We start from the raw sequence: 121,896 nt of genomic DNA on the forward strand, positions 1-121,896 counted from the left end.
TTTGACGTTTGCTTTCCTGATTACTCATATGGGCAAAAGTTTCTGAAAAGGTATGGATAATAGTGTTAGGTATGATTATGACATCAATATATGTTTGGTTTCAAAACAACTGACGTAGTGCCTGCTGAGAAAAAACAACTAAATGTTCATTGTAAATTTTGCTTCCCCACCCTGTATAGGAAATGTAAAACAAAACAAAACAAAATAAAACAAAAAAACTGTCACAGTCCTGGGTAATTTCTTACGGTGGCCCCAGTAGAGTGAGTCACCCTGTTCACGCTGTTTGTGTTAATAGAGCAGAGCTGAAAAGGCAGCAGGAAACTCGACTCTGACATGACTTCATCAAGATTAAACAGCCAGGAGCCGCTCTGCTGACAATCAATGGGCCGCTGCCTTTGTGCTCAGTGTTTGTTTACACTCAAATGGGGATTATTTCACCACGCTGTGACGTTTCGGACATAAATATTAGTCCGGATCTACCTGAGCTCAGACGCTGTCACCTCACCTGCTCCATTCACAGTCAATAGAACAGCAGTCCCGTGACAACACCGGATTATAAAGTCCTCCCTTTTTAGCTTTTATGCAATGTACATATACCGTCCATTATCCAAAAACAAAGGCAGTATCCAGGAATTAGACACGTACACATACAAATTCAAGCCTCACTTAAGTAAAAGCAAAACTATTATCACAAAAATGTAAACTAAATGTAGCATTTTAGCAGGAAATGATCAGTGTTTGATGGTTTTTGATCCGTTTCAGTACTTTAATCTACAGCAATGCATCCTTTTCTATAAGATCATCATACTGTACTATATATTAGCAGTGTTGCTGTCCTGTGAGAACGTACAGTATCTGTATAAAGTCGACAGTTTTGACAATGCATTTTCCATATAATCCAAGTTTTAATGAGATTCAATGCAGGATAAATTTGTTCTAGTTCATTTTTATCAAAAACATCTGAAGTTAGCACATGTGGAGATATGTTCACTTGACAGGGATGGGATGAAAAACTGTAATCTGGAGAATAACCAGAGCTAAGGAGTAGAAGAAGTATAAAGCTGCCTGTGATTTCTAAAAATAATGAGTAAAGTACATTTTATACTTCCTATACTTGAATACATGACTTTTACTGATATTAGAGTTATATATAAAGGACATTTCTCAACCATTTAGTTCGGTTTGACTTCCATTGGTCTTTTCTATTTCTATTTTCTGATAATCCAAACATTAGATTACCTTACACTATTTTAGCCCTTTCATGCATAGTGGTCACTACAATGGACAACTGTTCTGCAGCTGTTCTCTTGTATATTCATGGGTTTTGTTGTTATAGTTCCATATCAGCCAACACAGCACCATCCCATACACTGCACTTCATACCATTACTGTAACTTTGCTGTTCTTGATAAACCTGATCTGCAGTAATATGTTTAAGATAATTATTATTGCATTGTAATTAACAGGTTTCTTAAACAAAAAGTTGTGGAGGGGGGGGTTGCTTTTTTTTTTTTTTTTTTTTTGCAACTAGTATTAGAGTATGTTAAAATTTGAAAAAACATCAGATTAGCTGCATTAACCCTTTCATGTATACAGGTCACTACATTGGACAGCTATTCTACAGCTGTTCTCTTGTATATTCATGGATTTTGTTGTTCTTTTTTTTTTTTTTTTTTTTTTTTTTAACACATATCTGTATTAAAGTTTTAAGACACTACATATCTTTTCTGACATGAATTGGTAACATTATGTAAATCTCTCCTGAGCATAAATCCCCAGAATCACAAGCCCTCCCCATAGTTTTCACACAATTTCTCAGTAAATACATGTTTCTGTGTGTCAAAAATTAAACGTGTGGTGTCCAGATGAGTGGACATTTTGGCAACTTCATGAAAAATAGGTTCATAAGATTTTTTTTTTTTTTTCATTATTTTTTTATGTATTTTTTATTTAATTTAATTTAATTTAATTTTATTTCATTTCATTTTTTATTTATTTTTCAGAAGAAAATTTTCAATCACATTATTTTTTTTTTCATGCCTAAAGAGGAATAAAAACACTCAGGAAAAAATTTTGATTAAGGTTCTCATAATTCATGCATGAAAGGGTTAAAAATGTTTTTATTTTGTAGTTGTCACACAGTATACCACTTTCTGATCATGGGTTTTAAATACATGGTTCTTTGCTTCAAAAATTAAACACATGGTTTTTGTAACTCCATGAAAAATAGGTTCATTTAAAAAAATTTTCAATCTCATTGTTTTTTTCATGCCTAAAGAGAAAAAAAAAAAAAAACATCAGGGAAAAAATCTTGACTAAGGTTCTCATAATTCATGCATGAAAGAGTTAAAATTATTTATTTATTTATTTATTTTTATTTATTTGTTTTATTTCGAACATGCAAAGAAAAACAAGACAAAACAAAGCAAATTAAGACATAAACAAAATAACATTTAAATGGACAGAATCTATCTTCAAACACGTACAAGTCTGAGTATTGCATGGTCGAAAAGGAGTAGGAAAAAGTATAAACTTATTTAATCCTACCCCTCAGTGCTTTTACACCTTTATCATTAACTTAATACAACAATCAGCCTATACTATTCCTATAATTTTAGCATCGAACCACAACAATCCATAATACAGTAACTGAATTATCCACAATTAAATAAGAAATGCGGAAATATTGTGTGTTTATGTTGAAGTTATAGGTGATAAAAAAGGTCTAAAATCAAATACAGTACCCAGTACTTTTAATATTATTATTATTTTATTTATTTATTTTCTGATACAGTACTCTATTTTACAAGTGTGCATTTGTGTCTGTCTGTGTAATAAGTAGTGAGTTTATATGTTTTAGCTGTGATTATGTTTTTGTTCATGTCTTTTTTTGGATTCAGTGAGTCAGGGAAATGCAAAAGAATTCCAATGTACATATACTGCGATGTATCAGTGTAAATGGCAAATAAAGTCTATTCTATTCTATTCTATTCTATTCTATTCTATTCTATTCTAGTCTAGTCTAGTCTAGTCTATTACGCACACTTGAACAGAACTTCATTCCATATAAATAGATGTTGAGAATTTCTGTTCCATGACACAAATAATGACTGTAAAGGATAATAAAAGTGAAATTACTCACTTCTGTGTCCTCCTCTGACAGCCCACACTCCGCAGCGATCAGCATGAGCGTCGTTCCATCCGGATGCCTGCTGACTTTGGTGAAATTCTCCTCCAGGACTCTGATCTGATAGTCCGACAGCTTCAGACACTCCGACCCTTGTGGAACCTTATTCATGTCGCCTCCTGATCTCCAGTCTGTTAAGAATAAAAAAAAAAAAACTGTTCAGCTTCAGTCCCGGTATAGGAGCGGCTCCGGACAGGATCAGATGTGCGCGCACCAGCCGGACGCGCAGAGCAGAAGCGCAAGCGGAGCGGAGCGCACAGGACGCACGGATGGAGAGAGTGGAGCGGAGAGAAGTGGTGGCTCACTGACAGCTCGGCGGGAGTGTAAGTGACTGAGGAGGAGGAAGAGGAGGATGTGTATGAGTGGGTGTGTTATGTGTGGGAGCTTTACTACTGTCAACACAGGCGCGTCACCAGGCCGGTCCCACCCTCAGACCCCTCCCACAGCAGCACAAACATCACAGCAGCGCGTCAACACAGCTTCTAATCCAGCTCTGAACACTTCCAGAAGGTCCGACCCACACATTTGACCACACTGTGCAGCATGTCGTCATCAAAACTAATCGGAAAAAGCCCTCAGATCTTTGACTTCAGTGTAATTACTCCAGTACAAGTTTACATGTTACACACTGTAAAAAAAAAATAAAATAAAAAAAAAAAATCTGTAATTTAACAGAATTTTCAATGTTTTTTTTTTCTTCTTTTTTTTTTTTTTACAGATTTTTCCTGTATTTTTAAGATACAGGAAAATATCAATGAAATAACAAAAACAGAGTGAAATAGAGTCAAATGTAAAATAACATGAAAAAACTGTAACTGTGAATAACCAAAAAATTTCAATTTTTTTAAAAGAACTTTTGTCTTTTTTCACAGAAAAATACAGTTAAAATACATTTGAAAATGTATCAGAATTTCACAAATATTTCTTTTCTATTTCTGAGATTAAAATATTAATTTAAAGTTTAATACTGTAAAAATAAATAAATACAGAAATAAATACATAAACAAACAAACAAATAAATTAATTAATAAATAAGATAAAATTACTGACAATTAACTATAAAAGAAGTATTTGTTCTGTAAGTTAAACAAGACTTGTTTGTTAATTGACAAATATCTTGTGTAATTACGGGAGGTTTCACAACAAAAATGTTGAATAAATGTGTTTTTGTGAAACTACACTGAACAAAAATATAAATGCACCACTTTTGTTTTTGCTCCCATTTTTCATGAGCTGAACTCAAAGATCTAAAACTTTTTCTGTGTACACACAAGGTTTATTTCTCTCAAATATTGTTCACAAATCTATCTAGATTTGTGTTAGTGAACACTTCTTCTTTGCTGAGATAATCCATCCACCTCACAGGTGTGGCATATCAAGATGCTGATTAGACAGCAGGATTTTTGCACAGGTGTGCCTTAGGCTGGCCACAATAAAAGGCCACTCCAAAATGTGCAGTTTTATCACACAGCACAATGCCACAGATGTCACAAGTTTTGAGGGAATATGCAAACGGCATGCTGACTTCAGGAATCTCCACCAGAGCTTTTGCCTGTGAATTGAATGTTCATTTCTCTGCCATAAGCCATCTCCAAAGCTGTTTCAGAGAATTCATGAAGAAGACTGAGCAAGGAAAATGGTGCTCACACCAAATGCTGACTGGTTTTCTGACCCCCCTGGACCACCCAATACAGTAAAACTGCACATTTTAGAGTGGCCTTTTATTGTGGCCAGCCTAAGTCACACCTGTGCAATAATCCTGGTGTCTAATTAGCATCTTGATCTGCCACACCTGTGAGGTGGATGGATTATCTCAGCAAAGGACAAAGGAGAAGTGTTCACTAACACAGATTTAGACAAATTTATGAACAATATTTGAGAGAAATAGGCCTTTTGTGTACATAGAAAAAGTTTTAGATCTTTGAGTTCAGCTCATGAAAAATGGGAGCAAAAACAAAAGTGGGGCATTTATATTTTTGTTGAGTGTATAATATGTACAAGCACTGATAAACTGTCCAAATACAATTTTTTATCAGTGGATTGTACAACTTAGTCTCATTGAAAATGATTTATATATATATTTATAGGTAATTTGATTGTTTTAATACATGAAAATATTCTGTATTAAACATTTGAAAGTCAAAAAATATGCAAAATCTCATGTAAGGTTACGGCAAAAAAAAAAGTATTTTAATTATGGAAAATTACCGTATTACGGATAAAATCTTTCAAGTGAAATTTTCATTAGACCCACTGGTATTCCGACTGGGAACTATACCTAAGATATAGTTCAGATCAAAGACACATGTTACGGATACTTTTATTGATCACTACGAAAATGATAACTGTCAACTGGAAGGAACCAAAACCACCGACCATAACTCAGCGGGTACAGAGACTGAAAAAGGATTTACACTATGGAGCGAATGACTACAAGTCTACAACTGAAGATGGACACTTCTGAACAAAGATGGAACTGTATTACATTGTATTTGGATGACTGATGAAGGAATGGGAGCTATTATTAGATTATGTTTCTCTATGACTGATATTGTACTGCTGTGAATTTCCTTAATACAAACAACTATTTATTTTCCATGTGATTTCTATTTATGGTATTTCTATTGTATTCCATTTACTTGTGCTTTAATTCATAGGGTCCTATGTCAGAGAATGTTCTGCTTTGTGGAAACATGAAAATATCTAAATAAAAAGTAAAAAAAAAAAAAAAAAAAAAAAAAACTCACAAAAGTAATAGTCTTGTTATGTCCTCCAATAACACATTAAGGTGGAAATTTTGAATTTCAGAGTATTTCTGTGAACGCTCTATAACCTCCTGAGACAAAGCAATGCATTTTTGTCCTCTGTAGGGGACAAAAGTTTGACAGCTTCACTTAAAAAATGCTGTCCATTGAAAAAGGACATTCCATCAAAAGATGGATGGATGGATGGATGGATGGATGGATGGATGGATGGATGGATGGATGGATGGATGGATGGATGGATGGATGGATGGATGGATGGATGGATGGATGGATGGATGGATGGATGGATGGATGGATGGATGGATGGATGGATGGATAGATAGATAGATAGATAGATAGATAGATAGATAGATAGATAGATAGATAGATAGATAGATAGATAGATAGATAGATAGATAGATAGATAGATAGATAGATAGATAGATAGATAGATAGATAGATAGATGGATGGATGGATGGATGGATGGATGGATGGATGGATGGATGGATGGATGGATGGATGGATGGATGGATGGATGGATAGATAGATAGATAGATAGATAGATAGATAGATAGATAGATAGATAGATAGATAGATTTAATTCAAAATACAGTCACTGCTGCACAGAAACAGTCATACCACATCAACAATAAATAAATAAATGCAGCGTTTAATAGCTAAGAATAAGTTAATAGAGCGACCGATCGACAGACAGACAAGAATATTTTTTAAAAATGTATCTGAAAAAAAATGTTGCATTATGCAGTTTAAGTCAAGACAATTGTTTAATGTTAAAAAGGTAAAAATTTTCACTTTCCTGTCTAAGGAGGATAAATGGATAATATGCACTGTCCCTTTGAGAAAAAACAAAACAAAACAAAACAAAAACTTCAAAATTCAAACTTCAAATAACCACAATTTAGGGACGGAAATGTCCCTGAAGATGAAATACTGATTCGTCAGAGTTTGTACTCATATTTGCAAATTCATCTGTGTTCAGATTTATTCCGTTTATCTGTTTTTACCCCAGAACATGATAAATGGCATGAAAAAAAACAAAAGTTTGGGAGGCATGACTACAAAAATAACACATGTACAATATAAACCTCCTGTTAACTCACACACACACACACACACACACACACACACACACACACACACACACACACACACACACACACAGTCTTAAAATGATTATATAATGTTTTCTCTTTTTCTCTTTGATCAGTTAGATACCAACTGTTATGACAACTCCATTGCAAAGAAAACATCTTCATGAAACACTCTGAATTTCACATGGTGACTGTAAATACTGGTCTGATAATGTTCCCAGACCCTTCACACACACTTACAGCTTCTTCTGATGCTATCTTTAGCTTTCGATTAGACCCATAATTATGTGGTACTCTCACTGAAAAGCTTGACATTAGCGACCGCAAAGCATGCTGGATGATTTTTTTTTTTTTTTTTTTTCCCTCCTTCCCTATATTTTAAATCTGAACCCTCCACAAATTAAATCCATACAAAGTCCTCACCTGTTCTGCAGACAAAAACCAGTCGAGACACCAGACTGAGCTTTGTCCTGTTTGTCTTTTAATGTGGTTGTACTTATAGTGTTGGACTAGTCTAAGATCAGGGTCTGCAGACACGATTGAGACGCTTAGACATGTTTGTTTACACTTTTTATCCTCTTTTTCATTCTGTTTGCTTTGTGAGAATGATCAGAGTTGAAATGTAATGAAAACATGAACTTGACTAACTTTATATCTAATACTAGAAGGTTTTAAGATCTGGAAATTTAAGAGTTTAATTAATCTATTAACAGTACAATTTAAAAAAAACAAACAATGATTCTGCACTACAATATGCCATGTTGTATATTTCTTATTTCTATTACTATTTCTATGTTATTTGGACAGTCTTGGCATCATGTTTTACTGTGGATTTTAACCCTTAGGGGTTTGAGCCTATTTTGGCTGTTTCTGAGTACTTTTGATTTTGCCTTTATGTACTATATAAAGAAATGTTCACTATACCCATGTTTGGTATCTTTTTTTTTCTGCACAACTTCATCTTTCTTATCTGCCTATTATTTTTTCACTTTAACCTACAATAACGACACAAAAGGCCAAAAAACACAAAAAATATAAAATCCAATTTGAAAAATTGCTATAATTTATTGCATAAATAACACAAAGATGCTTAATGAACCTTTTCAAAAACTTTAAAAGTGAATATTGGTTCCAAATATTAGGGATATAAAATTAAAATGGTAATAAATAAAAAGTATGCTCAAATATTTGACATAAAAGCACTACTTTAAATTGGCATTTTCTCCAATTTTCTCACCTCCCCCCCACCCCCCCCACCCTCAACTGACCGACTTCCAATGCTACGATGTTTTAAAATTGTCATGTGATTCAGTCCCGGGGCTGTGACTGTGGACCCCTAAGGGTTAAGTAAGTATTCTATTTTTTTTTTTTTTTTTTTTTTTTTTTAAGCTGCTGTAACAGAACAATTTCCTGTTAAGGGTTAATAAAATATCTATCTCTCTTAATTGTTTGAAGGTCCCGATGTCACAAATATGACAATCTGATGCTTTTAGTTTTCTTTATGCTATTCTTTATGCTATTTTTCTCCTATTTCCAACCTGCTGCATATGTTTGCTGTTTAATTATGGGTCGATTTTATTCTGCTTTGGTCTGAGTGTTGTCTTTTAACATTTCTGAAATAAATCTATACGGTTTTGAGCTAAAAAAAAAAAAAATGGACAAAAACAGTTGATGTTTTGTGATATTTTGTCCTTCACTTCAGACTTTAGGATATTAACATGCTGTTTATTGATGTATTTTGTGGTTTTATATTGTAAGCAACTAGTTAGTCGACAAAAATCTGACAATGAAATACTCTTCTTTCTAACTACATATGATAGATACTATACAGGGATAGGACATAGAGTCTAAATCAGAGGTCTAAAACATGTGACCTGCGGGCCGAATCCGGCCCTCCAAAGGTTCCAATCAGCACATGGAATGAATTTGTGAAATGCAAAAATTACACTGAAGATATTAATTATTTTAGTTCAAGTTCCACATTCAGACCAATTTAATCTCAAGTGGGTCAGATCAGTAAAATACTATCATAATAGCCTATAAATACTCACAACCCAAAATTTTTCTATTTGTAAATGTAAACATTTTCATGTCATTTCACTGTATTTACACTAAAACTATCATTTCACAAAAACGTAAATAACCTGAAGAAATATGAACATTTTGAAATGTCTGAAGTGTAAATTTACCAATATTCAGCTTGTTATTAAATCTTTTGTCCATTTGTTGATCCACTGTGATCTGTTAGTTTTAATTTACATGTGTAAATGGTAAACTGAGACATAATATTGTTAAAATTACACTTTGTTTTCTTAAGAAATTTGTGTTTGTTCATGTTATTCATATTGTTTTGTTGCTGCAATTTCTTTATTAAACTTTTCATACAGTTTAAGAAAGAACACAAAATCACAGACAAGAGCTTATGACCAAAATGTTCTAGGATAAATAACACTGTAAAGCTATTAAAATAAAATAACACACAAAAAAAACATACACACACACAAAAAATTAAAAATTAAAAATAAAATTAAAAAAATAAAAAGACATATAAAACAACACAAAACATGATATATGTATTACAAGCTGCTAGTGAAGTGGTATTGGGTTGTTAGCACAAGATTGGAAGAAAAGATTAAAGTAAAAAAAAAAAAAAATCAATCCGAGTTTACAGGGAAGTCCAGCTTCCGAACATATCCAAAAAAAGGGTCCCATATTTTAGAGAATTGTTGTGAGCCCCTCAACAAGTATCTGATGTTTTCCAAATTGCTAAAATAAAGTACATCCCTGACCCATTCATATTGTTTTAAAGGACAGTTGGTAGATTTAAACATTTTCATCACATAATTGTACTTTTTTTGCTCTAAAACATAGAGAAAAGTTTGGAGTTGACATTATTTATATATTATTATGTTAATATTTCACTGGTCCGGCCCACTTCAGATCAAATTTGGCTTAATGTGGCCCCTGAACTAAATACAAACTTATGACTTGAATCTACACAAACCTTTTCCAACTCACAGGCACAATGCAGAACCTAAACCAGATGCTGTGATTCCACTAAATAGAGTCACCACTGTCTTAACCTCGACAGATGTGTAGCAGAGGATAATGACTGTACATTATCTGAGGATGCTATCGATAACAAGCTGTCACTTTATGACATAACAACACAACCGTCAGTTCAGTGGAAATCGTGGTGTACATTGTACCGCAGCGGCTGAGCCTATTGGACGCTGCAGATTGTTCAGGTCGTATTTCATGATAAGAAATGGACAACGAAGTCTGGGGTCAAAGTTCAGACTTAGTGTTTGACTGAAAACGTGTTGTTAAGGCTCCAGAGGATCAGATGTTTCAGTAAATGACATAAAGCAGAGCGGTATTTAATTGTACTGTATAAGTCGTTTAATGTAATTTCTGTTTTTAATTATTTTAGTTCCACTTGTGGAAACCAACGCTTTGAATGCCTTTCCTTGTTAACCATTAAAGATATAGAACTATTTTTTTAGTGACTTTCAAATGAAATTTTCTCTATATTTAACCGCACTCATTGCATCCACTTTTGCTTTTAAATCTCCCTTTTTGTAGCTTTGCAATTAAAATGCTTCTAACATCTGAATCGTACACAAAAACAACACATCACTTATAATTATATCCTGCCTTATAGGTAACAGTATAAGATACAACATTTTTTTAGTCCAAATGGAAATTCTCTACCATATGTTGCTCAAAATGACAATTAACAATAACAAAAGGATTAAAAAACTATGCACAAATAGTAAAAGTGAAAATAAAAACCAGTTAAATTAAGTGAAAATATGTTAACTACCATAGAAAAACAAAGGTTGTGCTTTCCTCAGTCATTCATCACAAATTAACATAATATAATCCCCTGTATTTTGCTTTTTTTCCCCCAGTGAAAATCAAGTATTTTCCTATATTTCATTTACCAACAACAACATATGCTCATAACAGTTCTAAGTAAACTTTATCATACTTTATATGAGTGAAGATTATTCTATCAAAACAGAGAAAACTGAAGAAAAACTGACTTTTTAATAAATTATATCATTAACTGAACACAAAAACCAGTGTCTAACCCCTGTCCTTTGTCAAACATGGGTTTCACTGGTGAATTAATGTTCCAGATGATGGTGTTTCCACATTCACTATAGAGAATCTGAATGTCCACATCTTGTGCTGCTAAAAAAATGCATTTTACTACAATTGTTACCTGGAAAATCTACAGAATTTATTAATATTTAGATCAAATTACCAGGATCATAGATGAAAATTCAACATCAAAAGTCTGTATGCCTGTTTTATGTTAAAACAGATGAGTATTTCTCTATTAGTATATGGAGCAAAATAGAAAAAATAGACAGTTAATAAAATTGTGAAGCTAATAATTCAATTTAAGAAAATGTACAGAGAAAAAATAAGGATGTAGTATGATGTGATGGTGGTTATTTACTTTGAGTATGTATTTGATATTACATTATATATTGTTGAATTTTCTATGAGAAATTTATGAAAAGGAAAAAAGAGAAAAGGTGAAAAGGTCCGTTTTTTCCTTTCGTGGTGATGAATGTGCACATGTAGTTTATATCACATAGTTTTATAAGATTACAGACATTCTAAAATAAAATGAGTGAATTAAGCTAGATCTGTAGAATGGGAAGAACTGCAAAAACAAGACTGAAAGTCCAGGGTTTTTCCTGCTATTATGAGCTTTATGAGCAGCACCTATAAGCTGAAGAAACTCTGCTGAGATTCTCAGTCAAATAACAACAACAGAAAGTCGTCACAGCCCCTAATCCTCCTCAAACCGAGGAAAAACCCTGAATGTCTGCAGCCACGCCAGGAGTTCAGCGCTAATGTCAGTATTAACATGTTTACAGTAACAACGCTTACATGCTGATATGAGCAGGTTTAATGTTTTCTATTTTCACTGTTAACATGCTAACCTTTCAATGGGAATTCCGCCTCAGATCACACGATTTTAGAAACTGTTCCTGACTAACCATCACCAAATTGCTTCATACATTCAGAAAATAAGGGTTTTTAGTCCTATTGCAACATTTCAGCCTTATATCTTTATTAGTTTTGAAGAACTGGGACTATGAAAATTGGATGCGACTGCAAAAATGTACAAAAAAAGTCACATTTTAAATATTCATGATGGATAAAATTTTCAAGAGTTGTTTTTATGCATAAAATATCTTAATGCTATTAACGTTTTTTTTTTTTTTTTTTTAATGAACTTAGCATCTTTTTCTGCACCACTTGTTTTTTAGTCACTCCTCCTTTCCAAAGCTCCAATGTCAAAAACTAAGGACAACATGAGGGTGAAATCTTGTATTTAGTATTTTTGTTCAGATAACATAATTTTCTCAAAGTATGAAGCAAATCTGGATTTCAGGAAGCCTCTGGTGATTTCACATGCAATGACCTAAATATGAGGTGTCACTAAGGATGCTGAGAATATGTTTACCCCACCCCTGAGGGGGAGGCAAAAGTATTGTTTTTGGTTTGGTTTGTTTGTTTGTTTAACATTCTATCAGCAAAACTACTAGTTGAATTCATACCAAATTTAGTTTATAGATTGCCAGTGACCCAGAATAGATCTGATTACATTTTGGGAAAAGTTGGTCAAAGTTCCAATTTTTTAGGAATTTTTAAAAAAATCTTTTTTTTTCCCCATTTACTTATAATGGGGGAAATTTCACGTTTGTAGCAGCAAAACTACTGGTTGAATTCATACCAAATTTAGTTTATAGATTGCCAGTGACCCAGAATAGATGTGATCAAATTTGGGAAAAGTTGGTCAAAGTTCCAATTTTTTAGGAATTTTGAAAAAATCTTCTTTTTTCCCCATTTACTTATAATGGGGGAAATTTCACGTTTGTAGCAGCAAAACTACTGGTTGAATTCATACCAAATTTAGTTTATAGATTGCCAGTGACTGAGAATAGATGTGGTTACATTTTGGGAAAAGTTGGTCAAAATTTAAATTTTTTATGAACTTACAAAAAAAAAAAAAAAAAAAAAATTCCCCCCATTTACTTATAATGGGCGAAATTTCAAATGTCTATAAAAACATCAATTTTGTTTCAATTTACTTCAAATTTGGCACATATACAGAGGCAATTAATATGCTGACATCAGTACACACATAGACATGATGACATCAACTGGATCGATGCCAAAATAAGCTACAATACGTGCGAAGGGCGGGGTTTGTTGTGCCTGGCACCACTTGTTTTACACGTATTTGGTCATGATTCAGCATAAAATGCCATTAATAGAAACACAATAGAAACAGGACAGGGACTAAGAGCTGACTCACTGCTGGAGTCGGACACTTTGTAGGTATGAGATAAGACTGAAACAGAAAAGACAAGATAACGGTAAGTGGAGTCACAAATACAGAAGGTCATGACCCTGTGGTTCCAGTCAGAGGATGATAGAGCAGCCACTAATGGGTCACTATTCCACAGTTATGGATAAACTCTGACCTTATTGAAATATATCTACATCAGAATTAATCTATTCCTGTCAGACATGTACCCGATCATAATGACCGTAAAAAATAACCCACAAATATAATTATAACAACACATTGCATATTTTTATTGAGTTTCATGAATTAATAGATGGAAGCATTATGTTAGTGAGGTTTCAGTATGAGAAGTGTTGTTTAACCCTTTCATACACAGTGGTCACTCCAGTGGACAGTTCTTCTCCGACTGTTCTCTTGTATATTCATGGATTTTTTTGTTTTAGTTCCATATCAGCCAACACAGTGGACACTTATGCATCATCCCATTCACTGACATTCATACCATTGCTGTAACTTTGCTGTTCTTGATAAGCTTAATTTGCAGTGACATATTTGAGTGTACATCAATTACTTGCTATTGTTATGAGACTGTAATTAACAGGGTTTTTTCTTTTTTTTTTTAAACAAAAAGTTTTTGTTTTTTGTTGCATTTTATCTCCATAAAGTGAGTAATAACTAATATTAGAGTATGTAAAAACGTGACAAAACATCATATTAGCAGCATTTTAAAACATTTTTTTTCATAGTTTTTACACAGTATATCAGTAAATACATGTTTCTTTGCTTCAAAAATTAAACGCATGGTGTCCAGCTGAGTGGATATTTTTGCAATTCCATAAAAAAATTCAATCGCAGTGTTTTTTTCATGCCTTAGGGAGGAATAAAAACACAAAAAAATTCAGGATTTATGCATGAAAGGGTTAATTGTATTCATCACCATCTCTGCTGTACATTTTGCGGAATTTTGGGTGATTATGTCCTAAAAATTCTACATTGTTGCCAATAAAGTTGGAATAATTTTGTTTTCAGGCACATTTCTCTTTTTATTCCTATTTATACACATCAGTAATCACCTTTGACCAAGTACAATGATTACATACTGAGTACCAGTTACACTATATTTATGAAAAATAAATCAGATTATCACAATCATTTCATTAGAAGAGATAAAAAAAAAAAAATCTTGGGCAACAGTGCATAACTGTGATAATATGATAAACAAAGTAATTATCCTAATAAAAACAGAGGAAAACTGTAACTGTAAATGCTGACTTCAACAAAGCTACATGAAAAAGTTAAAAAGAACCAAAATGGATAAACAACAAGAAGCACTAATGAGACAAAAATGACTTAAAAGGCATATCAGAGCAAAAATACAGCAAAAGATGCAAAAAAAAAAAAAAAAAAAAAAAAAAAAGAAGATGTAAAACAGAGACTGTAGACAGTAAAGGCTAAAAAAAAAAAATGCAGATTCATTGTAATTCCTGTATTTCTGGAAGATCGGGTCTTGTTTTGGGTCTCTGGGAACCACTATTCTAGTTAAATAATGCAGCATTTCAAATAATATAAGATCCTTTATTTAACCTTCTAAGACCCAGCTGTGGGTTTTCTGTCCACATTTGTGGGCAAGAGTTTCACAACTTTATACAAAAAAAAAGAAAATAAAACTGTCCACCACAAAGGAGATTCCTTAAAAATTAAAAGAAAAACTGCATCTGAAAAAATTGTTGTATCATGATGTTTCCAATATAGGCACTTATTTCATAAAAAACAAAAAAAGCTTGTACTTTGCTGACATTTCCTGGGTCTAAGGAGGTTAAATAAAAAGGCTAGTCATACAATGTGCACCATTTGGGAGGTGGGAAGATTATGCTTATACTGTAATACTGCTTTTCATTCATGTATATTCTTAACCCATAAAGACCCAAACATCCACCACTGACCAAAACCATCTACTGGTCTAAACTGTTTAATACCTGTTAATCCACTAATCTTATCAATACATGTAAATAAATTGTGTAAAATACAGTTTTTCATCTTTTCATGGTCATCAGATATGACCCATTTAGATGTTCAGAAGCTCAGTAGTTACCATGGAAACACCGTCATCTTCTACAACATTAATTCACCAGTAAAACCCAGTGGATGGGGACGCTTAGTTTATGTTCAGTTTTTGATATGTTTGCTGAAAAAGTCAGTATCTCCTCAGTTTTGATCAGTAAATTAAATTTCAGAAAATACTTGATTTTCACTGAAAATTTGCAAAATACCATTTATTAGAGTAAGTGGTGATAAATCACTTAAGAAAGGTTAAATTGAGAGAAAAGGTGATTTGGGATAGTCACACAGGGTCTTTATGGGTTAAATATTTATCTGTTGTTAAAGATGAGTAAAAAAGACTTAACATTGGACATAAATTAAAGTGTCATTTTGCAACTTTAAGACCTTAAACTCATCAAAACACTGAACTGAAATGACCTACTTTATTAACGGGACAAAAACTATATTTAGGATTCTGAGGAAGATTCACAACAGAAACATTCACCAATAGTGGATGTTTTCTAATTCACTTAAATGAGAAATAAACAGGGGAGCTTTTGTTTCTATAATCTACCCTTCGCCTCACTCCTCTAATCACTTTCTTATCTCTGTAGAATGTCTGGTTGAGTCTGAACTCCCTCAAGAAGAGTTCCGTCTCTGATGTGGCAGCAGATATTATGGGATATGCGTCCTCACGGGGCTCCTTTTAGGACGAATCACTTGTTTAGTGATGCAATATGTAGTAAAATGCAGTAATGTTTAGTAATTTAATCATTCGCGCGATCACTTAAAATGCCAAACAGACTTTATATCTGCATTTTATTATCTGATCTTGACTTTCTGTTGATGCATGTACCGGACAAATTAGAGTTAAAGTAAACATTTTATTTTATATTTGTGCATAACATAGTTGGAACTCATGGTACAAGACTTTTTTATTAACAGTGAGTCTTGTGATGTATCGTAAATATCATTATTATTCTTGTTTAACCCTTTTGTGCATAGTGGTCACTACAGTGGACAGCTATTCTACAGCTGTTCTCTTGTATATTCATGGATTTTGTTGTTCTTTTCGCTATTTTTTTGTTTTTGTTTTTTCTTTACACATATCTTTGTTAAAGTTTTAAGACACTACATGTCTTTTCTGACATGAATTGGTATCATTATGTAGATCTCTCCTGAGGATAAACCCCCAGAATCACAAGCCTTCCCCACAGTTTTCACACAATTTATCAGTAAATACATGTTTTTGTGTCAAAAATGAAACGTGTGGTGTCCAGCTGAGTGGATATTTTTGCAACTTCATGAAAAATAGATTCTTTTTTTTTTTTTTTTTGTCATTATTACTTTTTTTTAAATGTATTTTTACATTTTTTTAAAAAATTATTTTTATTTTATTTATTTATTTTTCAGAATAAAATTTTCTATCACATTGTTTTTTTCATGCCTAAAGAGGAATAAAAACACTCAGGAAAAAAATTTTGATTAAGGTTCTCATAATTCGTGCATGAAAGGGTTAACAGCATGCATGTGTAAAGATCGTTCATATCCCACTATTTTATACTAATGTGACATCAGCTAGATATGTTTTAGAATATGCTCAGTCACTAAACACACATTTTTTTTTGTATTATTGAGCTCAAAGTAAAAACATTTCAGACAGCGCACACAGACTCCATTCTCCCCCCCTCCCCATGCTGCGATTCCTGGTGGGAAAATAAAACAGGCCTTAGGTAATCGTACTCGTGACGTGAGGTCTGATCCCATGTGGTGTCTCTGCAGTGAGACGTGGGATCATCTCAGCCCGTAGGTGAGACGGCTGTAAAATGTTGTTTTAACACATAATTACAGAGAAAAGTGTCAAAGTCTCCTCACGAACGCCGGGCTTCGGATACAGAGGATTCACAGCTGTTTGTTTGTGAGTCAGAAGCTGATGTCACGATAAAAGCAGACCGATTTAAGTCCATTAACACATGTCGACTCAATCTACCTGCAAATGTTTCCATGGAATATGACTCAGCCTGGACAAACAAACATTTAGGGATATGGTTATATTTACTGTATGTGTGTTGTAATCTGAGTAACTATAGGGAAAACCGACATGTTGGAACGTATAGTGTTGTTAGGTGTGACTTTACTGCAGTCTGTGGAGTCTGACTGAAATGAGCTAGATTATTGACAAGAGGTCCGAGATGTGTATTTGTGAGACATGAGTAGTTCAGGGTCATTCTTGGTTCATATCTGGGTTCTTCTATGAAACTGGGTTCACTTTGGTACCTGGCACTTTTCCAGCTTTTTAGACCCAATAATAAAAAAGAAATTTAGACATATTTCCCCCCCAGGATGTACCTAATGATGACCTCAGATAAATGCAAAAAAAATTATACTCTTGCTCTGAGCTATCCCAAAATTAATGAATATTTAATAAAATATTGGGGCCAAAAATAGGACCAAAATCAGAACATGAAAAACTACCTAGGTGTCAGTGCATTTGATCTGGAAAATATAGCTTGAAATGATCTAATATGGTGCTATAAATATTTCCCCACAGGATGTACCTCAGATAAATGCAAAAAATGTTACTCTTGCTCTGAGCTATCCCAAAATTAATGAATTTCTAATAAAATCCTGGGACCAAAATTGCGACATGAAAAGCTACCTAGGTATCAGTGCATTTGATCTGAAAACATGGCTGTAAATGGTCTTATATACCGCTATAAATAAAAACACTGTGTTAAATTTGACGATCCTTGTGGTTTTTCTAATCCAGACATGCAGGTTTTTCATGAATCTGCAGTCTCATTCCAGGTTTTGTGTGTAACCCGTCGTGTCCACTTGCGTTACATGCGGAACCTGCCCATTTAAACTCAAATAAATCGCGAATGATTTTGCAACAAGTCATTTTTGTGAAACACTTTGCCTTGTATAATTAGTTCAATTCTCAAAATGTAGCTGTGAGAGAATATGGAGATATTAAAAAAAAAAAAAATAGTAGTGCGTAATTTTCTTATCCTTTTGACTGTGTTAAATGCAGTTTTTTACATTAGATATAATGTAAAATAATCTAAAAATGTGTTTTATTTTGAAAAGTAGCTTCTCTTTTATCTCAGAAAGTATTTATTTTTAAATTAGACCCAAAGTGCTTCCAAACTTGCTTCATGACATTAGTCTACGTCTGGTTTGAATTTTTAGCCCTATGTCCTGTTTTTTAGGGACCAGTTTGATAGAAGCACCCATCTGACTCTTTACAAAACATCAGCAAAGTAGTTAGGAGTAGTAATAGTTAGCTTTGTATATTTCTTTTGTATATTTTGTTCATTTCAGAAGTTCTAGTAGTACTTTAGTAGCATATGTGTATTAATATTTTATTCTGAAGCCTTTCACATTCCTACTTTTTCTTAATACTCTTAATACTTTCTTAATTTCCTATACAGTCCCTGGTTTTGCTGCTAAATCGAATTCAGCTGGTGAACTGATTTTTATTGTTCCTCTGACAATAAAGATCTATTCTATTCCTATTCTATTCTATTCTATTCTATTCTATTCTAGTTTTAGAGTAGTCCTACTGACACACACATAAAAAAGTACTACTGAGTTTAATGACTCTACTTGAGACCTTTTTGATCAAAAATAAGTTGTTTTGGAGAGTGAAAGGTTGGTTCTACGCTTAAAACAAAAATACATACGTTTTCCCTCAGACTGAAGGCTGAACTGTTGTTGGTGTGTTGCTTTTGACAGGTTGGTAACAGGTCTGAGGATGAAGATGACAACAACTTTGACAGACACTAGTGGAAAAAGAATGTGTAACTAAAAGAATGTGTGTGGACTAAACCCAGTGTTTAGAGTGGATTAAATCACCTACAGACTTTAACCCATAAGGACCCAGTGTTACTTTTGTGGTGGTTCCCAGATGAATTTTTTTTGCTATATTTAGTCTTCCTTAAGTGATTTATCACCATTTATTGTAAGATTATCGTCTGTATTTTGTGTTTTTTCAGTGAAAATCTGTTGTTTTCCTACATCTAATTCACTGATCATGTAGATGTTCATAAAAGCTCAGATCAGTGTTGCAGGTTATTATATCAAAAACAGAGAAAACTGAAGACAAAAGTGACTTTTTCAGTAAATATATCAACAACTGAACATAAAACAAGCATCTCCATCCACTGTCATTGATCCAACTCAATGGGTTTTACTGGTGAATCAATATTGTAGAAGATGACAGTGTTTCCACGGTAACTACAAAGCCTCTGAACGTCCAAATGGGTCGTATCTGATGACCATGAAAAGATGACAAACTGTATTTTACACCAATTATTTACATGTATTGATAGAATTAGTGGATCAACAGGTATTAAACAGTTTAGACCAGTGGATGGTTTTGGTCACCATGGGCTGTTTGGGTCTTTATGGGTTAAGTTTAAGTTGCCCATAGGTGTGAATGTGAGTGATTGGTTGTTCTTCTCTATACGTCGGCCTTGTGATGAACTGGTGACATGTCCTGGGTGTACCTGTCTTCACCCCCATAGTCAGCTGGGATAGGCTCCAGCACCCCCGCAACCCTTGTGAGGATAAAGCGGTTCGGAAGATGACTAATTCAAAAGTTAAAACATTTTAGTAGATATTAGTAGATGCTTTTGTCCACTAGTGGCTGATGGCGTTTCTGAGGGTTAAGGCAAAACTATAAAGTACAAAATCACAATAGCCTGCTAGTTTCACTTGCAAAAATAAATTTTATACAAACTCAAAAACCTCAACCGGAAAAAGGTGGTCTGCCCTCTCCAGGTTGGTGGGGAGCCCTTGCCCCAAGTGGAGGAGTTCAAGTATCTCAGGGTCTTGTTCACAAGTGAGGGAAGGATGGAGCGTGAGATTGACAGACGGATCGGTGCAGCGTCTGCAGTGATGCGGTCGTTGTACCGGTCTATCATGGTGAAGAAGGAGTTGAGCCGAGAGGTGAAGCACTCGATTTACCGGTCAGTCTACATGCCTACCCTCACCTATGGTCATGAGCTTTGGGTCATGACCGAAAGGACAGGATCCCGGATACAAGCGGTCGAAATGAGTTTCCTCCGTAAGGTGGCTGGGCGCACCCTTAGGGATAGGGTGAGGAGCTCAGCCATCAGGGACGAGCTCAGGGACGCCGCTGCTCCTCCACATCCAGAGGGGCCAGCTGAGGTGGCTTGGGCATCTGTTTCGGATGCCTCCTGGACGCCTCCCTGGGGAGGTGTTCTGGGCATGTCCTGCCGGGAGGAGACCTCGGGGAAGACCTAGGACACGTTGGAGAGACTATGTCTCTCGGCTGGCCTGGGAACGCCTCGGGGTCCCCCCGGAAGAGTTGGAGGAGGTGTCTGGGGAGAGGGAAGTCTGGGCGTCCCTGCTTAGACTGTTACCCCCGCGACCCGGCCCTGGATAAAGCGGAGGATAATGGATGGATGGATGAAACTCAAAAACTTAACTGTTACTGGAAAAAAACTGTCAAAAAGTGGATTTGGATAGTGGTATACTGTATGTATTATGATCCATCGTGCATTGTTCAGTGACACATTTCTGATTAGGATGGTTTTACTGAGAACCTTTGGGTCAGACAATGGAACCAAGAATCCAAGAACCAGTTGAAATAAACAAAAATCACAACTAATTTAGTGGAAAAGATCTAGGTGTGATTGCAAAACCTGCCTATCACGACTAAAAATTAGTACCAACCACAGTCCAAGAAAATATCTGACTGTTTAGAGTTGATTTATAGTAAATTTTGAATATCTCAGTAGATTTTTTAATATATATATATATATATATATATATTTCCAATTAAAAATACTGACAATATAATACAAATTGACAACCACAGAGATCAGTTTCCTTTTCCCTCTGGCTTTTCACAAAGAGTAAATAGCATTTCCCTTTAAATAACAATTTCCTAGTCAAAACATTTCGGTTGATACACAAGAGCTACGTCTCACCATATCCGCAGGAAAAGGAAAATGGAAATAAACCCAAGACAAACAGTGAGTTTTATGTTCAGAAAAGGACCCTCACCCTCATATGCACAGTAAATCCACCGATAATCTGATCTGTACAGTAGGTTACTATTAATAAATCTTCCGCTCCTGTGGGAAACGGGGGAAAACAAACCTGTGACAGCCTCACCGGCCATGTCCTCCATCCCAACATTAACCCTCATAATTCACAGAGCTTTGTTTTTTCATTAAAGAGCGGCTGCTAGTAAAGACCGCCGCCTGGAAGAGGGAGTTCATTACTGGCCAAGTTTCACGGTCGGCACATGGCCCTTACATAAGTCTTAGTCCTCCCTCGTCCCGGCTGAACCACCCACTCACCCACTCCCAAGTCAAACACAAACATCTGGGAATGAAGAATTTAATTCACATTGACCTGGGAGAGGCGGAAACGAAGCCTGCAGCTGATTGACACACACACACACACACACACACACAGAGGGGTTAGGGGTGTTTCTGAGGGGAAATAATGCTGTTGACTGAACTGTTATGGATAAAAGTGTACATTTAGGATCTCTGAATGTCCTATAAACGTCTTAAAAACTTATAAACACTTTACTTGAGTATTTCCATTATTTGCAGCTTTATTCTTCCACTCCACTACATCTCAGAGGCAAATATTGTGCTTTTAGGTCCACTAAATTGGTCTAAAAGGTTCAGTTCCTTTACAAATTACATCTTTTCATCCTCTTTATCACCAGCAAAAAACACATTTTTCCAAATGAGATGATTTCGGCTGTTTTGTATAAACCGAAGCAGGACTTTCCCTCTGTTTCTAAAGCGCTCATCTGTGTAGTTTTATGGGATGAAACAGTAAATGCTTGTATTTTGACCACAACCAAAAGGGTCTTCAGTTGTGTTAACATCCAAAACATCACATTAAAACTTAAAACTGAATAAACAATAACACCAACAGACCATCTGAACAATATACAAGCATTAAACTCGACTTAAAAAATAATCAAGGATTAACATCGTCAATTCAATGATGAGACTGTTGACACATTTTCTATGGCACAGATATCGACATGACCTACTGTTACTGTGTGGTGTAATTATTATGCATTAGGGGTTTGTTTCATTATCTATTCCATTCTATTCTATAGAAAGTACCAATTTTGTTTTGTTTTTACTCCTTCAATTTTTTTTTCCCACGTGTTTCTGAGATACTCTGAGAAACGATCCTACTTTATTCTACTGTCATGGACTGAAGCTTTAGCAGTGACACAAATTTGCTGCTTCCGATTGTTTTTTCCCATGTGTTTCCAGATGCTCTGACAAAACAATCATCAACATTTTAACAGTTTCAAACACTTTTATTGACAAGTAAATCACATTTATGCAAAGAATCACTTTGTGTCACTGAGAAAATTTCTATTCTATTGTATTCTATTCTATTGTACAGAAATGACCAATTCAGTTTTGTTTTTGTTCCTTCAGTTTTTTCCCCACATGTTTCTGAGATTCTCTGGAGTAGAGTAGAGTACAGTACAGTACAGTAGAGTAGGATTGTTTCTCAGTGTTTCCTAACCTTTTTGAGCCATGGCACGTATTTTACATTAGAAAAATCACAAGGCACACCACCAAACAAAAATGTCACAAAAAGTACATCGGGGGTGCACAGGTGACATTGTCGCAGGGCGTTTGGAACACGAAAGCTGACAGGGGTGCGTCAGTGACCCCTCGGACGGACCCCCGGCTTACAGATTGAGGTCTGTCGTATAACAGTATGGGAGGCATATCTCCCTCGCCCCAACCCAATACCCGGGGTTTGTAGGTAATCCGCTAACCTCACATCACTAGTGAGGGGGGCTTTATCAACAGAATGCACCACATCAGGACTGGTTCACTTTCACTTTTATTTTGCAAATGGAAACAGGGTACAGTCGTACGTAACTATATTACACTGCTCACTTATAGAACCAATCAGGTGAAATTGGATAACCTTCCACGGTACACCTGATGATTTCTCATGGTACACTTATGTGCCGCAGCACACTGGTTGGGAAACTCTACTTTAGTCTAGTCTAGTCTAATGAACTAAAGCTTTAGCAGTGACACAAATTTGCTGCTTCAGATTGTTTTTTCTCATGTGTTTCCAGATGTTCTAACAAAATAATCAACATTTTAACAGTTTCAAACACTTTTATTGGCAATATTTATGCGAAGAATCAATTTGTTTCACTGCCAAAATTTCTATTCTATTCTATTCTATAGAAATGACCAATTTTGTTTAGTTTTTGCTCTTTCAATTTTTTTCCCTATGTGTTTTTGAGATACTCTGAGAAACAATCATACTCTACTCTACTGTCATGAACTAAAGCTTTAGCAGTGACACAAATTTGCTGCTTCAGATTGTTTTTTTCTCATGTGTTTCCAGATGCTCTGACAAAACAATCATCAACATTTTAACAGTTTCAAACACTTTTATTGACAAGTAAATTATATTTATACAAAGAGTCAATTTGTTTCACTGCCAAAATATCTATTCTATTCTATTCTATTCTATTCTATTCTATTCTATTCTATTCTATTCTATTCTATCCCCTCTCCGTGGTCCTATGTCCATGCTGAACACGTGAAGGATGGATGGCAGTGCTTTCTGTCGGGCCTCGCCTCTATAGAGGAAGTGCTAAAGACGTTTCAATCTGCCAGAAGGGGAAGCCAAGACGTGACAGCAGGAAACGACTTCCTGAGGCCGTCTGAGGATCCAGTGAATGCAGAAGAGGCACAAAAGAGCTGCATAAAGGCAGGATCTCTTACGTAACTGGGTGGATGTATACGACCTACGCCAAACGCTGGGGGCCCTCAGTAGGTAACGACTCAGAGGGAAAGGGTCAAGTCTCAAACCCCACTGGTGTTGTGGGCCAAGTACAACAGCCCACAGCGACAGAGTGAACAAAGTCCACCTTTTTATGAAGGAGGAGCCCCTCTCCACTCGAAAACAAAGTAGTTAAATGTAGCGTGTTGTGCTTTTATGAAGCTTTTAACACAAGTCTAACATTCTTCTTTGACCATGACGCTGCTGTTTCATACAGTTACTGAATTCATTCCGCTTCATCTAGTTATTCCAGTGATTAATGACACAGCCTCAGAAGACCAAAGTTGAAATGGACTGATATAATTTTCTTGACCAACTGATTGATGGTAATGTCAAAACAATCTTAACGCTCAATGAACAGCCTTCTCATTCAGTTCACGGAGGCTGATGCGTAACTCAGGGTCACTACTGAAGAAGGATGTGAAGAAAAACTACATCACTGTCCCACAAAAATGCCCCACAAGAAAGATGCCAAAAAGGATTCAATGTATCCAAATTGTGTTAAGCTGAAAAAATACCAATCGGGTTATAGAACATTTAGTTTGGCTGGATTTTGTAAATCTCAAAAATCAAAGTCTAGCCACTGAAAGACCATAATGAGCCTTAAAAGCAGAAAAATGTCAAGTTGTGGTTATTGCAAGCGATGAATACAATGTTATTCAGTAGAGGAATTGGATGTGAAAATAGTTCCACCCTTAAAAGTTGACAATCAGAGACTGCAGACCCTCATCTCCTTAAACCAGGGGTCACCAATCCTGGTCCTCGAGAGCTACTATCCTGCATGTTTTAGATGTTTCCCTCTTCCAACACACCTGACGGCCATTATCAGGCTTCTGCAGAGCTTGAGGATAGGCTTATCATTTGAATCAGGTGTGTTGCAAGAGGGATACATCTAAAACATGCAGGATAGTAGATCTCAAGGACCAGGATTGGGCACCCCTGCCTTAAACCATGTCCCCTATGCTGAATCATTCAACAATGCATATAGAAACATACACGTTAGAAATTATTATTATTATAGTTACCAAATACATTTTTCTCTCTATTTAACCTTTCCTAAGTGATTTATCATCATTTGTTTTAATAATATCCTCTGAATTTTGCTTTTTTTTCCCCAGTGGAAGTCATGTATTTTACTATATTTAACCTGCTAAACCCTGACCATATTTTCAGGGGAAAAACACCTAAAAAGACATACCCAAAGTAAATGAAGAATTACTTCACACTAATAAGGTTCATATGGATGTTCTTGGTGTCTATGGACATTTAGAGACCTCACAGAATCTATTCCCATTGTCTAAAATATTGTATGTATTACAATGCCTGAGTAAACTGTAACAAACTATAAGAGAAATTGGAATTTTTTTATCCTCGCCTGTTTTTTTTTGGCTGGATTGACGATGATATGCATAAATTAACTGTTTGTGTCGGAGATTTTCAATAGCGTATATTTCACCCCACAAAGAATTAAAAATCATGTTTGAACATTAAAGTTTGCACTAAAATACACTTTCGATGTACTTTTATTAACATTAGGGTCTAAACTTTGAGCAAAAGTTAAAAAAAACATTCATTGTCTCGATTTATTATATTTTTGTAGTAGATGAATATTAATATAATTTTTTCGGCCCGCGGGGGGGCTGATAGGGCTAAAGGGGTTAACTGACTTGATCATGTAGATGTTCATAAAAGCTCAAAGTAATCAAAACAGAAAAAAACTGAAGAAATAGTGACTTTTTCGGTAAAATCTATCATTAACTGAACATAAACCATGTGTCTCCATCCACTGTCATTGATCCAACTCCATGGGTTTTACTGGTGAATCATTGCTGTAGAAGATGATGGTGTTTCTATGTTCACTACAGAGCCTCTGAACGTTCAAATGGGTCATATCTGATGACCACAAAAAGATTACAGACTGCATTTTACACCAATTATTTACATGAATTGATAGGATTAATGGATGAACAGTTTAGAACAATAGATGCTTTTGGTGGACAGTGGATGTTTGGGTCTTTATGGGTTAACTGTTCCTACCATCAGTTGATTTGAAGTTATGTGTAGTGAGATGGATGTGATATCAGTGTCAATACTGTAAGTTCCATGGTCAGACTGAATACAAAGAACAGATATGAAAAAGGAATGTACATGAGTAATGAGAGTAAAAGCCAAATCTGTGGTTTCTATGTTCCAAACTGAGCTCATGGAATATGGTGTATTTAGAAGTGACATTAAATATGTTCTCAGCTCTGGACCATTTTCTGAATCAGTAAAAGACTGATCATGTTGATACATAACATTATACAGGACGAGTGTGATTTTTTTTTTTTTCCAGGGCGAAAACTGCTTTCATTTCCAGGAAAATCATAAAAATATCAAAAACTGGTCTCTCTCCCAAAGGTGAAAAATCCTTTCAACATTCCAGAACCTGATCCAAAGCCTGAAGAGATCTGGGACAGACCTAACCTGTGTAAAGTTAAAGTCAAAATGTGCTGTTAAGTTAAAGGAGTGATATTTTGCTTCTTTAAATGGAATTATGCATTTTAAAACATTTCCCTGTGGTCTACATAAACTGTCAATGCTATGTTTGGGTCTGAATTCTTCATTAATTCAACTCCACAGGTCCATCTTCAACCCTATTTCTGAGAAATGACACCAGAAAGGTCGTTTTGAGCACTGGCCCCGCCCCCTCCAGGTTACTGGCTGTGCTGCTCTGTCCCGTTCAACCAACAACTTAACAATTTAGGTAATCGGCTCGAAGTTTGGACATATTTTCAGTATTTACAACATCTGCTGCTGACAAACAATTATGTCGTACTCGGAGAAATGTTCGTCGGAAGTCTTAGCCTTATATGTGCAAATGTAGTGACGTAACTAGTTATAAAATGTAACAAATTAAGCAGGAATTAAAACAAGTTGTAGAAATCCACTCGATTTTTGCCAAAATGAATATAAAGATAGTTTTGCAGCACCTGGAGAGTTCAAATTCAAACTTTATGAACTATTAGGGTCCAAATACACAAATAAATGAACCAAAGACTAATAAAAGTGGGTTTAGCAAAATATCACCCCTTTAATAGTGCGAATAGAGACAGACGGACAGACCAAACAGCAATAAAAAAAAAAAAAAAGACTCCATCTTTCTTGAATTTCTGGTCTACAGTGTGAATAAGTTAAAGTCTTTGTTATGATGTTGTGACACACATGAGGGGCTGCTGCTCCGATCCACCACAATCCAAAACAGATTCCAGGTCTATTTTACAATCCAAAACAAATTTCTAAGAGCAGCTTGGACTATATTTAATCTTTTTACCATTGACTGAGGCAACAAGCTACTAAGAACAAAGCTCCTTTCTTTTAGTTCAGGGCTGTTTCACTCCAACACCGGGTGAGGAGTCACAAGATAAATCACAGTAGCTGCAAGATGACGAAATGTGAAAAAATATGGTAAAAGACAAAAGTAAAAGATTCCCAGAAAACAGGGTTTGATCAAGATCTTAACAACTTCCCTGAGGAGGTTCAGCCCAGAAAGCCAATATATTATTTATATTACACCACTGAGTTGTAGGGAGAGACTCTAAAAGGTTGGCAAACAGAGGTGCTGGAGAAAAATACATACATATTTTATTTAGTCTGACTATGTACCTGTTGGTTTCATTATTCATGTTTACAGCCTGCATTCAGTGTTAACAGACCTTCACTCCTTCACCTCTACCAAGTCGAATTAATGACAGTTTAACAAATCTTTTCTCTTCTGTCTCTTTTCTCATCTTAAAGGGGTCATATTTTGCTAAACCCACTTTTATTAGTCTTTGGTTCATTTATTTGTGTATTTGGACCCTAATAGTTCGTAAAGTTTGAATTTGAACCCTCCAGGTGCTGCAAAGCTATCTTTATATTCATTTGGGCAAAAATCGAGTGGATTTCTAAAACCTGTTTCAATTCCTTCTTAATTTGTTACGTCTATGACTAGTTACATCATGACATTTACACATGTAAGGTCAAGACTTTCAACAAATATTTCTCCGAGTACGACATAATTGTTTGTCAGCAGCAGCGATTGCAGTCTATACTGAAAATATGTCCAAACTTCGAGCCGATTACCTAAAATGTTCAGTTGTTGGTTGAATGGGACAGAGCAGCACAGTCAACAACCTGGAGGGGGTGGGGCGTGAAGTGGGTCATTTGCATTTAAAGGGCCAAAACGACCTTTCTGGTGTCATTACTTAGAAATAGGGTTGAAGATGGACCTGTGGAGTTGAATTAATGAAGAATTCAGACCCAAGCAGAGCATTTACAGTTTATGTAGACCCCAGGGAAATGTTTGAAAATGCATAATTCCATTTACCGGCCAAATTAAAAGCTTTGGGAAATGTATCCAGATGCCATTTATTTATCACCCAGTTATGTGTATTTATTATAGTACAGAAATCGCCCATGTTTTGGTCATATACCAATCAGATCTGTAAAAAATTCAAATTCCAACTTGATATCATTGATATTTACTGATTTATTGGATCAATCCACTTCCTATCTCTTATAATGGGGAAATTTTTCAAAGTCGCACCAAATCCAGAATCAGATCCGGATCCAAATAATTTTACTAACTTTTGTTGACATTATCATAAAGAAGCTGTATACCAAGTTTGAAGTCAATCGGAATTGTAGTTTCGGAGAAGAAGACAATTGAAATTTTTGTAACAGATGACAGATGACGACAATAGCTTACGGTCTGTCGGCCGGTAAGCTAAAAAAGCAAAATATCACTCCTTTAAGGCAACTCTAAATAATGACCAAGTTAAATGTGAAACAAATGGATTACATCAACATATCATCTGATCAGCAGCTAAACTGAACATACTAACCGTTCTAACATTATTTGACTGTTTAAAACCCCTTTAGCCCTATCAGCCCACCCACGGGCCGGAAAAAATTCTAATATTCATCTACTATAAAAATATAATAAATCAGGACAGTGAATGTTTTTTAACTTTTGCTCAAAGTTTAGACCCTAATGTTAATAAAAGTACATCAAAAGTGTATTTTAGTGCAAACTTTAATGTTCAAACATAATTTTTAATCTTTGTGGGGTGAAATATACGCTATTAAAAATCTCCGACACGAACAATTAATTTATGCATATCATCGTCAATCCAGCCGAAAAAAAAAACAGGCGAGGATAAGAAATTCCAATTTCTCTTTTAGTTTCTTACAGTTTACTCAGGCATAGTAATAGATACAATATTTTAGACAATGGGAATAGATTCTGTGAGGTCTCTAAATGTCCATAGACACCAAGAACATCCATATGAACCTTATTATTGTGGATTCTTCATTTACTTTGGGTATGTCTTTTTAGGTGTTTTTCCCCTGAAAATATGGTCAGGGTTAAACAGGTTAAAAAGCTGGAGGAAAAAAGGATTGATGAACTAAAAACTATAGTTACCAACCAGCTCTCACTAATACTAACATTTGTTCATTCTCAGCCAAAGGAAATAGGAGAATAGTGACAGGACAACAAGTCTTTCCTGGACATTTTACATTTTCCTCCTATTTGCCATGTGTTTTCCATTGACTGAGACAAATTACAGAAGTATTTTCCAGGTTTTCCAGGATGCGTGAGAATCCTGATGAGACCATGAAGATGTGATAAAGAGTTCCTAGAGGTGATGCTTGACTTTGGCTCCATGAGAGCGAGACACTTCTGTAGGAAATCCAGCCAGTTTTAACACACTGCTGGGGTCTGGAGTGTGTTTTGAGGCCTCTGCCAGTGGCGCCGTGGCAGGCTTTACTCTCTCTGAAGTCGTTCTACATGTGGTTCAAGTTGAGGATTCGGGCCGTCAGAGAAGGAATGCTCGTCAAAATATCCTCAGCTGGGCTCTTCTGTTCTTCTCTTTTGACGACTGAAAAGCTCAAATATGAGGCAGGGAGGCGGACGGTCAGAGGGAGTTGAGTGCTGCAGCGTCAAGCTGCAGAAAAGCTGAACAAACAGCGGTGTTTGCTCGTCACATGCCGATAAGGGAAGTGACAAGAGCTGAAAACATTAGTGATGCTTTCACAGAGAGTTTTCAATTGTTTGTGCTCACCAGTGTTGGGAGGAATGTGTTACAAAAGTAATGCATTACAGTAACAGATTACTTTTGTTGTAACACAGTTGTGCAGTGGTTCCAAACCTTTTTTGGCTCGTGACCCCATTTTAAAATCGCAAATTTCTGGTGACCCCTGACATTCAAAACTCGGGTTGTGTATTGGCAAGAATCTGGCAATACGATACAAATCACAGCACTAGGATCACGACACGATATATCACAATATATCATGACAGTGTTAAAAAGACTTTTTTTTTTTTTTTTAAATGGTTATTTCCTTGAAGAATTGAATTACACCCAAAATATGCACAAATACTAAACACATTTTTATTTGATCACAACAAGATCTGATGCTATATAACAAAATTTTCCTCTGTTAAAACTTAAATTATGTTTTACAGACATTACAGTTTAAGATCCTGTTCAAATGTTCATTTTCTGTTAGTTCATAACCAACATCTGAACATTATTTCTGTGTAATCCCAACAAAGGAACTACCATCTGCCTCTCAGACAGTAAAAAGTGCTTTTAGGATGCTTCAAATAACCATTATTTAATAAAACAGTGTTAAATAATAATAAATAAAATATAAACAAAAAAATTGAAAAAATATCTTAAAATATTGATACAGCATTTTTTTAATATCAGTACAGTATTGTGAAATGAAATATCGTGATACATTGCAGAACCAATATTGTCTAACACCCCTATTCAAAACTGAGACATTTTTTCGCTTAAATGAATTTATTTTTAATCATGTAATATTTTGCTATACTACTTTGCAGATAAACGTTAATTTTAGACGACATTTCGGCTATATAATGTACATGATGCACCTTTTTGGTGTCTGCTTCTCAGGTTCTCTTGCAGATGTCTTAGCGGGGCCAGGCAGGTGAAGAAATCTTTCCATTCTCTGTTTGGTCCGGTTTTCTAACTGCAACTGTCCAGGCTGAAGCGTAATAACTAGGGATGTCCGATATTGGCTTTTTTGCCAAAAATCGATATGCCGATATTGTCCAATGCTTAATTTCCAATTCCGATATCTACCGATACAGCTGCCGATATATGTGGGATATTAAACTAATTTTAGGTAACATCACATATCTCCTGTCATGGAATTAACACATCATGCCTAATTTTATTGTGATGCCCCATTGGATGCATTCTCAAATGCAACAAGGCTTTCAAAATGTAAATACTGTCTATGCAAAGAATACATACTTCAACTTAAGTTGTGGAAAAAATGCCATATTTATTTATTTTCTCTCCCTCCCTCCATGAGTCTATTACAGTGTGGCAACTCTACTGTACAATTTTGAAAACTGCACATTTCTTTCAGCTACAAACAATGCGTCATTTACGCGTCGGTAAATGCTGGCGAAATCAAGGCATTATTTTATCGGTTTTAATGATAGGCAAAAAAACGATGACGATATTCACCGATGTTACATTTTTATGCCAATATCGGGCCAATAATATCAGTGGGCCGATATTATCGGACATCCCTAGTAATAACATGGTCATGTGATCAGGTCAATCAAGATATGCCCTGTCAGATATTACATCCTGCATTTTATTTGAACTGGATTTTTATTAGGAAAAGTGTGTGGTGTTTTAATTATAATGAAATACATACTGAATCATTAAAAAATATCTTTTTAGCGATTTTTTTTTTTTTTTTTACTTTTATCAATTACTAGAAATTTCAGATGACCCCATTTGAATTCCAGGTGACCCCATGTGAGGCCACAACCCCAAGGTTGAAAAACACTGCAGTAGTGTAAGGTATTACTAACCAATTTTCAGTAATATTTTACCCTGTACATGTTCAACAGCGTTTGCGTTAAAACACACTTTTCGTCCATAATTTAAATGCTCAAATGAAAAAAAAAAACAACAAAAAAAAACAGCAAGACCTGAGACCTTGAGGAATCAAAAATGCAGCAGGAAAGTTCTATTTCCTGTTGGTGTTCAGCCAATGGGTGAAGATGGTAGAAGACAGTCCATTGTCCACATGGATGTATCCTCATTACTAACCCTAACCCTGCTTTACAGAAGCTAGTTAGCATGATCCCAGTGATCACCAATGACAAGGTAAGCTAATAGTTAGAATCAAATATGGATTTATCTACTAGCATCCTTGGCGCCACATCTGCTGTTTGAAAATGTAAAATGTTGGAAAAAATGCAAGTGTTCCTGCAGCGTCGTAGACTGTAGCATTACTTATGCATCACAAAGATCTCCTATTGCTTGTATTGTGGGGGTGGGGTGGGGGGGTCTACTGTGCACGTGCCATTTATGACAAGAGTCTGTATGTAACTCAAAAGTAATACAGGAGTCATGTAACGCATTACAATTCAGAGACAGTAATATTGTAAGGTAAGGAATTAATTTTAAAAAAACAAGAACAAGTAATCTGTAATGGATTACAGTTTGGAGGTAACTTGCACAACACTGGTGCTCACAGAATCTACTGGCTTCCAGACATGTTCAACCACAAGTATACCGAAAAAACATCAGGAAATAGGATCTGTTTTATGAAGACAAACATGTAACCACATTTGAGTAAACCGCAATCCTGCATAAGAGCGGCAAGGTTAGCTGAACCACAGGCATAAAAACAAGCCGTTTAAAGTCCTTATCTGGACTTACACTCAAATATTTTCCCTCAAAAACTACAAAAAGCCACAGTCTGTATTTTGACTGCCGCCCGCGACTATCTGAAGTATATCCGGTGCAACAATAGCCCATTGTTTGCTTACAGGATGAACACAGAAACTGCTTTTGAGTGAAGCCAAAAGTTCTCTGACAAAGAACTCCCACAGCCTGCAGAGCTGCATATCACAGACAGATAACCTCAGTCTGCACGAGACCGGAGCTGCGTATGTATCCCTACAATCCTGCTCTGATTTCAGAAGGAAAAGGAAGATGTGGAGAGGGGCTTATCTTGTACCGGCTGACTCATATCATAACTGCATACAACGATGAATTACATGGGTATTACTGAAGACACCTGGAAAGTTTATAGAACATGAAAAGTATTAAGGAAATCCCATGTTTTTATGTTTATATATTTGAATTGCATCTAGTGTTCCCATCAATTTAACCCTTAAAGACCTAGATCTCTTCAAGTGGTATCTACATTTAACCTTCCCTAAGAGACTTATTATGATTAATTATAATATCATTCTATGCATTTTGCATTTTTCTGTGAAAATCAGGTATTTTCTTTTATTTAACAGTAAACTCAAAGGTTATTATATCCTCCTGAGACCCAGGAAAGTGAAAATTTTAGCTTTTTTACATTAAACAACCGTCTTGATTGGAAACTGCATAAAGCAACCGTTTTTTCAGATACATTTTTTACATTATTTTTATTGGTTTATTTATTTTTTAATGGCATGCTCTTTGCAATGAGCCTAATTTTTTCTAAGTAAAACTGTCAAACTTTTGTCCCCTACAGAGGACAATAATGCATTGCTGGGTCTCAGGAGGATATCAAAACAGACAAAACTGAGGAAAAAGTGCATGTGTTCGGCAAAGATATCATTAACTGAACATAAAAACAAGCATCTAAAACCACTGTTATTTGTCAAACTAGATGGGTTTTACGGGTGAATCAACGTTTCCATGTTCACTACAGAGCGTCTGAACGTCCAAATGGGTCATATCTCATCTGATGGCGGTGAAACGCTAAGAAGCTGCATTTTACCTGAATTATTTACATGTATTGATAGGATAAGTGGTTCAGAAGTTTCGTAAGAAGTGCAGTATCATTCAGAGATACAGGTTTTTACAGGACATTAATGGGATGAAAACCCATTATTGAGAGAGAAATTTCTTCCAACATTACAGCCTGCTCATTAAATTCAACTTTTTGGACAAAATATATACTGTATATTCTTGGGAAATCTGAATCTTGATTGAAAAGCAAAACTGAAATACATCAAACTCTGCATTTGATGATTTAAAAAGGAGGGATATGAACGCCTCAGACCAGAGGACATGCCAGGAAACTCTTACATTAAACATGCCAAGAGTTTCCTGATGCCATGAATACTCAAGTTCTTAAGACTGGACTCCAGGAATCAATTTCCACCATCATGAAATGAACAACTCCAAAGATATCATCAAAATAAACCTGAGAAACCAAGGTGTATATTAATCTACACCTGTTTTCAGTGGGGTTTTACTCTGATTTGCTGCTTGTCATTTTGAGTTCTGCTTTAGGACAGATGGAGGTGAAACGCACAACTGTGTGAGGAAACTGTGACTTCATAACCAAGAATAAATGAAAGAGGGTCTGTAGTAAGAAGGAAAGTTGGACCAGAGCGGTGGGTGAGGGGCTGGAGTTGGGCGGTGGGATGGTGTGGGTGTGGGAATGGTTTGACCAGTTAAAACTGGAGTTTAACTTTCACTGGCAGAACAGCAGCTGCTTGTTTCATTGTAAAAAGAACAGAAAAAAAAAAAAACTAGCAGAGGAAGGACAAGTATTCTAAAATCTAACCAAAGTGTCTTAAATTATGCAAAAAAAGAAATGGAAAACCTAGACTAATTAAAATGAAAAAAACACTGAAAAATTCAACTGGAAAACAGTGAAAAAAGCTCAAATTTAACCAGAGCTTGAAAAAAGCAAGAAACAGATAGATCTGATATTCTAACTTCACTTCAAACTCATATTTGAAGTTAGAATCTATATCTATGCCCATAATACAGCTATGAAATAGGCAGAGTTTATTTTGACATTTCAAAGACTGTTTATGAGATGCAGTTATGAAATGGACAGTTTATTTTTGACATGTAAAATATTTTCTGTTTTGTGCAGGACTGTTTAGAATTTATTTTGACGTGTAAGATTTGTTAAGGTACTGAGATGGGACTTTGTGATCAGTAGAAAAAGATGTGGTAAGGGGGTGGGACTACATAAACTGTACTTCATCCTGCTCTTTTTTGAATGTTTTTTTTTTTGTTTTTTTTAACTTTTTTTTCCCCTTGTTTTTTCCTTTTTTTTTTAATACTCAAATTTTTTCGATATTTGAGATGCTGTGGATGTTATCTTGCTCTTAGATTAAGGAAAACAACTTGTTTCTCTACTGAGACATTAACTTTGGCTCAGCGTTACCTGGAATATCTTATTAAAACAATACGAGATCGATCAGCCATAACATTATGACTCCTGACAGAATAAGCGGTAATAACACTGATTATGTCATTACAGTGGTACCTTTTACTGGGCTGGATGTATGAGGCAGCAGGTGAAGATTTAGTCCTGATGTGTTGGAAGCAGCAAAATGCAAAACTTAAGGAAGTGAGTGACTTTGAGCAGGTCCATATTGTAACGGTGATGACTGGGTCAGACCATCTCCACAACTGCAGGTTTTGTTAGGCGTTCCTGGTCTGCAGTGGTTAGAACCGACCAAAAATGGACTAAGGAAGGATATCCCAAACTCAAGACAACTGATCATCTGTGGGAGGTGTTGGACACGTAAATCTGATCCATGGAGGTCCACCTTTACTTCCAGGACTTCAGGGATCTGCTGCTAATGTCTTGGTCCAGATACCACAGCAGACCTTCAGAGGTTTGGTGGAGTCTAGGCCTCGGGTCGGAGCTGTTTTTGTGGAAAAAGGGGAAACCTACACAATATTAGACAGATGGTAATAATGTTCTGCTCCTATAGATGTTTGATTGCTTGAGACTGTTTTTTGTTAGACTACTTTTGGTAAGTACTATCCATTTATGCTCTAGCCCAATTTCTCCCAGATCCCTACTCTTACTCATTTTTCTGTTTCCAACACATCGACTTCAAGGGCTAAATGTTCACTTGCTGCCTAATATACCCACCTACTGACAGGTCCCATTGGAAGGAAATAATCAATATTAATACCAATTTAACTCTTTAAGTGAGAGGGGAGGTGGGAGGAGATGGAGGAGGAGTAGGTGGGTGGGGGTGTATAGGAGGTAGAAGCTCCAGAACACTTCTGTCCTCGGGGGGTTTTTATGTGATAGGCAGAAAACACGTTGTCTTTTAATTCTACTTTCTTTTTAAACTAACTTATTCTTAGCTATTACACACTGCATTTATTTATTTATTGTTGATGTGGTATGATGGTTTCTGTGGAGCAGTGACTGTATTTTGAATTTCCCCTTGGGGATTAATAAAGTAAATGTCTGTCTGTCTGTCCGTCCGTCCATCTACCTACCTACCTACCTACCTACCTACCTACCTACCTACCTACCTACCTATCTATCTATCTATCTATCTATCTATCTATCTATCTATCTATCTATCTATCTATCTATCTATCTATCTATCTATCTACCTACCTACCTACCTACCTACCTACCTACCTACCTACCTATCTACCTACCTACCTACCTACCTACCTACCTACCTACCTACCTACCTACCTACCTATCTATCTATCTATCTATCTATCTATCTATCTATCTACCTACCTACCTACCTACCTACCTACCTACCTACCTACCTACCTACCTACCTATCTATCTATCTATCTATCTATCTATCTATCTATCTATCTATCTATCTATCTATCTATCTATCTATCTATCTATCTATCTATCTATCTATCTACCTACCTACCTACCTACCTACCTACCTACCTACCTACCTACCTGTCTATCTATCCATCTAGTTTGCCTGTCAGTGGTCAGAAAGTTGTGGTGAACTCTCCTGAAACTCCTTGTTGGTTGAGAAAACAAAGACACTTAAGTAATGTCAAGGTTGGTTTAAAATAACGCTGAACGGACTGGTGACAGATCCGAAAAGCAAAGAAAGCCCACGTGTCTTAACATGATCTCGAAACACGAGCTGACGGACGTAGAAAACATCTGGCGTCCCTCTGCATGCAACTTCTCAAACTGCTCAAAGATTTAGGGAAAGTATGTAAAACTTAAAATGCCAGTTTGCTTTAAAGTCCATGAAATCAACGCCCTTTTCCAGCTGCTCGTGGCCACACTTTCCTTCAACATATTTACTCATAATAAAAACTGCACAACGTGTTTCAAATATGAAAACTGAGAGTGTGAGACTTCTTGGTGCTGAAAGCATTTTGGATAAAATATCAGAGGTCCACGCTGCAGTTTTCCAACAGAACAGCAGCACTCGGACCATATGGGAACCAGATATGTTTGCAAATGGACCGGAGAAGCCAGCAGGGCAGGACACACTTCACTAGCTGTTTGTGTTTACTACAGACTATTAGCTGCAGAGTATTTTATAGATGTAGCTCCTTAAGCAGCTCAGGACAGGAAAAAGAAAACAAACTGAACTCTCAGATACAGACTGCGGGCCAGTGAAGTCTGAAAACAACTGCAGATCATGGTTTTCTTTCAAAAACACAAAGCATGGGAAAGAGCGTCAAACTATGTTAATTTAAGTGTTTTCTGATAAGAACTACTCGACTATATAAGGGGCTCGTTTTAATGCGGATGACCTAAAAAATGCCTTTATACCACACCACAACATGCACAGCCCTGCTAAAAAAAAAAAAAAAAAAAAGTTGCTACCTGGATTTAACTAAGAAAATAGTTCCGATCCTTCCATTGAGCAATTATTCCGACGTCTGTCTATGTATTTATTTATTTATTTAATTATTTATGATGTTTCATTGTGTTTTTTATCTTAGTATTTTATCTTTTTTATGTTTTATTGCATTTATTTTACTGTACTGCACTTTGGAAAAGTTTGTGTTTTTTAGATTTGTGCTTTATAAATAAAAATGGATTGGATGGATGATTAATGTTTCAGGTGCAACAAGATCTTTAACATTGATGTTAAACACTGATGTTAACATTGTCTAACTGATGCAGTGAGTAGCTTCTCACCCTCAGTCTAATGGACAGTAATAGTCACAACCCATACACTTTGTTTTTCTTAAAGGGGTCATATTTTGCTAAACCCACTTTTATTAGTCTTTGGTTCGTTTATTTGTGTATTTGGACCCTAATAGTTCAAAAAGTTTGAATTTGAACCCTCCAGGTGCTGCAAAACTATCTTTATATTCATTCTGGCAAAAATCAAGTAGATTTCTACAACCTGTTTTAATTCCTGGTTAATTTGTTACATCTATAAATAGTTACGTCATGACATTTGTACATATAAGGTCAAGACTTCCGACGAACATTTCTCCAAGTACGACATAATTGTTTTTCAGCAGCAGTGGTTTTAGTAAAAACTGAAAATATGTCCAAACTTTGAGCCGACTACCTAAAATGTTCAGTTATTGGATGAACGGGACAGAGCAGCAAAGTCAACAACCTGTAGGGGGTGGGGCATGAAGTGGCTCATTTGCATTTAAAGGGCCAGTGCTCAAAACAGCCTTTCTGGTGTCATTACTCAGAAATAGGGTTCAAGATGGACCTGTGGAGTTGAATTAATGAAGAATTCAGACCCAAGTATAGCATTTACAATTTATGTAGACCACAGAGAAATGTTTTAAAATGCATAATTCCATTTAAAAAAGCAAAATATCACTCCTTTAACCATACCTTGTATATATCCTGTATTGCCCGTACATATCTTTACTGTTGTACATATTTCTTATTTGTAGTATAGAGTTAGTTTTTTGTATATTTCAGTAATTTTTTTGTAGTACTTAAGTAGTATATGTATATTTAATATTTTATCCAACAGTTTTTGCACATTGACTGCATTTCTCAGTATTTTGTGTGATACTTTTAAACTGTCTTTTTTTTTTGCATTAAGTGTTTTTGCTGCTAAACAGAACAGAGCTGCTAAAGGGATTTTCATTGTTCCTCTCACAGTGACAATAAAGATCTGTTCTATTCTACTGTCATGGACAAAAGCTTTAGCAGTAACACAAATTTGCTGCTTCAGATTGTTTTTTCTCATGTGTTTCCAGATGCTCTAACAAAACAATCATAAATATTTTAACAGTTTCAAACACTTTTATTGACAAGTAAATCACAATTATGCAAAGAATCAATTTGTTTCACTGCCAAAATTTCTATTCTATTCTATTCTATTCTATTCTATTCTATTCCAGAGTTATGGCTGTATCAGGGTGAGAGGAGAGGTGGCTGAAGTGATTACCCATCATGCTTAGTGCATACAGTAGAAGCCTGTGGAGGCGGTGTTAAAATCTGCAGTTCCTTCAGTTGGTCAGGTCTAGGTTCAGTAATGTTATGTGTCAATAAAATGAGGTTGACTGAACCTGAATATTGTCGCTGATGGGCGAAAACCTTGTAAGTCATTTTTTGGTCTTTTGTTTGTCAAAAAACAATTCTATTGGTCAGTCTTCACATTGGCCTGACAGGTTTAGATTATTACCCCACCCTCCGAAGAGAAGGCAAGGGGTTTTGTTTTTGTTTGTTTGTTGGTTAACACTTTAGCAGCAAAACTATTGGTTGAATTCATATTAAATTGGGTGTATAGATTGCCAGTGACCCAGAATAGATCTCATTACATTTTGGGAAAAGTAGGTCAAAGTTTACATTTTTATGATTTTTAAAAATCATTTCCTAATAATGCGTGTGAGGGGCGGGGTTTGTTGTGCCTGGCACCACTTGTTTAACCAATGAAAAGTGTTGAAAATGGTTTGTGGCTACACCTCTAAACTCCATTCATTTACTTAGAATATACATCATTTTTCCAGCTTCCTGAAAAATAACCATTTTGGACATACGGTCATGGAAAAATTACACTGGGTTACAAAAAAAATGTTTTTTGCAAGTTGTCTAGGTTTTTTCAACTGAATTAGGACCATTTTGCACCGCTAAATCCAAAAATGACATCTGTTTTTCTCAATCAGGTCAGGTTTTTTTTGCTAATTTGATTTTGAAAAATTTGATCTTCTCACAAAATATAATAATTAATACCAAAATAAGATTGGTAAGCACACTTTATGAAACTTGTGAGTTGATTCCTGTTAGGTACAATGGTGTATTCACCGCAGATGTAGCAGAATACATCAGGCTTATTTTTGCAAGATCTTCTAGTTGAAGCCATTTCATTCACCTGTAATATTTAAAAAAACATTAATCATAAATTGGCAAAAGTAAAATCTTCAGAACTCATTTATTGCAAGAAATATGAAAGAATTTTGTATCATATGATGTGAAAATACCCATAAATGTAAGCAAAAATGTTAAAAAAGCCAATATGTAGCATAGTTCAGAAAGTTGACCTGATTGAGCAAAATTAATGTGATTTTTGGATTCAGCACACCAAAATTATCCTAAATCAGCACAAAAAACTTAAACAATAAATTTGTTGTTGACCAGTGTTATTAGACCACCCCTTGTTTTCTTCAATTTCTTGTTCATTTTAATGCCTGGTACAACTAAAGGTGCATTTGTTTGGACAAATATAATGATAACAACAAAAATAGCTCATGGTAGTTTAATTTCAGAGCTGATATCTATCCATTTTCTGTGTTTTCTTGATAATAACCAACATCACTTCAGTTCTTACATTAATATACCTATGGCATTGTACTGATAAAAACAGTGCTTTTAGGCATTCCATGTTTTCTTTTCTGTCTGTTTTAGTCACATGATACACATAGGAGTTAGTACTTGATTGCATAACCATTGTTTTTGATGACTTTTGATGGTCTAATAATTTTTTCCGCAACTGTAACAGGTTTCTGCCCGACGGTGACAAAATACTGAATGACCAGGTCTGAACATCAGTGGATTTCTTTCTTCCTCGATGGCAAAAGCAAATTCCAAAGTGACACAACCAGGATTCATCAGGATAAAATTGTGAAAAAATAGTTCTGGGAGCAGGAGTCCAGACCTGAACTCCATTGAGAGTCTTTGGGATGTGATGGAGAAGACTTTACACAGCAGTCCCAGTCTCCCATCATCAATACAAGATCTTGGCAAAACTTCATGTAACTATGGATGGAAATGAATGTTGTGACATTTATCATGATGTTGCCTAAGCGCAGTGTGGCATAAAGGATAAAACAGTGAATGCATCCTGTAAATGAATCTAAAGGCAGCACGACACAATACTGCCACGTTTTTTTTCTTTTGTGTCCTCTGTGCATAAATGCTGCTGATGAAGACAAATGAAGCTCGGTAACCAAGGAGATCTGAAGGTTAATAGGAAGTGTAGGGCTCATGATTTGGCAAGAATGAATGAAGGACTGAATAACTGCTTTTTGGTCCTTTCGAGACAAAAGGTGAAGAGCAAAAAAATGAGGCTTTGGATGACACACAAAAAACTCATTCTGAAAAGCTAAAACAGTGGAGAGGAGGAAGTGTTGAGAGTCTTAATTAAAATAAAAACACATCAATGATTAATCAGTGGTTAATAAGTAATGGATGTTGTGGCATTATGTTTGTTGTTTTTGCTGGAGGGGGAACTACTCTTTAACCCTTTCATGCATAGTGGTCATTCCAGTGGACAGCTATTCTCCAGCTCTTCTCTTGTATATTCATGGATTTTGCTGTTTTAGTTCCATATCAGCCAACACAGTGGACACTTATGCATCACATAACTTTGCTGTTCTTGATAAACCTGATCTGCAGTAACGTGTTTGAGTGTAAATCAATTGTTAATAGACTGTAATTATCATTTTTTCTTTAGCAAAATGGGTTTTTTTGTATATTATCTCCATGAAGTGAGTAATAACTAGTATTAGAGTATGTTTAAATATGAGAAAACATCAAATTAGCAGCATTAAAAGTGTTTATATTTCATAGTTTTCACAGTATATCAGTAAATACATGTTTCTTTGCTTCAAAAATTAAACGCATCGTATCCATTTGAGTGAACATTTTTGCAGCTCCATAAAAAATAGGTTCATAAAAAGCTGTCAATTGCATTTTTTTTTCATGCCTAAGGAGGACTAAAAACAGGGGGGAAAAGTCATGATTAAGGTTCTCATAACTCATGCATGAAAGGGTTAATAAACACAGAAAAATGAAATATGAAATGATTAACAGGACAGAATTAAAGCTAAAAAGTTCTGATGCACAATCTGTGCTTAGCTTATGGTCTTTTTCATCTAATACTTCATATTGGTATGATATTTGATAATATGAGCAATGGAATTAAACAATGTGAGATATATAAAGGTTAAATCACTATTTCATTTAGCTGTTAATAATAGGGAATGAAATGTGAGAAAACTACAGAGTACATTTTCTAAAACATCAGAGTACAAAACTGACAGAACAATTGCCTCATTGATTTGCAATGGCTTCAATTAATAAAGGGTTCAGTAATCTGCTGTATTTTAAAACCTTTTTATGTCATTTCTTTGGTAAAAATCTTCATCTGAAAAGTAAAACTGTTAGAAAATATGGACTTATGAGGCATCGGATATATATGTCTGTATGCATATTAATGTTCACTGAAATGTATGTAAGCTCAATATGTGATATTTTCAATATTTTATTTTATTTTATTCACCGTAGATCTTGTTGAGGGTGTGATAGAGGGAGGGTTAGAAGGTTTTTTTGTTTGGAGTATTATATTATTGTATATTAACCCTTTCATGCATGAATTTTGAGAACCTTAGTCAAGATTTTTTTCCTGAGTGTTTTAAAAACCGATGTAACTGAATTTTTTTTATAAAGCTATTTTTCATGAAGTTACAAAAATGTCCACTCACCTGGACACCATGCATTTAATATTTGAAGCAAAGATTAAAACCCATCATCTGTTTGAAAACTATGAAATAAAAACATTTTTCATGCTTCTCACATTTTATCATACTCTAATATTAGTTATTACTCACTTCATGGAGATAATATGCAAAAAAAAAAAAGCCCAACTTTTTGAGTAGGAAAGTAGTTAATTACAGTCTTAACAACAATTAGCAATTGATTTACACTAAAACATGTTAGTGTAGATCAGGTTTATCAAGAACAGCAAAGTTACAGTAATGGTATGAATTCCAGTGTATGGGATGGTACATAAGTATCCACTGTGTTGGCTGAAATGGAACTAAAACAACATAAAACATGGACATACAACAGAACAGCTGTAGAATAACTGTCCACTGTAGTGACCAGTATGCATGAAAGGGTTAAAATGGAAAATCAATAAAATATATTTGAAAAAAAAAACTGTCAGGAAAAAAAGTACAGTATAAAGCCGCACAAAGCAAAAACGCTAAAGCACAAGTACCTAAAATATGTAATAAAGTACATTACCTGAGTAAATGTACTTACTTTCCACCACTAGTGTAGTGATTCAATTTAATATAGTTTTGACCGAAAAGTGCAAAAATGGATTAAGCCATTACATATGAGGTCAAAAGTGCATCACAGCTGGTCTTCTGCTGCTGTAAAATGTGCGTACGAGTCATAAGATTGTTGTGATGTAGGTTGGAGGGAGTGCCAGATGATGTAAACGTGTCAACACATGACTGCAGTTAGTCAAGGCCCTGAAAAGTCACATAATGTCTGAGAGCAGAGGGAGTGACATTACATCAGCCTCATTTTAAAGATGATGAAACCGTGGGAACTCAAAGGCAATAAAGGGCTAAGACAGTAGATTAGTTCCTTTTGAACCTGCGATGAATCGGGGTTTTCACTTGAATTCATCACATTATAATATTATAGAGTACCCAGACTGTAGAGAACAATTTAATCAGACCAAAAATACCTACTGATCTAAAATGTGGAAACTTTTGGACCACTAATCCTATCAATACATGCAAATAACTCAGGTAAAGTGCAGTTTATCTTTTCATGGTCATCAGATATGACCCATGTGAATGTTCAGAGTCTCTGTAGTGAACATGGAAACACCATCATCTTCTGCAAAATTGATTCACCAGTAAAACCTGTGGAGTTTGACAAATGACAGTTGTTGTAGACTCATGTTTTTATGTTCAATTAATGATATATTTTGCTGAAAAAGTAACTTTTTCTTCAGTTTTCTCTGTTTTTCATATAATAACCTTTGAATTTATTCTGAGCTTTTATAAAAATTTACATGATCCGTAAATTAAATATAGGAAAATACATGGTTTTCACTGAAAATATTGTAATTAATGGTGATAAATCGTATTGGAACAGTTTAATGTAGAGAAAATTTAACTTGGAAGTTCAGAGTTAAACATGGCTGCCTTTTTTAGATGTTTTAAGCAAAATAATCTTAAATTAGGTGAATGTTAGACTTTGACAATAGCAAGAAAAAAGCGACACAAATATGCTTCAAATCTGTAAGTGAATGCACGTGCCATAAAAGTTGAACTAATTTATTTTTTAAATATTATATTGTTTCTAGAGCTCCAATGTTTACAACCTCACAGTCACTATAGTTGCACACTTATCTTAAAACATGAGCGAATATTAAATATCTACAGGATTCTACAAGTTAAATATAAGACTTTAAGACCTTTTTAAGACTTAGAACAGAATTTAATGCCCATTTCACAGCCTAGTTCATGGCCATACTGGCAAAAATTCATGATTTGTAAAATTTAGGAAAATGTATTTATTTACTCCAACGCTTTGATTCCCACCGCTCCGAGACATTTTTCTCCAGGGGCTGCAAAGTTAGCAATGATTGCTTGCTGATTTTAAAAAAAAATTGTCGCAAGTAATGTTACTTTCTTTGCAGCTTGGACATTTCTCAGACACATTTAAACACAATCCAGCCAAAAAATTTATGGCAACACAACTTAAGACCTACCATTTCAAATTTAATACTTTTTGAAGACTTTTAAGGTATTAAATGCAGATTTGCAAATTCAAGATTTTTAAGACTTTTTAAAGGAGTGATATATATATTTTTTTATGTAATTATGCATTTTCAAACATTTCCCTGTGGTCTACATAAACTGTAAATGCTATGTTTGGGTCTGAATTCTTCATTAATTCAACTCCAGGTCCATCTTCAACCCTATTTTTGAGTAATGACACCAGAAAGGTCACTTTGAGCGCTGGCCCTTTAAATGTAAATGAGCCACTTCACACCCCACCCCCTCCAGGTTGTTGACTGTGCTGCTCGGTCCCGTTCAACCAACAACTGAACATTTTAGGTAATCGGCTCCAAGTTTGGACATATTTTCAGTATGGACTACAACCGCTGCTGCTGACAAACAATTATGTCGTACGTAGTCGGAGAAACGTTCGTCGGAAGTCTTGACGTTATATGTGCAAATGTCGTAACTAGTTACAGGCAAAACAAATTAAGCAGGAATTAAAACGGGTTGTAGAAATCCACTCAATTTTTACCAAAATGAATATAAAGATAGCTTTGCAGCACCTGGAGGGTTCAAATTCAAACTTTTGAAACTATTAGAGTCCAAATACACAAATAAATGAACCAAAGACTAATAAAAGTAAAATAAATATATAATAAATACATTTTAAAAAGCATGGTAGAAAATCTGTGCGTAGTATTTTCTTTTTTGATTAGCTATGATGCTGTGAAGAAACACTTTGGTGATGTGTTCTAATTCTCGGTAAAATAGTGGGAACACAGAAACACAACTGTAAAATAACAGCCACAGATGTGTTAATAAAAAGCAGAATGACATGAAACAGAAAGCATTCCATTTTTGTTTTTTTTATTTAATAAGCTGGTTCATAAATTATCGCACATAAAAGATTCTGTTCAATAGTTACAAAGTGGATAGCAACAAGATAGCGCCTGGAAAAGTAAAACAAATGAGGAGCAGATTTGTGACGGTGGGCGGGCGTCGACGTCTGACCTCAGCAAATCAGGAGTTCACATAACGGAGGAGAAAAGAACCGAAGAAGGGTTTCAACATCCAAAACGTGGTCCAATTCGCTTTCCGTCGTGACACAGACGCTTGTTGTCTTTCCTCGGACTAGCAGTAAACAAAACAGTGGCATGCGTTCCATGTTTCAAAGCACATGCCGGAAAAGCAACAGGAGGAATGCTTCTTTCTGTTCTCCAGTGTATTTAAAACAGTCTTCAAACGAAACTGATGAGGAAGGGAATAAATTACAAAATTAAAAAAAAAAAAGAAAAAAGACCGCACTAGCTACATAAGAGGCTCACAAAAACAAACTAAACTAAAAATCTGTTGAAGTGGCATCTTCTTGGCTGGACTTTCTTCTCCTTTTATCCACAGATCATTTGACACGAGGCTACGCGAGGGTTTGACCGTTAAAGAGGCAGCGAGGAGTCGCCGTGCTGGCCGGAGGAGCCTGTTCGAATGTTCGTTTTCATTTGTGAAAAACTCATGTTCCATCCTCTGTGTCTGTAGTTGTTTATCCTTTTATAAAAACTCTCCCCTCCTCGCCTTCTGATGGTCAAATCGCAGCTGACCAATGAGCCTACCTGGACTTCTGTTTAACCCACCACTCTAAAAACTCACCTGACAGAGCGACGGCTGAACACCGCCGCCTAACGCTAGTTTCAGTCTAAACGCCGCAACCATTCGCTCTGGTTTGAGGAGTCTAGCGGCCGTACTTTTCTCATAGTGTGATGGGAGCCTACTTGGACATTTGCTGCTCAATGTGCTGCAGGAATTCGTAGTAGGAAGAGGACGACTCGGACCTATCCTCCACCAACTGTTGGAAGAAAGTAGCTTTAGCCGAACCATCATCCCTGCAGAAGAAAAGAAAAACAAAAAGAAGACAAGCTTTTTTAGGACAATAAAGAATAAACTTCATTTATCCAGGAGGATAGGTGGTTTGTTTTGCAATTTTTTTTGGACCTGTGTTTTGTGTATGTTCTGTACTGTATAAAAACAACAATTCCTATTGTTTAGACATTTTTTCTGCATTATTGCTGTAAAAAATTCAACAATAAAAAATAACTTAAAAAAAAAAAAAACTTTTTGTGTAACACTTATTAAATCAGTTTTGCAATTTGTTTTACAATAAAGACACATAAAACAACAACAGGTATGCTAAAAAAGAAAAAAAAACAAGATTATATTAAAAAGGTCAAAATACGTATTTTTTGTAAAGTCTTTCCATTGCTTTGAAAACGCACATGTAGATTCTCAAATATGAAGTTAAACTAATGACTAATTGTCTAGTGACAAATAATTTTACTGTCCTGGTTTTATCTTTGAAATTAAGATTTAAGTTATACTTCCTCCCACTCCTTTTTAAATATGCGAATTACGTCATATTTAGTTTTCATGTATATGTGTACGTTTTTTCATGTTTTCTTGTAATTTGTTTTATTTCTAAGGACTGAAGTAGGTTTACTTTTGTTATGTTGCATATTCGAAGTAAACTAAACTAAAACTAAAGATTTGCAGTTTGTCCTGACTTACAGTACAAGGAGCATTAGCAGTATTGTTGACACCTGGTTCCTACAGACTTATGGGTTGTTTTTTTTTATCTTTGTTTCTATGTCATAGGTTTTTGTTCTGTTGCCATTATCCAGAAGTCCACATACAGTATGCATTTGTTTTCAGGCAAGACTTTATTGATCCCACAAATGGGAAATTTAAGGAAGGGCTGCATTGGCCAGGAACTGAACCTAGGTCAGCTGTTTGGAAGGCAGCTAAGCTAACCACTATACCACCAACACTGCTTTTTGTATGGGTTTTAAAAACAAAAAAGGTGCAAATTGAGGATTGGGCCTCATTGTTTTGATATTACAAGAAAGAAACATACTCACTCACAGGTTTTTTTTTTGTGTGTGGATGATGTTAAATATCTTTGAGTTGTGTACTGTTAGATAAAACAGGCACTGTGAAGACTGTGCTTTGGGCGTTGCATGCTACAAAGGGATTTATTCACAGAGGCGTATGTGGTATAAAGCCACAGCTCACATGTTACTGTACATTAAATAATTTCCCACTACATTTACTGGTGCTTTAGGGAAATGTTTTGGTTTAGCTCTGATCATGGGAAGATACCCTGTACATCAAGTCCTCTACCTCATCATCCGCCTCATCACATGTACTTCTCATCTGTCAAAACGTGATGCAAGCATCCGTTCGACTCATACTCGGTCCATTTGTACTGACAGCAGCCGTCTTCCACAATAGCACTGTGGTCTAAACATGTCGTTGAGCAACAATGCAGTGCCACGAGGAGGAGAGAGGAAACAGAAACAATGCATTCCCTGTGGAAGCCTTCACCGCCGCTGTCAATCAGTGAGCTCACTGCTTACTATATGTTTACTCTGGAAATAGTTTTGTGTCAACCTCAGGGTAAACGGCTCTTAAATGTGAAATTCCCAACGCCTCAAACAATGCCAAGGAAGAGAGGAACTTCACTGGAAATATGAGTATGGTTCTATGGAAGCTAACTGGTCCTCAGCCTGCTTTGATGTTGACTTATGACTTATTCTTACAAATTTGTCCCATGAGCACTGAATTACAGCATCTTCTGTCAAGTTTTCCGACAGCCTATAGACCAAAATGCTGCTGCTGTTCGTAGGAAATGTTAATTTGAAGCGTGTAGAAGTTTTTTCACTGTACAGAAGTGGGTATGTAGCATTTACAAAGCCATAAAACTGAAAAGCAGAACTACCCCACTGTTTAAAGACTGCTAACAGTGATTTACAGATTTTATATAATTATCACTGTTGGATGATTATCATTACATTCCTTGTGTAATACATTTATTATTTTGGGTGGAATCAACAAAAACACTGACACAGTAAGGAGGATCGCTGCTTAAAAAATAAAAAAAAGTCTGAGTAAAATCAAGAAACACTCCCTCTTTATGTAATTTTTTCCTTTTATGATAAAAATTATCATGAAGCCTTTGACCGGAATCATTACTCAAAGCAAAGACATTGGCGATAAAGGAAGTAAAAGTGATATTTATGTAAAGTTTTAAAGAGGTAGAAAAGAAAAGAGAACTAGCTCCTTATAATAGACCCATGTACAATGTCTATTTCCTGTGTATTTACACATGTGTGGTGATTTAGCCTTTTCTGTGGATGATTGTTTTTGGTTGCACTTGTGGGATTCCTGGGTAGTAGAGAGGAGGGGGCTGAGGGAAATGGATAGGATGTGCGGGGGTTGCTGCTGGTGCTTGCTTATTCAGTTCCTGTATTTGGGATTTTACCTCTCTATTTGTGTCTGTCTTAATTCGTAATGTGGTGGGTGGGAGGTTAGAGGGTGGGAGGTCAATTGGGAAAAATGGGACGACTAAAGAAAACAAGGCTAAAAAAAAGTGAGGAAGCACTTCTATGAAAATGAGACGACATGAAATTTAATTCCAACAGAAGCGGAGTATAGTACTCTTTGTTTTTATTGTATTGGAGTTGTTTTGAGAATTGTGAATTGTGAGAATTGTGCCATATTTGTAATTTGTTGATATGCTTTTATTAGAATGCTTTGTGATGACATTCTACAGTCTGTTAATTCACAATATTGTTCAACAGGAGCAATAAAATCATTCGCAAATCAGAATTTTTGGTAATACTATTCATAGATTGGTTAAGCAGGATGTTGTTTGCTAAATAGTGATTCAAGACTTATCTTTATCTTACTGTCATAACTATCCTGTACTGTCAGAAGTTTCATAATATTTTGCCTGGACATTATTTATAATATTTTGTAGTGACTTTGGTGCTTGTAACGCTGAAACTAAGCTGTTTGGTCTGTAAAATGTTGACAAATGTTGGTTTAAGCCCATATAAAGAACTCAGATTTCTTATTCTGTCCACAACCCACATATATTAATTTTATTGTCAAAGAAGATTGATGAAACTGGGAAATATTCCGATTTAAGAGGCTGGAATCAGGATTTTTTTTCACTTGAACCAACTACCAAAATAATGGGAGATACATTTTGTAGTTTGATAATTGCTGCAGCTCTAGTTCTTTAAATTTATCCTTGAAACGGGTCTTTCAAAACACCAGTGTTTACCTCAATACCTTCTCTTAATTAAAATTAATAAAATGATGCGATCCATGTCCTCCCTGTGTCCTCTCCTCATCTTCTGTGGAGTATTAATCAAAGTCAGAGGTGTTTCCTGGTGTGTGACTGTGCTTACTTGATGATGTGTATGGTGGAGCTGAACGCTCTGTTGTCCTGCAGCCAGTCCACGAACGCTCGTACTCTTTCAGACAGAGTAGTCTCCAGCTCAGGAATGTGAGTCTGGGATTCGTAGAGAGGGAGGAGAAGCAAAACATCAACAACATTGTTTTCACTGCTGGAAACAGATCATGCAGACTCGCAGTCATCTCTACACAATGTGGTTCACAGAAATATGCATGTGGTTTGGAGTGTGGGACACGTAGGTGGTGGGTCTGGGAAGCATTGACCCCTTTCTAGAAAAATGAAATAAACAGCACAAACAGCGATGAAAGCTGCTGTTCGTTCTGGGTGTTGCCATCACACCCACAGTGTGTGGAAATGACAGAGCTTTCTAGGTAGATGCACAGTTTGTTAAAAAGGCTACACCAGCATATCTGTTTTGCTGCATAAGATTTTTTTTTTTTTTTCAACAACACTGACAGAGTGAAGTGCTCCTTTTACTTCATTGTGAAACAAATCTAATTTACAGGGGAAACATGCACGGTGCTGCATTGCATCATTCATAGAACAAACTGGGTGGAGGTATGTGTCAGTTCAGAATGAAAAACAAAAGTTTCGTTTCCCTGACTGAATTTCTTCACTTAATTTGTTCGGTGTGGAAAAAACCTCCTTACTGACTTGAATGGATTACTAAAACATGACTTTTCTATTCATTTTTGTAACTGATATACTTTATTAATAATTCCTGTCAGTGGTGGAAGTACTCAGATCTATATATACTTTTTTGTTCAAAGTGTTTTTATTACACATTGAGTTATCCACAAAAGCATCATACAGTCATCACTTTTTTATACCCAAAGCCATGAACACTCCCACCCTGTTGCACCATGAAAAGAAAATCATTAATTAAAAACAACAATAATAAAAAACAAACAAAAAAAAATACTCGGACATTAGTCACAGACTAGTATTATCAGATCTATAATTGAAGTAAAAATATTAAATGTACACTTTAAAAATACTCTACTCCAGTGTTGCTCAAACTGTGGAGCAGCCCCCCCCAGGGTAAAACGTTCATCTTTGTTACAAAAATTTGTTTGTTGTTCTAAAAAAAAGTAACTTTATTGTCACAGTTGTAAGATAACTGTGCATCTCCTATTTTTATTTGGAAAAATATTGTCTCAGGGAGCAGTCTTGTTAAGTTTATTTGTATTGTTCAAGCAAATATCTAAGTAATTTTTAATTTGCACAACAAATTATTCAAGGAAAAGCAACAAGTATTGTTACAATATTGATGTTTCTTTCAATAAAAGTTATAACTGCACCACTGTTACAGTGTTGTTGGGGTTGAGGGGGGCCTGGAGATTTTTTATCCTCCAAAGGGAGGGCCAGAAAGAAAAAGATTGAGAACCACTGCTCTACTCCAAGAAGAGATCAGCATTTAAAATCTGGACAGAAAGCTTAAACAAATCTAATTTAAAAAAAAAAAAAAAAAATGTGGTCCAGTAAAAAGTAACAATAGTTGCCTCTGAAATATAGTGGAGCAGGAATGTAAAGTGGAAATGATGTGTCAATTATGTTATCACTTATATTCTGCTATATTTGCATTAAGTTTGTGTTACTGACCATGTTGGGAGGTATTGAAGCGTAGTTGGGGATTCCCAGAACATCTCTTATGAACATGTCACTGCAACATTTGCCAATCCACAGGTAAAACACCTAAACAGAACAGATGCAGAGAACAACACAGTCACTTACCATTAGGTTCTCATTGTCTGTGTAATGTTTCAAAAATAATTAATGAGTAAGAATAAATGTTCACATTGCCACAGTCCATGAGAAAAGCTCCATCTCGGCTCAGCCTCTCAGCAGACAGGTGGAGGAGATGAGGCTGGGGGACCACAGTGTCGTTCAGATGCAACGCCCCCTGGAGGTGACATACGACCACTGTTAATGTGATTCCAGGTTAACTACAGCATGAGAAAAATGCCAGGAGACTGGCTGAAGAGTGCTGCTTCATGAATGAGGCTTGTGCTCAGTATGACAAAACCAAAAAAATATCAAGGCACATTGATTTAAAACTCAAGCGCATTTAGAAATTGGTTTAGGACAAGGACATGTAAAGACAAGTGGCAGCTCATAAATACAGTAATGAGAGGAATAATGCATATTTTTCACAGGAGCAGCACAAATGAAAACCAAGTTAAAAGGTACAGACATTCCGCCTATTTATTAAAGGTTTTAACTTTAATTAGACATCCTTTCTTTGTATGAGACTGTACTGTGTCAGTCTTGGCGTGTCCTACCTGGTCAGACATGTTGTCCAGCCGGTATAGGTCTGGATGAACCATTCGCATGAGCTGCTGCAGCGGCTGCGTCTTGAACTCACACATGGCAAACACTCGCTCATCCAGTCGCGTGCTAGTGCCGGTCCGCAAGGCTTTCTGGAAAAACAGAGAGATTATTTTAGTTATTCTCTACGGAGGTCTGAGGAAAGAGGGACTCCTCAACTGTACAACTGTGCCTGAGTGTTTTATCATTTGAGCAGTAGTATGTAAACTGACATCAACACGTTTGTATTTATATGAATACTTCTTTCACTCAATTTTTTCGACAGCATTTTAGGTTTCACATAAGATAAGGGCAGACCATCTGAAGCTTAGATTAGTCACTAAATAAAGTCTTAATGCAAATATAGGAAGATAATAATGAGATTACATCACCTAACAGAGGAAACCAGTCAAATAAAACACATACAACTGGTCACCATGAACACACAGCCATAGATGATGCACTTAAATTCTATGTTTTTTGGTGTTTTTTTTTTTTAAGTTTTATTTCACCATTTATGCTCTTTAGTGGTTTCAGGGGTGTACTCCAATATTCTCACACCTTTGGGGTTTTAAGGTCAATGACGCAAAAGGTGTGAGTCTGTGTCCAAATGGAACATACCCAGTATGTATAAATGAACAGGTTCTGGGTGGATGAATACACTCATTGACTAAAGTGGAGTCTCCATGACTGTAACCTCAGTTTTTATTAGTTGGGTGTGTGGATGATATTTTGCAGATCCAGTGGAGTGTGTTATTTTTTTAAAGGTGTGTGTATGTTTTGGTGTAAATACAGCACATATTTATACATTGGGCAACACTAGTTTAGAAATGAATTACTTGGCTATGTTTGTATATGCAACCCTCTTTACATGTGACTTATATGGGGGAAGAGAGAGGAAAAAGAAGGAAACAAAACAACAACCCACAAATATGTATGTACATAGTCTATGTCTGTAGAGTCTGTAATTAACATGTTGTTTTGTAACAAGTCTGTATATCTCAATGCATTGATGGTGTTGAGAAACCACACCTGCTTCAGCAGAGCGTGGATGTAGAGTGGGAAAAGACGCATGGCTGAGGGGCAGACGAGGCCAGACTGCTGCAGACTTGACACGTTGCTCTTGTAGGAGTTCACAAAGTCTACCACAGCGTTAATCAGGGCGTCGCGGGCGTCTGATAGACTGGACGATATCGACCGGTCTATGGCTGAAATGAGAACCCATGAAAGATGAAGAGTCTTGCAGCAGCTCTAACAGGATAAAAGAGCATGGATGGTTTTCTGCTGTAGACTCACCCATGTTTGCTAGCAAGCATGTGATGGCCTGGACGTCAGCCCCAGCATAGACGTCACTCAGCTGGTTGACCACTGGTAAACACAGAGTATGGACTCTGATACGTCTCTTTCCTACATATGGGGTATGAAAGACAGTCAGGAGATTTCATACAGAAAGAGAACACAAAAATCATGTTGCATATATCAAACATGTTACATGTTAGTTTAGAAAACCTACTGTATAAAAACATCGCCAATTATACTTCTCCACTGGGTGAACTCACTACTGACTGTTGGAGGCTGATTATTTAGTATCCTGCTTTAAATCCGGTATGTTTGAGGTGGGCATTGCACTGTCAAGATCACAATTCTCAATCACAACTTAAAGGAGTGATATTTTGCTTTTTTAAATGGAATTATGCATTTTAAAACATTTCCTTGTGGTCTACATGAACCGTAAATGCTATGCTTCAGTCCGAATTCTTTATTAATTAAACTCCACAGGTCCATCTTCAACCCTATTTTTGAGTAATGACACGAGAAAGGTCATTTTGAGCGCTGGCCCTTTAGCGATGTTTACTGTGCTGCTCTGTCCCATTCAGCCACTTGTGTTCGTTAATACAACCAACAACTGAACATTTTAGGTAATCGGCTTCAAGTCTGGACATATTTTCAGTATGGACTATAACTGCTGTTGCTAATGAACAATTGTGGCGTACCCAGAGAAATGTTCGTCAGAAGTCTTGACCTTATATGTGCAAATGTCATGACGTAACTAGTTATACACATAACAAATTAAGCAGGAATGAAAACGGGTTGTAGAAATCCACCCAATTTTTTACAAAATGAATGTAAAGATAGCTTTGCAGCACCTGGAGGGTTCAAATTCGAACTTTATGAACTATTAGGGTCCAAATACACAAATAAAGGTACCAAAGACTAATAAAAGTGGGTTTAGCAAAATATGACCCCTTTAAGTGTATCTGTGTGCATGTACCTTTACTAGATGTGTAGAGCAGAGCAGCCTGGAAACAGGCCAGAGACGAATCTGCCAGAGAGTCTTCAATCGACATCTGAACAGCAAAGGCTGAGTCTGGGTTCACATTGGCTAAAGACAATAGGTCAGTAGAGCGCACAAAGAAGTTCCCGTGGAATGTGTGAATGGATAAACCTGAGAAAAAAAGACAAGATATGAGAAATGTAAGAGTCAAGTACAAGTCAGTGGCCTTTATTTATGCGTCAGGAGAGGAACTCTATGCAGAAGAGTCTGTCTGTAATCCAGATACCTTTAGTACATCGTATCCTCATGACTGCCTCAAAGCCGATCTTTCTGCTGAGGTAGCGCTCAAGATCTTTCTGGAACTTCTCCAGCTGGGCCGGGTTGTGGATGTAATGGAATGAGGGGTAATAAAAGATGCTGCCAGCTGAATATTTGGAGATACAAGCTAGAGAGCAATAGGAAAAATGAAAAAAAAAAAAAAAAAAAGATTTAGTGGACTTACATTTCACTTAATAAACTGGCCAGATCTCAGAGTTTTTCCTGTTAGGGGTGACAAGACTAAAAAACTTTTGAGGTGAAGTCAATCGTCATATTAACTGGGTGGTTTAAGTCACTTTTCATGCAAAATGTCCTAGGTTATATTCTTTTCAAATGTGAGGATTTTTTTTAATGTTTCAGTCATCAACAATCACCTGATTCTCCTGTATTTATTTATACTTTTCTAACCTACTCTAGCAGTCCGCTTTAAGTGCTCTGAATCACTTGTTTCAGTAGAAGTTAAAGTTTCAAGCTTACTATATGATTCATTTCCACTTCCGGTTTTGTATTCATGTCATCTCACAATGGATGAATTTACTAGCTGTCAAAATCAGCTGCAAAAAATGTGTTCTTTACTGTGAACCCAGATAGTTTTTCAGATGGTACCTACATGTTTTAGACTTCCAAATAATTCTTATATCTAACTTTTCCCAGGCAAGTAACAGGCATTTATTATAATATTCAGTGAAAAAGAATTGCATACTTGTATTTCACCAGCTGACCATGGAAATGTGTCAAAAACGAGGCATTTTAGACCAAAGACCAGTGTTAGTAATGAGCAGCATCTTTTCTTTTTAAGGGTTAAACACTAAAAAAGTCATAGTGAAATTCTGGCCCTCTTACCTAGTGAGGAAAGGTCAGCGTACTGGGAGCTGAGCAGGAAAAGATCCACTCCAATCTGTTGGCCAGAGCAGTCCAGTGCAAGTTTCTTATAGAAGTCTGTGGCTGGGCCGAGGTGCTGCACTCCCTGAAAAAACATAGACATTCAGCATATATACACTCATATATTACATTTATGAAAAAAAAATTAAATAAAAAATGGCAAAAAATGCACTTTTTGAGGGAGTTGTACACTCCCCTAAACCTCCTGTGCTTTAACACAAATTCAGGATTTAAAAATGTCCACCACACAGAAGTATGACATGGAAAGGTTTCAAACTAAGTGTACATAACTCAGATGAATTTTGGCATCAAATATTACTAAAAGCACAAAAGACAAGGATCAGACACTGACATCTGTTCCTAGTTCATTTTTGTCTATGACATTTGGAAACTATTGCTATGGCTTCTTGGCAGTTTATCCACACCAAATATAGAACACAGATGATGAAGATAAATCACAAATCCTGCACTGATGACTTGAACTTCACTGTAACTTCATACATGGATGTTTTGTATTTAACTGAAATTTGAGATTGACTTACGATGTTCTGACTGGTAATAAAACTGAGCTGTGACAAGAATATAAATATGACACTGTCCTGAAAATGCCAGAACAATAAAAATAACGTCACACAGAGGGGGTGTGGGAGACTCCTTTTCTCCATTTTTCATCTGACATATGGTTTTAGGCGATATAGTGAAGGCAACACCATCATTGTTTATGTGTCCCATGTTGTTTGGATATGTTTTTTTTTTTTTGTTCTGTTGAAACAGTAAACGTCAGATTCATTTATCAGCTAACATTTTAGAACAATGAATATTTTAGTCATCTGTCACCCCTTTTCCATAAAGGCGGTCTGAGGGCTGATTCAGAGCCAGCAGTTAATCTTTAACCACTTGATGTTCTGTCAGCAAAAGAACCAACGTTCAGTCAAGAGGTCTGGTTACAGAGAGACTAGGGCTAAATTCAGACTGCAGGGAAATGTGGCCCAAATCTGATTTTTTTGCCCATATGTGACCTGTATCCAATCTATTAAAGACAGTTTGAACAGCACAAATCCGATTTTTTCACAATCACATAATTACCACTTGAGATTGTCGAACAGTGGAAAACTCAAATAATCAAACTGATAATGCACAAAGAATACAAAAAACAAAGGCACTCATAATTTTAAAATGCCATTATTAATTATGGTATGTCTCAATGGACCTCACTGGGGCTCAGTGAGGTCCACTGAGATATGTCATAATTAATAAAACCATTTTAAAATTATAAGAGAGTACTTTGGTTTTTTGTATTCTTTGTGCATTGATGGTCCCTTCAGCAAAGAGCACCTCTTAACATTTTCCATTACTATTTTTCATCATTTCCCCAAGCTCCATGAAGCGTTCCTCTTTACTGTTTGTTCAAAATCAGAGACTGCTTCTTTAAGCGTCTTACTTACTGCATCGCAAGCAATGAATTCTATTACTAGCATGGTAAATTGTCCAATCAAATGACATATGGACTGGATACTTTTGGAATGTTCCAGTATGGCTAAGATAGTTTTAGTGGAGATTAAAAAAAAGGTAGGGAACAAAGACCAAAGACCAAGCATAGGACACAGCCAAGGGTCCAGGCTGCATTAAAAGGCCAAAAGATGAATTTCACTGTGTGACATCAAACATCCATACCTTAGTGCTTGAGCGCTGGTTGGGATCTTCCCTTGACTGTAAAAGACCAGCGCCCAGTGTGGGCAGTTGGGTCTGGAAAACTGTGACACGCCCTCCGGTGGGGGACATGAGCTTGAAGGCAGCCTGTAGCGCCGGGCCCAGGGCACTGTGGGTCTCCCTGGTTTGGCTGAACATGGCAGGTAGGGAGTTCAACAGGTCCTGTACCAGCTGGATGAGAGAGAAAGTAAAAAGAGAGAAACACAGTTATAGAAACAATGTTAATTGGAGGAGGGTATGATGACGGAAAAAACAAGAATGAAACACAATGTAGATCAGAAGCTAAAGCAGCAACTGGTAAGAGATGGTAATAAGAAAAAAACAACATAAATATCATTGAAATGCACATATTTATCATAAATGACAAACAGTGCAGCGTCGGATTAAAACATTACGATGAAAAACAGCTTACCTCTTTGCTTTCCTTTAAGTTTACCATCAGACTGTCATGAGAGGGTATGAAGACATCTAAGATGGAAAAATAAAGGCATCAGCGTTAAAGTCAAGAATAAGTTTAATAAAATATACAGAACATCTTAAAATAAAAAAAAATAAAAAAGGGGAAAAAAATCCAGGTCTATTAGAATTTCCAAACTATCAGAGCCATTAGATGTAAACTTAGGAGCTGAACATTTCTTATATGTACCAATATGCATCTATGAATCTTAATTGGGACTTCCTTTCAGCTTCACTATTTCATGCATCATCTGCTCTGATCACCGTCCTGCTTCACTGATCTGACTTACCATCGATGTCGGACACAACCAGCATCTGTGGCTGTGACAGTCCCTCCTGGAGGTTGTAGAAGTGAATGGTGCTGTCGAAGGTAAGGAATCCCACTCTGGTGCGTGTATCACCTGGCAACCTGAAGCACAACACACCCCAGTCTGAGCTTGATCTGTCCACAACAACTTTAAAACCACTTTGGTAAAGTATTAATCAAATCATTTGTAACCAATGTAATATTTTATGCTTTTATTACCAGGAGGTATTGCGATCACTTTGTTTTGTGTGTTTGCATGTTTGTTTGTTTGTTAACAAGATAAGTCAAAAAGTTATGGACAGATTTGAATTAAATTTTCAGGAAATGTTGATACTGGCGCAAGGAACAAATGATTAAATTTGGGTGGTGATCAGGGCAGGGGGCAGATGTGTCTTGGCGGAGGTGTGCACTCTCCAAGTGCTTTTCTAGTTTAGTTTCATGGGATTAAAATATAGAAAACACAGAAAGGATCAAATGGTTTAGACTCTAAGATGTTTAATGGTGTTACGTTCTCAAATACTGGTAGTATTTCAAGTTCATGTGCAATTCACAGAGTTATTATTATGTAAATAATATCAGCACTTACCTGTCAAGGTTCTCCAGTAGTGATTCACAGAAGTACTTCAGGTAACCGGCCTCGACAGCATTATGAGACACATCGAGCACAAATAGGTAGGCCGCCGGCTGAGGAGGTCGCAACTGAACACAAGATTAAACAGGACATAAGTACACTGACACACCATCAAAAACATCGAATGAAGTCACCTTGTGTTTTTATATGACTAATCCTATTCATGTGTCAGTTAAAATTATGACAATATACATGATTTGATGGTAAGTTGTGTTGCAGGTCTTATTCTTTTAAGCAAAACCAACAGCCCCATATGTTCCTGTATACAACACTTAGGCTCTGTGTTGCAGAGCCTTATTTCGGTGCAAGAAGTTTAAACTTGAATGTTCCATGTTCACATTTGGCATTTTATATTCAAGTATTAGGTATGTATTCATTTAATGTGTAGCCAATATTTGTAGAACACACTTCAACAATTGTACCGTTAAAATGCATTTGGTTTTGACATCTGTGATAACATTTTAGGCCTGTATATTTTTTGTTACACATTACATGCATGCGTTATGTTGCAATTAGACATTCCCCTCCATATCCTGCAAATTGAAATAAAAGGTTATATTCATAAAAAGGTAAAAAGCCAATAAAAATTAATTTGGACATTTGATTTATCAATTACACAACTGTGACCAGTAAAAAGAAATAGACTTTTCTACGTAATCCTTCTATATAAACTCTTTTTCCATTGCATTTATATGAAATGTGCTGTGAACTGTTGCCTGGAAATGACATTTTGGTCATTTCCTACAATTGCACTCTACACTTTTTGAATTAATTATTGGACCACTGGGATGTGATGTTAAAATTAGTTTTTTATGTCTTCCTTTGTGAATCTTGGAGTTAAGGTTGTAACAACTGTTTTGTCAATTCCAAGTCTCTTCAGTGACTCTCTCAAACCCCTCCTCTTCATTAAGCACCAAAGTATCTGTCAACTTCCCATCAAGCAGCAGTTTGAGAGGCACATTATGGAATTACCTGTTTTAACTACAACTCATGTAATTGACATCAGGTACTTCAATACCTACAAAAGACTGACCTCTACTGGACAAGCAACAAGCCTACATAAAAAAGCACACAACTGCTATATAACCTCTGATTAAGAAAAAACTAAAATTACTAGAATAAGCAGAAGGATTGTGTTACCATATAGTCTGAGGACGCGATGAACTCCACAGTGGAGTTCTGAACCTCTGGTCTCCTGTGGGGCTCACCGTACGACCTGGAAACGGGGTTGTACATAAACTCATCTGGAACTAGGTAAGAAAGAAAAAGCAGTGTGGTTATGATTTGTAGACGAAATGCAATTGAAACAGTGAGAATGAAAAGAACTGACAATGAACAGAAAGCAGTATTGAACAGGGAAATGAGAAGATCAACAGTAGTAAGTGACTGAGCTCGTACCATCATTGACCCGGTAACAGAGGTTACACTTCCACCTGCGTTGGTCCAAGAAAGTGACAAATGGATTGATGTAGGTTCGACAGGAGCGACAGCGCACTATTGTGTTCGATGTGATCACTGGTAACTGCTGCAGAGGTGAAAACACAGAGTTACTACTGAGAGAAAACACAAACCATGGCTTTTAGGCTTTTGTTTATATATTTATTTATTTTTTATCTGTTCAATTCAATCGAGAAGGGACTTTACTGTCGCAGTCAAAGCTTCAAAATATAATACACAATGACATTTTTTCTATCCATGCCCTTTTCAACATTATTAACACTCATGCCTTAAAAAGAGAGCTTTGTTTCCTTTTCCTACAGAATCTGGTTAAACGAATTTTTGCAGCTGCAGTCATGCTTTCACCCACTTATTTTTTCTCTCTTGTGTTTCAGTGGCATCTCTTGTTGATGGACAATATTTGAGACTTTTCATTGACATGTACACCATTTATTCTTCATTCCACCTGGGAGCTACACTGTGGATTTTGGACAGACTTAATATTAATACCAAAAACCTAACCTATTTTCTATTTTCAGTTGCTCGTCTTCATTGCTTAGGATGCTCCAGTGCTGACGTTATAGTGTGATATCAAGCTAATCCAAGAGTAAACTAAATTTGGAGCTTTTAGCAGGTGCTGACACATCAAGACTAGCTTAATCTAGTTCTGAGCTGTCACAATCCCTGTGTGAGAGAAGGTAATAGAGCCAGTCAGCAACTATCTGAAACATTCTCAGACACTTTGATATCTGCCTACTGCCCACTTGCTTCAGATGGAACTAACGTGAGCCTCAACACAGATGACACAAGTAGAAAAGCTGTGTAGTTTGAATTACACAACACCGTGAATGAAAAATCATTCATCAATCAACAATAAAAACATCTGGTCACAGACAGCTGTTCTTTGACCTGAGCATAGTTTAAAGTGTGTTTTACAGCTACTTAGGACGTGGACTTCTTTTGTAGCAGAAACAAAGATCAAAGCATTACTAAATATTGGATTTGTTCAGTTAAGCCTCATGCTTGTAACCATTTTATCAACATATATTCAAGGCCAAAGTTACTGCAGGATTATTCTGCCTTTTTGTTTATTTTCTGTATTGACTGAATGCCTTTTCAGTCTTTTTTTTCTCTCCATTCTGCCTCTAAGGACAAATACATCCCCCACCTCCCATCCAAAAAAACAAAAAAAAAACCCCCAAAAAACACTCTTTCCTTATCAAGAATTAGTGTACAAATAACAACACTAATGGAGTTGTGGAATATGTAAAAGATACTGTACATCTCCATGTGGCCATAGAGACATTTGTCTACAAACAACAACATTTTCTTGCTCACATTGTTTCTGGTGGAGTGAACACTGACATACACATTTGTAAAACTACTTGGCCGATGTTCAGTTTCTGTTCTTGCATCAGTGGATCCCTGTTCTCCATCAGTGCACTTCCTCTGACACCACATCAAGTAACACAACTATAAATACTCTCACCTATCTATCTTAATCATCATTCTCCTGTCTAGCTACTCCCCATAACGGCTGACAGCCTACTGTTTTACATACCCCTGTATTATTCCTCCAGTTTTTTAAATCATACAAAAATATTGTACAATTTCACACATGGGATAGAACAATAAAATATAAGAAGCAGAAGCAGCAGAAGAAGCAGAAGCAGAAAAAAGCAGAAGAAGAAGAAGAAGAAGAAGAAGAAACACCCCAGATTTAACACCAAAGCTCAAAAACCTTATATTATGGTAAATTTTTACATTACAAACAAATGTAGCAGATGGATTTCTAAAATAGCATCTGAGACAACAACAAATTGTAATAAATTAAGACATCAGACCAAATTTGTTTAAACCCTACAAGTATCATAAGGTTTCACCATGCTGCCTTTTCTAGGCAGCCTTTTATGTAAATCATACCTGTAAGTCTCTGAAGGGGTGGAGGAGGAGACCCAGAGGCAGCCTGGCCTTGTTGAGCAGAGCCTGGGTCTGGGGGATGCTGGTCAGGGTACACCTGAAAGTCCTGCGAAGCAGAAAAACACAAGTGGAAAAAGAAATATGTTTAACACTATTAAATACACTCAGACTGTTAAATTAACAGCTGATAACTTTTGTGCTGTACTCACTGTGGACTGCAGTTGACTTTCTTGAGGTCGGGGGTGAGGTTGGGTTCAGGGGCCTCGAGGGGCCTGGGGGGCAGCAGTGTCCTCTCCTGTAGCAGGTTGACTGGCCTCAGAGATTCCACCTCCAGCTCTGGAACCCCGCTCAGCCCCCCCAGTGCTGCAGAGAGCTGGGACAGATTTGGAAATGGCTGCAGAAGAGGTAAGGAAACAGAAATTTAGTGACTGGTGTACTAATTCTACCTGGTCACAATTCTGACATGACATCTTGACGAGGTTATTCTGACTTCAGTCGACCATGGTCATTTTGTATAAGCATGAGAGTCACATTTACCTGCATATAAATATCTGTATAAAATTAACAAAAATGGCATGTATTCATCACAATTTCCGTGTTACTTTCTACAGTTTGAGCTTCGACTCTTTTATTGTTGTCATCTTGCTGCCCACCCTTCTTGTGCAATGGTTTAAAAACACTTATAAGTAGAGAATTAATGCCACCAACTGTTTATCACAAGATGCGTAACTTTTAATAAATGTCAACCTGCATCATACATGAGCATTTACTGTCATTAGCATCTTTTTTTTTTTTTACATCTCAGTAAAGTAACATCAGGCACTCAGCTATTCTGACAGCTAAAAAAGTGACTATTCTTCTTATTCTTTGTTTATATTTTTGTTGTACTTAAGTCTATTATTGTTTTATTTTTTATTGTCTTTGTTTATGCTTATGTTGTAATGAGGTGAGATTAATTTTATAAGCCCCATGGGGTTTTCTGATCTCACCTGCACACACTTTTTTTTTTTGCTTATCCTAATGTTTGATTTGTTGTGCTGTGCAAAATAAAAAATAAATAAAAAATTATGTATTATTATCCGTATATATACTATTATCCTTATTAAGTGCAGTTGAAAGGAAGTTCCTCTACATTGGCCCATGTGTACAGAAACAATCATTTTCATAATTTAAAAATAACATGAAATAGCTCACACTACAGCTCTGTTGTTCACCTGGGAGTATTGCTGGTAGTTTGACTGACTGTACAGATCCTGGGATGGGGAGGAGTCTGTGTGCGAAGCTGGTCCCTGCCGATAGGCCGGCTGCATGCTGGGGTAACCATAGCTACTGTAGGGCGGGGCCTGGTTAGACATATCATTGGAAGGTGGCATGGACTCTGAAGGAAAAGGAACAGATTGGCATGTTTTACTGTTTTAAAATAGTTACAAGACTGCAGAGATGGTGATGCAATCTACAGTGTAACATGGAACAACACGTTTCCATCTCAAAGTCAAATGTATTTTCATTTTGTGGAAAAATCTCATGTATTCTCTTCTTGTTGAGCCTATAATATCATATTTTTATTTTTTAAGACAGAATTTATATGGATAACAGTTTCACTCCTTATGAATTTCTCTTTAACATGTAAGCCATACAGTAACAACAGATCCATTTTTGACATTAAACTTACTAAGTAGTAACTTTAACAACCAATGTCTAACATTGATTGTAAGTAAGTGGCAAAAAAACCCAAAAGGAAATCTATATAACAAAGAATTACACACTTGAGATTGTTGTGTTATTTCCATATTAATTTCAACTGGTAGCAAATTAACAAAAAAAAATGGAGGTGTAATCTGCTTAATCAAAGAACTGTGGCAAAATAAAGAATTCTAACACATAAAAACAAGGTCCTGGAAAGTAGTTTTATGGCCTGTTTGAGATCATAAAATACCCGGGTAACTGCCCCCTTCCAGAGAATCATAGCTGTTGGGCACCGGGGAGGCACTGCCAGTAGTTGAAGAGGAGGTGTCACCACCTGAAAAACACAGTAAAACACAGAATTAAAATCTGAAATAAACAGCAAAGGGCTGGTTGAGAAGACTGATGTTGAGAGGCATAAACATAAACGGAACACAAAGAACCGTGGAAATGGTAGAGTATAAAGTACTGGAACACAAATACAAAGATAGCCAGCAGGCATGGAGGAAGTTAGAAGGATCAAAATAAAACAGAACAGGAGGGAAAGAGTTAAAGAACAAAAAACTAAACATGAAAGAGAATGAAAAGTATGTTTTCTTTGGTCATGAAATGTACAGTGCTCAGACTGCCTTCAGGCTCAGAGGAAGAAAATGCGGAGTGAATTCTGAAAGGAAAGCGTGGATGCACTTCAGTAGTAACAAACTAGTGAATTTGTGGCAGAACAGACCTCAAAGAAATAAAAGAAATATGTGGGAACTTGATGAGGAAAAAGTATAAAGCATAGAAATCTGATAACAGCAAAAGAGATTACAAAGATTAAATGACTTGTAAATAATGGCGAACATGCCCTACTTTTCCATGTTAATAGGCCAAGACACATATCCTTACTTTCCAGAATGACACCCAACTCTGTGCATCTTCATATCTATTGTTCTTTACTAAATAAAAGACAAAAATGGCCCATATTTGTATAACTAGCTCTTCTTCAGTGCATTATGGCCCATTCCAGCCACTGACCCACTGTTTTTCTTTTCATGTCCAATGCTGCCCAGGTTTCCTCAAAAGGATTACAAGGGTACAATATTTGAATGAATCCATTAATCCATATGGGCCAAAAGGATGGATCAACAGCAGCAAACCAAGACACGACAGGCCTCTGGCAGAGCTCTCATTGGACAGGACACGATCCAATTATCTCAGACTAAATAGGACAGCCGACCACTGGATTATCTGCTGTAGAAGAGGAGGACACCATGGCAGCTAAGCCGCCTTCTTCCTGCTTCTCTTCTACTAGTTTCTTCTCACACCTTTCACTGTGAGACCTCAGGGATTAAAGAGGAATATTAAAAAAAAACAAAACATTTTTTACTCTTTTATTTGGTGTCAGACACAAAAATAGTCCAACTGTCATGGATTTAACAGACACCAAAACTATAGACTGCAGTCACCTTTGGTTTATTTTAGAGCTCAATTTTCAGCTAAATGTACTGCCTTCTTTTCTGAATGGTCAATAAAATCCTCTACTGGAAAGGTCTCCCTTTGTAACATAATAATTTTTTGTTAATCATGCATGATCAGAAGAATTCAGCATAAATAGAGGATATTTTACTGAACAAAGCCCTTACCTCCTTGTAAACAGGGCAGGAAAACAAACCCAAAAATGGGCCTGAGACCTCTAAATAATGTTTAAATTATACTTCATATGTTCAATACTATAGTTACCCTTCAGGGGACAACAGGACAATAGCATCACATAATCACAAAATTGTTCCCAAAGTTATCTGCTCTTGTAAAAGTAAAACAAAATCTATCAAAAATAAGGAATTCTATTAACCTGACCATCTTTTGTGCCCAAATTAAATTTTTTTTAAGCAAGTCTCTGATCAGACATCCTCACAAGACCATTCCAAAGTCAAAGCACTTCATATTTCTGTCCATGTTTGGAGGCTTCCATCCCACATCTCCGCCTATTGACAAAGGTGAAGTAAATGTATGCAATCCAAAAGAAACAAATAGCTGAACGATGAACTTGTATGTTCAAAGAAACACACACAAAAAAATGATGTAGTCAGATGCACAAAAAGTTATAGAATTCTGTCAGAAAATTGAATCACACATTTTTACATTATTTAACTTGGTGTAGTAGATTCCATTCGATGACAGTTTCTTCAAATATCATGTAGTAATAGCCTACATAGACAATGCATTTCCTATCGTCCACTCTAGTGACTGTAAGGCTGCTGCTGCCACTAATAACTGATAACATTGGCTCCATCCCATTCACACTCTGACTGCCTGTGTACACTTTTATTTATTTTAAGCAAGTAAACAGATTACATAAACACTGAAAAAGGTTTTCCCTGAAACTACCCAAATGCACATTAATTATCATAAAAGTCTAGTTGTTGCATTTGCTAAAAGTGAAAACACTTGTTAATTCAACTGAATAAAAGGAAAAAAATTGGAATTAAAAGCATTCTGTTGTAACATCTAACAGCAGGGCATCCGGGGATTATTTGCATATCTTGCTGCCTCCATTTTCCATATTGTGACTTATAATAAGCAACAACTGATCATTTAGTTGCTGCAGCCAATGTGTAAAACTGGACAAGATCATGAGGGAAAGGCTGTCAGCTAAAATGAGCTCTATTAAAAGCTCGTTTTATCAGGAGCTTTGCTAATGAGTGGTAGCTGCGATGATAAACTCATTGCATATCATCCCTTGTGGGAAGCAGACAAGTCAGCAAACACACACAGCACCTGGATGTGCTGGCAGAGGACGGGTTATATTTAAAACCCTGTTAACCTCTGGCTGATGACACAGCTCCCGAGAGACAATAATCAGCAGAACACCTGAGAACTACATATCACAGGTAAAAGACACGTTCAACAGAGTAATATAATGTAGTGGTGTACATTTATTTTAGATTTACCCATCCATCATATAACATAAGATCAAGTAAGCGCTATCAAATATACAGCAAGGAATTATGATCTGTGCACTTTCTTTGTGATTAAACAATTACTCATTGTATAAAATCACAGAAAATAGTGATCTGCCACTTGAAATTTCTTGCTTCAAATCACATTACGCATTATTCAGGGTCCCTACAGGTTATATTAGATTTAAGACTTTTTTTCATGTTACTCAAAATGGAGTGAAAATACTGACTATATCTAAGAGCTATTATGATTTGAGAAAATATAAAACATAATCAATTATTTTAAGAATGAATAAATTAAAATATATCTAATCTAAGCCTTTTTAAGTCTTTTGAAAGATTAACTTATAGCATTTTAATATAAATCAAGACATTATTTGTTAATTCAATGTCTTTTAAGACATTTTTAAAGGATCTGAAGGATGATATAACCTTGTTTTATCACAAGGCTAAAAAACAATACGATATAATCCTTTGAAAGTATATTTCTCCATTTGCCAACTCATTTCCTTCAGTAACTGTTTAATCCTATACATCTTGCAACAACTCAGCCTTGAAACACAAATGCTGGGTCTTCGAGTGGCGCATCTATTTGTAGCTCATATCTAAGGAGATGCAAACTGCTTCTACTCTTGCTACTGTACTCCTTGAGCTCGACAGCTGCAAGCCGACTGGAAGTCAGACACAATTTATTGATTTTCCCCCATCAGCCAACACAGAACTGGTAAATGGAGGTGCAGTGCAGAGGAATGCTCACATAGGAAAGAGCAGTGAGTGTGAGAACAACCACAAGGTACATTTCATTTAAGTTTTTAAAGATAGACTGAAATGTTTCCTACTTACCTCTCAACTTACTGAGATACAAAAATTAAATGTTAGTTTTCAAAGATGGAACAATAAAAGTATGATCAAAGACAAGTTCAGTGCTGGAACTGACGGCTGATACCAGTGAAAAATGAGTAAACTTGAGAAAGCCCTTTATGCAGCTGTGGGCAGAAGGAAAAAATAGCCTATTACAAAAGTGCAGGTATGGATGATGAGCTGCAGGGACAGATGGCTGTCAGACACAGAGGAGAGGCAGTGATCAAAAGTGATGATGGGGGATGGAAACGCATGAGGGGTAAAAAATTAACAGTATGGTTACTGTTCAAGATAATGGAAAGTTTTGGATGAATGAGAGGAATTAGGGGTGGAGCTACATGAGGTTATAGGAAAAGGAGGGGGATTCTGGGAGGTAAAGGCTAAAGCAGACCTGCTTCCTCATCCTCATCCTCATCCTCCTCATCATCATCAGAGCTGGATGACGAGGGGGCTGCTGCGGGGCCTGAGGTGGCGGCAGAGGCAGAACTAGCTCCACTATTAGCAACATATCCATACTGCATGCCTGTTGGAAGGGGGGGTGGGGGTGGGAGAGGTAGAGGTAGATAAGACAGCGATCAAGTCTCAGTGATTGATTGAGGTCAGACTCGAAGAGATTAGGCAGCAAACTTTAATGCAACTTGATGTGAAATGCAGAGAGCCAAGTTCCATCTAAAGTCAACAGTGAGAAATGAAGGCAAGCCCTGAAAATGTGTGGTTTATATGATTGATTTCTTTCTATACGATGCCCACAAGATAAATCAGATACTTTGAGCATTCAGCTTGAAAGAGGACCAAAGTTATGAATTATATTTCCCATGAATAATGTTACTTAGGTGTTGAATTGGTATCCAAGTTAACACACAAAACAAAACAACTTCATCACTGTCTTCGAAGTGATTACATTATGTTTTGTGTGCTGCTGCATTTACAGAGCCCTAAATCCAGTTTTATTCACTGTGCACCTACAACTTTATAACATTTTGATCCTCACTGTTCTTGTTTTTGTTTTTTTATTATTCATTATTCATTCCTTCAACTGTTCTCAAGGTTTTATTATTTTATTGACAATTGCCTTCTTGTTTTTAATCAGAATTGTTGCTTTTACATTGATCATGTAATTTTGAATAAATGTACAATTAACCAACTAAGAAGTTGATACAAAAAACTAAAAATTACATCTGTTTATGTCTAGCTGATGTGAATTTTAATTATACTGCCCATAGTCAGAACTTAGACCCAAACAACTTTAACATCATACTGCATCGTACCCTGTGACTTTATTTTACCCAGGTAGAGGTTACTCCCTGTGAATCATCAAGTAACAATGCATTATGTAACAAGTCTAACAAAACGTAACAAATTGAATCAGGTCTGTAACTTACGGACCAGGGTGACATGATATGACCCTGCTAGAAACATAAGGGTGAATGAGTTTCACCAGGTTACACCCTAGTTTGGCTGCATTTTTAGATAAGCATGATAAAAAGCTGATCTTGATATTGCTTTAACCTCCTGAGACCCAGGAAATGTCAGCAAAGTACAACCTTTTTTGTTGTTTTATTAAATAAGTGCCTATATTGGAAACATCATGATGCAACAGTTTTTTCAGATTCAGTTTTTAAAATTTTTATGGAATGTTCTTTGTGGTGGACAGTTTTCTTTTCTTTTTTAGTATAAAATTGTGAAACTCTTGTCCACAAATGGGGACAGAAAACCCATAGCTGGGTCTTAGGAGGTCTGGCTAACTAAAATCAGAGTGTCCGTATTAAAAAGTGCAACAGTCAATATGCATTAATCCATTTAAAGAAATATGGAGAATTATTGCATAGTCATTCAAGCCATGCATCATAAAATCCAACAGATTACTACAAAATGTGGTGTTATTACATAATAAAGTAAAACCTGTCTAATTTTTTTGGAAAGTTATTACATAACGCAGACACAAAAAGCCTAAAATGTTTTCCCCTTATTTCCATACGCACTGTGAGACGTTCAAAGACTAGAGATTTATTCATGACACAATAAAGTAAGAACTTATGCAAAACAGCATCTTTGGCATTAGCAAAGCATTATTTACTCTGATTATGCATTACCTATAACTAAACAACAAATAAACAACACAGCATGCATTTTAACACATTCATAAACAAGGGCACTCACTCTTCACAGTAAAATAGTGAAAAGGTTCAAAGTAAATTGGATTTGTCAAATCATATTTTCATTGCAGTCTGCACAGTTTGGTCTAGTTTCACTCAGAGTTCATAATTTCACAGGTCACAACCAAACTACACCAGCAGCTGTGTTCTTCTAACCTGAAACCCACAAAGCTGTACAAAAACTCACAACAGAAAACTTTTAAGTATGTGTGAGTTTGTCTGTTTGAACAACAGATCAAATATGGAACTTTTCTCAAGTGCAGCTGTAAATATCTCTACCCTTCACACATCTGTGAAAATCTCACAGTCAACCTGTACACCCGAAATCAAACTGAACGGACCACTTTTGGTCTGTACTGATAGAAATCAGGGATATCACCTTCTGCATTTCTTAACATTAAAAAGAAGAAAATTAGATTTTTTTCCCCCTCAAAATAATAGGGAATATATTATTTAAAAAAAGAAAAGTTAATAAAAATGCTATTTACTTTGGTGGTGGCCTGGTGACGAATGGACTGAAGCGGAGGGGGTTCCTGAGGGCGGTCGGTCTGGGTCTCCCCCTCCACTGTTGGGTGTAATCCCACCATAGGAGTCATAGTTTAGAGAAGCCTGATGGGTTTGATCGTAGTGTTGATGGACTGTGGTTGGGGCTGCAAAGAAAACAGGCCAAATAAACATTTGGAATCAGAAAATACATGGGAAAGGATATCCTACTAAAGTAAATACAAGATGGTCTCATAACTGAAGATCTAGCCTTTGAGTCAAGTCTGAGATCAACCAAGTAAACCTAAAGAAAAGGCACTGACAGTCTGAATAATGTATAATTCATAACCAGGGATGGGAATTGAGAAATATTTCTAGTTCAGATCTGATATCAAATTGTCCAGTCCATTGAAATCCTACATCTCTAACTATATTAATTCGTTTTATTAATACCTGCATGTTTTTCTGATTCTTTGCACAACAATTTAAGTTGTCCTCCATTCTGGGAAGGAAAATGACAACAGGGCTAGCTGAAACAACTCTGTATGATTTTACAAATGTCATGTACTCCTGACCACTACACATTTACGCCCCCCCCATTCTAACCATGTATTGGTGGCAAGACACAGAGAATAGCAGCTGCACCAGAAAGTGGGACATTTTGAAATTAATGTATTTTATCATCACTCCTGATACTCACACAAATACTTACAAATGTAAAAGTATCCCCATCCCTACATTAAAGTAACAATCTATAATCCACAGAAAGCATGAATCACCCACTCACATATACCTGTGTTTCCTTGACCATTGACCGTGGGGGCCATCTGATTTGGAGGAGCAGTGCTGTATCCCGGCTGCACTGCTGCTGCAGAGGCCGACTGAGAGCTGCTGTACTGATGAAGGGGAACTCCCATCTGAGCAGGCAGGACTCCAGGCATGGAGGTGTTTTGAGAAGAGGTCAGGGTTCCATACTGGCTGCTTCCTGGTGCAGAGGGGTATGAAACAATGGGGTAATGGCTGCCAGCTGGTGCAGGCACCAACCTGGGCTGCTGCTGCTGCTGCTGCTGAGGGTGTTGCAAAGGAGGAGTGTGGAATGACTGCTGTCCATAGTATGATCCTGGAGTGGCATAAGGTGGATGCTGCTGCTGGAATGGCTGTTGGTTATACTGCACATTTGATGGTGGGGGTGCTGAAGAGGGGATGGAGGCATATGGCTGACAGGGAGGAGCAGAGCTAGGGGGAGCAGAGTATGGAGAGGGTGCTACATTGTGCTGAGGGAGGTGGTGCTGCTGCTGTGGCTGATGGTTGTTCTGGTAATAGTTTGCACTGTGGGCACTGTTCGTGATGGGGGCTTTACTGGAAATAGGAGTGCAATGGGCAGGTATTGTTGAGTAGTTCTGCTGCTGAGGTGGGGCTCCATAGTAGCCTCCAGGTGGATACATCGGTGCGTAGGTCTGTGCTGGACCTGAAAAGTAAGGGGGCGAGTTACATCTTCAATAATGTCAGAAAGTGCACAAAATGAATCCAGACAGCTTAATGACTTAAGACTCCAAATCCAGCAAAAAAAATTTAAAGAACACTACTGTTATCAGGGAAAAGAGACATTTAATTAAAAATGCAAACCAAACAAACAGGATAGGAGACTTGATGTCAAAATGTGAAACACATGAACTTGTACACGCTTTTATTTGTAGACTACTACAACAGATTGCTGACAGGTCTGTTTAAGTATGCAATCAGAACACTTCAGCTGATCCAAAATGCTGATGCCATGGTCCGTACAACAACCAAAAAAGATCAGTGTGTAATTTATTCGCTTCATATCTGAGATCACTACATTGACTGCAAAATTTTCCACAAAAATCAGCTTAGAAATCTTACTGCTGTTACGTAACTCACTGACCAGTTTAGGTACAGATAACAAGTACACACAACAAATAGACTAATGAAACAGTTTGACTGTTAACTGGCATAAATAAATAAATAAATAAATCTCTTTATAAGTGTTTATTAACTAATTTTAGCCCACTCACCAGAGGTTATTCACTTTGAGGGAAAACAAAAGTACAAAAAAGTAACCTCTGTATATAGAATTACATAGATTTTATACAACAGTTTAATTAGTTACCGATATTAATGGTTACTCTGAGTGCAACACCAAGAGATCCAGGTTTGTGTATTTAAATATTTATTCCAGGTGAGTTATACCCGGTTCTACAGGTAGTCATTTTCTATTAGTCTAAGAGAAGTTAATTTGTATCCCACATTTACAACAGGCCTATTAACCAGCTAGGCTACCTGTTCATCTACCTTCAAAAATCTGCAGTTGTTTAGTTTTTATTTCCCAGTCAAAACTAAGCATGGTGAAACTGCCTTCAGCTTCTTTACTGGTCAAAAGTGGAAGACAAAGAGCTCAGATAATGCTGACTACTTTCAAATCAAGGCCAAGGAATAACCTGTTACCATGTATTTTCAATAGAACATTTCTGTTCATACTAGTTAGGTTTTACCATTTATACCCTGTGCCATTGGTTTTATTCTGTCTGCTTTAGCTTCTTTGTGTTTATTTTACAGTAACAGAGTTGGTGTAATACATAAGTTACTTTTGGGAATAAAACGAGCCAATAAAAATAAATATCTAGCCTGTGTTTAATATTCAATCGAATGGGATAACTCCTAGAGGTTATCATTAGCAACCTACCAGCTTCATCATCAGCTTACACAGTTAGCTTTAGCATCTCTGACAGCAAAGTAGACAACATAAAAAAACAAATATCGCGTTCATGACATGTTAAAACACTTCAAGCTTATCGGGACATCGATATAAAAACGACATTTTATATGATACGCAATATCTCAAACAGCAGTATCAGTATGCTAACACTTAGCTTAACGGCTAACGTTAGCAGCTAGCTAACTCAGTTTAGGTTTCAATCCATGGTTTAAACGGTAAATAGCAACACAACTCGCTAGCAAGTGTTAGCTATCAGTTGCAGCCGCATTTTCACGTCATTATTATTTTTTTATTAATGGCATAACTATAGTTAAAGCCATTGGATAGCTGTATTAAATGTAAAAAAAATAGCGACTAACAGTAGGTGATACCACAGAAGGAGGGTTAGCATGCTAGCGCTAACCGTCAGCCGGCTAATCGCCTCATCCGGCCTGCTTACCGTTCTGATACGGGGGAACATCTCCACTGTTCGGCGTTGAGTTGTGGCTGTAGCTGACGGAGCTGTTCAGGTTTGTGAAACCGGGTGCAGACATCGCTCAGTCCTCCGTTCCTTATACCCACAAATTCACGTCAGGGTATATACACATGAGTGTCCCTGTCCTACAACCTGGATATCCCCCAGAAGTACGTCCGAGTGGAGGCTGCTGGTCCGAGCCGACCCGGGTAGACCAACCCAGGCTACCGAGGGCTGGATCCTCTACTCAGATACTGACTGAGACTTAACAGAGTCCAGGTCCCAGATTTATTACGCCCCCTGGTGGAATTTTTCTGCAATTACACATTATCTATTCATTACCTCCGCCAAGGAGGTTATGTTTTTGCCAGGGTTTGTTTGTCTGTCTGTTTGTCTGTCCGATAATGTGCAACATAACTCAAAAAGTTATGGACAGATTTTGATGAAATTTTCAGGGTTTGTTGGAAATGGGATAAGGAAGAAATGATTAAATTTTGGTGGTGATCGGGGGTGGGGGGGCCCACGGGGGGGCCCATTTCCAACAAACCCTGAAAATTTCATCAAAATCTGTCCATAACTTTTTGAGTTATGTTGCACACTAACGGACAGACAGACAGACAGACAGACAAACAAACAAACCCTGGCAAAAACATAACCTCCTTGGCGTGGGGGGGGGCCCACAGGGGGGGCCACTGATCAGCCTTGGCGGAGGTCTGCGCTCTCCGAGTGCTTCTAGTTTTCCTTTGCATCCTACTTAAAGGGCAGGGATTATTTTGTGTCAATAGGTAACTTTAACCCATAAAGACCCAAACAGCCACTACTGACCAAAGTCATCTACCGATCTAAACTGTTCAATTCCTGTTAATCCACTAATCCTATTGATACATGTAAATAATTGTTGTAAAATGCAGTTTGTCATCTTTTCATGGCCATCAGATATGACCCATTTGGACGTTCAGAGGCTCCGTAGTGAACGTGGAAACACTGTCATCTTCTACAGCATTGATTCACCAGCACAGCCCATGAAGTTTGATAAATGACAGTGGATGGACACACTTGTTTTTATGTTCAGTTATTGATAACTTTGCTGAAAAAGTCATTTTTTCTTCAGTTTTCTTAGTTTCTGATATAATAACCCTTACCTTTAATCTGATCTTTTATGAACATCCACATGATGAGCAAATTAAATATAGGAAAACACATTATTTACACTGAAATAACACAAAATAAGGAAGATAATATCACAATCAATGGTGATAAATCACTTAAGAAAGGTTTAATATAGAGATACATTAATTTGGGAGCTGCCACAAAAGTAGCACTGGGTCTTTATGGGTTAAATCTGAGCAGACCAAAATTACATGTGGAGTCCCCCAAGGCTCCATCCTGGGGCCCCTTCTGTTCAACATCTACATGCTTCCACTTGCTCAGATCATAGAAAAAACCCCAAAATCGATTACCATAACTATGCAGATGACACACAGCTCTACATTTCAATGTCCCCAGTTGACCATAGCCCCCATACAAGCACTGAGTAAATGCATGGAGCAAATATCTGAATGGAGGGGCCATAATTTTCTTCAGTTAACCTGTTAAACCCTGACCATATTTTCAGGGGAAAAACGCCTAAAAAGACATACCCAAAGTAAATGAAGAATTACTTCACAATAATAAGGTTCATATGGATGTTCTTGGTGTCTATGGACATTTAGAGACCTCACAGAATCTATTCCCATTGTCTAAAATATTGTATCTATTACTATGTCTGAGTAAACTGTAACAAACTAAAAGAAAAATTGGAATTTTTTATCCTCGCCTGTTTGTTTTTTTTTCAGCTGGATTGACGATGATATGCATAAATTAATTGTTTGTGTCGGAGATTTTAAATAGCGTATATTTCACCCCACAAAGATTAAAAATCATGTTTGAACAATAAAGTTTGCACTAAAATACACTTTTGATGTACTTTTATGAACATTAGGGTCTAAACTTTGAGCAAAAGTTGAAAAAAACATTCATTGTCCTCATTTATTATATTTTCATAGTAGATGAATATTAATATAATTTTTTCAGTCCGCGGGTGGGCTGATAGGGCTAAAGGGGTTTTTAAACAGAGAAAAAACTGAGGTAGTCGTTTTTGGACCCAAGGAGGAGCGTCTTAAAATCAGCATGCAGCTCCAGTCACTTCAGTTAAAAACCTCAGACCAGGCCAGGAATTTGGGTGTTGTCATGGATTCAGACCTGAATTTTAAAAACCACATACAAACAATTACAAAGTCAGCTTACTATCACCTCAAGAACATTTCTAGGATTAAAGGATTTATGTCGCAGCAGGACCTTGAAAAACTTGTCCATGCATTTACCTTTAGTCGAGTTGACTACTGTAACAGTATCTTCTCTGGTCTGCCTAAAAAGTCTGTCCGACGACTACAGCTGATCCAGAATGCTGCTGCTCCAGTCCTCACTAAGACCAAGAGAGTGGACCACATCAGTCCAGTTCTGAGGTCTCTACACTGGCTCCCTGTCTCTCAGAGAATAGACTTTAAAATTCTCTTGCTAGCATATAAAGCACTGAATGGTTTAGGCCCAAAATACATCAGAGACCTTCTAGTCCAGTATGAACCATCCAGACCACTCAGGTCATCTGGTGCAGGTCTGCTCTGTGTTCCCAAAGTCAGAACTAAACATAGAGGATCAGCGTTCAGTTTCTATGCTACGTATATCTGGAACAAACTACCAGAAAATATCAGGTCTGCTGAGAGTCTGAGTTCTTTTAAGTCAAGGTTAAAGACTCACCTGTTCACTGCTGCCTCTGAATAAAAGGCTTTTGACTTTTTAAATTTTACATTCTCTTTTGAAACTCTGCACTGCAACTCTTACTTTAATGTGTTTTTTTTTTTTTTTTTGATTTTATGTGTTTTCTTACTTGCTGTTTTTATTCACCTTTTACATGTTTCTTTTATGTTTTAAATGTGTTTCTTTTTCCCTGTCGTATTTCAATGTCCTGTGTGAAGCACCTTGAATTGCCTTGTTGCTGAAATGTGCTATACAAATAAACTTGCCTTGCCTTACAGCAGGGGTGTCAAACTTATTTCAGTTCAGGGGCCAAATACAGCCCAGAATGATCTGAAACGGGTTAGAACAGCAAAATAAATATAATAAGAAAAAAAAGTAAAATTAGATTATGAAAATGCAGAACAGCAAAATAAATATAATAAGAAAAAAAAAGTAAAATTAGATTATGAAAATGCAGAACAGCAAAATAAATATAATAAGAAAAAAAAGTAAAATTAGATTATGAAAATGTTTCAATCTGCAAACTATCCTTTAAAAAATTTGAATAACATGAACAACCACAACCAGAAATTCCGTTAGAAAAAGAAGTGGAATTTTAACACTACGTCTGGAATGGATATTCTTGAGGCAATAAAGGTAACAATTATAAGATAAACTTGTCTGAATTGTGAAATGGGTTTGGCTAAAAGAAAATTTTGGTTTTGTATACTGTATACTACTGTAAGGCTCAGAAGTAAAATTATGTTAAAGGAATTTAAAGTTTAACAATGGAATAATTTACAGGGAATAAGTTAATTCAGGTATTTGTTAAAAATATATTGACAGTGTTTACTCAAATAACTATGTACATTTATGTTTGCAGAATTATTATTTACACATATACACATTTAATTATTTTCATTTGTTGTCTATAAGCAGCTAAAATAACTTGTTGAATGTGCCTTTTCTAAATCGCTTACATTTACCGATCTAGGTACTGTAGTTCCTGATTGGCTGGTTCGGTCATTTGAGATGATGTTTTCAGGAAGTGTTGTGGTAGCTATTACGGCACATGAAAAGTAAAGCACTGCTGTATGAAGAAATCTGCCTCCATCCTGCAGTCTCATTTTATAAAGAATGAACTATTAACCACCAACGAACCCTAACATTACACTACTAAGTACTTATACTATACTGACTTGGTTTAATAGAATTGCATCACTAAAATCAGACAAAGATACAATTTTCATTGAATAAAACTAGACTAAAATGTCATCAGTTTTTATTGACTAAAACTAGACTAAAATATTCATGGATAAGTCTGACTAAAACTAAACTAAAATGCTCAGACTTTTAGTCGACTAAAACTTGACCAGACTAAAAGGAGTATGCATGTGACTAAAACTAATAAAAACTAAAATGACAGCTTCACATAAAGACTAAACTAAAACTGAAATTAAAATAGGCCGCCAAAAACAACATTAATCCTACCTCATTTTTTTTTTTACAGCATTCATGACCTTTTTCACACATAATATTTTCTGTAGTGTATAAATTGGAACTCATTCCATTAGTGACGTTAGCATATTTTCCAGTACTGCTTAAAAAAAAAAAGTATATAATGCATGTATTATGCAAACGGAAGTAGAAAATATAATACTTCTACTACATCTTTTTAAAAATTAAACAATAATGACATTATTTTATCTCAAACAGTTTTTATTTCTCTGAGGCTCACCTCAAATTCAGATTTCAGACTAATGAGAATCACATTCTTCATTTTCACAAAAAATGTTTCATAAGATTCATAGATCCAACTGATAAACCCTTTTTTTTTTTTTAACAATAAAACATGAGTAAAACTTTTCCCTTTCATTTTAAATGAGCTCAATGGTTGTCGTTCATTTTAAATTATTTAATACATCATGATATATTTCCCACATAGAAATGTTATGTTAAAAATATACTGGACACAAATTCTGATTAATATCACCAGACGTGAAGCATCGTCTACAGACAGAAACATCTGCCCGTTAACTTTGGTTCCGCTACACATCTCGTGGGATTCTGGGGCGTCCGTCTGTGCATTCACACTCTTCTTTATGCTGTGGAGCTGTGGGTGACCCCTCGCTGTGGGTCTTTCCTTTGGTTTGACAGGTGGGGCAGCAGGCGGTGAGTCCGTTCTGTCGGCAGCTCAGACAAGACAGAACCAGCTGGCAGCAGAACTGAGTGGAACAGAGCTCATACTGGTCCCACGGAGAACTACAGTACCTGCAGTCTGAACACACACAGATGGGATTTAATTCAAGCTATTTTTAGCCTCGTGGTTATTCGTGTTTTCAGATGTCGTTTGGTGAAGGACTTTAAATTGTGATAGTGTGATATAACTGGTTTCCTATGTGATCTCAGGCTCTTAGAGTTGATACCAAAATACTGTCACTTACAGAGGCTGATGGAGTAAACCATTTAAAGTGGTATCATAAAATGTATTGAATCTTGTCTTTTAAATGCACTTTTTTTCTTTTAATGTCTTGCTTTACTCTATTTTAATTTTAATGTTAATTTTAATGTATGATTTTAAAATAATCAAGGTCTTTCTTTTATTCTGTGAATGCATTTTAAAATCACATTTTATCTCTGATGATTTTAAATGTCTTCTTTTCCCTTTTTTTTTTTGATTTTAATGTAATTTCAATGTCTTGCTTTTGTTTTTTGTTGTGATTTTTTTTTATGCCTTTGTAAAGCACTTTGAGCTACCCTGTGTATGAATTGTACTATACAAATAACCTTGGCTTGCCTTGAAAGATTGGAAACAAAACGGCTATTTCTTCTCACAGGATTTAAAATATTGAACTGAATTGAGGTAAAATGGTACCAGGACACAGATCTCACTCCAAGCTCAATTCAGCTTAAACCTCACAACCAGGACCCTTATATAACCACTTATTTATTTATCTTATTACTTACTTCATAACCATATTTATTAATTCAACCTGTATTATTTATATGAAGTAGAATAAAACAATATTTTCTAGTTTTAAGAATTCAGGGAACTCTTGTTTCAATATCAACAAGGAAAGTTAAAGCTTAGATGCATTTATAGAGTTAGAATGTGCGCTTAATTATAACCTGTGTCAAGTCAAAAACTGTCATCCACTTTAGAGATTGCTATTAAACAAGTAAAAATGTCTGATATTTTCTTAGTTCGACAGCTAAACTAGAGTCATGAACATAATTGGAAAAGGGGGGATTTCTTAGATAACCCCTCTTTAAATGTTTATTACAGTCCACTTCCCAAAGAAACAAGAATATCTGACTTACAACAAACAAATAAACATTGGGAATAATACTATACTATACTGACCCTCGTTATATAAATGTCACGCCTAAATAACCTTTAAACTGAACACAACTGGTCACATTTGTGATTATTTATTTACATGAATCATATCATTTCTATCACCATGGACAAGTTCCTGTTCTCTCCAGATTTTAAAATTTTCATCAACCATTGTGACATTAATGGTCTCAGCCCCATTTATGCATCTGATCTGCTTTTAACACATGAGCCCTCTCAGACCCTCATGTAGTAATCTTTAAATTGTTCCTAGAGTCCACAAAAAAACACATGGTGAGGCCTCATTCAGCTTTTATGACCCCAAACTCTGGAACAGTCTACCCGAGGACCTGAGATCTGCTGTGAATGTTCATATTTTTAACTTAAAACCTATCTTCTTAGTTTAGCTTTTAATTAAACTCTTACTTTTTAACATTGCTTTACTCTGTTGCTTTTATTTTTATCTCTATTTGCAACTGCGGGACAGTGGAGGGTTTGGTGTAAAGCACTTTGTGCTATATGTAACATGTATGAAAAGTCCTATACAAATGAAGTTTGACTGATTGACTAAAAACGTGTATAAGGATACGGTGATGGAAACATGGCTTATGACAGCACAAGTAGTTCCTCTCTGCTGGATATTAGTTATAGATTGTTCTAGTATCATAGACATTTTCTACTGTGTCTCCTGTTGATGATAGGACGTGCATTTACATATTCAGAAGGCAAGGGCAAGGCAGGGCAAATTTATTTGTATAACATGATTCATTCACAGTGCAATTCACAGTGCTTTACAAAAGTGGAAAAGAGACAAGGTAAAAACACACAATTACAATTAAAACATAATAAAACATAAATAATAATCAATTAAAATAAAGTACAAGAGAAGAGTGCAGATAGAACACTTTCAGGTGTTATATGCACAGCTGAACAGAGCCGTTCAGAACACTAACCTGAGATGATGTCATTGTTGGAGGAGATGGCGTAACGCTCATCGAACACGAAAAGTTTCCCTCGATAGAAACCTTCTGGGAAACGCTCCAGATATTTGTGAATTCCACCTTTCAGCTGGTAAACCTCTTTACAAACATCCTGCAAGTAAATGTAAGGTCTAAGTTAACATTATCTTTCGAGCAAAAATATTTAATTAGATATTTAAATGAGATCTCCAATCACAGTTTATTTAAGACTAAACAGCTCCCCCTTGTGGACACTCTGTCACATGAAAATGTGACTGAAAAATGCCTTTACAGGTGCAAAAAAATCCAAAACAAAAACCTAGCAAATTTCCTGAAAATTTTGTGATAAATGTGCTCACTTTTGATCGAAGATATGCAGAACCACGTTCACAGCGAATCCCCCCCGTGCAGTACATGAGGACCTTCTTGTCTCTGAAGAGTTCGATATTTTGGTCAACGTAGTCTGGAAAGTAGCTGAATTTACGGATATTTGGAGCCAGACATTGAGTAAACTGCCCCTGGGAAAAAAAAAAAAAAAAAATCTGCATTAACAAGCAACAGCCACAGCCTGGATGGAACTGATATGTTGAGTAATCCTAAAATTACCCAGATTTACTATTTCTACATAGACATTAATGGTTGCAATCGCTAAAACATAAGATAAAAAACTCAAAGAAGTGTTTGTAGTACCATTCTAGTATAAATGATGACCTTCATTCAAATAAGATTTTGACTTCATAATAAATAATAATACTCTATCATAATTAAACAGTAAAACCTGTGAGCATTGATGGTTATTTAAAGAATTTTAAGATAGAATACAGATGATCACTTACAATTTTACTTTCATAAAAGTTACGACAGTCAAGCAGGATGGTGTCGTCACATAAATTCCCTTTAGTCAAAAGAGCCTCCACTTCTTTATGAAACTCCTCAGGCTCCAGATGAGTTCCTTAGGTGGAATAAAATGAAAAAAGTGATATAAATATAGGCCCAAGACAATCTCAACAATTCAGTATCAACTGTAAAAAAAAAAACCCCACAAAAACATATAAACATCTGTACCTGCCAGTTGGTACGAGATCAGGCCAGGATCCACTCCCATGGGGACGATTTCCTTATAAACTCCAACCCGCAGGTCAGAAAAACACTCTGCTCCTCCATCACTCGTCTTTACAAAAAATACACATAAACAAATATTCAAATTTGGAAGCAGTTCAGTAATCATAATATTTAAACGTCTGATTTCAGACAAATGGGTCATAACACACCAACTCACAAAAGACCTCCTGTTCATTATGTCACCTTGCAAAATCATAAATTAATTTTGGACTTCCTGAATTGTTGAAATTGTTAAATTATCTTTGTCCCTAGGGCTAATCAAGCATCAATCATTCCTATTTTGCTCAGACACAGAATAAGATAGCATCATGTAGAAACAAACCAACCTGTCAGACATTGTCTCAACCAGAGATGGAAAACCTTGGGGTCAACACAGTACAAATACTAGTGAAATAAAACCACTGGGTGTAAGATTCCAGTAAAAGAAAAGTACAAAAAAACTACGATGAATATTAATATCTTCCCAAAAAAAAAGTTTGAGGAAAATTTAAATAAACCCATTGGAGAAAATGTGCCGTGAAATGTAGGTTTTTTGACTTCAACACTATATTGTATGTCATACAAAACAAATTGTAGATATGATAATATATTAATAATAAACAAAATCTACATTTTGAAGGAGTTACACAAAGGAGAGCCACTGTGAGTCTTGACCAGTTATGACCTTAAAGTCTTCTTTATCCATCTTGAAGAGAGGATGTGAACACATTGCTTCAATGTAGAGCTCAGTGGCCACGTTCGTTCCGCCGACTGTTCCATTAATGCCTTCAGCAGCCACCCTCACCTAAAGAACACAGATCATGACATCACATTAAAATACATCGCACTTTAGTAAAAACATATATCAGAGTCTGCATCTCTTAATCATGGAGCTGGGATTAAAGAGTACATTCACCTTGCCAGTGAGGTGGAGCTTCTCACACAGTGTTTTCTGCCATGTACAGATGGTGTGAGGATCTTGTACTTGACAGTAGCAGTAATAAAGGAGAACCTTACCAGGACCCCTGAAAGACAGAAGAAGGAAAAAGGAATTCATTTAGAAGTAATCTTATCAGGGTTTTAAAGATCACACGTTAACATATTTGACACTAAATTTCCAACTTATGAAGGATTTAAAATTGTCTTAGCTCAAAGATCAAAATAATATAACACTGAGTTGTACTTTTAAGTTGCTCCTCAGAAATGTGACTTGTGTTGGGAATCCACGAAGAAATATCCACTGGATCAGGCTCTTTTTCATTCAGCTGTTGTGTTTCAGCTTCTTCTTCAAGTTGGTTTAATAAACTCTCATAGTCAGACTGTGTGAGCTGCTGTATTTCAGTATCATGAGTCCTTGCCACATGTTTGTGAATAGCAGAATGTTCACTGAAGTTCTGGCCACAACAGCACCAAGATGCAAGTCCTTCCTTCTGACTGTCTTTCCTCTTGGAGGCCACAAAAGCAGCAAAAGTCTGCGGAAAACAAAATCAGCAAATGGGCAAACAAACATTTTCATCAGTCACATTTCAAATGTATGTATACAAATACTGTTTCATAGTGTTTCACATACTGGACTCATGTTTGCTACAAATATCACATAAAGGAAATAATACGAAGGAAAACAAATATGTACGTGTAGGGATTGATCATTTACTAAAAATATAAACAATGAATTGTTGACTTGTAATAATAATAATAATAATAATAATGAGAATGTTATACATTTAACATTTGTTTTCCCAATCACAAACCCAATTGTTCCAGTTTATGATTAACAAACACTGTGGTGTTTTCCAATTTGTCCAAATGCATTATAAAGACCAACCATGGATTTAAAGCTGTGCTCTGCTGTGGCCCTTAATCTCCTGTTGAGTTTTTTTTTTCCCTACCCACCAGCAGCATACTAATCTCTCTCCAAACCATTTTGAGGTATTTTACATATAGTTACTGTCAATGTTTTTTCTTTTAATTTTAAAAGCTCTTGTTTCGTGGTGTGTTTCCCTTAATAACAGTTTTGGATTATGGGCAATTTCAGATCTGTTTCAATCCGTTGGCCTTCTGGTTTCTAAAGTTTCTCCAGCAAAGAGGAGCTCATGATAATACTGAAAATTCTTGAAGTGTGTTAAGAAACATATTTTCTCCTATTAAATCCCTCCACCTCTCTTACCTGATGCATTTCCACTGATACCTCCATATTGCTGTCAATTTAGTCATCCTGAACTCCTTCTCCATTTTTGTTTCCAAATAAGAGGTTGCTATAATATGTGTTTTAAGATTTGACTTTTATACATGCTTAAAATGCTTTTTTTCTATACGTGTTTGAGTAATGGTGTTTCTTGATAGTTCTATCAGACGATGTCCAAGGACCTTTAACAATTTAATATTAACATACTCCACTGTGTTTTCAACTCATCTGGTAAAAAGGCTAAAACAGATACAAAGTCAGTTATATACTAATGCTTAATTACAATTAACATACTCCACTGTGTTTTCAACTCATCGGTAAAAGGGCTAAAATCAGTTATATACTAATTCTTAATCAGTATTAAGCCTAATGCTTAGTCTTAGATGTTACAGTTTTTTGTTTTTTTTGTGACTCACCTTCCTCCTGCAGAAGCTGTAGTATTTTCTGAGGGTGACAGAAAGTTGGCTCTCCAGTTTTAATCGTGTAGACGTGGAAGTATCAAGTTCCAAATCCATGAACTCTGTGCAAGGCGCCCCATCTGATGCCATAGTGTTTACAAGTTTTAAATACTATCAATGTAGCAAGTAAATGGTGTTTGTTTTAGCTAAGTTACAGGAATAAGTTAAAAAGGAGCTATGCTATAAGGTCAATATTTATTAGAGTAGTGCCTACGCATAGTCCTGGTAGAATAACTAACTACTTGAGTAGTTTAGTTAAGTATTAATCCCTGATATAAGTTAAAAATACGTAATACATCTCCAGATAAGAGGAAACGTGCAGCTAGGGAAGCAAGGAAAGTCGGACGAAATAAAACGGTGCACCTTCCGGCTGACCCCCACTGCTCCGGAAGTACATCGCTTGAATCAGACCGCTATTATTTTTCTGCATTAGTAGCGCGTAGCGGCCACTCTGAATGATCTAGAAACGCATTTAGCTGACTTAGTATTTTGTTATATACTTCTTTTATTTCAAGCCCCGTTATTTCTACAGTAAAGCGGGATTAATCATGTCCAGGAGGCGACACAGTGATGATGGGGACGGTGAGTCGAGGTTACATGTGTAAACGCCGATGCTAGGCTAACGAACGGCAGCTAGCTAGCGTGTTTATGGTAACGTTAATCTTTGCCGTGATGCATGTTAATGTATGGGATGATAAATAAATTCACCGAGTAGTTTGATCTGTCCTATGTGTTTCATCAAAATATGCACATAGTACCGTTTAAAGTTTCCCATAAGTGGTTTGAGATGACTGTGTAAAACTGACTGTAGTTAAATGGTGTGTTAACGGAATCCCAGTTAGCAGCTATTAGGTATGTGTATGTGGTAAGGTAGTTAACATGGGGGCGGTAACCAAAGAGTGTGGACGGTGCAAAGCGCTCAGTAACATTAGTTTTCATGGTCATTTTTTGCATAATAATCATTTGATCAATCTATAGAGCCATGTAACTTAATAAGTCAGTTGTTAAAGAGGAAGTTCATTAAAAATCCAGACATCAGTAGGGACATGATGCTTGTTAACAGATGGACAGAGGATTCAATACAGCTTATACAAAAGAAGTATTGTATATTTATATAAACCATCTACACTACCAATTCACTGTGTTACAATACGAAAGACCACCGTAACCTGAACTACCGGGTCCTGTGCAAATAGAAATTGTGGTATATAAGTAATTCCACTGTGCAAAAAGACTGCCTCTGTGGCAGTTGTTAAGGAAGCATAAAGTACTTAGCATAGAGCAGAATGTCATTAAGAACAACTGATGACCTTACAGACTGTGGAGACACAAAACTAATCTAACATGTCAGCAAAGCCTTGTAGGGCTGGACAAAAAGGGAATGATGATAACAATAATTTTGATACAAGTTTCTGTTATGTTTGCAATGTCATTTTTATACTATTATATAGTTTCCTTGGAGATCAATGATTATGATGATTGCAGTTTTTTTTAGGGTTTTTCATTGTCTTTATTGTGAAAACTCAAAATGTTTCAATATTCTTAAGTTTTACTTGACCATAAAATGAAAACTGAAACCACAAATAATTATCTGGTTTCACTTTCACTTATCTGATAATAACACATATCTGATATCTAAATTTTATAAAGATTGTCATATATATTTTTTAGACTTACTTGGTAACATGCTTTTCCACACATTACAACCAATGTATATTTTACTTAGGTAATTACTTAATTAATTACTTTTTATTTCATTGATATTTCAGATGAATGTTCATCAGTGTAAATGTGCCTGAATAAGCCAAGTGACTGATATTCAACTGGTGTCCTTTTGCCATCAAACCATCTATCATACAGACCATTGTTTTATTGCATGTTTCTCTTTCCACTCACTTGGTGACCATTGTTTCTATTGTAGGAGGTCAAGCCCATAAAAGGAGGAGAACATCAGAACCTATTGAGATTGAAGACCGACTGGAGTCACTGATATGTCGTGTTGGGGAGAAGGTAAAGAGCTCAAGAAAGTAAACGCTTAAGAAAAATCATTCCTGGTGGGTCTATATATTGACTTGGAGAAGTTTATTTATGTTGGAACTTAAGAAATTGATCTGAAATTGATCATAAGAGAAGTCTGCTTTGCAAACATTGTTCTGTTATGTGATATCATTTTAAGGGAATGTTCTCACAAACTGTAGAATGAACACACATCTTGATAGTTATTTATTAGTTATGTGTTTAACTTGAATGATAACTGACATACGTTCTGCTGGTTCTTGTCAACTGGAGTTCACTCTTGCATTTTCAACTGTATGTTGCCTCCTTTATTTCCCCACAGAGTACATCATCCCTTGAGAGCAACTTGGAGGGTCTTGCAGGAGTCTTAGAGGCAGACCTCCCGAACTACAAAAATAAAATCTTGCGCATTTTGTGTGCTGTGTAAGTGAATACCAAGCTTTTACTGTTGAACTCCTCCGTGCTTTTTAAAGTTTTTCTCACCAAGTTGTTTTTCTTCCTAGTGCCCGCCTCCTACCTGAGAAGCTAACTGTGTATACAACTTTAGTCGGCCTCCTCAATGCCAGGAACTACAACTTTGGGGGCGAGTTTGTGGAGGCCATGATCAGACAACTCAAGGAGACGCTGAAAAACAACTTGTACAATGAAGCTGTTTATTTGGTATGATAACCCTATAAACACCTGTGATTCAGCTTCACTGCACTGTTGTATTCTTTCACTCTTGTTTGAATAATGGCTTGTTTGTTCTCAGGTGCGTTTCCTGTCTGACTTGGTCAACTGTCATGTGATCGCTGCTCCCTCAATGGTGGCAATGTTTGAAAACTTTGTCAGTGTAACTCAAGAGGAAGATGTACCACAGGTAGGACCATCATGGAATTTAGATTTAGGGATAAAATGCATATATTAGAATAAAAAGAGCAATTTATTACGATAAAGCTTTGAAAACAAAAATTGCACAGAGGATTGAACACAAATTCTAACTCAAATGTACATGTCACTGTGCTGACAAACACAGATCTCTAGAATCAAAGTAAACTATGCATTATGGACAAAACAGCTGTACAAGCCATATTTTTTGTCAACACCAAACGTCACAAGTTTTCAGTAGAAGAAGAAAAATTATGTTCATGTCAATAAGTGGTCACTGAAATGCAGTTGGAATATTAGGAGACAAGCAATTTGAGATAAATATTGCTGATGTTAACTCAACACTCAGGTGCAATTAAATTGTGGTGGAAGAAAGAAAAATATTAAACAGAGTTAAACAGTGTAGGGAACATGACAAATCTTTTAGGTTTAATAACTGTTTCTTATATAAATGAATGGAAACCTTCGATTTCTATTGCTTACAGCTACAGGATTTAATTTTCAAAATGTCTCCTCTGTATTCATAGTGTTGTTGTTTTCATGTTAAGGTTCGGTCAGATTGGTTTGTGTACGTGGTCCTGTCCTGTCTGCCCTGGGTCGGAAAGGAGCTTTATGAGAAGAAGGATGTGGAGATGGACCGGCTTCTCAGCCAGATCGAAGGTTATCTCAAGTACGTGTCTTCTGTTTTATTTATTAGTTCTTTTAAATTTCCTGTTTACATCTTTTTGAATCAGCTCTCCAATCACTTCATCATCTGAATCCTACCAAGTCTCATTCTCCATTACTGTATTTTCATGCTTATTTTAAAATGTACTTTGTAGGAGGCGAGTAAAGACACATGTCCCCATGCTCCAGGTCTGGACGGCTGAGAAGCCTCACCCACAGGAAGAGGTGAGACACACCATTATTTTATTTCCCTTTTGTTAAGGGTCAAAACACAGTATTCGAAATCTCTCTGACAGGACATTTTAGAGACAATTTGACAGATTAGTGTTCCTAAATGTCCCACATTTTTACTTTTAAATTCATTTTTGCTTAAGTTGGACCATAAGGGATTATACAAAACAAGGAGCTGCTTTATATTAGATTGAAGTAAATGCTGGATTAGCAATCAATTAACGTTCGCTCTCTGACGGGACATTACTGTGTTTTGATCCTTAAAAAAAAACAAAAACATTTTGGGGGATTCTTCCAATTACCACTAGAGGGAGCACTATAATCTGAAAACCCTGACCCTACTATATGTGTCATCTTTAGTGTTGATAAAGTATGACACTGATAAAAACTGTTTCCCTTTCCTCGACCCAGTACCTGGACTGCCTCTGGGCCCAGATTCAGAAGCTAAAAAAAGACCGCTGGCAGGAGCGTCACATCCTTCGTCCATACATCGCCTTTGACAGTGTTCTGTGTGAGGCCCTGCAACACAACCTACCCCCCTTCACCCCGCCGGGCCACATGCCCGATGCCCAATACCCCATGCCCCAGGTCGTCTTCCGCATGTTTGACTACACCGACGCGCCAGAGGTATGTCATCTGGATGAACGTCAGTAACACAAGTCAGATTTGGTTGGCTCAAAGCAACTATGGCTTTTTATAGCATGTGGTCCTATCGAATCAAAGCCAGAATTACAGCAGAATCAGTGAGATCCCACATTGTATAGAAATAGAAACAGAAACATGAGGCATTACTTATTTGTAGTATTTCTGTTGCTCAAATATTCTTCTTTACATCCAGGGCCCCGTTATGCCTGGCAGTCATTCTGTGGAGAGGTTTGTCATAGAAGAAAATCTGCACTGTATCATTAAGACTCACTGGAGAGAAAGAAAAACATGGTAGGTTCTCTGGATGTTTGCTTCGGTTGCTCTGCGTGTGAATATAAACTCTTACGTACATGCTTAAATAATCACATTCACTGTTTCTTTTGTACTTTTCAGTGCTGCCCAATTACTCAGTTATCCAGGAAAAAATAAGATCCCTCTCAATTATCACATTGTGGAGGTATGTAGTGTGTTTCTACGCAGACATACAAGAAGAAAGTTAAAATCCCTTTGACAACATGGATCTTTTTTTTTCTTTTCTTTTAGGTGATCTTTGGGGAACTTTTCCAGCTGCCATCACCACCTCACATTGACGTCATGTATACCACACTGCTTATTGAACTGTGCAAACTGCAACCTGGATCGCTGCCTCAAGTCGTATCCTTGGTCAAAAATGAACCTTTTATTTGTCGTCAAAGTCTTATTACTGTTACTTATTCTAATTTAAAGTCTATTACTATTACTTATTACTATTACTACTTATTACTATGTTCACAGATACATTGTATGCATCTTTATATATTATTGTAATATACATACATAAACTATGTAGATAAAAATAGAAATATTATATAAAATATAGATTTTTTTTTTTTTATTTAGAGGTAGAACATTTAAAATCATAGTCAAGGCGGATAAAAAAAACAATCAATGTTGAGAGAAATTAAGTAAAAAACATCTTTGAGGCATGTTGGAAGCAAAGATAATTTAAAACAGATGATATTTTTCACAATATAAAACTATATTATGACATTTAGTTTATTTTGTCGCCCAAACACCTGAATTCAATGTGTCCCAATACTTTTGTCCATGTAGTGTACGTAACTGAAATATCTCAAGGAAGGAAAAGATAAGAATATACAGCATTTCTTATAGACTTTATACTTATCAGTAGGGATGGGAATCATTAACTGTTCCAGATAGTCCAGTCCTTGACGTTAGTACACGTCAGAGTTTTTTCTTTTAATCAGTAAAGCTTGTTTTTCTGACAGTTGCAATGATGTCAAACAACGGTGTCAAACTCCTGCGTCTTCCCTGCTGGAAACTGTCAACAAGAGGGAGAAACAATCCAAAGCACGGCTGCCTTTCACAGACATATGACTGCAGAGATACTTGTCATGTCTCTGTTATGATCATTCCAAAAGAGGCTATAAACACCAGCAATATTTTTATATATCCTACTCAATATACATTTAAATAAACTGTATTCAGTATTTCTGCTCTAAAACATTTGACTTTAATATAATCAGTATGTTTTGAAAGCTTCAAATCCGTGGTCAGTTTCTCAAGAGACAGCCTACTTGAAAGTTTGCTGTGATGTTTTCGAAGATTTCCAGCTAATTAGGTGTTTGTGTCCCACACTGCACAACATTACAACAAACACAGGTACTGATGCAGCCACTGTTCTGACTTGACCAATCGGGATCTGCATGATTTTTTTCAGGTTTAGTTCCTTATTATTATATATTACCCCTCTATCCCCTACTAAATTAAAAAATTATTCAGTTTCCTGGTGTGTCCACACATACCGAGCCATGTGTCTTTTAAAACTCTTCTTCTTCGCTTGTTGTAATGTCCGTCAACATCTTTTTTTTTTTTTTTTTAATTCATGGACTGTAGCTGTGGAAAAAGGTCTTTCCTTTGCAGTTTTGTGTGATATGCCAATTGCACTATGCCCAAAAACCCACCTCTTGCCAGCGTAAAAACTTTTAATCGAAAAACAAGAGATTTGGCAAAATTGTCGTTCTTCCGTTTGGTAAATTTTTAATGCACACGTTATATTCACGCAATTTGAGGGTCAATGTAAAAGTGATTACTCTCACCCAGTTATAAAACGGTTTCATCATTTCCCACCCCTACTCATTTTACTGTGCTTTTGATAAAACACCAAGAACAGCAAACGTTCTGCTTTTAGACACTTTGCCTTAACTCCTGCCTGTTAGTTGGCCCAAGCCACTGAGATGATGTACATGAGACTGGACACTATGAACACCACCTGCATAGACAGGTAACTGTACTGTACATTTAAAAAAAAAATTCTCTGATGCATTTTCTTTGGTGTAACATTGTCTTCGGTCATTTTCAGACTTGTCAACTGGTTTTCTCATCATTTGAGCAACTTCCAGTTTCGATGGAGCTGGGACGACTGGTGAGCAGTTTCCTTCTGGACATAAAAAGCTTTTGTTTTGAAGTATTTCACTCAATAGAAAAAGAACAGTTGCTAATATGTGTGTTTTCTGTGAAGGGCTGACTGCTTGACAGTGGATCTTGAAAAGCCCAAACCCAAGTTTGTTAAAGAAGTTCTAGAGAAGTCCATGAGGTAATGCATTGTTTTTTCTGTCTGCATAAAAGAAATACATGTTTATTTTCAGTTTCCCAGTTCTATACTTTGAGGTTTAATGTAACAGGAACTGAACCAAGGAAAAACTGGAAACTCAGTCAAGCAGCTTCATGGCATATCGGATTGAATGAGCTCTTACCTAATCACCAAAAACAAAGAGGGGGGATTGTTTCTAATATCTTGGCAGTGTTTTTAGAAGTTTAACCGTCAAACCTCCACTTAAAGGCCTTTCTTTAAGAAAACCAAAGATAACTGCGTCAAAATCCTGATTGAGACCCCTTGAATAAGGTTTCAAAGACATCTTTTTTAATTAAGTTCACATTTTTCATACTTATCTTAAACTTAATGCTTCTAATATTTTCCCTCTTGATAACACTTTGCTCCTTTGAGACATTTACTTTCTCTGCTGTATTTAACTTGTCCATTTTCTCCTTTTCCTGCAGACTTTCGTACCATCAGCGGATAGTGGACATCGTCCCTCCCACCTTCTCAGCCCTCATCCCAGCCGAACCCGTCTTCATTTACAAATATTTAGATGAGAGCGCTTGTAAGTAAAACAGTAACTCTCACATTGTAAGTTTCCTTTTCAATACATTCACTTAGGACAACACACATATGTCCCACCCATGGTCTGACATCTCATCCAGTGGGTTGTACTGAGTAAATGAGCTGAAAGGGAACAGAAGTTTCATTTGCTGAAGACTAGCAAGTTATAAGTTTTATTTGGCAAATGACATCACATAGTCTTAGTGACACTATATGGACTAAGGTATTGGGTCTGGGCTACAAAACAGTAATAATGACAAATGTCATAATATAGTTTTATACTAACAATAGGAAATATTGTTTATAAACTACATGGACAAAAATATTGTAACCCATCATGGCTACAGCTCATAAGATGTTGTGCTCTAAGTTGAAATATAAACATCAATATTTCCTTAAAGTTTAATCTGAGATTTTTGAATGAAATGTGATGAAGTAGATGATCAGTTGTAGAAAATTATTATTTACAGTCAGAGCACCAAAAGTATTTTAGAAATTTTGAGGGAGAACACTTAAAATCATAGTCATTTAAAAAAACAAACAAAATCAATGTGGAGAGAAATTAAGTAAAAACCATCTCTGAGGCATTTTGGAAGTAAAGATTACAACTTAAACACAACTAACCAATGCAATGATATTTATCACAAGATAAAACTATATTATGACATTTGTCATAATTGTTTGTTGCCCAGACCCCTGTTAGAAAAGAAACACCTGAATTCAACGTGTCCCAATACTTTTGTCCATGTAGTGTATCACCAGTTGACATATTTTACAACTGATCCTGGATCACATCATTTTTATCCACAAACTTCCATAAATATATTGGTGGTTACCAGGATTCCTATGCGTAAAGCTGTGAATGTCGTCCTCCTCAGCTTCATTACCAGGGTACCCAGTATCTGTCACAGTTGGAAATGCCATCAAGAATCGAGCATCGAATGAAGAGATCCTCACCATCCTTAAAGAAGTGCCCAACCCCAACCAGGAAGATGATGATGGTGAGAACTTCTTTTTCTTTTTCATTATGGCCTTTAAAAAGATCAACAAAACAAGACCTTTCAATTTTATATCACGTTTAAAATGTTTTGCATTACACTTTGTTAGCTAATGTTTTTCAGACAACTATTCAGTTGACACTTACCTGTTAGTTTGGTACATCCTTATATAAATCTTGCGTTGCTAGGTCTCCCTTACCTTTTTTCTTTTGTTTTTTTTCTTCCAGATGAGGGCGAGAGCTTCAACCCTCTGAAGATCGATGTGTTTTTGCAGACTCTGCTCCATCTTGCTGCTAAATCCTTCAGCCACTCTTTCAGCGCTCTTGGCAAGTAAGTGAAAGTCTCACAGTAAAAACCTCAAGGATCAGCATGTTTTTAACAATATCTCATCTTGTCGAATGTTTTAAAATTGCATAAATGAAGTAAACTCTGAAATACTCAGCCGCATTGATTTCCTCCAGGTTCCATGAAATCCTGAAGTCCCTGACAGACAGTGACGAGGGGAAACTACACATCCTAAAGGTGGTGTACGAAGTATGGAGGAACCATCCACAGGTACAACAACACATACACACATACAGCTGTTCTCAGGCTTTGTTATGGTTCTAAATATCAGTTTCCAGTGTGAATTAGCAATACACAGATGAATTATTCAGAAAAATCTGCACTTCTGTGACCTGTATGTGAATAATTTAGGCTCAGATTGGGAGCTTTGCTGAACTTGAACCGTCTCTTTGCCTCATTCTAGATGATTGCAGTGTTGGTTGATAAAATGATTCGGACACAGATTGTCGACTGTGCAGCTGTGGCCAACTGGCTCTTCTCTCAGGACATGGCTCATGAGTTCACCAGGTGAGACAACAGCATTTATTTATATATATATATATATATATATATATATATATATATATATATATATATATATATATATATATATATATATATATATATATATATATTACAATTACACTATATGGACAAAAGTATTGGGACACATTGAATTCAGGTGTTTGTTTTCTCACAGGGGTTTGGGCTACAAAACAATAATGATAAATGCCATAATATGGTTTTATGTCGTGTTAAAAATCATTGTAGTGTATAGTTTGGTTTAAATTGTTACCTTTGCTTCCAAAATGCCTCAGATGTTTTTTTACTTACAGGGTTCGTACAGGTGCTTGAAATGCTTGAGTTTCAGTGTTGTGTTTTCAAGGTCTGAAAAGTGCTTGAATTTTAGTTTAAGTGCTTGAAAGTGTTTGTAATTATAACTCTGTGATGTGATTTATTTATTTATTTTTAATATTAACTCAAGCCAAAGCTACTTACAGAGAGGTGACACATTTTGAAAAATAAAACTTTGTTACCAAAGAAAATTCCCAGGTGTTCTCAGGTCGACTCCAGGTACATTTTTATCTTAATCTTTGTCTTGGTGAGAGTGTGTCTGAAGAATGCCAAGTAGCTTCCCTTTTTTTGGGGGATAAAACTTTGTGTTCTTTATTTTCTAAAGTTTTTGCTATAATGAAAGATAATTTTATGTTTATGTCATAATGCAATGTACATCATTGTGATAAAAAGTGAAAAAATATGAAAAATGAGTATGTATTCCTGTAGATATGTATTTTACTTCAATGATAAGATAGTGCTTTGGGTCATGACCGAAAGGACAAGATCCCAGATACAAGCGGTCGAAATGAGTTTCCTCCGTAGAGTGGCTGGGCGCACCCTTAGGGATAGGCTGAGAAGCTCATTCACCAGGGAGGAGCTCAGAGTAGAGCCGCTGCTCCTCCACATGCAGAGGGGCCAGCTGAGGTGGCTCAGGCATCTGTTTCGGATGCCTCCTGGACGCCTCCCTGGGGAGGTGTTCTGGGGATGTCCCGCTGGGAGGAGACCTTGGGGAAGACCTAGGACACACCGGAGAGACTATGTCTCTGGGCTGGCCTGGGAACGCCTCGGGGTCCCCCCGGAAGAGCTGGAGGAGGTGTCTGGGGAGAGGGAAGTCTGGGCATCCCTGTTTAGACTGTTACCCCCACAACCCGGTCCCAGAGAAGTGGAAGATAATGGATGGATGGATGGATGGATAAGATACTGTGCAGGAAAAAAATTTAAATTACCCTTAAAAGTGCTTGAATTTGATGTTGAAAAATGTGTACGAACCCTGTACTTAATTTCCCTCAACACTGTTTTTTTTTAATTCAATGAGTAGGATTTTAAATGTTCTACCTCAAAATTTCTAAAATATTTTTCATGCTCTGTCAGCAAATAATAATTTTCTACCACACCTACTTTCTTCACATCTCATTTAGGAAGAAATATCTCTCCTTAAACTTTAAGGAAATATTGGTATTTGTATCTCCATTTTTCTTAAAGTTTAATTGGAGATTTTTCTTTGTAAGTGAGATGTGAAGAAAGTAGATGGTTAGTTGAGGTTAAAAAATAACTATTTATAGTAAGAGCATGAAAAATATTTTAGAAATTTAGAGGTTGAACATGTAAGATTATAGTCATGGATTAAAAAAAACAAAATCAATTTTGAGAGAAATTAAGTAAACACCACTGAGGCATTTTGGAAGCAAAGATAATTTAAACAAAAACTAACCAATGCAATGATATTTATTACAATATAAATCTGTATTATGACATTTGTCATTGTTTTGTATCCCAGACCCCTGTTAGAAAAGAAACTCGTGAATTCAGCATGTCCCAATACTCTTTGTCCACATACTGTAGATGAACTGTGTCTGTAAACTATAAAACACTATTAACATACTCAACCTCTTACAAACCTTTAACCTCACATAGACTTTTCATCTGGGAGATCCTGCACTCTACGATCCGAAAAATGAACAAACACGTCCAGAAGATCCAGAAGGAGCTGGAGGAGGCCAAGGACAAGCTGGAGAAACAGCAACACAAGAGGGTAACCGTTCTTTGTGGTTTATGGGATGTCTGACCTCCTGGGTTATGCGTCTGTAGTGTAGGATATTTCTTAAAAGCGCTTCATGTCGTGATAGATTCAATTGACATTAACTAAATTGTGTTTCTGTGCACCATCAGAGGGACAGCGGTGATGATGAAGACATGGACAAGAACAGCGAGGATGAGGAGGGTCAGCTGGAGGAGCAGATCGAGAGGCTACAGGAGAAAGTGGAGTCGGCTCAGAGCGAACAGAAGAACCTTTTCCTTGTCATTTTCCAGGTACTGAACCTTGTTTTGCCGGATGTTCACGATTCAAGGCTTCTTGGTTTTTAATCAAAGTTTCTCTGATGTCATGTCAGTGCCCTTGATGAAGATCTGAGTTGGTTCAGCGCTCCTTCAATGGCAGCTCAGTTTCTAATGTATGCTAATGCTAACTGCTAATGCCAGGTATTGTGTGTGTATTAGGATGGGTTAAAATACAGACTGAATTTCTCTATAGGATAGTAAACAGTTAACCTTTAAATCCTGCAGTGTGAAAGGAACAGCAATGGAATACTGAACAGAAACATGCAGTAGTTATCTAGAGCGAGCCGGTTATTAATATACATATTGTTCCCTTGTAGCGCGCGTCCACCTTATTTGCAATTTCTTCATCACAGTTTTTGTTGTAGTTTGTTTTATAGTGGAAAACTCACTGTGTTTACCTCCACTTTTGTTTTACCGTCTTAAACACCAAGTGTGTCAGACTTAGTCCACACTACATGGACATATTGTATATCATAAGAATATTAAAAATCAGACAACTGTTGTTAGAACTGCACTCCCGCATTTTTAAAATCTGATCAAATCCAAAAGTTTGCATCAGGAAAAGGATGCTCATTTACACGTTTTCAACATCTGCTTACAAAGCTTTATTTAGATTTCTATCAGTCTCAAAGTATTTTAAGTGTTAATTTTGGTGTAAAGCTTGTTTTTCCTCTTCCCGCAGCGTTTTATCATGTTGTTGACGGAACATCTGGTTCGTTGCGAGACCGGCAGTGTCGACATCAGCACGCCGTGGTATAAAAACTGTATCGAGCGGCTGCAGCAGATCTTCCTCATGGTAAAACTCCGATACAACACACATATTCTGCCGTTAACCCTTTTACACAGGGTTTCTACAAGTTAAATTTATGACTACTTAGAACAGAATTGAAAGCCCATTTCACAGCCTATTTCATAGAATTTAGGACAACGTATTTATTTACTCCAAGTCATTTCTCACCGGGGGCTGCAAAGTTAGCGATAATTGGTTCTTAATTTCAATATAAACTGTCGGGTTGGAACGGATGGAACTGAGTAGAATAACATTAGTTTCTTTGCAGCTTTCCCAGACACATTTAAACACAATACAGCAAACAAGTTTATGGCAACATACAGTCACGGGAAAAATTATTAGACTATCAAAAGTCATGAAAAACAATGGTTATGCAATCAAGTACTAACTCCTGTGTGTATCGTGACTAAAACAGACAGAAAAGAAAACATGGAATGCCTAAAAGCACTGTTTTTGTCAGTACAATGCCATAGATACTGATGTAAGAACTGAAGTGATTTTGGTTATTATCAAGAAAACATGGAAAATGGATAGATATCAGCTCTGAAATTAAACTACTATGAGCTATTTTTGTTGTTATCGTTATATTTGTCCAAACAAATGTACCTTTAGTTGTACCAGGCGTTAAAATGAACAAGAAATTGAAGAAAACAAGGGGTGGTCTAATAATTTTTTCCACGACTGTAACTTAAGACCTACCATATCAAATTTAATATCTTTTTAAGACTTTTTTGATATATTAAATGCACATTTGTAAATTCAAGACTTTTTAAGACCCCATAGGAACCCTGTTATATGCTCAGCCGTTAATGGCCATCTTTGTCTTTGTTCCCGCAGCATCATGTGACCATCCAGCAGTACATGGGAACTCTGGAGAACCTGCTGTTCACGGCTGAGCTCGACCACCACATCCTGGCGGTGTACCAGCAGTTCTGCGCCCTGCAGCTCTGAGACCTACTCACACATAACTACACGTGTGCTAAAACTAAATTTACACATTAGATCTTACCAGCTCTTGCATCAAGAATCTCCTCATCAAGTATTTTTTATTGACCTCTGTGTTGCGTTCGGTGCCATTCAACACATTCATTATGTGCAACAGAAACTGAAGACATCAGTCATAGTAGGAAATCAACCAATTCTTTATTAATTTGAGGTAGTATTTTTTTTTTTTTTCTTTTCATTTGTAGGCTTTGTTTAGTTTTGTTCCCCTTTGGTTTTTACTTCTGTTCAGTTTTACTTTTCGCTCGTATTCTTATGAATGGGTCTTTTTAGTCTGTATGGTCTGAGTCCAGGGCTGGAGTGATGATCATAGGAAATGAGTTTTCAGGTCGACTCTGTTTGGTTATGAATCGAGAGATCGCTCTACTTTTTTATATTTGTTTTATGTGGAATTGGGAAATAATTAAAACTCTCCAGAGTCTGTATTGCTCACTTGTTTTTTATTCGATCATTTTCTTGTCCTCAACCGCTTGAACTTGTACTGTTTTGTTTACGACACTGTCCCTGCGGAAATGAAATTGTATCAAAAGAACACGTTCCATTCTGTTTTGTTTTTTTTTGTTTGTGGTTTTTTTTTGGTTCTTGGCTTTAATTATGAAATTTATTGAACATGTGAAAGAAGGTTCAAGTCTACAAAAAAAAAAATCATGTTACAATGCATACATAATCCATCATTTACATAATCTCTATTTGCATTTTGAATTAGTGTGCAAATTAGACTCTTCCTTTTTATTGCACAAAAACAAAACTGGAGCTTCTTTAAAACGTTAAGATCCTGTCATATCAGTGTCTGAGGTCCTTTACAAATCAATGGTAATCAAAAGCATTCAAATATATTGTTTACATTATTAATAGTGGTTATTCTTACAGGGTTCCTACACATTCTACATCTCAAATTGCACCTTTTCAGACTCGGATTTCCAGACCTCTCAGTAGAACTCAATGCTTATGTGTGTATATACGTGTTTAAGATTCAGCTACACATACACATTGTGTTATGTTCCGACTGTATGTGTGTGCTATTGTGTTGTCAATTAATTGCCAGTATTGTGTAGCTACAACAGGTACAGATGAACATCAAACCATGAAAAAACACTGCATGTATGACCAATGTATTCTTTTAGGAAATTAGTTTTATATTGTAGAAATACACTACTTTTACTTTATACTGATACTTTTTTGTGTCATTGTGTAGGAACCCTGTGTGTAAATTAATGATATATATATGATACATTTGGCCTTTGGATAAAAACTGGTCTTTATATATGTTTCTCAGGGTTTAAATATGTAGTAAGTTCTCAATAAGCAACATGTAAAGTGAGTGTTTTTATACACTGTGTTAGGAAATAGTACTTTTTTTAGTGGCTTTAGTGCCATACAATTAAAAAAAAAAGTGCATTTCTGGGTCCTCCAGATATGTGCCTATGGAGATTTTTCAGACCAGGAAATATTTTACTAATCATCAATAGTCAAACTCAGCTTTTTGTTGTCAGTTCCTGAGAATAAAAAAATGGTTAATGCACAATTAGGAACAAAATGCATGTCTTGTATGTTTGCTCTGGTGTTAGTAAACAAAAAATAAATCACAACAAATGCACTGAAATAAGAGAAGGCTTAACAATGTCTAAAACTGCTATAAAAATCACATAAATACATATAATTAATACAGGAAGATTGATTTAGATGCTTTTCCAGGTCTGCAGACTTCACCTACAGCTGTTACAGAAGTTATTTACAGGAATTTCATATTTTTAAGAATACTTCTCAGTAGCTACAATATCAAGGTTATTGTAAATATTTCATAAAAAAAAAAGGTTTGGCCCCAACATTGCACCAAAGTATTGAGGAAATGTCTCTTGTTTAAGTTATTTTACCCATAAGTCGTACCTTACTAAACCTGCCCCATTTTTAACTCCTCGCCATTCCATCATGTATTCACAGATAGAGTGTGCTCAGTGACGTTTGTGCCGTAGTTTTTTTTGGTCCTGTATGTGGCTTTTTCTTCAGCCTCCAGTCGTTTGTACCGTGTGTTGAAGAAGATGACGAAGCAACAGGTGAAAAAGCTGCACAGTCCGGCCATCACCATCAAAGACACTGGGCAAAAAAAGTACACAGATTATCATCTAAATGCTACACGTTTGGATGAACTTCAACTAAATCAACATCTACAATGAAGTATTTTAAGTTGCTGTACAGTCAAGTTACCATTTAAACTATGTAGATATTTTTTTTAATTAACCACTGACATTAAATAACTAGGTATATTAATCATAAGCAATAAAATAATGCTACGTCATATTTTTTTGATTATATATTACTTTTCCTTGCAGATCAGTGCTGATAATTATTCAGATATTACTATATATTGTCATAATTACTGTTTAGTGTCAGAAAAAAATATTTACACATTTTAGTGTTTTACTTCTTCATTGTATGTTTTGACATGAATGAACATTTAATCATTTAAATTGTTTTGAATGTTGTATTCTAGATGATTTCTGAAATGTTACGTACATGAAAACAATGTAAAAACACAAAAATATATCATTTGTAAATGGTACTCAGCACCAAAAATCTACCTTTTAATTGTAAATTAATAATAATGTGACAACTGTTGTGATTATTACTGATATTGATATGAAAACTTTTATCATAACGTTAGCCTCATAGGATAATTGGTGAAGTCATATTTTTGGCCAAATTTGTAATATCTAAATAACTTTACTCTAACACTGCTGCTTAATTTTAAGCAGATATCACAGTTTGGTCAAAAAATATTTCATAGCTAATTATGCTACGAGGCTAATGAGAATATTTTTGGTTGTACTGACCAGCTCCAGATTAAAATATGAACTCGAGAGGTGTCTGGTTGAAAATGGATGCAAATACAACAAAATAAAATGCTGTCAGTGCGAAATATTTCTAATGGTTGATCTACATTTCCTCTACAAATCTTTAATAGAGATACAACAGCTTATAAAAGGAGTAGATCATGTGTCTTAATAAGAGAAGCTTAAAGTTTCAGTAGAAAATATGGCATCAGTGGATAAACATTCCTCTATGGCTTTCATCAGATTGTAATTCAAGTGGCCTCGTCTTGGCTCAGGCTTTAGAAAATATGACTCACAAAAGGCTGATCTCCACCAATCGCTTTACATTCACTTCATCCATCTTTATATACAGGCTATGCTTAGGTCACAGAGGACACAGCTGCGGGAAAATTTTATTTTAAGTCTGGCATTTTTCTCCTGATTTCTGCTGACTGTAGCTTTAAGCTCCATCTGTTTTAGACGCAAACTTTGCTTTCACTGTGACGGTATGTGGGTATGATATATGATGAGGACAGTCCACCTCTTTATGGATAATGGCAAAATAAATCACTAGTATTTAAAGACGTTATCGAATTTACATATGTTGATCTGCTGCTACTTGAACAGAGGTACTCATGTTACAGTCCGTGTCGACAGAAAAAGAAAAATCAATCCGTATAGGTATATTTAAGGCATTAATAGTTTTTGCATTAAAGCAGATCAACTTCCACCGGATTGATTCCAGTGTTTTATGGTCTACAAACCTCTGCCGTGTCTGCATTTATACCATCCTGGATAATGTTCTATTTGGATAAATCAACAGCCATTTTTAGCATTGTCAGCTGTTGAGGTGTATGATTTTTTAAAGGGGTCTTATTTTGCTAAACCCACTGTTATTAGTCTTTTGTACATTTATTTGTGTATTTGGACCCTAATAGTTCTAATAGGTGCTGCAAAGCTATCTTTATATTCATTTTGGCAAAAATCGAGTGGATTTCTATAACCTGTTTTAATTCCTTCTTAATTTGTTACATCTATAACTAGAAGCACTCGGAGAGCGCAGACCTCCGCCAAGGCTGATCAGTGGCCCCCCCCCGTGGGCCCCCCCACGCCAAGGAGGTTGTTTTTGCCAGGGTTTGTTTGTTTGTCTGTCTGTCTGTTTGTCTGTCCATTAGTGTGCAACATAACTCAAAAAGTTATGGACAGATTTTGATGAAATTTTCAGGGTTTGTTGGAAATGGGCCCCCCCGTGGGCCCCCCCACCCCCGATCACCACCAAAATTTAATCATTTCTTCCTTATCCCATTTCCAACAAACCCTGAAAATTTCATCAAAATCTGTCCATAACTTTTTGAGTTATGTTGCACACTAACGGACAGACACACAGACAGACAGACAAACAAACAAACCCTGGCAAAAACATAACCTCCTTGGCGGAGGTAACTAGTTACATCACGACATTTGCACGTATAAGGTCAAGACTTCTAACGAACATTTCTCAGAGTACGCCATAATTGTTTGTCAGCAGCAGCGGTTGTAGTGAAAACTGAAAATATGTCCAAACTTCGAGCCTATTACCTAAAATGTTCAGTTGTTGGTTGTATTAACGAACACAAGTAGCTGAACGGGACAGAAAGCACAGCCAGCAACCTGGAGGGGGTAGAGCGTGAAGTGGCTCGTGCATTTAAAGGGCCAGCGCTCAAAACGACCTTTCTGGTGTCATTACTCAGAAATAGGGTTGAAAATGGACCTGTGGAGTTGAATTAATGAAGAATTCAGATCCAAGCAGAGCATTTACACATTCCAGCTTAATGATTTGGTGTACCAGGGATAGTTCAAAGCTGTGATAAAAAACTGTTACTGCAGAGTGCAATTGCTTTTCTTAAACTGGATTTTGTTATATGTGCCTGTTGTCCTTTGTCTGTTTTTAATGTGTTTTATTTTAGAATTTTTGTAACTTTGTAATGGTGTGCTGTCTTGGCTATGTCTCCCTCGAAAAAGAGATTTTAATCTCAAGGGAGTTCCTGGTTAAATAAAGGTTAAATAAAATAAAAAAATTTACAGTTTATATAGACCACAGGGAAATGTTTCAAAATGCATAATTCCATTTAAAAAGCTAAATATCACTCCTTTAAAGTATAAATCTCACAAATGTGTACATATACAGTACGATGTGAAGTAGTTTTCTGATTCCTATTTCTTGTAACTGTTCTGACGTCAGTATGTGTGGTTTAAAACCTACCTTTCCAGCTCTTTACTGAGTCTCCACAGGTTGACAAAGGAGACTCAGCGAGTGGTTGGGTGAAAGCCTGAAGGAGGATTATGTAGAGAACAGACTGAATTTGTCTGCAAAAGATCACAAAGAAAAGTCGTGATTAACCTGAATTCCACACACATACTGTAAATAACACTAAGGAAATGAAACTGTGTCTGTATATATCGAAACAGTCAATGTACAACTGACTCTTCACTTATTTGCATTTCCTCACCACTTTTCTCTTGTCTATAAACTGTTGAAAAAAATGCAGATATTTCCACTGAAGCCACTTTGCTAACTTAACATCAGTCTGTGTTTCTAGACTGTTGTACCCTGATATGAAGATAAGTCCGGCTGATGTAGCTTCTCCGACCGGATAGGAGCACTCCACGGACAGCTCCATGGCAACCGGATAGATGGAGAAACCGAAAAAGCCAAAGAGAGAGCAGACAGCAGCCACGGCGGCGTTCTGTTCCCGCAACAGAGACACCTGAGAATAAGAGCAGAGCAGAGGAGAGGAGAATATCAACTGGGCAAGAAAGCGTCTGGAAGATCAGCATAAAAAAAAATAGCAGAAGGACGATTAACTGGAAAGCACTGTTTTCACTTTTCATAACCCATAAAGACCCAAACATCCACCGGTGACCAAAACCATCAATTGATTTAAAATGTTTAATACTTGTTGATCCACTAATCCTATCAATACATGTCAATAATTGGTGTAAAATGCAGTTTGTTATTTTTTCCTTAGTGGCAGAGGCTGGTGTCCTTTAGATACCCTTTAATGGTACTTTTTAATGGTTTGGTTTACACTACAGACTTACAGTAACAAACAGAATGTGAACACAGTAAACACTTTAACATGCTTTCACATCAGGGCCAGATCAAGCGAAAGTTAACACTAGTGTCAAAAATTAAAGTTTCATCCATCATTTCTCAAACAGGCTCATTTTTTAGCTAAAGAACTGTATTTTATAGAACTGTATACAACATTTCAGTATCACTTATAGAAAAAAGATATAAAGATATAATCAATATAAAATGAAACCTAAAAAGGACTAAAATATGTAAACACATAATTAACTTTAATAATATTTTTTCTTGCTTGTATCAACTTTCTTGCTTATATCTATTTTAAGTCTGTGAATCTGTAGGAAGTAATTATTCAACAGTACAAGAATACAGAAAGGTTATCTACAGTCCGATTATTTGTAAAATATGCTGTGCTATTAGTTGTATATATCATTTAAGTTGTAATATGTATGTTAAATAAAAGTTAATTAGCATATCTGAAGTATTTTAGTTCCAAAGTCTTATTCTGACCACTGAACAAAGTGACAAACTGCTGTCCCAGTGTCACAACATATTTGTGTTCATAAAAACGTAACATTTACACATTTTTATCCAATATTGATCACAATTGTAGTTTAACATCATAACTAAAGCCCTATGTTTCATTTAGGATCAATTTCCTATGAGAACAGCATGTTTTGTATATTTGCGTAAAGAGAAAAAAAACAAAAAAGATGTTCATTTTGAGTCCCTGTGTCACACAGCAGTAATTTATGTATTTTTACCCCAAAATTTTATTTCTGTAAATTGTAACGTGTCATGTGAAAGTACTTACTGAGACCGGTTCATACATGGTGATAAGTTATTTAGTTTAAACACAGAGATTACTGAACATGAAAAGTGTCCCTGTGTCACCACTTGATCTGGCCCATCAGACACTTCAAAGTGAGGGGAGGCCAGATATTCCTTTTCCCTTTTTCAGTCTCTCAGCTCTGACTTTTAATCATCAGCTCTGAGTCACAGATGTGCACTTCCATCACATTTATATAAATATACTGCAAACATCTGCAGAAGACAAGCTGAACATCAGCCTGCAGGCAGCATTGACAGTGTAACTTGTACCAGACTGACAGATTAATATGCACAGAGGAGGATATGGCTCAGAGAAATGACTCTAAAATACATTTATCTTCTTTATCTGTCTCTATACAGATTTTACAAGCAAGTTTTATAATAGGTAACTTGCCACTGCTCCATTATTTTAAAGTGAGACGGACTATAAAACAAAGTCCAGCCAATATTTCAAGACATTTTAGCATAGGTCAACTCATAATCTTATCTCATCTTGGTTTTATAAGGGTCTTGTAGAACGGGAAGCGTTGTTGTTTAAAGGTGCGGGAGACTTTCGTGACCAATTTTTCATCAAATCTGTAAAACCTCAGTCATAGCCTAAGTATCACGAATCTCTAAGTCTTTCTGTGATTACTCACCTGAATCTCTTGCATTATGGTGAACAATTTCGAAGTGCCATCCACGATAAACAAATCATGTGTTTACAAACAGAACCCGTTGGTAACTTGGGCATCTTTGGAATTTTGTCGTGACGTGCATTGTGGGATAGGGAGGTTCGTGCAGCCGCCTGACAGCAGCAGCGGCAGCACAAGCATATGGATGAAACAAACACGACACGGAAACGGCTGAAACGTGGAAACGACTGGAGGAAAATGCATAGAGGGAAGGGAGCTCCTGCCGTTTCCGTGTCGTGTCTGTTCCAGCTGCTGCTATCAGGTGGCTGCGTGAGCCTTCGCTTCCCACAATGCACGTCACGACAAAATTCCGAAGATCCCCAAGTTACCTCCTGGCTCTGTTTGTAAACACATGGTTTGTTTATGGTGGATGGCACTTCGAAATTGTTCACCGTAATGCAAGAGATTCAGGTGAGTAATCACAGAAAGACTTAGAGATTTGTGATACTTAGGCTATGACTGAGGTTTGACAGATTTGATGAAAAATTGGTCACAAAAGTCTCCTGCAACATTGACTGTGTCCTGTATTGTGTTCTCACCACTGAAAAGGCGATGCAGGCCAGTGCACTGAAGCTCATGTTGATCTTGGTGACTTCAATGAACTTCTTGGTCTTATCGACATACAGACCCAGAGCAGCGGCCCCCACAATGCCGAACACAATGAAGAGAGCGCCACACAAACCGGCAAAGTCCTGCCACGATGAGAGGAGTTCACTTAATACACAAGCCTCATCATAAAGACTGTCAAAAATGCATAATGGGAAGTGGTACTTTAAAGTGATTTAACATTAGTTTATAGCATTAATAGTTGAATTTTATGACTTTGTTCTTTTTCTAGGTGCATTCACAAACATGCTCACATTCATCACTGTGTAAACCCACAAATATTTACTCTAAAAGATGAAGACAAATGCTAGATGATGATGTAACACACTATTTTGGCTTTTTATTCTCTTTTTTTCCTAGTGAAGTTTTCTGCTAATGAATGACTTTAACCAGTGAAAGTAGCTGGTGCTTGCAAAAATGTGCAAAATATATCTGTTAAAAAATGGATTTAAAGATGCAAGAGACAGAAATCAGAGAAAATCACCAACATAGAAGGGTATCAGTTTACTCATCTTTGCATTTCATCTTTCGATTTGGACTAAGAGGTGAGAGCTGCAAATGGAAGGTAGGTATTTCCAAATTCTGCCATTCTCTTACTCCTGATTTCAACTCCTTCAGTTTAAATCCAAATGAGATTTATTCTGAAAACCTGATGTACCAGCTTTAAAAGTCTTTGACCTTAAAAAAAGTGCTAGTGAGGTTAAGCTGCTGTTGAGGAGGCTTTTTTTTTTTTTTTTTTTTTTTACCAATAAAGATGAAAGCTTGTATATAAAAGGGACTGAAACACTGCTGTATTGTTAAACTTGTGTAGACCTCAAAGGGCACTAAGTTGAAACATAAGACCTCATAACACAATGGTATCATAGTCTATCTACGGACTCCTCAGCCTACCTACTTCATTTCTCATTTGAGACATCCTAATAATCCCTAATGGATCCCAGTGGAAACATATATGCTGTTCTATCCTCTGGTGTGCTTACATTGGAGTATCCCGTCACACAGAGGATTTGGTCCAGTAGTGTGGAGAAGCAGGTGAAACAGGCAATACCTGCCCCAAAGCACAGCAGGAGGATGAGGTAGGCTTTGTTTATCATTAACTGGACAGAGAGAGGACAGACAACACTGATTACCACATGTCTTTAAAATTAAATGCTTACTGAAAGATAAGGCAGAAAATTACCACTGATGCATTATCATTTGTAACAGTACCCTGAAAGTGTAATCAGTGTTTAAAACCACAGTTTAAATTCATTAAATAGTTTCTTAATTAAAAAAAATACTGAATGCAACTTTATCTTTGATGTGGGTTGGCGGTCCAGCAGTGTGCAATTAAACTTATAAGACCCAGTATACCAACAACCAAACAAGTATGTTTCTTTTTTTTAACTTCCTGTGATCTTACCAGTTTGATGCCCTGTACAAAAGGCTCAGAGGTGGAGGACTCGGCGCTGGCTGATGGTGGAGTGGGAGGGGCACTGCTCCGTATACCCAATGTTGCTAGGCAACAAATGATGCCCGCTGGGACTGCATAGGCTAGAATCTAGACATGCAATGTGTTGATTATGTTAACAACTCAAATCAAACACAGCTTATCATCAGTAGCAGTGGGACACACCGATGCTGTTCAAGTCTGAGTGTTACGGTTGCATTTCTTTGATTAGGCCAACTAATATTTCTACTTTATAAATAATTCAAACATTTTCACACTTAAATAAGTTTTGTTGCTAGCTTATGTCTTATGTGACTAATGGAAGAGAAGATTCTTGTTCAATAATTAGAATTACCCAGGACTGTTAACTTGCAAGTTGCCATCTTATTTGTCTTACTATTAGGGCATCACATTAGGCATCTTAAAAGGCCTAAACAAAAAAACATTTTTAAAATAAAAGATGAGAAGTAAGAGAAATAATTAGCGCTTCAACAAAGGGCAGACCCACTAAACCTGAAATAAAACTCACCAGTGAGGTGATACCAAATGTTTCAGCTACTAAAGGGGAGATGACGTTTGCGAGGAGGAGCCCCAGGGGATTGGCTGCAAGAGAAACAATGTAACTGTGGATTATTCTGGTTTGAAGAAGAAAAGACATTTTACTGCACTTCCTCTTTTTCAGTTTCAGTGTTTACAGTTTAGCTGAAAATTCAACTGAAACTGAACTTTGCCAATGTGACATAAGGTGCATCTGCTAACACACAATAATTAATTTATTCATCTTGTGAACTGCTTAGTGTTCCAGAGGATCGCTGGGGTGCTGGAGCCTATCCCAGCTACCACCAGGCAAAGGTGGGGTACTTCGCCAGTTCATCACCAGGCTGACATATACAAATGAACAACCATTTACATATGATTTAGACTGACCAATTAACCTATTGAGGTGCATGTTCCCCCTATATCAGATCAGCAATCATCATGTGCAATTATATTGTAAACAAAATGTAAATATATGCGTGTATGCATGTACAGAAAGAGTTAATTAAATAGCAGATACTCCTTTATATTTCCTGTTTACTCTTAAATGTTTTGCCTGTTTTCTGCACTTTGTTTCCTGTGTTTTTGCTGCTGTAAACACTGCAGTTTCCCAACAGTGGGATCAATAAAGTCATATCTCATCTCATCTCATGTCTTTAGACAGTGGGAGGAAGCCAGACTACATGGACAGAAGCCACGCAGACACGGGGAGAACATGCAATCTCCACACAGGAAGGAGTTTAAAAATACTGATATAGCATAAGCAGAAAATAAAACATACAAGAAGGATGCAAACCCTGTATGCAAAGAAAAACCTCATGTTATTTAGTTAAAACTGTCCAAAGCATGCTATTCTTCTTTACCTTTTTTAAAATTTGTATGAATGTTGTATAGATGTGTATAACAGCTATAACAGGACCAATGCTGTACTGACCCCTCAGCCACCTTTTTTAACTCTGAGGGCTGCCCTGCACCTATATCCTGCTGTTCTCCACTCCCCTACCAGTATCACTATCCTCTCACCTCACCCTCTCCTATCTCCCCCCATGACCATGCACTGACCCTGAAACACCTTAAAAATGTAGGCCATCTAAAGTTTTGGATGTTGCACCTAAATACCAAACATCAAGGAGACTGGATGATTTGATGAGGAGTAATAGTACTGACACTAATGGACAGACACATAGACACACAGACAGACGTCGTAGGGTACAACAATACCCCTGCAGTCGATGGCCAAGGGGTAAAAACTATACACTATATTAAAATCACTAACCCCATAATATTTAACCCTTTCATGCATTGTGGTCACTCCAGTGGACAGTTCTTCTCCAGCTGTTCTCTTGTATATTCATAGGTTTTGTTGTTTTAGTTCCATATGAGCCAACACAGTGGACATTTATGCAACATCCCATAATACACTGCAATTCATACCATTACTATAACTTTGCTGTTCTTGATAAACCTGTTCTGCAGTAACATGTTTAAGTATAAATCAGTTGTTATTTGTTAGACAAAAAGAGTTGTTTTTTGCATATTATATGAGGTAATAACTAGCATTAGAGTATGGTAAAATGTGAGAAAACATCAAATTAACAGCCTTAAAAATGTTTTTATTTCATTGTTTTCATTTTACTTTCTGATACTGGGTTTTAAATACATATTTCTTTACTTAAAAAATTAAATGCATGGACATTTTTGTAACTCCATGAAAAAAAAAACTCAATCGCAATTTTTTTTTTTTTATGCCAAAGGAGGTATAAAAACACTCCAGAAAAAAAAAATCTTGACTAAGGTTCTCATAATTCATGCATGAAAGGGTTAAAACCTGGCCAATGAAATCCCAGTAAATCCCTATTTTGTTAGCTCACATTTTTACTTGATTATGGGATGTAACTTGCAGCTGAAACAAATTAATCACTGCAGTAATTTTGGTAATTTTTTCCAGGTTGTGTAGTAGTAGTAATCCTCACTCACACATAGATGCAATCATGTTCGCTGTGGCCCGCTGGTGGTCGGGAAACCAGAGAGCAGCGAGTTTGGTGGGAGCGAAGATGATGAGGGGCTGGGCCAGAGCACCGAGAGTCTGACCCGTCATCATTAAGGGGTATCGGTGTGAGAGGTTACTGTTGTACAGTGTCCCGGCCAAGAAGCGCAGCAGGGCTCCAGCCATGTTCAACCAGGAGCCCAGGATCAGCTGCAGAGTCAACAAGAGTGGTTCAAGTTGTAAAGGCTGGTGTTACATTGGATCAGATAGAGGGATGCTCTGTTGTGATTATTGTTAACTGAGTAAAAACTCCTATGACAAAGTGTGAGCGAAACACGACACTGTTTATTATCTCAATAAAGTACTCCTTATTTACATTGCTTTTCTTATTGAGATTTTGATGTAAAATGTACGTTAACAATAAATTACCATGTAATAGATTAAACTGTAAGAAGCTGACTGAAAATTGTTTTGATTAACAGTGAAGACATTTTTCATATAAAAAAATGTCACAGTTTAATGATAATTATGCAAAACATATCATCTTTTTAGTAATTTGAATAATATACAGATTTGGACTGTTGATGGGACACTAAGAGTGTTTTCACACCTGAATTTTGTTCAGATTCAGGGAGTAATGTACCTGACATGACCTGAGTAAAACACCTGACGGTCGTTATCAGACTTCTGCAGAGCTTGGTGATAGGCTTATCATTTGAATCAGGTGTGCTGGAAGAGGGATACATCTAAAACATGCAGGATAGTAGCCCTCAAGGACCAGGATTGGTGACCCCTGCTATAGAGCATTTCCAATACATGCTCGTCTTCCCAAATACCAATGAGGCATCGTATTTCTTCCTCCAAATTGCTCATCGACTCATTTCCTCCACTTGCTTATCCGGCAGCTGACGAAAGGTATGAAGCTCATTAAGCTCATTAGCCTACTGTCTGTTTACGTCTGGCAGCAGCATTTTTTCCCTTTATGGTAATGTTTGTGACATTGCAGCGTATCATACTCAGAGTGGTAGAGAAAACTGTAGTTGTCTATTTCTATCACTGTGGTCATGTTCACACTGTAAATAAACTGCTCTGCGGAGTGATTGCGACTGAGCTGAGACCACCTCTTCCAATCAGTTTCAGCTCGGTTGTTTTTTTCTGTAACAGAGCGCGATTACTGCTTTCACAAATCACTATCGAACCGAGCCAAAGACTTGTTCCGGAACAACGGCTCCAATTGATCCAGGTGTGAAAACACCCTCAAGCTCCAAACTTTGAACTATATATTTAAATATATGATTATTTAGCAACTACATGACCTTTTCCAAGGCTTACAGTGTAATCAGTCAGTTGATATGAAACAGCTATCTGCTTTTTCTCTAAATGTTTGGTATTAGAATTTGTCTGATATACTGTTCCTGCACCGAGTTCTCAGAATGATCCTCAAGTATTGGGGGTGTTTAGTTAGAACAACTCAATTCAATCCATGAAATGTAATTGTCTGCAGGTGTGCTTTTGTTAGCTTAGACTCTTTAACAATGACAACAAACAAATCTCAATCATCTGTCAGAGACAAAAGATGAAAATTTTAATATTTTATTTACCCTGTCTCTTTCCTTCATGCTTTTTCCAATCATGTGGTCAATCAACATTTTATTTCCACAAAAAAATGTATCAAAAATATAAAGCTTGTAAATGGTAATTAAAGAGTGTGATGCCAAGTCTGCTTTGTAAAACTGTCCTGGATAAGGGTTGTTATGTTAAATATCTGTCATGTAATATTGCTTCATTAGTGTCCAGAGTGATGTCTGTACCGTGATCCGCAGGCCGAGGGTGTCCAGCATCCATGTGGTCACGAAGCTGAGTGGTATGGCCACCACCATGTAAACCAGTGACAACCAGTTGATCTGGTCCAGAGTAACATTCAGGAACTTGGCAGACTGGTTTGCTACTGGTGCAAAGGTCAGCCATAACTGAAGGAAGTTAAAAAAAAAAAATTATGCCGTTACCATTACTATTGAAAATAAGTATCACTGGAAAATAATAATTGACTTAATCTTAATGAAGCGTATGAAAGAAAAAAAAAAGAGCAGAGGTGCAGAGTAAAACATGCAAAACGAAAGTCATTACATGAAAGTTTTTGTGTATTTTATATAAGCTAGTTTGTGTTGTTTTTCTTTTTTCAAAATGAATAACAATGTGCATTTTCCTTGTTAACCAAGCAACTACACTCAAATTAAAATCAATATCTTACAACCTTGCTTGATACGAGAAAGGGGAGCAAGATAAACAACAAAAAGTTTTAACTTTTACTGAGAGGCATTAAAAAAGCAATAACAGAATCAACAGTGAAAGGCAGCAAATACCGAACAAAAGGCTCGACAATACTACTCAATAAGTAAAACAAATAGAATAAGAAGAGGGATTCCTATCTTAAAATCAGCATCTACTACGATGACACAAACAACAAAAGACCTGCACTGCCTTTCCTGCTCTTATTTCTAATCAAAGCAGAACACATTCAGGAGTAGGACCTCTTAACCTACAGATTCACTAAAAGTGCCTCATTAACAAACAAACCAACAAAGCTACACAGTGAGTAACCACTTTGCCAACAAATGAAGAAGCGAGTACACAATAGAAAGGCACAGTGGTGGGTGGTGTGGGCACTAAGCATGGTAGGCACTTCACACGTGATATTTGTGTACATGAAAAAACATTAGTCACATATGAGGAGGAGGCAGATAAAGACGTATGTGATCATACAGTCACAAATATTAATGTATTTTTAAATTGAGTGGGTCAATCTGTGGCTTAGTTGAACAAAGATCTACTAATAATTTCCTGATATTTCACTTCTTGATGTTGGTGGAGGTAAAATACTACAAATGACAGTGAAGAAGAAGATGACTTGCTGGTAGGACTTGGCAATTTATTGTATAAAATTCGACAAATCAAGGTTTGCTTCTTGAAAATCGTGAACAATGCACTAAATGATAAAATTGAGATTATTCCTCAGCAGCCCTTTCTTACTCAACAAAAAAATCAGTGTAACCTGTTTGCTTCTTGTAAATATCAATGTGTTTCTCCAGTTGTATACGATATATAGTTTTAGTTAAGACAGAGTATTTTTCAGTCATTTAGCCAGAAAAATATCAACTAGATCTTCCATAACACTGAAAAAAAGAATAAATTATTTGGCCATATTGCTCAGCTCTACTTGCTGTAAACACAAATATGCAGAAATGCGACTTTAAAGAGTTGCACTTTTTTTTTCTCTAATCATTTGATGTGAGAGGGAACGCTCTCAACCAGTTCAGTAATATTTTGGTGAGTACCCCTGAGTGTAAACACAAAGAAACTCCAACTTTCAAAACACATCAGGTCCAATGTCCTGGGGTTTATCTTCACTGTGCAGTCAGCAGTCACACTTCCATGAAGATCTCGTGTCATCATGTGACGTTTCTACACTGTTTTAAAAAAAGAGGAAATAAGTAAATCTGCTCAGCACCCGTGAGACTGCTGTCATATGACCAAACTTTTCTATTCATACAGACATTTACATGCTCTAAAACCAGCCCTGTCTGATCTATGGCAGACAGTGCCCTAAGGCATTCAGTCAATGGAGTGAAGTTGCAAAGTTCGTCTTTAACAGAGACTAGATAATGTCCCAATTACTACGCATTTACCAAATAAACCTGTCAGTTCTCAGCTTTGACATCTGCTGCTTCTCTTGCACCATTTAAATGACCTCAAAGCTTTTCAGTGTCAGAATGACTTTATTCATTCAGGTTTTTATGAACAAGCCGTAACTACATGTTGGGTATAAAACTATTCAACAGAACATTCACCCATACAACACAGGCCTACTATTTGTGTAACTCAATAGGTGAGACAGATAGAGGGACTCAACAGGTCAGTTTATCAAAAATCACTTTAACTCAACTACAGTCAAAGTATGACAAGGTACAGAAAAACAGCTTAACTCTCAACTTCCCTATCTAGATCCCCTTAAGAAGAAAGCATCAATACTGTTATGGAAAGCTTGTGAAAACAACAAAAAAAAAAACATTTTCTTTCCCCATGTAGGCTACTACTTTACATTCATGCTTTTATACCCTCTGCCGGTCAGTTGAGATTATAAAGATTGCTAAATTAGAATAGTTTTATTAAATAAATTAATTTTTTTCTGTAAACTGAGTTACTTGAGACAAATAAAGCCCTATCAAAAACAAAAGAACAAACTCAATTCTTAAAACACATCAATCAGCTAACATTAACTGATCTAAAATGCATGCCTTTCCCTTCAGGGTTCTTAAAACAGATTTTTTTTCACCAGACTCGTGGCTTTATCCAGAGAAGAGGAAAGTTCAAGCACAATCTCCATCACACACTTGCCTATGTTTTGACCAGATAAAACAGAATAATCATTCAACTTTTGCATGGGTAATACAGAAGGAACTATAAAATATGACATTTTTGACAACACTGGCTGTGAACTATAGATATAGATATCTGGAGGTCAAAGCAGGTGATCCAAACATGCACTTTATCACATCCATAGGGTCACAAAGCTGAATTATGGGCCTTAATTCTCTCCTACTAATTGGAATAACAGCCAAATTATAATAAAAATACCTTAATGTTTGATGTGGCCTCATTGGAAGGAATTTTCACTCAGGGTTAGAGGGGTTGTGTAAACCTAACCTGTTCAATAGAAAAATAAACATTAAACACTCTGAGACCAAAAAAAGTCCACACCTGGTTTTAACTAAGCAAATATTTCTGATCCGTCCATTGGGTATTTACTGAAGTGATTAATATGTTTCAGCTGCAACAAGTTCTTCAACACTAAGAGCAGTGAGTGGCTTCTTGTTTCTTACACAACCATCAGTTTCCTACAGAGCATGAAGATTGATCTGGGCCACCGTGACATGAGGCGCACATGCTAACACACAATAATATGCACAGTAACATTAAGTGTCCAAAAAATTAGGTTAGCTGACTACCTGACTAACTGAGGTTGGATGAGTCCAGACTGACCCTGTTCCAGAATGAAGGGTGCATCAGGGTGAGAAGAGGGGTGGATGAAGTGATTACCCATCATGCCTAGAGTCGACAGTACAAGCCTGTGGGGGCAGTGTTATGATCTGGGGTTGAGTCAGTTGGTCAGGTTTCGGTTCAGTAACATTATGTGTCCAAAAATGACACAAATAAATGTTATGACAGTACATAAGCTAATCAAAACAATACCATGGTGTATGTGTTCCATACCCAAAACTCAATCAATCAATCATTCAATCAAATTTTATTTATGTAGTGCCAAATCATAACAAAAGTTATCTCATGACACTTTACATATAGAGCCGGTCGAAACCAGACTCTCAAGTCAATTTACAGAAACCCAACGGAATCCTCCAGGAGCAAACACTTGTGACTGGTGACAGTGGAAGGAAAAACGACCTTTTAACAGGCAGAAACCTCAAGCAGACCCTGACTCCTGGAGGATGGCCGTCTGCCTTGACAAGTTGGGGTTAAAGAGAGAGGGTAAAGGAAGAGAAAAACATTGAGACAGACAGACTGGGGGAGAGGGGGAGAAGAGGGGGGAGTAGGAAAAGACACATGAATGCAATTGATGCTCAGCAAATTGCCTTTAGCATCAAAAACTAAGGGCAGTCCAAGGAAACACTAAAGCATGGTATTTATTTTTGGCCAGGGTGTATACTACCACCTAATAACCATGTACCCACTTAATCACAATGTTTCTCTGATATACACAGAGAAAGATCTTCTTTCTGTGCATATTTACCCACACAGAGGTAACATTAGGTGACATGATAAATTTGCAAGAGGGACAAATACGTAAGGGATAAAAATGAAAATGATCTGTGGATGATACAGCTTGTTTTTTTGTTGATGGTGACTATAACACATTTAAGGATCGTTGAGATACCTTAATGTTGAAAAGCTGCAAATGATGACAATTTTGTAAAATGTTGAACATTTGAAAAGACAAAGGCTTTGTTCTTCTATTAGTTCTGTCAAATTGGATCCTTCACAGCCGGTGGAATCCCTTTTTGTATATCAAAAATGTCCTACTCTGATTACTAAATTCAATCTCTAATGAAAATGACTCATTTTGGTTTACTATTGTCCAAGTAACTGCAGCTACTGAAAGGTTGTTACAATGACTTCGAATACGCCTGCAGAGCATCAGGTCATAAACTAGGGTCAAAATACTGGTGATCATAAAAAAAAAAAAAAAAAAACCTTGAGTAACGTTAACACCTGCTTAAAGACTAAATATGTCTTTACAAAATGGCTCACGGACTAACCTGAATAAACTGGGCTAAATTGAATGAAAGCTGACCTATAACCTGAAAACACCAGGACTCCAGAAGCAGGACCAGTACAATTCTGCATGAATAAAACCTAATTTATGCGAGCAGGTCAGCTGATCTGAGCACACAATGCCAGGCCTGTCCCCTACAGGGTACGACGCTTGTGAGGGATAAATTTCACACATTCTCTCTTTTGTTATTTCACATTTTTGTCCTACTGCAGAGGGTAAGGTTGAACCGCAAAAGGATCAAGTTTTCTGCCTCGTCCAGGTCTGGTGGTGTGCCATATGTAAAACTTGGATATATCATATGAATCTCAATAATATTCTACCACAACACAAACAGATCTGGTTTCTACTAATGGGTAAATCTCTTAGTGGGGCTTGTAATGTCAGAAAGGCACACTAACAGGCTCATCAGCTGTTGAACGACTCTGTACCAGCTGTGCGTCTTTTGTGAGTGGGAACACCAGTCCCTGGGAAACAATAGCCTCCACAGAAAAGATGAGTCCCAGGAGAGGAGGGACGAGGTCTGGCAGCGGCTTTGTTTGCATGACACAGGACGGCACACTTTGCCTTCAGGCGGGTTAACAACAACAATATCATGACATATCATTCGCATCCTCTGGTAATAATCATATCAAGTTCCTCCAACCTACTTAACGGTGTCTTCTAGTCTTTGTTAAAGAGGCTACAGAATTTCAGAGAACTTTGAGATGGTGGATGTTTCATCAACAGAAAGGAGGTCATCAAATGATGCTGTCACCTTCTTTAGAAAACCTAAAAATGCTAGTGTGTACCTGATGCTCTTCAGTTTTAATAAACTGTCATGAATTAATAATACTAGATTTGAGAAAGACAACTGTGTCAAAATACAGACACAGATTAACTTTATTGATTCCAAGATGGACATGTACAGATTTTCTTTATAATTTTCTTTTTCTTTTTTTTGTTTTTTTTTTTTTCCAATATCTGATTTTTAATTAAAATACAATGCATTGTTTTAGGGCTGCACCTGTGAAATGAAAAAAATGGGTAATTATAAGTAAGTAATCATATATTAAAAATCTGTGTTGTAGATTTCTTATAATGATGTATAGGCCTAATTGTTGATTAACCAGCAGCAGAGAAATTAGAATGAGTCCTACTATTAACACTCCAGTATCCCGCCCATAGGCCCTTCCTAATCACCAAATGTGCATAATCTGTGCAGTATCATAGTAATGTCACAATGTTTTTCTTGCAGTTTGTTTTAAATGGTTTTTTTATTTATTTATTTTACATTTTTACAGTCTTGCGCCATAAACAAAAATACTAAATACTCAATAACTCTTATTTTTATTATTATTATTATTATTATTATTTATTTATTTATTTATTTATTTATTTTTTTACAATTTAAATGCCATGTTTGTAATGCAAACAAGCCTTATGGTTTGACACAATTTTATTTTTCCAATATACACATAAAAATTGGACTTTTTTTTTTTTTTTTTTTTTACAGTCAGGCATATGTCAAAGATTAACAGTAATATATGCTTTATTATTTTTTTGTGCTAGGTCAAATGTTAAACGCTAAAATGTGTCAATAGGCATTTTTTACTCACTTTGGAGAAGGATCCTAGTGTCATTTAAAATGTGCTGATTTTAGTGGCTGGGTCAGAATTTTAAATAAAATGCTAAAATTAACAACTTTTAAATTCTGACCTAATACAAACTGTGAAAAATGATATGACCCTTTATAACATGAAGTGCAAAGTGTGCATAATATGCTCTCCTGGATATAAGGTTAACAGATGCCACTTTAAAAATGAACTTAAAAACACACTAATAACAAACTAGTTATGATTAACTAATGACTGCCTTTTGGTACTTTTACTTTTGGTTCTTTTAGTCTGATGTTAATACTTTGCATTGGCAGGTAATCAGTGCTTCCTCCAATACTGTTTATAGGGTATATAAATGGACTTGTTACTGAAGTAAGTAATGTGACCCGTAAACTGAGCTGTGTGGAAGAGAACTAGGGCCCCTGGGAAAAAAATAAAAATTAAGGTCCAATATATTTTTTATTATTATTCTGAGAAAAAAAGTCAGAATTCTGAGTTTAAAGTCAGAATTCTGAGAAAAAAAGACAGAGTTCTGAGGAAAAAAATCATAATTATGACTTAAATCTCAGAATTCTGACTTGTTTCTCAGAATAATAATTTAAAAAAAATATTGGACCTTAATTTTTTATTTATTTTTTTTCCCTAAAACTAATAAACTAATTATGATTCACTAATGACTTTTGGTACTTTTACTTTTGGTTCTTTTAGTCTGACGTTAATACTCTGCATTGGCAGATAATCAGTGCTTCCTCCAATACTGTTTATAGGGTATATGAATGAACTTCGTTATTAAAGTAAGTAAAGTGACCCTTAAATTGAGCAGTACGGAAGAGGATTAGGGCCACTGGAAAAAAAAAAAAATTACAGTCCAACATATATTTATTATTATTATTCTGAGGAAAAAAGTCAGAATTCTGAGATTAAAGTCAGAATTCGGAGAAAAAATTCAGAATTCTAACTTAAATCTCAGAATTCTGACTTTTTTCTCAAAATAATAATAAAAAAATATATATTGGACCTTAATTTTTTGGTTATTTTTTTATATTTAAATTTATTTATTTATTTATTTTGTTATTAAAGTAAGTAATGTGACACCTTAAATTAAGTAATATGAAAGAGAATTAGGGCCACTGGGAAAAAAATAAATAAATTAATTAAGGTCCAATATGTATTCTTTTAATTATTATTCTGAGAAAAAAGTCAGAATTCTGAGAAAAAATTCAGAATTCTGACTTAAATCTCAGAATTCTGCCTTTTTTGTCAGAATAATAATTAAAAGAATACATATATCGGCCCTTAATTTTTTAAAATTTATTTATTTATTTATTTAATTCTGAGATTAAAGTCAGAATTCGGAGAAAAAATTCAGAATTCTAACTTAAATCTCAGAATTCTGACTTTTTTCTCAAAATAATAATAAAAAATATATATTGGACCTTAATTTTTTGTTTATTTTTTTATATTTAAATTAATTTCTTTTGTTATTAAAGTAAGTAATGTTACACCTTAAATTAAGTAATACAAAAGAGAATTAGGGCCACTGGAAAAAAAAAAAAAAATTAAGGTCCGATATGTATTCTTTTAATTATTATTCAGAGAAAAAAGGCAGAATTCTGAGAAAAAATTCAGAATTCTAACTTAAATCTCAGAATTCTGACTTTTTTGTCAGAATAATGATTAAAAGAATACATATATCTGCCCTTAATTTTTATTTATTTATTCATTTACTTATTTATTTGTTATTAACGTAAGTAATGTGACTCTTAAATTGAGCAGTATGAAAGGGGATCAGGGCCACTGGAAAAAAAAAAAAAAAATTAAGGTCCGATATGTATTCTTTTAATTATTATTCTGAGAAAAAAGTCAGAATTCTGAGTTTAAAGTCAGAACTCTGAGAAAAAAGGCAGACTTCTGAGATTAACGTCAGAATTCTGAGAAAAAAAAGTCAGAATTTTGAGAATAAAAAGTCAGAATTTTTTTACTTAAATCTCAAAATTCTGACTTTAATCTCAGAAATCTGACTTTTTTTCCCCCTCAGAATTCTGGCTTTAAAATCAGAATTCTGACTTTTTTTCTCTGAATAATGAGTAAAAAAATATTGGACCTTATTTTTTTTTTTTTCTAGTGGCCCTAATCCTCTTCCATAGTGCAGGGTATCAGGTCTGGTTGAAGTTCTGGTTCTGTTCGGACCCGTCCAACCACTACCACCGGCTGTTTGCTAACACTCACCGTAGCGTTGGAGCAGTTCAACAGGCAGAGCACCAGCAGGACAAACCACCTCCTCTTGTAAACTTTAAACACCAGCAGTTTCTTCAACTCCCCGCTGACTTGTGTCGGAACATCACAGGGTTCTTCAGCCTGAGCCGGAGGAGGAGGGTAGGGGACTTGTCCGCCATTCTCCATTAGTGAACCTGACGTTGATAAGTTGCCCAGCTAGCTTTAGCCGTGTGTGTCCACAGCATAACAGCTACATCCAAAACACTGCGAAGTTTATGTTCATTCACAAAGAAGACAAAAGCTCCAACAACTGGACCGTGTCTTTAAAGTACCAACGCTACATCCATTGTGTCGACTTCGAATGGATTAGAAATTAATTTATTCTTACATAGAGGTAGAAAAAATAACTTTCAAGCCGGGGAAAGTCGGCAAAACATCGGTGCGTGACTCATATAAACCGGGAGTGTCATTGTACTGTACAAAGATCATCTACTGTGAAGAGGAGTCACTCGGGTCGTAGAATGGTGGGCTGATGTACAACTTATATTGAAACATTAAAGCTAGGTGTGTCTCATTTAAGCCTTTACAGGACACTCATAGAAATACTCTGAAATTGTTAAATATTTGTGAAAAATACAAATCCAGTACGTCTGTATTTTTATTTTAGTTTTAATTATTATTATTATTATTTTTTTTGATAAAAGCAGAAATGAGCATTGAAACGATGGTTCTGTATGTACAAAATATCTAATAATGATAATAATAATAATAATAATAATAATAATACAGGGTGGGGAAGCAAAATTTACAATATTTTGAGGCAGGGATTGAAAGACAGTGTATGACCAATTAGTTTATTGAAAGTCATGAGAATTTATTTGCCACAAGAAAACTGACATAATAGAAAATGTTTTTATTCTATGTGTCCTCCTTCTTTCTCAATAACTGCCTTCACACGCTTCCTGAAACTTGCGCAAGTGTTCCTCAAATATTCGGGTGACAACTTCTCCCATTCTTCTTTAATAGTATCTTCCAGACTTTCTCGTAATAGTTTTGCTCATAGTCATTCTCTTCTTTCCATTATAAACAGTCTTTATGGACACTCCAACTATTTTTGAAATCTCCTTCGGTGTGACGAGTGCATTCAGCAAATCACACACTCTTTGACGTTTGCTTTCCTGATTACTCATATGGGCAAAAGTTTGTGAAAAGGTATGGATAATAGTGTTAGGTATGATTATGACATCAATATATGTTTGGTTTCAAAACAATTGACGTAGTGCCTGCTGAGAAAAAACAACTAAATGTTCATTGTAAATTTTGCTTCCCCACCCTGTAATAATAACATTGGGTTACAAAAAAATGTTTTTGCAAGTTGTCTAGGTTTTTTCAACTGAATTAGGACCATTTTGCACCGCTAAATCCAAAAATGACATCTGTTTTTCTCAATCAGGTCAGGTTTTTTTTTTTTTGCTAATTTGATTTTGAAAAATTTGATCTTCTCACAAAATTGATTACATTTTTGTGACTTTATCAGTTGATTTTTTATATAGTTCTCACCCA

General features: G+C 36.2%; 5 protein-coding genes across 9 annotated transcripts in view; 1 reads left to right on the forward strand and 4 right to left on the reverse strand.

Annotated features, from left to right (window-relative positions):
* Positions 1-3,532, reverse strand: part of hopx (HOP homeobox) — an 18,346-nt gene extending 14,814 nt beyond the window's left edge. The window contains exons 1-2 of the mRNA XM_030145651.1: positions 3,402-3,532; positions 3,143-3,318 (exon numbers count right to left, since the gene is read on the reverse strand). Of these exons, the coding sequence (XP_030001511.1) occupies positions 3,143-3,298 (156 nt within the window). The 5' untranslated portion in view covers positions 3,299-3,318; positions 3,402-3,532. The remainder of the gene's footprint in view (positions 1-3,142; positions 3,319-3,401) is intronic.
* Positions 3,533-45,856: 42,324 nt separating this feature from the next.
* sec24b (SEC24 homolog B, COPII coat complex component) lies at positions 45,857-74,062 on the reverse strand. Of its 4 annotated transcripts, none has more exons than XM_030145380.1 (24): positions 73,802-74,062; positions 71,425-72,093; positions 70,631-70,798; positions 68,378-68,509; positions 64,437-64,520; positions 63,715-63,878; positions 62,710-62,894; positions 62,504-62,606; positions 60,542-60,668; positions 60,284-60,393; positions 59,099-59,211; positions 58,496-58,614; positions 58,162-58,217; positions 57,714-57,920; positions 56,001-56,124; positions 55,126-55,284; positions 54,837-55,010; positions 53,861-53,971; positions 53,597-53,772; positions 52,540-52,677; positions 52,056-52,160; positions 51,860-51,952; positions 50,250-50,353; positions 45,857-46,883 (listed from the first exon to the last, which is right to left on the reverse strand). In XM_030145380.1, the coding sequence occupies exons 1-24, from the start codon at positions 73,893-73,895 to the stop codon at positions 46,769-46,771; spliced, it is 3,630 nt and encodes a 1,209-aa protein (XP_030001240.1). In that variant the 5' UTR covers positions 73,896-74,062; the 3' UTR covers positions 45,857-46,768. The 4 variants fall into 4 exon arrangements, with proteins under 4 accessions (XP_030001240.1, XP_030001239.1, XP_030001238.1 ...); XM_030145379.1 differs by having other exon boundaries at positions 70,631-70,792; positions 71,419-72,093; XM_030145378.1 differs by having other exon boundaries at positions 70,631-70,792; positions 71,413-72,093.
* A 4,229-nt stretch (positions 74,063-78,291) lies between these two features.
* Positions 78,292-84,965, reverse strand: tstd2 (thiosulfate sulfurtransferase like domain containing 2). Its single transcript, XM_030144652.1, has 9 exons — positions 84,590-84,965; positions 83,162-83,460; positions 82,905-83,013; positions 82,674-82,793; positions 81,953-82,058; positions 81,724-81,839; positions 81,247-81,405; positions 80,882-81,020; positions 78,292-78,869 (listed from the first exon to the last, which is right to left on the reverse strand). The coding sequence occupies exons 1-9, from the start codon at positions 84,719-84,721 to the stop codon at positions 78,640-78,642; spliced, it is 1,410 nt and encodes a 469-aa protein (XP_030000512.1). The 5' UTR covers positions 84,722-84,965; the 3' UTR covers positions 78,292-78,639.
* Positions 84,966-85,019: 54 nt separating this feature from the next.
* ncbp1 (nuclear cap binding protein subunit 1) lies at positions 85,020-98,650 on the forward strand. Of its 2 annotated transcripts, none has more exons than XM_030145738.1 (23): positions 85,020-85,213; positions 86,553-86,641; positions 86,970-87,070; positions 87,148-87,307; positions 87,399-87,506; positions 88,063-88,184; positions 88,336-88,405; positions 88,823-89,038; positions 89,250-89,347; positions 89,450-89,513; positions 89,600-89,710; positions 91,276-91,340; positions 91,419-91,481; positions 91,578-91,652; positions 92,117-92,220; positions 93,098-93,220; positions 93,445-93,547; positions 93,679-93,772; positions 93,966-94,069; positions 96,014-96,131; positions 96,269-96,409; positions 97,119-97,232; positions 98,064-98,650. In XM_030145738.1, exons 1-23 carry the CDS (start codon positions 85,180-85,182, stop codon positions 98,175-98,177), a joined length of 2,391 nt encoding a protein of 796 aa, XP_030001598.1. In that variant the 5' UTR covers positions 85,020-85,179; the 3' UTR covers positions 98,178-98,650. The 2 variants fall into 2 exon arrangements, with proteins under 2 accessions (XP_030001598.1, XP_030001599.1); XM_030145739.1 differs by having other exon boundaries at positions 87,151-87,307.
* A 129-nt stretch (positions 98,651-98,779) lies between these two features.
* Positions 98,780-120,788, reverse strand: slc49a3 (solute carrier family 49 member 3). Its single transcript, XM_030145740.1, has 10 exons — positions 120,346-120,788; positions 111,984-112,142; positions 110,163-110,382; positions 108,178-108,251; positions 107,622-107,759; positions 107,200-107,316; positions 106,153-106,305; positions 103,628-103,785; positions 103,281-103,384; positions 98,780-100,322 (listed from the first exon to the last, which is right to left on the reverse strand). Exons 1-10 carry the CDS (start codon positions 120,517-120,519, stop codon positions 100,156-100,158), a joined length of 1,464 nt encoding a protein of 487 aa, XP_030001600.1. The 5' UTR covers positions 120,520-120,788; the 3' UTR covers positions 98,780-100,155.
* Positions 120,789-121,896: the final 1,108 nt, after the last annotated feature.

Source organism: Sphaeramia orbicularis, chromosome 10, assembly GCF_902148855.1.
Source record: "Sphaeramia orbicularis chromosome 10, fSphaOr1.1, whole genome shotgun sequence".
Taxonomy (NCBI): domain Eukaryota; kingdom Metazoa; phylum Chordata; class Actinopteri; order Kurtiformes; family Apogonidae; genus Sphaeramia; species Sphaeramia orbicularis.

Coding starts and splice junctions, on each gene's coding strand:
- sec24b (XM_030145378.1), bottom strand. CDS start 73,895: ATGTCTGCACCCGGTTTCACAAACCTGAACAGCTCCGTCAGCTACAGC. Junction 64,521..68,377: donor GGATGAGGATGAGGAAGCAG/GTCTGCTTTAGC, acceptor TGTGTTTTTCAG/GTGGTGACACCTCCTCTTCA. Junction 46,884..50,249: donor TCCACCATACACATCATCAA/GTAAGCACAGTC, acceptor TTTCTTCTGCAG/GGATGATGGTTCGGCTAAAG.
- tstd2 (XM_030144652.1), bottom strand. CDS start 84,721: ATGGCATCAGATGGGGCGCCTTGCACAGAGTTCATGGATTTGGAACTT. Junction 83,014..83,161: donor CAACTTAAAAGTACAACTCA/GTGTTATATTAT, acceptor TCTGTCTTTCAG/GGGTCCTGGTAAGGTTCTCC. Junction 81,021..81,246: donor CTGCATATCTTCGATCAAAA/GTGAGCACATTT, acceptor ATTTACTTGCAG/GATGTTTGTAAAGAGGTTTA.
- ncbp1 (XM_030145738.1), top strand. CDS start 85,180: ATGTCCAGGAGGCGACACAGTGATGATGGGGACG. Junction 89,514..89,599: donor TCAATTATCACATTGTGGAG/GTATGTAGTGTG, acceptor CTTTTCTTTTAG/GTGATCTTTGGGGAACTTTT. Junction 89,711..91,275: donor CTGGATCGCTGCCTCAAGTC/GTATCCTTGGTC, acceptor CCTGCCTGTTAG/TTGGCCCAAGCCACTGAGAT.
- slc49a3 (XM_030145740.1), bottom strand. CDS start 120,519: ATGGAGAATGGCGGACAAGTCCCCTACCCTCCTCCTCCGGCTCAGGCT. Junction 107,760..108,177: donor CATTTGGTATCACCTCACTG/GTGAGTTTTATT, acceptor TTGCATGTCTAG/ATTCTAGCCTATGCAGTCCC. Junction 100,323..103,280: donor CTCAGTAAAGAGCTGGAAAG/GTAGGTTTTAAA, acceptor TTTTTTGCCCAG/TGTCTTTGATGGTGATGGCC.